We start from the raw sequence: 102,607 nt of genomic DNA, 5'->3' as shown, positions 1-102,607 counted from the left end.
CTGGAGAGAGTTTGGGCTGGAAAGGATGTGAAGTTGCTTGGAGGGGGTTGATGGATTGAACCTGGGGAGGGTTTCTTCTGGGCGGTTAGGAGAATGCAGTGGTTTCCCCCTCTTAAGCCTATCCCTTCTGTTTCTCCCAGTCATCCACTGCTGCCAGTTCTGCTCCCCACACTCTTACCTATGTCAGGTCTACACTTAAAACACTGCATTGGTGCCGCAGCAATACTTAAGTGAAGATGCTCTCCTGTCGGTGTAGTTAATCCAGCTCCATGAGATACAGTAGTTATGTCAACTGGAGAAGGTTTCCCCCCAACATAGCACTATCTATACAGGGGATTAGGCTACATCGTTCAGGGGTGTGGAGTTTTCGCACCCCCGAGCAGCATAGTTATATAGATTTAAGTTTGTAGTGTAGACCTGGCCCTACTCTTTATCCTCTATCCTCTGCCTCTACCTGCTTACCCCAGTCTCTCTCCCCTCCTTCTGGCCCTGGACCTTCTTCTCTCACTAAACTCCCTTGCTGGTGGGAGCTGCAGCAGATGGCTTCAGATGCCTCTGTTAGTAGCTGAATAAAGAGCTGCTACTGGATGCCATTTGCAGTGCGCAGTAAGTTTTATCAGTCCTACAACGCCCAAGAACTATTGTATGTATTCTTGAGCGCCATCCACTGGCACCTTAACTATTTACATATCTACAGATATTGAGCACTCCTGCATCAGCCTGTGACTCCTCTTTCCAACTGCTGCATGCATAGTTGCCAACTTTCATGCAGTAAATAAACACCCCGACTTTCACAATAAGCCAAAATTCAAATTAATCCCATTTCAAAACAAGGTCAAAACAAGCCAATTCTTAAGAACCCCAACATTCTATATGACTAGATCCCCCCGGCGTGCAGTCTGGGACTGTGGTGGGCACTGTGCACCCCTGACTCTCCCTCCCCCCCCAACTTGCCCCTGCTTGCCCCCCTTGCTGGGAGCCAATCAAAAAAAAAAAAGAAGAAGAAGAAGCTGCAAGCCAAACAAGCAATAAGACAAAAACCAGCCCAATTTCTGCATTTTTTTCGCGGGTTTGGTGTTTCTTGCAGCCTGGAGGGGGTTGCTGGTCAAGAGCAAGAGGTTTTGGGAGGCATCTGACCCAGAAGGTGTACAGGTTGGGTTGACAGGGTTTTGCATGAGTGGAGGGAATTGAAGTTGTAAGTGAATTAAGGTATGGCGAAGATAGAAAAGTGACTGAGACCGGGAAAGAACAATAAAGAAATCCTGGAAAGATATGTCCTGTTTTCTCCCAACCTGCCCTTTACAGTAAAGTGTCCTAATTTGTCCATTTTGAAAAGGACGAATGTAGTTGACCAGGAAGAGTGCTTTTCTTCCTCACCTTCATACCAACTTTTCTCTTCCCCCACCAAACCTTGTGGATACTGATAGTTGACAGCTTGGGTGCCACAGTGATGTCCTGTTTTTCAAACTTTGAAAATCTGAAAAACCTGTAGCAGGAAGGATATGGACAAATTTGAAGTTTCTACTGAAAAGACTACTGCAGGCTTAAAGCTGTTCAAAATAATTCATAATACAAAAGAGGCATCTGCATTATTATCTTTGTATACAAGCTGTTTAAGAACTTCCCTTCTAAAATAATTCACTCAGGCATAACGTAACTTGGCACTGAATAGATGAGGCAGGGACAAATAGAGCATTTTGAAATCCTCTTTTTGGATCAAAATATAGCCTTATTTCCCCCATTTATTTGAATTCAGTTTTAGGTTTCACATGGGTGAGGACACAATTCTAGATTGGCCTTTAAACTGGCTGATTATATAGGCCCTGTTCTACAAAGCATTTAAACATATGCCCAACTTTAAGCATGTGGGTAGTCAGATTACCCATGTAATTTAAGTGTTTTGCTGAAATGGGGCCATGCACTGAATTGTCCATGTTCAGTTTAGTTTGGGGCAAGGACCACAACACATTCTTTTATTTGTGGACAGTGCTCAAATAAAATAATTCATGTTCCAAGCTTTCTTCACATGTATATTAAATACATTTGTCTGGTTATATTTTGGTGTTTCATATTTCTATTCTCTGAAACAATATCATTGACTACACCCATATTTTTCTCTAAAAAGAAATTATAAATATTTTCCACATTAGGCCTTCTAAAACCATGTGTGTGTGATTTTTATTTTGGTTTGTTATTTTAATAACTGGTTTGGTAAAGTTGTTCTTCTGATCAGGATCAAATCACTAGCTTTCCCTTCCTCACTATATTGTGGTGGATATCAAATTTGATTTTCCAAAAGCAAGATTCAGTTAACTAAAGAAGAGCTGCTGAGTTTAACAATGTAACATTATTTTAACGTGTATTTTAGAAAACTACATATTAAAAGCATGATCATCAAGATACTAAAAATATACCTTTCTAATAATTTGTATTGTTCAACCCTGCAATACCGTACTGGGCTGCTGCTATTTGTCTTATTCTAAAATACTGTATAATTTATATTGTCAGAAGTTAGAATATACAGGCCCTTCCTTAAAATCTGACACAAAGTCATTCTAGAATTAGTAATGTGATCTATGTGGCAACTTTGTACCATTTGCTCTTGCGTACATTGTGCTACTATAAAATAACTCCTTCCTTCCAAGTCTGAGGATCTCAGTTATTTCTCTAGTAGTCCCAAATTGGTGAAAGGTGGTCCTCGCTTTGCTCTTGTACAACTAGATTATTCTCAGTCACCAACTTCAGCTGCAAACTTACTTCGCAGACTGAGTTTTGACAGGTTTGATCTCAGTCATTTTTAAGCTTTTTGTAATTCCGATAACTCAAAATAAAAATATTGGAGTTTCAGTTGATTTTCTTGCTATCAAAAAGGCATTTTTTTCAAGAGTGAAAATGCATGTGATTACTCAGACAAGACAGGAATGGGGAAAGGCCAGCCCGAGTGGAGACCTGGAGCTAATGGCCCCATTAGCTCCGTGGTTAATCCAGCCCAAGTAGCAGGTAGAAAGAGGAATTAGAAGCTGAACAAAAACACTACAAAGAACAGCCTTCAGTAGTAGGGACAGAGCCAACTACCTTGTCTACAAAAGAAAATTGTACTGATTTAACTAAATCTGTTTTGACAGTTAAAATTTAAAAAGTTAAAATAATTTAGAAACCATTTTAGTTGCAGTAAGTACAATTTCCTCCTGTAGACCAGGCCAAGTGAAGGAGAGGTAGAAAAGGAAATCATGTGAAAATGGATAGCCTGAGACATAAAAAGATATTTTCCAAGGGAGAATATGAGTGGGAAGAGACCACAACCTAAAGAACTAAAATTAAACAAAAAAACAAAAAACTCAAAGTCCTCCGGAAGCTGAATCTAGATCATTGGGTTGACATGGTTAAGGCACATCAGTTTCCATAGCCAGTGGCACACAAGGGAGTTCTATAGTTTGCACCACATCCAACTGCCTTTCACTGCCCTAACCCAATGGATCAGGTATCCACTTACAGCTGGGTGGACTGGAAGCAGCGTAATATCGAGCAAGACTCAAAACCATGACATCTGGGCTTATAGCCAAGCACCTGAACCACTCAACCACCATGCCTCACCAGAACTACAAAATTGTTTATTACAATATATCATGAACAAAACTCAAATTATAAACATGGGCATAAATCACATTTTACAAAAGACTCATTTCCACGTAACTCAAGAAAATAGCTATTTAGTCTTTCCTTCTTCCAGACTTAACAGTCCATCCTGTCTAGTCTATATCTGTCTTGTTTAGATTGTAAGCATTTTGGGACAGACTGACTGTATTTTGTGTCTTGTACAGCACCAAGTATAATATTGGATTTAATACGTACTTACTTATTTATACATTTTAATAATTAAAAAACTAATTAAAACTAGATCTTTCTTAATGTTTTGGTAACATAGGTTTGATTTTTTAAAATACTTTGATATTCTTGAGTCCACATGAGAATGAAGTATGTTTTTTATATTATATATGCCCATGCCCTGTTTATCCCTATCAAATCAGGAAAATGTGGGTGTGACGTTGCACCCCAGAATGCTTTATAGAAATATACTTATGAGTATAAATATGACATAATTGGAATATGTTTTATGCTAGATATGCTATGTAACATATCTTTGCAAACATTATGTTCTTCTGCATGTATTCATCCTATTTCAATGCATGTATCATTTTTATATCTGAAGTTATGAGTGTTGGCTCTATGCTTGTATTTAAAGTGTTTGCTGTAGAAAGCACCTAAGGCAGATTTGGTCAACATAGTGTGAAGGGGTTATTCAAGTAATTGGGAGTACTTGGCTAACAATGAACCTTGATAGATGCCAATTCACATCTGAGCTTTCCTGGGAATGTCCCTTAGAAAACTGAGTCATGCATGGACATGTGATTTGCCCATGTGACTCCAAAACTCCATTTTGGAGCTGGATTCTACATAGGGAGAGAGAGGGGTTTCCATCCACAAGAGAGAGACTATATTTGCTCCTGGAAAAGCCCCTCCATTTTGTCTTCAGCTGGCACAAAAGATAGCCTCTCCACCCAAAGGAAATGCCTGAAAGAAACTGGAACAAAGGACAGGGACTACAGGGGTGTGAGGGATTGCTGGACCCAGACTAGGAGGAAGTCTAGTCTGTAAAAGAGGTTTATTGGAACATCTCTGAAGGTGAGATTTACCTGCATTTAGTTTTTACTGTATTAGGCTTAGACTTGCATGTTTTGTTTTATTTTGTTTGGTAATTTACTTTGTTCTGTCTGTTATTACTTGGAACCACTTAAATCCTACTTTTTTATTTAATAAAATCACTTTTTACTTATTAATTACCCCAGAGTATGTATTAATACCTGGGGGGCAAACAGCTGTGCATCTCTCTCTATCAGTGTTATAGAGGGCCCACAATTTATGAGTTTACCCTGTATAAGCTTTATTTGGGGTTTGGACCCCATTGGGAGTTGGGTATCTGTGTGCTGGAGACAGGAGCACTTCTTAAGCTGTTTTCAGTTAAACCTGCAGCTTGTGGGGGATGTGGTTCAGACTTGGATCTGTGTTTGCATCAGGCAAACGTGTCTGGCTCAAACAAGGCAAGGTACTGGAGTCCCAAGCTGGCAGGGAAAACAGGCTCAGAGGTAGTCTAGGTACATCAGGTGGCAGTCCCAAAGGGGTTTCTGTGACCCAACCCATCACAGTGTGCTCTCTTTTTTTAAACAAGTATACAGTAATGAGGACACCAAAACTTTATCTTGTAAATGGCATTTCTCCAAACCCATCTGAAATTCCAGCCAAGCTGCTATTAATGTTCACTAATTTTCCCATTTGAAAATTTCCTATTTGAAAACAGATCTATAATCTCAGAGTTTTGACATGCAGAATCTCTTCCTGGTGTCAGAAAAGCTTCAGTGAACAGCTAATATACATTATTTAGTAAATATTTACTTATCAGTATAAGTATATATAGAAAATGATGTTTCAAAGCAGGTTTTAGACAAGTCATTTTATATAGAGAGTGTTGTAAGTATGCATGGCACTTTACAAATGTAAAAATGCAAGGTTCCTAACTCTGAAGAGTACACATTCTAAGGACGCAGTTCTACCTTCACATATACACAGAACTCAACTACAGGCAATGTACGGTATATGTATTATTGTTTCACTGAACCCAGAAAAATGTTAGGCTCTTTACAAAACACATAGAAGATTCAGTCTGTGCTACAAAGTTTACAATCTAAATTTGTATTGTACTTATTGAGAGCAATTTCTGACAAATAGACAAGAAAAAGCAAAGTAGGTGGAGGGGGTGAAAGGAGGACAAGGGGTTGCAAGAAAATTGTGTGGTTCCTTAGATACAGTTATGCATCCTCTTAATTAATTTTTAAATTAAGACTTTTTGTAGTTTGTTTTTAACTAATAATAATGAGCCTATTCAACAGCAAGATTTGGCCCAACTCAGGCCACGTCTACACTACCTGCCTGATCGGCAGGTAGTGATCGATTTATCGGGGATCGATTTATCGCATCTAGTGTAGATGCGATAAATTGATCCCCAATCGCTCTGCTGTTGACTCTGGAACTCCACCAGGGCGAGAGGCGGAAGTGGAGTCAACGGGGGAGCGGTGGCCATCGATCCCGCGCCGCGAAGATGCGAAGTAAGTGATTCTAAGTCGATCTAAGATACATCGACTTCATCTACACTATTCTCGTAGCTGAAGTTGCTTATCTTAGATCGATTCCCCCTGCCCCCCAGTGTAGATCAGGCCTCAGATAGCTAAGTTACACAGGATAACAGTTAAGGCACAAAAACATGTGGTATCACCAACTGTGTGGAGATCAACATTAGATAAAGCCTCATTCAGTGAATGGTGTTTATGTATCTCTCAGTGGGAGGGAACATGTCACTGATACTTCAGACTGAGCTCCTGCTGAGAAGTAGCTTGAGGCACAAGAACTGCATCAAACTATTGAAGTAAATAAGTCAGATTTTCAAAGTTGTAAGATAACATTTTTGCTTCCTTTTGGTGGTTGTTTGGGGTAGGTTTTGGGCCATGCATGTTTTATCTTAGACTCAGAGTTTGGAATCAACTCAAATAAGCTTCCTAAAGGGCAGCTACTTATCCAAACCTGTGGAGGCCTCCCACCTGACCCTGAATCCCTCTCACAAGCAAAAACCCACATTATTTTTCTTTTTGGAGAGGGAAGCCTGATGTCCTGCTAGCCCAACCAGTGAGTTTTGGGAGATAAGAATAATTCTTCCTCCTCCATTTTTATGGAGCATCTTTCTCTTCCCAATTCCATCCTGCTCTATAGGTTTTCCTTTTTTTAGGCCCATATATAACTACAGCAGCTTTATGATTAAGGTTCCAGTTATACTACTACAAAATGGAACTATGTTGTAACCAGGTTCCCCAACATTGTTGTAGCTTTAGTGTCGATGGGATCCAATGGGCTGTCTCTGAGAAATGGTTAACTGCCATTAAAAGCTAGACCTTCAGTGAAGGAAATAGTACTAACTGTAAAAGCACTCTTGACCCTACAAATATTTCATTATATAAGGCCACTTTTTTGGTTGCAGTCATTTAGAAATCAAGCTGAAGGAAATATTCAACTATTTTTGTTCAAGCCTCTGATAGTAGAAAGTCTTTGTTTTACCAGACTCCAAAAAGCGGAGATACATCAGTCAAGTGGACCTGTACACCCATGGGCAGACTTGAAAAAAAAAGTGGTTATTGTCTCCAAAGCTCTTCTCACTTGTGACATCAAAATGAGATGACCCTACTCTGAATATGTTGCACAGATTATCATAGCATGATAGCCCATCTCCTTTTCTCCACAGTGAAATAACTAATAATGTTGACAAATGTCAAAGTTAACATATCATTCAGATGAATGGAGGCTGTTCATGTCTCTCAGAGCTGTTGTTTCAGGGTGTCTGATTTGGTTAGATAGCACTGCATTGATTTACATAGATTTCACATTCTGAAGGTCATCTTTGCAACCATAAGAACAAAACAAAAAAACTTAATTTTGTTTTAAAGGAAAAGTGTAGAGACCAAGATGACAGTCACCGGAGAGGAGGACCAGCTTGTCAATTCAGTCCAGTGCAACCCTTGTTTAGGTCTGTGGATGTTGGTTTTTTGCCCAGCTGACCTTTCACACCTCAGGAAATCCAAACAGCACAGAGTTACTAGCACTATTGATACTACCTAAGTGACAAATCAATAATAATAGCCATAATCAGCAGTGTTTTTATTCCTTTGCTTATTGGTAATATCTAATTTCTCTTTAAAATTAAACTAAACTTTATTTTAATGGTGTATCCATCTCTTCTTTGTCACTTTGTCACTATTGCAAGTTGAAATCAAGGACTATGCAGATGTTAGTGGCCTCATTTCACTAGATAATTTCCAGCACCATCAGCACTTTTACTTAGTGGATGAACATGAGTGCATATCTAAATGAGGGAATACAAATATTAAAACTGTTACTCAAGTCTTTCATGTGGAAAATGTGCAAGGGTCTACAAACTAGATATTGGACAGATTTTGTATTTGTTAAAGAAACACTAAAGTTATTTTTGGAAAAAACACAAACAATTATTCAAAAAGTTAATGATATTAAATATATCAACCAACACTTCAAAGTTGTACATGAACATATAACAGTTATATATAATTTAAATATAAAGTATATGTATTATAAACTTGTGGTTGTAATATATAATCTTGGTGCTGGTATGAGTTTCATACCATTAATCTACTCTAAAAATATATGTATAAATATATAAAAGTGTGAAAAGGGTGGTCCTTCTCCATTAATTATAGTAAGTCTAGCTCTCAGCCTTTTTCTTGGCTGTAAGCCTGAAATATTGATTTAAAACGTGATATGACACCTCAGGAGAAAAATCAAGTGTATGCCAAGTCATTTTAAAAATGAATCTGAAAATGATGTGATCCAACTGAGTTTACCCTCAAATGTCACTATTTTTATTTAGTGGAAAGTCTGAACTCATCACAATTGGTAGATTATTTTACAACCACTCCATTCTACCTCAGCTATTTTGAAATAGTTTACATGTATTAGCAAAGAGCATGTGGAGATGCTTCATTCTGTTTGTAAATATTATACCATGGCTTGTGAGGTAGACAAAATGGAGGTTGGTACTTGTATGTCAAATGGCTCTTGATTTTTTCAGAAAAAGAACTCGACACAACAGGGAAAAAAATGTTTTGCTGCAAGTCACATACTAAGGCCCTGATTCCACAGATATTTATGTACTTGCTTAGCTTTAAGCACATGAGTAGTCCCATTTGCTTAAAAGTTAAGAATGTGCATAAGACTTATTCAGGTTGGGACCCAAATGTAAGTGTGTATCTTTCATAAAACTACAGGCAGTAGCCTGACAGAGAAACTCTTTCCCGAAGGTATTGAAATAAGATAAATTAGTAAAGAAACAGTGAAGTGTTAATCCAGTACATATTTACACTAGCCAACCTCCGAAAGGAATTGTAGCTTGAACTACATTATCTATTTTCCTGTCTAAGAAGCTTGAACTAGCAATTAGGAAAGATAATGTATTTTTCTTGTCAGAATTCTCACTAATAAGGGTTACCAGAGGACCAGATTAATAGACTGTCCCAACGTCATATCTAGTTGAAATTGGGATGTCATTCATTCAGATTCAACAGTTTATCAGTGGACAAAAAAAAACTATGCACACAAATATTGGATGTACACTAACTCAAGGAGCACCTAATTATAGTGGCAAATAATCTGGGATCATGCCCAGAAAACCACAGTCTTGCTTCATTATACTTACCCTCCTAGGAAATATAAATATGATTGGTGACTAATTTTATCCTTTAAAAAGAAATCTGCTTTATCATCATGGTGATCCTCCTGAGTTATTTATGACCTGCAAGACAGTAAAAAATTATGAGTTACAATAACGTAAGAGCCTGGTGGATGTGGCACAGGAAACATTGTATTCCATAGTTTTCAGCTGAATTATCAACTGATAAAATACTGTGGACCAGTTAGGTGGCTCTTCGTATTTTATAAAATATTAGAATCTAAGACAACATGAAACCAAGATGAATTCTCCTCTCCCTCCACCCCCAAATGTCAGGGTGGAATCAAAAATAATTTCAGAGAACCCATATAAATTCACCATGGTCTAGCAGGGTTTAAAAACATATCCATCTAAAGAGATTTTATTAGTTTTCAACCCTTTTCTAATCTCTCAATGTAGCATATTTAAAGTCTTAGTCATTCTTCTGGGTAATCCTCCACACAGAGTATCATCCTGCAAATGAAAGGCTATATGGTCAAGCTGTGACAAATGAAACAGCCAGATATTAAATCAAAGCCACCTAATCTGCATGAATGATCCTTAGAAGTGTACATCTGACATCCTGGATAAGCAAAGGATTCATAGGTTTTTTAAATATACTTTTCGAAACGTTAATATAGATCACTACTGTATGGCAAGGCCATTTACATTACTAGGAACTGTAAAGCCAACGGTTGAAGTCCAAAGGCTGTGTACAGAGAATAGCAGGTTGTTGTTCATTATCAGGCCATTTCTCACTCCTAGCTCAAAATCCAATTGCACCCACTATATTAATGATAATGTTAAGACAAATTCACCATTGCTGTAAGCAAACGAAACTACTAAAGTCAGTGGAGTCACACCTGCTATCACCAGTGGTGCATTTGACCCATTATGTATAATGGCAAGTCTGTATTGGGAGATAATGATTTTGCAGTAATATCTTTAATCTCAAAGCCCTTTATAAACTATACCTATGCTGCCACAATGAGATGCAGCCACCAGGAGGTGGAGGGTGGCTGCAAAATTGGTAACAGATTGAGGCAGTGGGAGAATACATTTTGGGCCAATACCCTAGGGCAAACCCCTACTCTTTAAAAAAATATATATATATATCCCATAGAAAGAGTCGACAGGATTTCACTTTACAAAATAAGTCCTACTTTGTAAAGTGACGTAGGGCTTCTCTACACATGGAGTTCCTCTGGACACACTGATCCCAGAATTAAAGTGCCTTTTTCCAAGTTAGTTTAATCCACTTTGGAAGTGGATTAAGCAAAATCAGACAACGGGACTCTTATTTTAAAATAAGAGTTTCTACACATAGTTATTCCAGAATAGCTATTCACAACCTACATTATTTTTGAATAACTTCAAATGTAGACAAGCCCTGAGGCCCGTTTACATTAGAGTAATTTGCACCAGTGTAACTAGATCCTTAATATAGAGTAAACCCTCAATATATAGAAGTACTATACTGCACCAGTGTAGAACAGGGTTTATCTTGGGGGCCGTTCATTGGATTAAGTTGAACCAGTGAAAACCCCTCTTTGCATCATATAGCCCATTTACATTCTGTTTTGTAGTAGTGTAGCTATATTGATATATTACATGTTGGTGCAAGTTTCTCAAATGTAGAAAGTACTTAAGTAAAAATGGTACCCTCTTAAGATATGTCTCCACTGCAACTGGGAGTGCACCTCCCACCCAGGCAGACAGACTCTCACTAGTTCTGCTGGAGCTAATGCTCTAAAAATAGCAGTGTGGACATTGTGGCACGGGCAGCTCAACTCTGGGTCTGACCTTGCCCTTGCTGCCGCCCATTCTGCAATGTCCACACTGCTATTTTTAGCATGCTAGCATGAGCACAGCTAGCATAAGTCTGTCTATCCGTGCTGGGAGGCATGCTATCTCTAGCTGCACTGTAGACTACCCTTACTCAACAGAGCTGCTCCCCTGCACATATTCAGTCTCCTATCTGTTTTATGGGATAAAATACATTTTAAAATCACTTTTGACTTATGTTAGCATTGCTGATTCATTCTGATTCATGTATCATTAACAGAACTGTTACCCATGTTCTGATTACAGAATCTTTATTGTTGGTGATATATGAGCCAAGAAGGCAGCCTGGCTTTCAATTTCCAGACTGAGATTTCAAGGCTGACAGTTAGAAAAACAACTTTTCCACTTGTGAAATGAGCATTTGATATGGAACCATTGAGATACAAATATGTAACTTCACAATGTAGCTTTCAGTCACTTTTCAGAGAAAAACTGATCCTTTGCAGGTTATCTCTGAAGTATTCTTTAAAATTTGAGTTTGTTCTTTTTTGTATGTATTATAAACACAAAGACAACCTGAAAGCGTTGATTTTTTTTTTTCATTTATAAAAAGCCATTATTTGCATAGCAATATCAGGAAATGTCAAACCTGGTTTTGTTGTGGGACCGCAAGGATATTTATTATGAGCTCCAACTGTTACAACTTGGCCCAGTTCTGCTCTCTGGTTAGACACCAGTCTGTTGTGACTGAATCCAACCACTGAATCCTACCTGATTTTAAGCCCCTTGGGCCTGGGTAGCAACTAATCACTATTCCTAGCCCCCCGTCTCTCAAAACCAGCCCACAGCCCGCTTGAGTCCTCAGTTGCTTAGACATGTCCCTCTTTTCTCCAGAGTCCACCTGGATGTAGGAGCGCTGGTTTCCTAGTTACATTCTCAGGGACAAAGTGTCAGTAAAGCAAGAGAATTTCTTATCCATAAACAACTAACTCAAAGTCCAAGAGTTACAGATCCGTGGAAAACAACCAACTCCTGAATACAATCGTATGATCAGATCTCACCAGCCCTGTGAGTTCTGGATTTGGTCTGAGTACTTAAACCAGGCAGCCCTTCCAGCCTTGTTGGCCTGGCTACCTTGCTTCTGGCAGTGGAATGGCATCCCTTGCTTAGAGAAGCACCCCTTTTAAAAACCAACTTTGTCATGTTTCCCCATGTGCTCCAAGATGTGGGGGGGATTCAGGCTCTCTGCACATAAGCTCCACCCTCCACTTCACTCCTATCAGCTTCAAAGTCAATGGTCCCACTGATAGAAAACCCATTGTTCCAGTAAGGAAGAGTCCTTCAATGTTGATGGCCCTTGATTAGTCAGAAAAAGCTTCTCAGATATAGCCTATCACTGGGGTATCAAGCCTCTGCTACAAAAAAAACCCTCTAATACTCAGTGAAGGTTACAATAATAAATGGCATTCACAAAACAAAATGGAATTCATAATTAGGATTCATGTTCTCAAGTCTGAAATTTTGTTCTAATGAGTTTGGTCATATTGATGTGACAGGAAGACAAAAAAACATATTTTAAGCAGTTTGGGAGATTCATTGCCTAACTACAAAACACTATCTTCTTGGAAGGACTCCACATTCCTATCCCTACCACTTTTCCTTCTTTACTCTCTCCACCCCTCAGTCTCATGCCAGGGCCAACTAAACTTCCAGCCAAGCAAAGCAAGCTTAAGCTTTTTTCCAATCCTATTCATGCCTCTCAAGTCAGAAGAGTTACCAGAGTGTGATGCAAGAAGCTTTTCACTCCTAATGTACACATCTGCTACTATACTTTCAGGCCCTGTCAATATGAGGGCTAAAGACTGAGTTGTAGTCCCAGATGTGTGGACTTCCCCTATACATAGGAGGAGGTATCACTAGACCATCAAGCAAGTATCGATTAAAAAATATAATTAAATTCTGGAGGTTGTTAGTCCATCATGCAGACAAGGCACCTTTTTATTCTATTTTAAAACATTTTAGTTGGAAACTTTAAAGTGGGTCCCTTGCATGCTTAATTTGTCATTCCTTATGATTTCTACATTATGGAGCCAGTACTGATTACAGAATCTTGTTGAATTAAATTATACACATTTTCACAACTACACAAATTATAATATGCATTCACAGCATTCTTCATATACATTCAAAGCATTCCTTTAACACCATCATTGCCATACACTCTAAATAGCAGCTCAAGTGCAAACAACAATTAAAAAATAGGCTGAAGAAAGAAGTCTCAGTATGCCACCCCTTTTATGGTTCACCTCATTCCCATATTACTGCTTTTTCACCATATCCTTGAATCATTCCCCTCATTCAACAACAAATCTAGCTCTCTCCGGGACATGCATTTTGGCAGTCTTCTCTGGCAATCCATTCCATATGTTTACTAGAAATTGTGTAATACTGCTTTGCTTGAGTGGTATGTTTATTTCTGGAGTTAAATTCTGCCCTCTAAGTCAGCGAAGTTAACGGGACACATTCACACACATCCAAGAGTTCAATATTTATCTTGATTTAAGGTGCTTTTGTTTAAGACTATACTGGGACCCTTCAAGGAAGCATTGGAGATGTATGTCGCCACTCAATACATTTTATAAACACTGTGGCATTGTGATGGGAGTGCGAGGAAGCAAAGCAGAAATGACAACATATTGCAAGAGGGCTCAAGATCATAGACAATGTGTACCACGCAGTACCACAGCATAGCAAGTTGTGTTAAAGACTGAATGAAAGTCTCAATCATGGCCTTTTAACCTTGTTATAAGTATTTTAACATTGTTTTCTTTAACAAATAGTGATATTTATTTCAAAGCCTCAGCTATTTGGGAATGATAGGGAAACTGAATTCAATTTTCAGAAGTGTCTTAACCTAAAAGAAACATAAATGATTCTGATCTACTCTACTTCTTTTTCCTAGGCTTAAAGCAGGGGTGGTCAAACTATGGCCCAGGGGCTGCATCCAGCCTGTCAGACATTTTAATCTGGCCCTTGAGCTCCCGCTGGGAAGCGGGGTCTGGGACTTGCCCCGCTCCGGTGCTCCAGCCGGGGAGCAGGGTCAGTGGCTTGCCCCACTCTGCGCAGCTCCCAGAAGCACCAGCATGTCCCCTGACCAGGTCCTACTTGTAGGGGCAGGCAGGGGGCTCCCCACGCTGCCCCTGCAGCTCCCAGGGGCAGTGCCTGCAGATGGGGCAGCGCGCAGAGACGCCTGGCTGAACCTCTGCATAGGAGCTGGAGGGGGGGTATGCCGCTGCTTCCAGGAGCTACTTGAGGTAAGCGCTGCCCAGAGCCTGCACCCCAACCTCTTGCTACAGCCCTGATTCCCCTCCTGCCCTTCAAACCCCTTGGTTCCAGCCCAGAGCCACCCTCCTGTACCCCCACCCCCTAATCCCCAGCCCCACCCCAGTGCCTGCACCCCCAGCTGGAGCTCTCACGCCCTCCTGCAACTCAACCCTCAATTTTGTGAGCATTCATGGCTCGCCATACAATTTCCATACCCAGATGTGGCCCTCGGGCCAAAGAGTTTGCACACGCCTGGCTTAAAGTCTGTCTACACAAATCTCTTTCCTTTTCATAAAATTAGATAAGAGCAATAACTGCCATCTGCTGGAGGATCTGGGAGTTGTTTCTGACTCAGATTGCTTTGGGTTTTTTTGTATCTAGTTGTACTGGTTAAGCTTAGATGACGACTTCAGCCCAGGGAATACGCAATTTATAAGAAACATTAAATTCTTCTCCACACCAGGTGCAACACGGAGGCAAGACAACGGGACTCGGAGCAACTGAACGATCAACACTGAAGGAGATAGAAATTGGTCAGTTCTGCTCTGGAAGTGGGTAAAATAAGTGGAAAGGAGGAAAATAATTTCTGGGATCTGTGACTTTGCCAAGGTTTTTTTGTTTTTTATTCATTTTTTGTTGACGCCGTAGGAAACTGATTGGGCTTTTCTCTTCTGGAAATTAACTTTAACTTTTGTACTTTTGAAATATACAACAGTAATACTGGTAGAAGCAAGAGTAAACTCTTTTCAACTGCAACCTAAATTATGTTTGAACCCAAGTTTCCAGGTGTGTAAGAGCTACCATATACACCCTTTGCCTCAGTTAGGACTTGTCTACATTAGAAAACATTATTGTGTTTATAGAACACAGATTAGCTGGCATGATGCTAAACACAGCTTGTTCTGATCTAAACTGACTGCAAAAGGTCATCATGTCAGTTAACTTGAGTGTTCTCAGTTCTGTTTAAACACAACAACATTTTCTAATGTAGACAAGTCCTTAGCTTCCAGTAACAGGGTTAACCAATAGGTAGCCTAAATATGTTGTCTAAGGATCAAAAAGTGACCTGAGCTTTCAGTTTCACAATTTAAGCTGCAGTTTATTGTTAACAATGTAATCTTCAGCCATGCAAAGTGGAAAGATTTAGAAAGGTTCTTTGAATTAAGACACGTAAGTGAATGTTTCTGTAGAAACAGTAAAAACACTGGCAACTATCAAATGTTGAAAAATGCTTTAACTTGGGTAGATAAAGAAATGTTACTAGATGGTACACAAGAAGGATTTGTCCAAGGCTACAGTACCAGCTTTTTTCCCCAAGGTAAAAGAATAAAAAAAAAATCTGGAACCATCAAGATGTCCACGTACCAAAGCGACCCTATAATTGTATTGTTTTAACTCTTGTTCTACTTTTGTCCACAGCTATCTGTTGCTACAACTCACATCCTGTTTCAATCAACATAGATCATAAACTTTTCAAAACAAAGCATGTATTGTACAGGCTTGTGAAGCATAATGTACATTTATGGGGATATAGAAATATCACCACAGATTGTTTCAGTGGAAAGAAGCATCCTTTTCATTTTGTTGTCATAGTCCAAAATCAGTATGATAGCACCACAGTTCTAGATTTTTCATTATCTCTATAGGAGAGGTGCTGTTGTGCACAGAATTCCGGAGAAATGTAAAATATTCTAATCCATATGTGCATGCATACATTAACACATGCATAAAATGTGAATTAATGTTGCCAGACTGCATAGCCCAACTACAGACACACCATGAAAGAGAAGGAAATTAGCAGTTTAATTATTCAATACTCCTACTACATCTGCACTTCAGCACCCATTTTCAACCTCAGCCATGTCCCCTCTACCACTCACAGTCCACACGTTTCCACTTTCAACCTGAACCACCAACAGGCATCATTGAACTCTGGCCTTTTTTACTGGCTATATACTTATATATGTTTTGATGGTTAATATAGGGTTGTTGTAACTCTCAGAAGTTACGCCATACATGGCCTAGATACATAACTTCATACCGATGAAAGTCAGATCATGGTGATCGGATTGCAAATGGTGGCCATGAAATATGTTTTTCTGTAACATTCAGGAAAACTTATGTGAAAGGATGATCTATAGATACAGCCCTTTGGCACACCAAGCAAGAACCATATCCCTTGCAGTTGCATTATTTTCAAACTGCAGTGTGTGATTCACAATTGGTCTGTAGAGCTGCTTCTGTCACAATGGTGACTCAGTCAGCCCTGAAACAGCTTTATCTAGAGCTGGTCAAAACTGCATTTTGAATAGAGAATTATTGGGAATTTTTAGCTTGCAGGAAAGTGTCAATATTGATGACATTTTCAATGGGAAAGAGTCCAAATGTTTAATTTCAACTTTATCATTTTCCTTCATTTTGTTTTGACTTATAGTAAAGTATTAAAATTAATATTTTATATATTTTGACATAAAAATGAAATATTTTGATGGTCCCAACATTTTTCAAAATTTGTATTGCATGGGAAATTTCAGCTTTTCAGTTCAATTCAGTGAAACAAACCTTCAAATGTTGGAATTTCCTGCAAAACAGAAATTGCATTTTCTGACCGGCTCCAGTTTCATTGTAAACCAGCTGCTAACTGTCTGGGGTTATGTCCTTAGAAAGAAGGTTTATATAATTTATGAATGATAATCCTACATAATGTAACTGCAGATATTCTTATTATGCATATAAATATCTAATCCTTTTTTGAATCCTACTAAGCCTCAATAGTAAGCCAATTGAGGCAGAGAGCTTAGATGGATTCTCTATATCTAGATTTCTTACACCTGACAAATGAACCATAACTCTAAACCAACAAGCCACTTTGTCACATGAGCACTTCACACTGGAGACTCAGACTATATTAAATAAACAGAAGCAACGATTCCACAAAGGAGCTAGAACATTTGCTTTCATTAAGAGCTTCACTGGGATTTGAATCTGCAGGAGAAAAAAAAAAACATTTTACTAAAACAAGCTGCATTCTAAAATTCTATGGAGACATTCTTCTATAATATACTATGGCAAGCAAACAGGAACACTCAAAAGTTAAAAGTGCAACAAAGCTTGCTGTGAAGCACCTCATCTGAGACATGAAATTTGTGGCAAATTCCTTATGTGGCAAATAAATAGGGGTAATTGTTTATAGACATTCAAAATCTCCTGGGGTCCCCAAGATCTTAGGGCTAACATGCCTTAAGACAGTGTTGCTACAACGTTTTTGTAGCGTGGACCACTTTAAGGTGAGCAGCAAACGGAGGACAGGGCAGCTGTGCCCTTCTTTTTATATTGCATATGATGTACAAAGAAGGCTTAAAAGGCCTATTCTCAGAGTCTGCTTGTTTGTTTGCTTGTTTGTTTTGTTTTTTGAAACTGTGCTCTATGCAGAACACTGATAATAACAGTGATACTTTTCATTTCTTGTACATAGCACCTTTTTAAGACCCCAAAGTGCTGTGCAGAGATAATCATCATCCACATTTTAAAGATGGAGAAAACATATCAGAAAAGTGAGGTGTCTTGTTCAAAGTCACACTAGCAAAGTCAGGAATGGAACTTAGACATCCTATATTACAGACCCTTGTTCTAACAACAACATTGCCCCCACCTTCCTCAAGTCACATATTCACAGTTTGTGTGTCCTTTCTTTGCTCTCAGATTTGCTTTCTTGATTGAATTAGACATATGGAAACTAGCTTTTCTACCCACCAGGTTGAAAAGTTTATCCTGTTCCACTTTTTCATAGAACAACAAAACTTTCAAGTTTAGCTCCTGGAATTCATTACAAGTCTGGTACAGCTGTCTCTGACCAAATTCTGGCATAATTGTACACGGTCCGAAGTTTGACAAAAAGCTTTTCTCCTTATATACCAACATTTAACATACCTTTTCCCCAAGACTTACTGTTTGCTAGTATAAACCCCCCCACACCAGTATGTATTCCTTTTACAGAGCTGTGTTTACCCTGTATAGAGAGTTTCATCTAATAAGGCCATCTTTAGGAACAAGATTCAGTATTTAAGATAGTTCTTTTATTCCTTTTGCAGCCCACGTGCTGACGGAGCATATCACTTTCACCCTTTCCTATCATTAAAAATATTTTTCTTTTAGCTGGTGTGGGTGTCTTTATTTGAAACTACTGCTCAATACTATTATCAATTAAGCTTTATAACAGCTTTTTTGTTCAGAAATGAAAAGCAACAAAATAATGAGAAACCAGAGCAACTATTCATGGTAAATAGGCCCAATGTCCTGTGATGGGATGTTAGATGGGGTGGGATCTAAGTTACTACAGAGAATTGTTTCCTGGGTATCTGGCTGGTGAATCTTGTCCACATGCTTAGGGTTCAGATGATCGCCATATTTGGGGTTGGGAAGGAATTTTCCTCCAGGGCAGATTAGAAGAGGCCCTGGGGGGTTTTCACCTTCCTCTGTAGCATGGGGCACGGGTCACTTGCTGGAGGATTCTCTGCACCTTGAAGTCTTTAAACCATGATTTGAGGACTTCAATAGCTCAGACATAGGTGAGAGGTTTATTGCAGGAGTGGGTGGGTGAGATTCTGTGGCCTGCATTGTGCAGGAGGTCATACTAGATGATCATAATATTCCCTTCTGACCTTAATATCTATGAGTCTATAACCATTATTCCATTAAAATAATACATTTCTATTAAATGAAAAAAATAATATTATTCATAACTGGAAAAAGCACAAATATTTCTTCAGAATAATTCTAAGCTATAATGTTAGCTTTCCAAACATAATATATCACACCCAGATTCTAAATGCAATTAGTACCATCTGATTATACTCAGTCTAAAGTAAATACAGCTTAATATTTTATTCAAGTTCATTAAACAAGAACGTTCAATTCAGCTTACAAAGCCTTATTCATAAGCTTTGTACATGTCCCTTTTGTAAACCTACAGCAGCAGAAAACACAGTCCATTAAAAAAGCTTAATAAGAGAAAAGATCATTTCAACTACAATACAAGCCACAAGAAGAGGATTATTCAAAAGAGGATTGCCAAATGGAAACTGGAATAATTTCAAAAGTTATACCCCTATACAGTAGACTGAGCTCTACTATGTCTAACATAAAATTCAAGGATTTATATCATGCCTATCCTGAATTAACACATTCCAAAGACAGAAATGTACAAATATTGCTAGAGTTCTCTAAGGAACTAATTTTTAAAACAGTAAGACATATGTAATAGATGGGTCTGTACTTCTTGAAGCCACATAATGGGCACAGGTGGGGAGAAAGGAAGCTTACCTTTGAGGTCTGTGAAGCCTCTGACAATGGGTTTCCATGTACTTCTACGTCCCAAACATTAAAAGTGATTCTCAGCTTTCATATTTGAGTTTCCAAGACTTTATTTTAAAAAATTTGCCTTGAAAATATAAATTGAGCACTTGGGTCTAAACATGAGTCTTCTTAAAGATCTCTTTAGTTAATTACTGTCTCCCTAATTGCCAATCAAGGCTGCATTTAGGGGTCTATGGAAATTATGTTCATAGGTCCTAAGATTTCTGGGAGGATTAAAGATCACAGAACTACAATAGACAGCTCTGCTGCTACAAACTGCTCCTAGCTAGGTTCTGGCAGTTTAGCCAGTTCCTCTGTTATGTAGCTAGTGTAGCTCAAGCTGCAAATAAATCAGCATAGTCTAGTGGACTAAGCACACATTTGAGGACATGCAGCTACTGCATTCTAGTTTTGACTCTGACATAAATTCCTTCTACGGCCTTGGTCAAATCACTTAACCTTTGCCTTCACTATCCCATCTGTGAAATGCGGATTATAATAATCTGCCTCACCAAAAATTGTGCTGATTAGCTCTTTGAGGTTAAGGGCCATATCTCACTAAATTTCACCAGAATGGATTTAAGAATTGATAGTAACCCCCAGACCCATATTCCACCCCACTCTTATGTAAAAATAAATATCTTCCCTGCAAAGGTTAGGGGGGAGTGTCCTTTTACTTTCCTCCTCAAGGACAGAGAAGGTTTGAAAGGTTTATTTAAAAAGGTCTTTATTCTGTGCTTACTTTTGCTGTAGAAATATGAAGAACATCACAGCTGGGACATTCACTGGTTTTGCAGAGCGCTCCTTGGAATCTCAGCTTGGAGATAGATTTTCAATGGCAGTTAGGCACCTCCCTGTCATGAACAGTCAAAGGTGCCTAATTGCCATGCGTGTTTTTGAAAATCTCCCCTATGAGTTTTCTCATCCTTAACTGGTTTCAGAGTAGCAGCTGTGTTAGTCTGTATTGGCAAAAAGAAAAGGAGTACTTGTGGCACCTTAGAGACTAACAAATTTATTTGAGCATAAGCTTTCGTGAGCTACAGCTCACTTCATTGGCTGCATGCAGTGGAAAATACAGTGGGGAGATTTATTTACACAGAGAACATGGAACAATGGGTGTTACCATACACACTGTAACGAGAGTAATCAGGTAAGGTGAGCGATTACCAGCAGAAGAGCGGGGAGTGGGGGAGCAGGGGGAATCTTTTGTAGTGATAATCAAGGTGGGCCATTTCCAGCAGTTGACAAGAACATCTGAGGAACAGTAGGGGGGAATAAACATGGGGAAATAGTTTACTTTGTGTAATGACCCATCCACTCCCAGCCTTTATTCAAGCCTAATTTAATGGTGTCCAGTTTGCAAATTAATTCCAATTCAGCAGTCTCTCCTTGGAGTTTGTTTTTGAAGTTTTTTTGTTGAAGAATTGCAACTTTTAGGTCAGTAATCAAGTGACCAGAGAGATTGAAGTGTTCTCTGACTGGTTTTTGAATGTTATAATTCTTGACATCTGATTTGTGTCCATTTATTCTTTTACATAGACACTGTCCAGTTTGACCAATGTACATGGCAGAGGGGCATTGCTGGCACATGATGGCATATATCACATTGGTAGATGTGCAGGTGAACAAGCCTCGGATAGTGTGACTGATGTGATTAGGCCCTGTGATGGTGTACCCTGAATAGATATGTGGACACAGTTGGCAACGGGCTTTGTTGCAAGGATAGGTTGCTGGGCTAGTGGTTCTGTTGTGTGGTGTAGTGGTACCTGCTTTGAATATTTAACAGAAACAGCCCCCCTCCCTCTCCACCTCCAACAGTTTATCCCCACTATAGAAGTGTCTCTCTCACACCTGGTGTTTCTCAGGCATTTGAATTAAGCAGATTTGATAAAACACACTCCCTGACCCCACCCCCAAAGAAAATGAAGTTTTAAATAGCATGAACAAAACTCATTCCCTTCTCACTTAATCAGGTTTATCTACTGTTCTATGTCTACTAGCTCTCCAGTTATCTGCTGTATTGTTAGGGAAAGCAAGATAGATGGAACCTGAATTTTCAATGTAAGAAACAAGTAGGAATAAACCTTGCAGGTCTTCTTTAAAACATAAAGAAACCAACCTCCCCAACTCACACACAACCCCATTTTGTCCTCCTCTGCCTGGCACCTTAAAGGGTTAAAAGCCCTCCTAGCATTTCACTCAAGTAGCCCTAATCACTGGAGAATTATTACTGTATGCAAAGTGAGCTAATAGGAGCTAAGCTCAAGCTGATAGGTATTAAAAACTCATTACTGTTTATTGGCATACTTATCAGAATGTATGTGCTTTTATCAGACTGTTTCAGGGGTTCTTTATATGAATCCAGTTTTTAAAAAAACTAATGTTGGGAAGACGGGCTGTGAGGGACACTGCATGGCAGAATAAGAGAGATTCTTACTATGCTGGTGTTCTTGTATAGGAAAATCGAGGAGCAGATCTACTGATATACTAGCATAACAGTTCCAGTCCATGCCCTACAAAGTACTGAGCGCTCTCAACTCCCCTAGACTCCCATGAGAATTGAAACTACTCAGCAGCATGTTGCAGGATCAAGCCTCAAGATGCTGGGGCTGTTTCCCTTATACCATCTTGTAATTCCTTGTTGCACTGGGAATTCTCTGTTGTGTCTGAGAACATGATATAGACAGCACAACATACTTAACTAGCCCTTATTTTCCTAACTCATTGTAGCATTCTCTTCCAGTTGTTCCCCAGAGAAGAAAGGGATTTATTCCCTTACTTAAGAAAGAAATTGACTAACATAGCTCATTTAAAACAGAAAGCCATACTCATTCCATCCCTTTTTCTCCTTATGAAAGCAGAAACTCTTGCCTGATGGGACAAAAATAGGAACAGTCCCTCCCACTTCAGTGTGAGCTAAAGGAAGAGAATAAAAATCTGTCATCAATTTCCTCCTGATAACTGCTGTCACTAGGCCTCAGCCTGCCCATCTGTGGCTAATATAAGGCATCACAAGTGCAGCAACAAAGCACAAGATGTTATTCTGCTGTAAAACAAACAAAATGGGCTGCAGTAGTAGGCAGTAGATTCAAGGAGATAGGATGGTTGAAATAACACCCTAGTAAAAAAGTACAGTACCTGAAGTAATGTTATAATTCAATGTTTAACCAGTCAGAATTATAGCCTCACTGTATTAAGTGCTGTGCATACGTAGAATTCATGGTTCCTGCCCCAAAGAGTTTATAATCTAAGTCATGGAGCATATGAAGGGTGAGGAGAGGGAGATAATACGTATGTGCACTTTGTATACACTATATAGACATTTAATATTGTTTGTTTTGTAATTACATAACTAAATACAGACTGTTCACCAGCCTAGCTGCTGCACACTCTCTGTTTCTTTGTAGGTATCATGGCAAAAATAGGAACTGAATAAAGATCTGAAAGGACAAGGTTGTAGTATTACCAATCCCTTGAAGGAAGGCATTCAGTAAACAAGGGAACATGTGAAAGAAAGCATAAAGACATTTGTGAAGAAGTACTCGATCCAGGCTGGCATCGTGGGCAAAGAGGAAGAGGGGGAGCCATGAAATAAGTAAGGTGGGGCAGAAATGTTAAGAGCATTGAAGGTCAGAGGTGATGTATTGAGAGTGGTAGGCTAAATGTGATATTTTGCAGCTGCATTTGGTAGAGATTGGAGATGGATGATGTGGAAGCTAGGGAAATCACAGAAGAAAAGATTGCAGTGATCAAGACAGGAGGTGGTGAGGATCTGTACCCAAATTTTAACATTACGGACCAAAAAAAAAAAAGGCTGTATCTTAGAAATGTTATGCAGGAAGAAGCAACAAGGTTTGGACATATCCTAGATGCGTGGTGTGACAGAGAGAGGGAGTCGTCAAATGCAACTCCCAAGTTATGGGACTGATTGATCAGGAGGATGGTGGTAGCATAAGTAGCGACAGAGAGTGTGGGGACTGGAGGATGTACTTTGAATTTTAGGGAAATTACAATCAACCATAATTTTTTTTGTTTTTTTGTTAAGTTCTGGTCAGGATTTTTACCTCCACTTTCTGAGCTGTTACTTTGCAAATCTATCTCTTGGCTGGTGGAAAAGTAATGAAATCAATGATCGAAGGCTGATAGAATATCACTGGAAGTTAAAGAAAACCGGAGTGAGCAAAGAATGGTTGATGTACTAATTTCTGAATGAGCCTGGACCTGTTCTACAATGCTCACTGCTTGCTCTAATTAGACAGTTCTCATTTATTAAGTCCATAGATTCCTTAATAATCTTCTCCAAAATATACACCCAAGTCAAAAAATTTCACCCCCCACCTTCAGTCTTGCTTAGGCTGTTGCAGGAGCACAGCTAAGCTATTTTCAGTGGTGGAGTAGCTGATGCCAGGACAAAGTATCTCTAGGGAAAGACCTGACTTTGATACAAACCCCTCCTCTTTAGAAATATCTTTGGGATACAGGGATAAATCAGCATTGGCTGAGATATTTAGCAGTATCTGAAGAAGGAGATCAGACTCATTGGACACAGGGAAATTGTCCACTCACGCATTATATATTATGCACAGGTATACAAGCACATACTAATACATATTTTGTACTATATATCTAATGCTTTCCATTAATCTCTATTTAATCATGTTTGAAATGCTAATTTATTAGAGCTTTTATTTGTTATACCAATAAAATAAAAACCAGCAGGATCTTATTAAAGGGGAAAAGGCAAAATACCACATTTATTGTGAATACAGAAAGAATCATAGTAAGCAGTTAGTTATAGCTATAACATTCCATTCAATCTCATATTTATTCACACATTCATTCATACAAACACACACACACAGGTTCTGCAAGGTTGTTATCATAGTTACCAGCCTTAGAGTTGCTCATGCCAAGGCACTGGCCAGGTCAGATGCTCATCTGATGCTCCTGGAAGTTGGTTTGCAGAATCAGACCCCAAAGTTCTCACTTTCTAGAGTCCATTTTTATAGGAATTTCTTCCTATGCCAGTCTATGGGAATTGCTTCATCATGCTGTTGCTGAATCAATCAGCGGATAGCACATTCCTGATGGCTCCGTGCTGCCAGATGTTATCTTGTTCTTTGGTTCTCCCATCCTTGAGGCCGTTGGGTGGATTCCAGTCTGCCCTCCAGGGGTCCTCTGGTTATTTCCACTTGACGCCTTCTTCAGCCGATGGACACTGGATTCTCCCTGATCATTAAGTTATTATCCACACCAAGCATCCATCCACACACATCCTCTATCTCTATTTTAATCACAATTGTTAACAAAGCAAGATGAATACAACAAAAGGGCGGGGAGTCTCTTTGGTGCTGTTTCTGTTGTTACAGAGTATTGTTTTGAGTCTCTCTCTGTGTGAGTAGTTGTTATTGCAAAGAATTGCTTTGAGAACAGACTCTGTCTTAGAATGTACTAACGCAATTAGCAGCTTGCAAGTTTAACACATAGAGGGAGAGAAACAGTACCAAAAACCAAGAGACCTCTTAATTAGTAATACCCTGGAATTTAAACTATGGGGAATCAAACTCATTTGTGATTTTAATACAGAACTTCTTTAATATGATCCAACATATTTACTTTTCCTACACTCTACTTTTTCCTTTCTGTTCTATAGATTGCAGCACTTGTAGTATTTGAATGAATGCACCAAGACCACATTGTCTTTAAAGCTATTTGATGCAGCCAAAGCCCTCACACAGAAGTGCCTGTCTCCCCTGGGGCTATCTACAGGCTACAGCCATCACTACACCCAAGGTGCTATTTGTCATCTAGTCCAGTACAACTCAAAGTGGTGGTCCGTGGACTGGTGCCCAGTGATGAGCTGGAGCCGGTTTGCACAAAGCGGTTGTTAAATTCTGAAGCAGTTTTAGAACCGGTTGTTAACCCGCTTCCCTGCAGGGGGTGCTGAGGCTTTGATGGGCTCCCGCCGGGAAGTGATGTAATTCCTCCTCCGGCCGCCGGGGGCGCTGTGCTGTGGGAGCCATGTGGGCTGCCGCCTGGCCCTGGGCATGAGCCCTGTTGCTGCTGCTGCTCCCCCGACCCCTGGTCCTGGGGCTCCCGATGCTGCCTGGTGGGTCCCCGGCTGCTCTGCTGGGCCTGGGCTGCGTCCTGCTGCTCTCCCTGTGAGTACCCACCACCCTGCCCGCAGCCAGCCCCTGCCTCCAGGCACCCCCACACTCCCTGCCCGCAGCCAGCCCCTGCCACACCCCCTGCCTGCCTGCAGCCAGCCCTGCACCCTCTGCCCGCAGCCAGCCCCTGCCGCACCCCCTGCCCTGCCTCCAGCCACCCCCGCACCCTCTGCCCGCAGCCAGCCCCTGCCACACCCCCTGCCCTGCCTGCAGCCAGCCCCACACCCCCTGCCCGCAGCCAGCCCCTGCCGCACCCCTGCCCTGCCTCCAGCCACCCCCGTCTCCAGCCAGACCTGTACCCCCCTGCCCTGCCTGCAGCCAGCCCCTACCACAGCCAGCCTCATACACCCCTTGCCTCCAGCCAACCCCGCACCCTCCTGTCTCCAGCCAGCTCCGCACCCCCGCCCTGCCCGCAGCCAGCCCTGCCACCCCTGCCTCCAGCTAGCCCTGCCCCATGCTCCTGTCTGCAACTGGCTCCACGTCCACTGGTGCTCTGCAGTTCCCAGGGCAGTAACCCTGCACACCTGCTTCAATGAGGGGGGCAGGAAGCAGCTGAGACCCACATATGTGCACACCCTAGGGTGACCAGACAGCAAGTGTGAAAAATCAGGACAGGGGGTGGGGGGTAATAGGAGCCTATATAAGAAAAAGACCCCAAAATCGGGACTGTCCCTATAAAATCGGGACATCTGGTCACCCTAGCACACCCCCAGGGAGTGGCGGGGACCCACACATGTGAAACGGAGCTCATTTCTAGTTCAGGCCCATCTTTTTAAAAAAGAACTTTAGGCAGGGTTAACATACATCCGTATTTCCCCGGACAGGTCAGGCTTTTTGGTTCTTAAGTCGCCCTCCGGGAGGAATTTAAAAATTTTTTAAAATATGGACGTATGGTAACCCTGTTGGTACAAAAAATACATACTGGGGCACATCCCTTAAATCAGAACTTTTTACAGGGAACCGGTTGTTAAGATTTTGGCAGCTCATCACTGCTGGTGCTGGTCTGCGCGCACAATGGGAAAAAAATTGCTGGTCCCCCACATCAGATAGCTTGAGCAGCACTGATAGTCAGTTTCTTTTCCCCCAAAATGCCTGCTCTTCTTTTCAGCAGCACTATCACCTCACTGGTTGTTCTTCATCTTCTTGTTGTACATTTGATTTTTTTTCCTTTTTAAATGAAGTACTTTGCACTTTTTAATTGAATTTTACCTTCTTGATTTCAGACCTATTCTCCAATTTATCAAGGTAATTTTGAATTCTAAACCTGTCCTCCAAAGTACTTGCAACCCCTCCTATCTTGGTGTTAGCTACAAATTTTGTAAGCATAATCTCCACCCCATTATCCAAGTCATTACTGAAAGTATTGAATAATACTGGACCCCAGGGAGGCCACTGAAGGAACCCCTTAAATATACTGTCCCAGTTAGACAGTGAACCACTGATAACTACTCTTTGAATTCTCTCTTTCAACCAGTTGTGCACCCACCTTGTTGTAATTTCATGTAGACCATATTTCCCTTAATTAATAAAGAATTATGGGAAGGTAATATAATTAATACCAATTGACTTGGCTTTATGGAAGATAGGTCTTATCAAACTCTTTTTCTGATGAGATTACAAGTTTGGTTGATAAAGGGAATAGTGTTGATGTTATAGACTTAGATTTCTATAAAGCAGGGGCCTGCAAACTTTTTAGCCTGAAGGCCACATCGGGTTTCCGAAATTGTATGGAGGGTTGGTTAGGGGGAGTCCCCGCGCCCTATCCGACCCCCTCTCCTTCTCGCCTCCTGATGGCCCCCCCGGGACTTCTGCCCCATCCAACCCCCCCGTTCCTTGTCCCCTGATGGCCCTCCTGGGACCCCTGCCCCATCCACCCTTCCCTGTCCCCTGACTGCCAGGGAGGAGGGGCCCGCGGGCTGTAGTTTGCCCACTTCTGCTATATAGCATTTGACATGGTACCACACATTATTATAATTAAGAACCTGAAATAGTACAAAAAAAAATCACCAGGGGACAAATTGTGTAGATTAAAAACTGGCTGACAGGTCCTCAGTGTAATTGTAAATGGGGAACCATCGTCAACTGGGTGTGCTTCTAGTGCAGGGGTCTCAAACTCAAATGACCACGAGGGCCACATGAGGACTAGTACATTGGCCCAAGGGCCACACCACTGACCCCCCCAGCTGCCCCAGCCCCGCCCCCACTCCACCCCTTCCATGAGGCCACCCCCCTGCACCACCTCTTCCCACCCCCCCATTCCAACCCCTTCCCTGAAATCCCCACCCCAACTCCACCCCTGCCCTGCCCCCAGGGGGTGCAGGAGGGGTGCAGGGTGCGGCAGGGGGCTCAGGGCAGGGGGTCAGGGTGCAGGAGGGGTGTGGGGTGCGGCAGGGGATTGGGGTGCAGGAGCGGTGCATCAGGGGGCTCAGGGCAGGGGGTCCGGAAGGGTGTGGGGTGCAGCAGGGGACTCAAGGCAGGGGGTTGGGGTTCAGGACAGGTGTTGGGTGTGGCAGGGTGTTTGGCTGCAGGAGGGGTTCAGGGGGTGGGCTCTGGCCCAGCGCGCACTGGGGGCAGGGCAGGCTCCCCGCCCGCCTGCCTGCCCTGCCCCCGCACCACTCCAGGAAGCAGCCGGAACCGGGGGAGGGGGGGTAAACGCTCTAGGTAAACGCTGGGGAGCCGCAGAGAGCTGGGAGCTGGCGGGCCACAGAAAATAATCCCGCAGGCCGCATGCAGCCTGTGGGCCGCGTGTTTGAGACCCCTGTTCTAGTAGGATCCTGCAGAGAATGGTTCTTGGCCCTATGCTATTTAACATTTTTATCAATAACCTGGAAGAAAACAAAATTACTGAAAGTTTGCAGATGACAAAGATTGCAGGATTGGTAAATAACGAAGAGGACACATCACTGATATAAAGCAATCTGGATCGTTTGGTAAGCCGGCTACAAGCAAACAATGTTTTAATAGGACCAAATATAAGTGGCTCTCAAACTTCTGTACTGGTGACCTCTTTCACATAGCAAGCCTCTGAGTGCGACACCCCTCCCTTATAAATTAAAAACACTTTTTAATATATTTAACACCATTATAAATGCTGGAGGCAAAGCAGGGTTTGGGGTGGAGGCTGACAGCTTGCAACCCCCTGTGTAATAACCTCACGACCCCCAGTTTGAGAACCTCTGTCCTACACTGAGGACAAAACGTAGTCCTACTTACAGGATAGGGGATTATTCTGGGAAACTATGACTGAAAAAGACTTGGGAGTTGTCACAGATTTGGAGGAGCTCTGCCTGTTTGTCATTCAGATTGCTGTGAGGGGATGTCAATAAGCTAATGTGCCAATATTTAAAAATGGGGAACAGGACAACCCAAGTAATTATAGGTCTGTCATAGACCGCAGGCAAAACAATGGGACAGCTAATGTGGGACTTAGACTCATAGAAATGTAGGACTGGAAGAGGCCTTGAAGTCATCTAGTCAATCCCCTCACACTCAGACAGAACGAAGGATACCTAGAACAGTGTTTGATTTTTGTTTGCTGGGGCTGGACAGTTCAGGCCTATATGCATGCACTTCGGATGCAGCTGATGCCTGTTTGTAGAGGGGTGCCCACCCCCAACTCCAATCAGCTAGGTCCTGAAACTACTGCTGTCTTCCCCTACAGCCTCCCCAGCATCCCACCAAAGGTGACAGCCTTTCCTCTTTAGAGGAATGTGGTAGTGAAAGCAAACAAAATTCTATGCCAAGTGGTCTAAGACAAGAGTTCTGAGCCTTTTTCTTTCTGAGGCCCCACCAACATGCTATAAAAATTCCATGGCTCAGTTGTGCCACAACTGTTTTTCTGCATATCCAGTAGATTAAAAGCCAGGGCTGGCATTAGGAGGTAGCAAGCAGGGCAATTGTCTGGGGACCCATGCCACAGGGGTCCCTGTGAAGCTAAGTTCCTTAGGGTTTGGCTTCAGCCCTGGGTGGTGAGGCATGGGCTTCAGCTTCAGCCCTGGGTGGCAGGTCTCAGACTTTGGCTTTCTGCCCTGGGCCCCAGTGAGTCTTAACTGAGGCCCTGCTCTCTGGTTTAGTTTGGCGGTTCCCCATGGGACCCTAGACCCCTGGTTGAGAACCACTGGTCCAAGTTGCAGTGGGGGAGGTTTAGATTGGATATTAGGAAAAACTTTTTCACTAAGAGGGTGGTGAAACACTGGAATGCGTTACCTAGGGAGGTGGTAGAATCTCCTTCCTTAGAGGTTTTTAAGGTCAGGCTTGACAAAGCCCTGGCTGGGATGATTTAACTGGGAATTGGTCCTGCTTCGAGCAGGGGGTTGGACTAGATGACCTTCTGGGGTCCCTTCCAACCCTGATATTCTATGATTCTATGATTCTAAGACACCATTACTCTTTGTCCAATAGCACAAGCAAGATCCTTTAGAAAACATTCATCTTGTACGCAATGCCCCTTACTAGCTCTACATTAGCTTAGAAGTCTATCTGCATTCAGGTAGGCAGGGCTCACCCCAGGTTCATCAGGCTCCTGCAGCTGCTCTCCCATCTTGAACTGGTGAAAATGGCCTAAGACCCTGATTAGGTCAGCTCCTGCCTTTTTATAACTTTCCTGTCCCTCTCTCCCTGATCAGTTTCCTCAGGTGGCCACAGACACTCCCCTCCAAGTGACTGCATTGTCAAGCAACCTTTTGTCCAACCAGTTCCCCTAGGTAGAAGTCAGCCTTTTGTCTCAAGATGTTTCTTTTTGAAGAGTTCCATCAAGATTTAATAACCCTCTGTAACTCTTAATAACCCTTCCACTGGGCCATCCCTTGGAACTTCAGTCCAACATGGAGGTAAAAGGCCCCAGAGAAGACAAAGGGCTGCACATTCAAAATTGAATGTGCAGCTTGATACAAACACAGAGATCATAATTTCACACTGAATTCATAAATTGTACAGATAGATCCCACAAATCATCCCAGGGGTCATGGTGGATAATCAACTGGAACACGAGCTGCCAGGGTGACATGGTGGCCAAAAGGCCTAATTCAATCCATAAAACAGGAATATTCAGTAGGAGTAGGAAGGTTATATTACCTGTCTATTTGGCACGGACTCATAGAATCATAGAATATCAGGGTTGGAAGGGACCCCTGAAGGTCATCTAGTCCAACCCCCTGCGCGAAGCAGGACCAATTCCCAGTTAAATCATCCCAGCCAGGGCTTTGTCAAGCCTGACCTTAAAAACCTCTAAGGAAGGAGATTCTACCACCTCCCTAGGTAACACATTCCAGTGTTTCACCACCTTCTTAGTGAAAAAGTTTTTCCTAATATCCAATCTAAACCTCCCCCACTGCAACTTGAGACCATTACTCCTCGTTCTGTCATCTGCTACCATTGAGAACAGTCTAGAGCCATCCTCTTTGGAACCCCCTTTCAGGTAGTTGAAAGCAGCTATCAAATCCCCCCTCATTCTTCTCTTCTGCAGGCTAAACAATCCCAGCTCCCTCAGCCTCTCCTCATAAGTCATGTGTTCTAGACCCCTAATCATTTTTGTTGCCCTTCGCTGGACTCTCTCCAATTTATCCACATCCTTCTTGTAGTGTGGGGCCCAAAACTGGACATAGTACTCCAGATGAGGCCTCACCAATGTCGAATAGAGGGGAATGATCACGTCCTTCGATCTGCTCGCTATGCCCCTACTTATACATCCCAAAATGCCATTGGCCTTCTTGGCAACAAGGGCACACTGCTGACTCATATCCAGCTTCTCGTCCACTGTCACCCCTAGGTCCTTTTCCGCAGAACTGCTGCCTAGCCATTCGGTCCCTAGTCTGTAGCGGTGCATTGGATTCTTCCATCCTAAGTGCAGGACCCTGCACTTATCCTTATTGAACCTCATCAGATTTCTTTTGGCCCAATCCTCCAATTTGTCTAGGTCCTTCTGTATCCTATCCCTACAATCCAGCGTATCTACCACTCCTCCCAGTTTAGTATCATCCGCAAATTTGCTGAGAGTGCAATCCACACCATCCTCCAGATCATTTATGAAGATATTGAACAAAACCGGCCCCAGGACCGACCCTTGGGGCACTCCACTTGATACTGGCTGCCAACTAGACATGGAGCCATTGATCACTACCCGTTGAGCCCGACAATCTAGCCAGCTTTCTACCCACCTTATAGTGCATTCATCCAGCCCATACTTCCTTAACTTGCTGACAAGAATACTGTGGGAGACCGTGTCAAAAGCTTTGCTAAAGTCAAGAAACAATACATCCACTGCTTTCCCTTCATCCACAGAACCAGTAATCTCATCATAAAAGGCGATTAGATTAGTCAGGCATGACCTTCCCTTGGTGAATCCATGCTGGCTGTTCCTGATCACTTTCCTCTCATGCAAGTGCATCAGGATTGATTCTTTGAGGACCAGCTCCATGATTTTTCCAGGGACTGAGGTGAGGCTGACTGGCCTGTAGTTCCCAGGATCCTCCTTCTTCCCTTTTTTAAAGATTGGCACTACATTAGCCTTTTTCCAGTCATCCGGGACTTCCCTGGTTCGCCACGAGTTTTCAAAGATAATGGCCAATGGCTCTGCAATCACAGCCGCCAATTCCTTCAGCACTCTCGGATGCAACTCGTCCGGCCCCATGGACTTGTGCATGTCCAGCTTTTCTAAATAGTCCCTAACCACCTCTATCTCCACAGAGGGCTGGCCATCTCTTCCCCATCTCTAATGCTACTGGAATATTGTGTCCAGTTCTGGTGTCCACAACTCAAAAAAAGATGTTAATAAATTGAATAAGGTTCAGAGAAGAGCCATGAGAATGATTAAAGAATTGGAAAACTTGCCCTATAGCAACAGATTCCAATAACTTGATTGGTTTAGCTTAGCCAAAAGGTTACGGAGTGATTTGATCAATCTTTAAATGCCTACATATGACAAACAAAACTTTGTGATAATGGGCTCTTCAATCCAGCGGACAAAGGTATGTATAGCAAAAGCCAAATGAATGGGACTAGAAGCTAGACAAAGTCAGGCTAGAAATAAGGTGTAATTTTTTAACCATGGGAATAATTATGAAGGGCATAGTGGGTTCTCCATCACTGGGAACTTCTAAATCAAGACAGAATATTCTTCTATAAATTGTTTTAGTTTAAATAGGAATTAATTCAGGGAAGTCCTATGGCCTGATATATAGTGAATCAGACTAGGTAATCACAGTGGTCCCTTCCAGCCTTATAATCTATGAATGGCTTTCTAAACAAAGAGATAAATTGGGAGGAGGAAAAAATAGCTAATTTACAGATTTCCTACATGTCCCAAAATGTAGTAAGACAAACCACTTCCAACAAAACAATGAAAAAAAACTTACTGTATTTTAATATCGTCTTCCCGTTTAGATCCCAAAGTCTTCCATCTCATTCAGTTCCGAATAGATTTCACTAGCATGACCCCTGTGCAAGACAACTTTTTAAACTTTGCTTTCTTAGGGTACATCTACAGTACAAAATTATATCTAATTTATAAAAGTCAATTTTTCGGAAGAGATTTTATACAGTCAATCGTGTGTGTCCCCACTAAGCGTGTGAAGTCAGTGGAGTGCATCCACAGTACCGAGGCTAGCATCGACTCTCGGAGCGGTGCACTGTGGGAAGCTATCCCACAGTTCCCGCAGTCTCTTGCTGCCCATTGGAATTCTGGGTTAAGCTCCCAATGGCTGATGGGGCAAAAACATTGTCACGGGTGGTTTTGGGTACGTGTCATCAGTCACCCCTCCCTCCGTGCAACCTACGGCAGACAATCGTTTCGGGCCTTTTTTCTGCCATCATCAACCATACACCACAACTTCCGCTGCCACTCGGCTTTCCTGCAGCAGATGGTGCAGTAGGTCTGCAAAACTCTGCTGTCCTGCAACTCGTGCAGTATGCCATCATAAACCGTACAACGCCGCTTCCGCTGCAACTCTGCTCTCCTTCATTTTGCACCTTTTTTCCTGGATTACCCGTGCAGGCGCCATAGCACAGAAAGCATGGAGCCTGTTCAGCTCACCACTGCAGTTGTGACCATTGTAAATACCTCACGCATTATCCAGCGGTATGTGCAGAACCTGCAAAACTGGGTGAGGAAGCAATGACAGCATTAAGATAGTGATGAGGACATGGACACAGACGTTCCTAGAAGCACGGCATGTGACAATTGGGACATCATGGTGGCATTGGGCCACGTTCATGCAGTGGAACGCCAATTCTGGGCCTGGGAAACAAGCAGATTGGTGTTGCAGGTATGGGATGATTCCCAGTGGCTGTGAAACTTTTGCATGTGTAAGGCCACTTTCATGGAACTTTGTGACTCGCTGTCCCCTGCCCTGAAGCGCAAAGATACCAAAACGAGAGCAGCCCTCACAGTTGAGGAGTGGCGATAGCCCTCTGGAAGCTTGCCATGCCCGACAGCTACCGGTCAGTTGTGAATCAATTTGGGGTGGACAAATCTACTGTGGGGGCTGCTGTGATCCAAGTAGCCAACGCAATCATTGACCAGCTGCTATCAAGGGTAGTGACTCTGGGAAATGTGCAGGCCATTGTGGATGGCTTTCCTGCGATGGGGTTCCCTAACTGTGGTGGGGTGATAGACGGAATGTATATCCCTATCTTGGCACCGGACCATAGGGCAGCCAGTACATAAACCGCAAGGGGTACTTCTCAATGGTGCTGCAAGCACTAGTGGATCACAAGGGACATTTCACCGACATCAACGTGGGATGGCCAGGAAAGGTACACGATGCTCGTGTCTTCAGGAACTCTGGTCTGTTTGAACAGCTGCAGCAAGGGACTTACTTCCCAGACCAGAAAATTACTGTTGGGGATGTTGAAATACCGATAGTTATCTGTGGGGACCCAGCCTACCCCTTAATGCCATGGCTCATGAAGCCATACACAGGCAGCCTGGACAGTAGTAAGGAGCAGTTCAACTATAGGCTGAGCAAGTGCAGAATGGTGGTAGTGTGCACATTTGCTGTTTAAAAGCACGCTGGCGCAGTTTACTGACTAGGTTAGATCTCAGCTAAACCAGCAATTGTAATTGCTGCTTGCTGTGTGCTCCATAATATCTGTGGAAGTAAGGCGGAGACATTTATGGTGCGGTGGGAGATTGAGGCAAATCGCCTGGTGGTCAATTTCACGCAGCCAGACACCAGTGCGATTAGAAGAGCACAGCAGGGCGTGCTGCGGATCAGAGCAGCTTTGAAAACCAGTTTAATGACTGGCCAGGCTACGGTGTGACAATTGTGTTTGTTTCTCCTTGATGTTACCCACCCCCTTTCTTGACTGTAATTGCCTGTAAGACAACCGCCCTCCCCCACTTCAATCACAGCTTGCAGAGGAAATAAAATCACTATTATTTCAAAACCATGCATGCTTTATTAGTTGATTAAAAACACAGGGAGATAAATCACAAGCTAGCCCGGGTGGGGTGGGGTAGGGTAAGCAGGGGGAGGGAGGAGGGAAGGACAAGGTCACACTGCAAATCAAAATTTAGGATATGCCAGCCTTCTGCTGCTTCGGCAATCCTCTGGGGTGGAATGAGTGGATCCCTGGAGCCTCTTCCCTCCCCGTGTTCTTGGGCATCTGGGTGAAGAGGCTATTGAACTTGGGGAAGAGGGAAGAGCGGTTATACAGGGGCTGGCTGTGCTCTTGCTGCTTTTCCCTCATAAGATCAACCAGACAGCGGAGCACGTCAGTTTGCTCTCCCATCAGCTTGAGCATGGCATCCTGCCTGCTCTCATCGCAGTCACTGAACTTGTTCCGGGACTCTGCCATTGTTTCCCTCCCCGCATTCAGCTGTGCCCTATCAGTGCGGGTGGACTGCATAAGCTCTGCAAACATGTCATCCCGAGTGTGTTTTTTCTGCCTTCTAATCTGGGCCAGCCTCTGGGATGGAGTTGATAGGGGGCAGGTTGAAACATTTGCACCTGCAGGAGGAGAAAAAGGGAGAGTAGAAGTTTAAAAGATACATTTTAGAGAACAAAAGGGAGCCTGTTTCTCAGTGAAACAAGCAATTCATAGTACCTAGCACATGTTATTTCTGTATAAGGTCAGATTTTGCCTTTTATACTGAATGCCTGCTAGTTTGGTGTGACTGCATCACACGCGACTGGGCAACAGCATTCAGCTTGCAGGCAGCCATGGTAAGCCCTAGGCGCACACAGGGTTCTGCTTCTTCCACGTTCATTACAATGCTTTCAAACTGCAGCACCCTCCTTTCCCATACCAAGCAATGCCTGGTGGGTTGGCCATTTAAAAGGAGGGCCTGTGGTCTCTCTGGGATGATCGCCACACTCACACGCACACACCACCCCGCGCCCTTCAGGCCAAATGCCAACAGGCCAGCATGGATGGGTTTCCCCCCATCCCCACTGCAGGGTTCTGACCCTTTAAGCCAAATGCGAACAGACTTTTCCTGTAGCTGTACTGGTCGCGAATGCATCCCAAGTCTTCAGGACAAATGAATCAGTAAACACACTTTCTTTTAAACCCTGTATCGTATTTACAAAGGTACACACACCAGAAGTGCCTTCTCCAGCGTCATGGTCCCCGAGCCCGCCTTGGGAGGGGGTAGAGGGTATTGGCTCCAGGGTGATGAACAGTTCCTGGCTGCTGGGGAGAACAGATTCACCGCTTGCTGCCTGTGCACTGTCCTCCTCTTCTTCCTCCTCCAAAAAATCATCATGCCCCAGGAGATTTTCACAAATGTTTGCGTTCCTTTGTGTTCCTTTTTTTTGGAACGGAGTTCTGCCTGAACAGATTCTTCTCCCCAAACAGCAATGAGATCCAGTACCTCCCACTCGGTCCATGCTAGAGCTCATTTGCGCATCTGGGACTGCATGGTCTCCAGCGCTGGTGGACTCTGCATGGTCACCTGCGCTAATCAGGTCACCATGCTGGCCAAACAGGAAATGAAATTCAAAAGTTCCCAGGGCTTTTCCTGACTACCTGGCTAGTGCATCTGAGTTGCAACTGTGAAGAGCGGTCACAATGCACCATTTTGGGATAGCTCCCAGAGGCCAATACTGTCGAATTGCATCCATAGTACCTAAAATCCCGAACAGCGATGTCGATTTTAGTGCTACTGCCCTTGCCGAGGTGAAGTACAGAAACCAGTTTTTAGAGACCTTAAAGTCAACAAAACCGGGTTGATTGTGTGGCCGGATTGTTTTAATTTGATAGAATGTGGCTAATTTCGATATAATCGCATACTGTAGACCAGGCCTTAGAGTATTAAAAGAAACTTGTCCAAATCAGGAAAGAAAAGACAAATCAAGGTTTTGCTTCTGTCATAAATATAAAGGGAAGGGTAAACACCTTTAAAATCTCTCCTGGCCAGAGGAAAAACCCTTTCACCTGTAAAGGGTTAAGAAGCTAGGATAACCTCGCTGACACCTGACCAAAATGACCAATGAGGTGACAAGATACTTTCAAAGCTGAAGGGGGTGAGAAACAAAGGCTCTCTCTCAGTCTGTGTGATGCTTTTGCCGGGAACAGAAAAGGAATGGCGTCTTAGAACTTAGTAAGTAATCTAGCTAGATATGTGTTAGATTCTGTTTTGTTTAAATGGCTGATAAAATAAGCTGTGCTGAATAGAATGTATATTCCTGTTTTTGTGTCTTTTTGTAACTTAAGGTTTTGCCTAGAGGGATTCTCTAGGCTTTGAATCTAATTACCCTGTAAGGTATTTACCATCCTGATTTTACAGAGGTGATTCTTTTTACTTTTTCTTCAATTAAAGTTCTTCTTTTAAGAACCCGATTGCTTTTTCATTGTTCTTAAGATCCAAGGGTTTGGGTCTGTGTTCACCTATGCAAATTGGTGAGGATTTTTATCAAGCCTTCCCCAGGAAAGGGGGTGTAGGGTTTGGGGAGGATTTTTGGGGGGAAAGATGTTTCCAAGCGGGCTCTTTCCTGGTTATATATCTGTTAGACGCTTGGTGGTGGCAGCAATAAAGTCCAAGTGCAAAAGGTAAAATAGTTTGTACCTTGGGGAAGTTTGAACCTAAGCTGGTAAAAATAAGCTTAGGGGGTCATGCAGGTCCCCACATCTGTACCCTAGAGTTCAGAGTGGGGAAGGAACCTTGACAGCTTCTTTAGCAGTCTCTCTACGGCACTCAAATATAGTGAAGAGCATGGTATAAATACCTAGATTAAAAAACACAGTAGACTGAATAAGTTAGTCTTGTCCCTTGCACTCCATATGGAAATCAAGCATAAGGTTCTGTGCTTAAGAGACTCAAAGGTCTCATATGTACCCATGGTGAGTATCAGGTGCTCAGATACCTTAGTGATGAATGTAGTATAAGCAGCTTGACAGATCATTCCTAATTCTAGGGAGTGTAAGTAATGCTCAGTTACAAAGAGGACGTAGTTCATTAGCACATACTAATATTGATATAGTTTCTCTTTTTTGAAATGCATAGTTAATAAAATAGTCCAAAGTTTATTAAGTTAGAGATGAGTAGTCAAAAAGTTATGTAAAACAGTCCAAATACCTTTAACATTAGCTGAAAACAAATCAAGGCCAACATTTACACATTAACAGCTCAGTTCCCAGAAAGGGTTTATATGACAAGACTAGTCTAACAAGAGTCCCCAGGATAAAAACCCTAGAAGGCCATTTAGTAAACTATTAGATAATTGGCTTTCTTCAATGATTTGTTCTACTGATTTCTCCAAATAAGCATATCGAGCTTTAGACACCTGAGGAAATAATGTCAGCGTACAGCTCAACACCACTGAAGTTTACTTTTGTAGGACTATACATTAAAAGTAATTACAGGACTACAGCATTTTAAAAAATGGCAGCTGACTGGTCCACATCTGCCACATTTATTTTGTGACAAATACAGCAAAAGCTGAAGTTATCAAAAGTCCAAAACTATTTTATCCTATCAGACTGATTTTGATTTCTTTGGACTAATCCCTTCCTCTTCTTCAGTCATCTTTGCTGCAGGTCTCTTCTTTAACCCTTTCATCTTCCTTGTCTGTAATTTACTGAGATCCTGTTTCTGCATGTGGATCCGACCATATGATGTACCAAAGACATCGTGAGAGATATTCTTCTTCTTTGGCTGCAAGGTAAGAACAATGTTAACATTTCTGGGCCCAGAATACAATTCAGTCACTGAAGGCAAGTGTATCTGCCATCACAAGTCACCATATTCACCAGTAATTAAACTTCCATTACAATTTAAGATAACTATACCTAAAAATGGTATTGTACAGATAAAATCCAGAGTATAAAGATTTATTTTCCTGTCTTTATATGCCACCAGATCAGTTCCTTATCCTGCCCTACCCGTGCGTCCCTCTATAGATCATGCAATGACATCAGTTAGCTTAGCAAAAAGACCTGAACATTGCAAAGATAGTGTGCAATAAGAGAAGGTTACTTATTGTCACGGGAGGTTCTTTGAGAGGTGTGGTTCCTATCTGGATTCCAAGCGTGGGGTGTGCATGCGTGCCATACGCTGGAGATGGAACTGTTGATAATAGTGTCCATTGACCTGCATGCGTCGACCATGTGGTGCATCCAAGGCTTTAAGAGGCTGCGTGGATTGTCGCCGCTCTAGTTCCTTCTCACCAGGGGGTAGGAGAGCCCGGAGCAGAGGGGATGGAGGGTGGGATTGGAATCCAGATAGGGACCACATATCTCTAAGAACCTCTAGTTACAGTAAATAACCTTCTTCTTCGAGTGCTGGCCCCTATGTGGATTCCAAAGTGGGAATACAGCGAGCACTACTCAAGAAGGAGGTGGGCGCAAGGGCTCTCGAGAGGACCAACTGTGTAGGACAGTGTGACCGATGGCAGCATCCATCGTGGTGGAGGGTCTGAGGCACCAGCTTCTGCACACAGAGAGGGGGACCATGCACTGCCTTGTTTATGTATATGACCACCATCCTGTTGTCCGAGAGTACTTGGATGTGGAGGGAGTCTAGGAACACTTGGCAGGCCAGACAGACTGCTTGGAGCTCAAGGATGGTGATGTGCATTCGTGCTTCTCATGTGGACCAGAGGCCCTGAACAGTGTGGGTGTCGAGGTGGGCATCCCAACCCGCTAAAGACATGTCTGTGGTGAGGGTGGCAGTTGTGTGGGGGGCATGAATGGTATGCCCACTAGGACTGTGGAAGGGTTGCACCACCATGAGAGGGAGGTCAAGACGCTGGAGAGGAGGACTAGTAGCTTGGTGAGAGAGTCTTCCTATGGATTGTAGACTGTGTGGAGCCAATGTTGGAGGCCGTGCATATGGAGACGGGCAAGTGGTGTAACAGCAGCACAAGCCGCCATGTGAACGAGAAGGGAAAAGCATTGGCAGGCATGTGTGGGTGGATGTCTCAGCATGGTAATGAGGGTAACAAGGGCAGTTAAGCAGTCCCTGGGAAGAAAAGCTCTGGCTGTTATGGAGTCCAAATGTCCTCCTATAAAGCTAAGTGGGAGGGTAGGGACGGATTCTTCTTCACTGATGCATACGCCTAGTCTCTGAAGGAGGGTGTGTAAGGTGCACATGGTGGGCAGGAGGCAGGAGCGAGAGGGTGCTACCAGAAGCCAGCTGTCTAGGTAAGGAAATAGGGTGTGCCCCAGTCGGTGCATATAGGCTGTGACAACCGCAAAGACCTTGGTAAATACGCGGGGGGCAGTGGAGATCCCAAAGGGGAGGAAATGGAACTGATCATGGGCATTGCCATAATAAAACAAAGGAATTTGTGATAAGCAGGGTGAATGTCTACATGAAAGTACGTGTCTTTCATATCGAGAGCAGCAAACTAGGCTCCATGTGGGAGGGAAGAGATAGTAAGGGGGAGGGTGACCATCCGGAAGTGAAAAATGCGGATTAATTTGTTTAAGGTGTGGAGGTCTAGAATGGGGCGCATACCTCCCCCCTTTTCAGAATAAGGAAATTGGGGGAGTAGAAGCCATGGTGGCAGTGTGGCACAGGTTCTATGGCACCCTTGTGGACAAGGACAGTGTTTTCGTTGTGAAGAAGATCGAGTTGGATAGGGTTCGGGAGGGAGGGGGGCAGCTCCCAGGTGTGTAGCATGGGGGGAAGGAAAGGAATTCGATTAGGTATCCTTGACAGATGACGTCTAGCACCCAGCAGTCAGAGTTGATGGAACTCGAAGTGCAGACAGAGTGCCAGACAACCCCTGGATATGATGGGAGGTGCATCCGGAAGGGTTATGGGAAGTTTTCAGGTCTTTATATGAGTCAAAACAATTGTTTGGGTCAATGAGAAATGGAAGCAGCAGAGGGAGAGTGCCAGGGCCATTGAGAGTGAAGTTGATGCTGAAGCAGTTCCAAGGGTCGCTGGGGGTACAGGTGATAAGTGATGCGAGGACGAGGATGGAAAGGTGGATGCTGTTGTCGGTGGGTGGGGGCTGGGGCATAGACGCCCAGGGAGGGAACGGTGGCCTGGGAGTCCTTAATGGAGTGAAGGGTCTCATCCGTCTTGTCACTAAACAGTTTGTGGTCAAAGTGGAGGTCTTCCACCGTCATCTGGACCTCCTTTGGAAGACTGTTGGACTATAGCCACGAGTCACGACAGAGAACGACTCTGGGGGTTAAGGAGTGAGAGAGAGCGCCTGCAGCATCTGCTGTGGCCACCAGCTTTCCCTCATCTACCATGCATTGGAAGTCCTGCTGTTGGTCAGGAAGAAGAGTCCCGGAAATCTGCCAGTTGGGAGTAGGACAGAAAATTGTATTTGGCCAGAACGGCCTGATAAATGGCAATACAGAATTGTAGCCCCGCTAATGAATAAACTTTTCTACTCAGCAAGTCTAATTTTTTGGCATTGCGATCTGGTGGTGTTGATTTAAAGTGCTGCTGACGGGCATGTGCGATGGCAGCATTGATCACCAGGGAATTTGGCAGTGGGTGGGTAAACAGGAAATCTGCGTCCTTAGAGGGGACAGAATAGCGGCATTCCACTCGCTTTAGTATGGGACACAAGAGGCTGACGTATGCCACACCATCTGGGCTGGTTGTAAGGTAGCCGAATGAATGGGTAAGGCTGTGCAGTAGAATCCTGGAGATTGAAGCATGTCCAGGAATTGGTCATAGGGGTCCTGAACATCCTCTAGTGGAAGGTTGAGGGCCGTGGCCATGTGACGGAGCAGGGACTGATATTGTGTGTGGTCATCTGGTGGGGAGAGGGAAGATTGGATCAGGGCATCGTCCAGAGATGATGAAACGCCTGTAAGAATAGGCAATTCTGGTGGTGTGATCGGGGCCGCCGATGGACCCAGAGGATCCAGGGGTTTCCCCTGAACAGTCACTGTATGCATGGGAAAGGTGCGGTGTAGGTGGTGTGCATTGCAATGATGGTAAGGGTCCCATGAGGCCCAAAATGGCCAAAGAGTTGCCATGCCTGGGCGGGGTCCACAGGTACCGGGAACTAAGGATCAGTGGTGTGACCGTAGTCTGGAGGATAGGCATGGTGCCAAGGATCTGGACTATAAGAGCAAGAAGGTGAGAGCTGTGTCCGGTTCTGAAGACCAGTCGGACTCTGACTGTTCTGGGAAAGGGGGAGTCGATGTTGCAGGTGGTACCGGCAGTAGCGGTGATGTCGGAGGATGGTCGACTGGGAGAAGGGACTCGGCCGTCGTCGTTGGAGCAGGACGGAGGACAAGAGGTTCACTGGCCAGAGTAGGGAACCTGGGACCTGATGGGGTTCCAAATTGTGGTGGGGTACCAGTGAAGGATAACACAAGCTCTGCCATTGGTGTAAGTGAAGATAAACCGCCTGAAGTGCGTGGGACTGGGAGTAATGAGCTTGACAGAACCAAGGGGGTCGATGGTGCTGGAAGTGACAGAGGGTCCTGGTGTTGGAATTGACAGTGTCGGTGGAGAGTGGTGGCATTTAGAACGATATTCTGTGTGCGCTTTCTTTGAAGGCGGTGTTGAAGTCGAAGTTGGACCTTCACCTGTTGCACGCAACTTCTCCCCCAACCGATCCCAGCTCGGAGAGGAAACCCTGCATTTTGAGATGGTCCCCACTGGGGAGCCACACTTGTGCCTGTACTTCTTGTGCATATGGTGAGGTTTTGTCGGTGTTGGCGGTGCTGTACGAAAGGGACCAGGCGAGGCGGTCACCGACCATGACTGGCATCGCTCCGGTGGTTCCGCTGGAGCCGGGTCTTACTGCACACATGAGTGCATGGCTTCCACCATTAGAAAATTTTGGAGCCAAAGCTCGCGTGCCACCCGGATCCACCACGGAGAGGCGCTCCAGACAGAGCAGCGAGAGACGACGTGGGCTTCGCCCAGACAGTACAGGCAGCGGGTGTGCTCATCACTCACCGAAAAGGAGGGAGAGCACTAGGCATAGTTTTTAATCCCGGCTTGACAGGGCATAATCCCTGGGCTAGGGAGAGACGCCCCCGAACGGGGAAGATCCAACAAGTAACCTAACTAGCTATGGACGAAAAATGGACAACTACCTAATTAAGTAAATAAAGAAACTCTATACAGTGAAAAAAAGGTTGAACGCAGTACTCTCAAGTGGCTAAGAGCATGGAGGGACTGGGTTCCAACTCTGGCCATGTGGCGGTATGAGGGAACTGGAGTGGTGTCAACCCATGCAGCCTCTTAAAGCCTCGGACACACCATGTGATCAATGCACGACATGAGCGGGTCAATGGACACTACTATCAACAGTTCCGGTGAAGGCACATGGCATGCATGTGCACCCCACGCTTGGAATCCACATAGGGACCAGCACTCAAAGAAGAACTAACACCTTCATCCCTTGGTCTTTTGCATGGTTTACTTTAAAACTGGTTCTGTATTAAAGACTATGTATGATGCAGAGCAAAGATTTTTGTATAAAATACAAGATTTATATACCTTGAGGGCTTTAGGTTGTTTAAGAGATAATTTATAGAGGTCTTCTGAAGCCAAATGTGTTCTCCTCATCACCAGATCTAATGAAGGTCCCATCTCTTCCAGTTCAATCCTAGGTATTTTACATCCCGACTTCTTCAACAACACTCTGCGGAAGAGACACACAGAACAAAAAATAAATAAATAAAAAAATCAACGTTGTCCACCTTTACTGCATTTCGTACTTATGTTTCTCATTATTTTCTGGACCCCAGACAGAACTTGGCCTTTAGAAAACGTGCAACTGTTGAATTTTTTTTTGGTTCAGAAAACTTATAACCACGGTACCAGTGTCTGATCTTGAATGCGTGTTCAACTCCCATTGATTTCAATACAGTTGTGTGTGTTTGTAACCCACACACCTCCTGAGTGTGGTGTTCTGTCTCCTCTAGTGGCACTGAGACCACTTAGAGATTAATGAGTCTGCTCAACAGCCGTAGGTCGGGGCCATGTGGCTTTTAGCTCATGCAGTAGAGGCTCATGCACTAAGCTTCAGATGTCCCACGTTCAATCCCACTTACTGACAACCAGGGTCTGTTAGTGTTACATGTACACAGAACCATGGGCTGAATCTGGCCCTGGAAAATGGCTACAGATAGAAATGAAATCTAACCTCCTGTTAGACGAGGGGCGGGCAAACTTTTTGGGTTTTGAAATTGTATGGAGGGCCGGTTAGGGGAGGCTGTTGCCCCCGCCCCCATCCAACCGCCCTGCTTCTCGCCCCCTGATGCCCCCACCCCGGGACTCCTGCTCCATCCAATCCCCCTGTTCCCTGACAGACCCCTGCCCCATCCACACCCTGCTCTCTGTCCCTTGACCACCCCCAGATCCCCCGCCCCTAACTGCCCCAACCAACTCCCCTCTCCTTCCTGACTACCCCCCCACCCAACCACCCCTTCTCCTTGACTGCCCCCGCCACCCCATCCAACCCCCTCTCTCCTTCCTTACTGCCCCCCCCCCAGGACACCTCCCCCCACTCAACCACCCGGTTCCCTGCCCTCTGACTTCCCCGACCCCTATCCACACCCCCCATCCCCTGACCACCACCACCAAACTCCCCTGCCCTCTATCCAACCCCCCTGCTCCGTGCCCCCTTAACACACTGCCTGGAGGGCCGGTGGCTGAAGGCACGGCTGCACTAGGACAGGCAGCCGCGCAGCACAGAGCACCGGGTCAGGCTGGGCTGTGCAGCTGCGCTGCCCCAGGAGCTCACTGCTCCTCTGCCCAGAGCATTGCGCCGGCGGAGCAGTGAGCTGAGGCTGCGGAGGAGGTGGGCCAGCGGGGGAGGGGCCGGGGGTTAACTTCCTGGGCCAGGAGCTCAGGGGCCAGGCAGGCCAGTCCCGCAGCCGTATGTGGCCCGCAGGCCGTAGTTTTCCTACCTCTGTGTTAGACAATGTAAACGGGGGGAATGACAACACTTACTTGTAGCTTCGCATATAAATTTTTCCATCCATAGCTGTGAAATGCAGAACATACTCTAACCCTGCTAGGCGAATAGTAGGCACAGTAGGACCTCGAAAGAAATCTGAAAGAATATTTCAAGAAACCTGGCACTTTTACTTTTTTAAAATAAAGAGGTTTTTCAAAAAGGAGGTTTAAGATAAGCAGGACTTTTGATTCTAGTTTATTTGATAATAAGTCTGTGTTATAAGGGATGAATCTCAGATTAACTAGAAACGGATTTGGCCTTTCTAGAGGCAACCCCAGTAATGCTAAACAGGGTCCTTTCTGACTCACATGCATGATTATTCACTACTTCAAGCCCCAATCCTGCCAAGACTGCACTTGCTTAATTTTGCACGTGAGTACGTTCAATGGAACTACACATGTATGTACACGCTTAACTTTACATACATGAGTAGTCCCGCTGAGCCTACTCACATGTGCAAATTTAAGCAAGTGCAGAAATCTTGGTAAGACAGCATAACAGACATCCACTTTCCAGAAATAATTTGGTAGCAATACAAGCTCCAGATCTTATTTTAAAACATCAACCCAACCCACCCCACCCCAAAAAAGACAGAAGAACAGACTTTATCATTGCTTCAATAGCAACAGTAACTTTAGTTTTGTGAAATACAAAAAGACATACTTATTTCAGTTTATCCATTCTTCTAAACTTTCAGCTATGAACTCAGAAAAACAAAATGCATCTCACATATGTTTCACTAAGTATACATAAGTACAGAAATAACATTTAGCTAAGTTATGATGTTGTTGGACAAAGTGATGGATTAAAAGTCTCTGGTACCAAAGCCAGCAGTCAGAGCAAGTATAAATAAGTGATCAAGATCAATACAAGATAAACATATACAAAGAAAGAAGGAGATAGTGTTTAGTGTTATCTTGATTGTTTTTACTCCCCATTGTTTATGATATCATCTTGGAAACCTGAGACCATCATTGCTTTAAAAAACAGTTTTGTCTCTGGTTAAACAGAGCACTTTTGCTCTTTTTTAAATGAGCTAATACTTGCTATTGCACTGCAATTAATATTTTTACTATTGTAGATATACACATTTAGCAGACAAACACTACATGGTCAGTTACAAATAGAAAGAAACTTACAGATTGTGTTTACAGTTTTACAGGGAGCAAATTCAGATACCAGTTAACTATCAGTTAGTTGTCTAACATAATTCTCATATCAGGGCCATTAAAATAGTGTATGAGCAAAGAGCACACAACCATGCAAACGTGTCAGCCCTTTGCAGAGGGTGGAGGAAGGATGTGACCTTAACAGAGTATGTTAATTAAAAAAAAAAAAAAAAAAAAAAGATTAATACCCAGAAGCAGAACGGCTGAATGGCTCACTTCCCTCTAAGTTTCATTTTCAGATTCTTCAGCCAGTGTTTTCCTCAGTGACCTTTTTCTGGGAGCATCAGTGATGAAGCTATGTTGAAAACAAAGTCTTACTGGTGGACACTACCTAAAGTTTAGCCAGAAAAATACTCTGGGTCACTTAATATTTTCTCCCTCCTCCTTTGTTGGGTTACTGGATTTGCATCTAGAGGAAAAGTCATCGGTAAAATATTTTCTTCTATTTTAGTGTCAGGCTGTAGCCAAGACGGTCTCTTCTGGCATGTGAAATTGTACCTACATTGCTTTTATTGGCAGATTATCCTTTAGTATGTTCTTGTGGTATAGCTTTCCACTCACAGGATGATCTTTATATCCAAATACAGGTGGTCTATGACATCCACCAGCTGTAGACAGTATTTCCTCCCTGGAACTTTAGGGATTTGAAAATTTTGGCTTATTCATAGTTTTTGAGACACTCCACTGTTGTTGGATTAGAGACCTTGTTTTCGTTATCTTTTTAATTCCTGCCACCAGTTTACCCCTTGTTTTTCTCTGAGCACTTAATGTGTTTCAAGGATGTCTGATTTAGTAACCACAGCAAAAGAGCTTTTGATAACTTCCATTTTGTCTTCAAGGACTTGAAATGTGTGTTTCAAAGTAATTTATAATTTGGCCACTTCCTAGGAAGAGGCAACAGTTCTTGTCTGAACAGCACAAATACTGCTGGACTTTGCAGCAGTATGATGGGCGGAGCAGGACATGAAACAGTTGTTTTATGCTCCTCTTTGTCTCCCTCATACCACCTCTACCCTCTCTTTTTCAAGAGAATCTAAATGACTCCTGCATATCTATGTACTGGACTCCAAATAATTTGTGCAAACATGGTGATAGGGATGAAGGAGAAACTTAAGTGCTATCTCAAAACAAACAGGTCTCCTCCCATTCAGTCCAAGCCTGCATTTTAAGAAGAGTGACCCAACATCTGCCAATTTTTAGAACACAAGTGGGTCCAATAAAGGAATGAGTGGTGAAGTGTTTCACAAATATGTGCACAGGAGGCTATTAGAACCAGGGGAGCAGCAACTACATCTCATAGGAACACAGAAGATCAACAGACTCCTAATACTGGCACCAAAAACCAATGGCAGTAAAACCACTACTACAATTTTAAGACAATGTTTGTATGGAAACGGGAGGGGGAAGAAAGTGACAAATCTTTGCCTGGTTCATCTATGTAGAGGGGTAAAGGGAAGCTGCTATTTACATATCCAAACCATTACGAGATGTCCTCAATTTTTTAAAAATGGATTTAAAAGTTTAGTTTAATTTGGTTATTATACAATATGCAACTTCATCCCCTACCCCCACTGATTTCTAGAACGTGGGATCGCTATCACATGACTTCCCAAAAACGTACAAAATGTCCTTATGGACCACGTGTCTATGAAAACCTGGTGGTTTAACACTAACAACAACGTCACATGGTCTAGTAACAAGTGGTCATTAGGTAACTGAGCCTCCGGGCTCTTGGCAGTAGCACTATAGTAACAAGCTCTTTTCAGCTGTGACAGTTTCCTACTTTTCTTGGCAACAAAATGGTGTATTAAATACATTACCTTTCTCAGGATCAGAAAGAGCTACTCCCTATCATATAACAGCAATTTCATAGGAGGTCAAATTGTAAGCCTAAACTATTTGATGGTATCAACATCTCACTAAATCCTTAATCTAAGAAACCCCCGTCTTCCACCTATTGTTTTGTCTTTAGACATTTCACTGAAGTCAACAAAACATCAAGACATTTGATGTGTACTTGGCATATGTTCTGCAGCAAAAAAATGGATGCGTATTTGACTGACGTATATTTGGGTGTAACCAAAAGCTTAAGGGCAAACAAATGGGAGAGGGATAGCTTACTCAGATGGGCAACAAAATAAATTCAAAGGGCTAGACTTTCAGTTCATCTAACAAATGTCAACGATTGGCAACACCATCCATTTCAGCTGTAAACCTGTATTTTGTATAAATCTCAATTGTGTGCGCGCATTTCAATCCATCGCCCCAACAATGTGAAAAGGGGATGCACATTAGAACAAGAATGTGTGGGGTTACTGGTGTGTAATGATTCTCTTCCAGAAATTTGGGCAAAGTGGCACAAACCTGGTCTTATATGGTTTGCATCCTATGTAATATGGACAGTGATGTAATCATTTAATCATTCACAGGCCCCCAGCTCCTAGAACTGAATGAAAAATAGCTTTGCCATAAAATTCGTCCTATTTGGTGCTATATCTCTGAAAAATACATAGATGAGCTCTTAAGAATAGCAGTAATTAATTTATTAATGCAGCAGTCACAGAAAGTCTTCTTTTTTAGCATCTCCAAAAGTAGTTTAGAAAGATTGTGCAGCTATGAAGCCAAAGGCAGTGGCAATTTTTAAACTAACATAGGCAAAAATGGATCTTTGGGATTTAACTATGAGTAAAGCTTAGAAGTTTGATTCTCATCTGAATCTCCATGCCTCCATCCATCTTTTCATTCCCTGCTCATACCCTACCAACATTCCCACACACACCACTTTATAGTCCACATTTTCCCCCCAAAATCCCATTCAGATTAAGCACCACCTCTTTCTTTGAATGAAATCTTGGTGCAGGAAAAGAAGTGCACGAGAAGGGGAACAGATCTCCAGTCATTCTACCTTCTAGTTTCACTCCTAAAGCTTACCTCCCAAGAGTACTCAGATTATGAATAATGCCACAATACCATCTTACTTTTAAGCTCCAAATAAAACAAGTTCAATTATTTTTGTCTAAAATAATTTATCTAGAAAGTACACCCATTTTTGTAGTTGCTCTAGCACTCCTAATTAAAATCCAAAACCTTATTTACCATCTGCATGTTCTCCGCCTATTCCAATGGCTCCCACCCTTGACGTGCAAACAAAAAAGTTTGTACATTTCTGTTTAATGGAAATCTGTGCCTAGCCTGAAGTTAACCAACACATTTAATTGTATGTTTCTGCCTTAACAACCACTTCTCATTTTCACTGCACACGTTGAACCCAAAATTCAGCCTAGTGAGGTCCTGATAATAACTGGTTGAAAGTTCTCTGATGGAATAGTTTACCATTAGAAAACACAGTATTTTGACAAGGTTGTTTCAATATTTCCAAAAAACGTTTTGAGAAGAATTTTCGTTTCACAGAAGATTGACTTTTTGTTCCGATTCAGGACGAAATTAACTTTTGAAATGTCAGTTTCCCCACTTCAACCACCTCTAGTCTTCATGGCTTTCCCAGGCTGATCTACTTTCTTCCATCCTTGGAAACAGATTTGATAATGACAGATTTAACTTCAGTTTTATGGTATGTTGTAAATCCTAATACTGCTTCCTTAATGTTATCTTGCATTCTTGAATATGGACAAACATTAACAGGCAAGCCAACATTTCTCAACATTTAGCATTGCCACAGATTTATGAAGTCCTACTGCTCATAAAGTCTTATTTCAAAATACTCACCAATGAGAAGACTTTTCAATCTTCTATGTTCTTCATTTAAATCAAATGCGTCACCAGCAAATATCAACATGGGCTTTGTTCCTTCCGGACACTTGCTGTTCTATTGGACAAATATCAAACTAAGTTATAAAGCATATTATTTATGCCAGTGACCATGCACATGCCATTCTGAGCTGTTCTGGTCTCTGATAAACACAAAAAGAAAGGCATTTTTAAAAAATAAATCCATACATGTTACTTGTACTTGGAAGAGTTTGCATTGAGTGTTTTTAAACAATAGTGAGTGTTATTCTCATTTAGGCTGAATAAGGAAAAGCTTCCTCATAGTAAAACGTGTTAGACTGTGGAAAAGACCATACAATGGAAGTTCATTTGTTTGGGACTGTTTAGAACTAGACTACTTGAAACACAAGCAAGCATGCTGTATTTCTTGCATTGGGAAGGAGATGGAAAAGACTTACTGGATCATTCAGTCCATTTCCAACTTCTGATTCTGATACACCCTTATATAGCCAATTGACCACAACTCCCTGCTGTGCAATACTTGTGAAAATCATCAAGCTTAAGGTGAGGGATCACTTTTCAGAGTTAAATTTCTTGCTACCTAAAAGATCTTTTTCATCTGTACTACTTGTTCTGAATCTGCAAACTAAGTAGTTGCTAATCTGTGTAGTTTCTTAATTAGAACAGTGTAAAAAGGCATATAAAATAGCTAACCTATTTTTTGGCAAAATCAAAACTTAATATGATCACACCAAGGTGGGTTTGCTGTTAGGTTTGGGGTTTTTTAAGTCTCTTGAAGTCAAAATGTTGGCCCTCAGACTGAGCCAGATACAGTTCCTGAAAACCAGGGTTTGTGTATAATTGATGGCCTGAGAAAGTCTCAGAAGTATCTCACACTGATAACAGAAATATCCTTAGCTACAGTGAGATGAATTCTGCCCTTGGAAACCCATACAGGGTTTCCCCCATAACTTCCTTCAATAACTTTGAAGGCCTCCTATGGGTAGAATCCAACCTAGTAGCTTTGTAAATTGAATTATTCCTGTTTGCAGCTAAAAAAATTGTAGACCTGGTTTGCTCCCAACAAAAACTTTGCAAAGGAATCCACTAGAAAACATATAGTTAATTTTAGCAACATTTTTACAAAGCACAAAAATAAGATTCTGATGTGAATGCATATGTTAATCCTGGAAGTCTAAAAGAGGCAATAGTGAAATGGTTTTGTTTTCTTTACTGAAAGTACACCAGATTCACTACAAGTGCTCACCAACAGATGTCACTAGAGCTCCTGCATTGTTTAAGAGTATCTTACCTTAATATCTTTTAGCGACACAAATTTCTCAACGCCTAGCTCAATCATATCCAGGACATGATAATCAAACATACGACCTATGAAAGAAAAAAACAAAAAATGTTGGTTTAGACATTTATTCTCAAGAGCCATTTCTTCGACCCATTTTTTTAAGAAAACATTTTACCTATTATGAGATTGTTAGGCCTCTTCTTATTATGTGAACCAAACAGAAACAAAGAACAATCCGACTTCTTCGAAAAAAACTCCTATAAGATTAAAAAAGACCACAAACTTCAGTTTGCAAACATGTTAAAGATTTGGTGACAGCTAATGTCACAGTTACATCAGCTGAACAGCTACAAATTTCAAGTTGTAACCCATTCCCCCTTGGGAGGTTCATCCATTGTTTTATACACATGCCAGATAGATCTTTCCTGGCATTTGACCTAAACTCGTGATACTGACCTCAGTGGTTCAGGAGCCAAATTAACAATCAACATTACCCAAAAGAGCCACAGAAGTGTGAATTCATGGTTTCATTTACTACAGCACTATTCATCTTTAAACAGTATGATGGGAAATATTTCTTGTATATTATTCTCACAGCAAATAAATTAATAACTTAAAGCAAGCTGATAACTTAATTGGTTAACAACATAATAAAAGCATCCTGACTGGTTAATAATTAAATCACAGTGTTTTAATATCATGTGCTGCAAAGAGCCGCAGGAGACACATTAAAGAGCCACTTGTGGCTTGCAAGCTACAGTCTGAGTATCACTGAGCTAAAAATTCCACTTCCTAATTTTGTCCCATTACTCCTTGTTCTTTACATTTTTTTCACTGGTCGCCCTAAACTCCTCTTCTGCCCTCTTTGATGCAACATCCTGTTAAATACTTGTAAACAGTTATATTTCCTCATTTAGGATATGTCTACACTGAAATCCAAAGTGTGACTGCAGCATAGACATACCTGCACACCCATGGCTAAAAATAGCAGTGTAGACAGGCTAGCAATGGAAGTGCATACCAAGGATCCTTGGCATGCTTGTGTAGTCCATGATGCTGCATTTACCCTGCTATTTTTAGCCATACTAGTGTGGGTATATATATTTTAAATTCCATCATTTTTGGAGCCTAGATCATAATTTATGAATGCTTTGGGAAGCAGAGGTAGCAATACTGCAATTTTTAGTTTAAATGTTCCCAACAGCACTGTTGGAAAATGCTGTGCACATTTCACAGGATAAGGGACGTTTGTCTGCAAGGAAATTTCAAGAGCATGGAACACAGGACAGGGGCTAACCCCCTGCTCCCATTTAACTGACTGTACCATCCTGCAGTTCACTGACACTCATCTTCCTCTGGATTCCCACTACTAATTCCCAAAAAGGAAAATAATGTAGTGTTGCAATTAACTCAAATGTTGGATGTTCATCAAAATACTCTGCCTTACTTAAAACCAAGAAGAGATGGAGGAAAATCCGTGAACTAGAAATTTTGAGACCAAAGAGAAATCCTGTAAAGCAGAGGTTCTCAAACTTTTCTTATTGCATAATCCCTTCCAGATCTACCAGCTGCCTGCATACCACTACTCTTCTTGTCACTGATACTTTGTGTGTTCTTCTTAACATTACCTGTCTTTAGCCATCTGTCCATATTTCACGGCTATGTACAGATATAGTTTTAGTGCGACATATCTGTGTTCTCATTAATACATCTTGAAGTAAATTAACTACCATATTTTAAAAACAAATTCCCACAGAGGTTGAAAGCTTTGTATAAGTAGCCTATTACGAAAATGCAATAAATAATAAAATCCACCATTATGCAATTTATCTGTGTACCCCCAGTGTACACATATCACAGTTTGGGAACCCCTGCTCTAAAGGACACATACCAAAGGAAGCTTGGTTGACTTGCTAGCAATTTGGCAGAGGAAAAGATACATGGCCTGGCATGCTGTCCTAATTATATGCACATATTGAGTCCCCGCCAAGAGAACATACTCATTTGCTATCATATGGATGAACTGAACCTTTCACTTTGAGGTGGACATTAAGAAAGGTCCTCCAGAGTTAGTACATATGGATGCACAACTCTCCATTAAAATAAAACAATGGCAAAAACAAAGAACAAAACAGATAAGTCTTAGTGAGGATGCCACAAAACACCACTTTATAGTTATATGGGTCTTTTAATGTTCAAAACACTTTATATACATTACATGAAGCCTACGATTTGTCAATCTATCCCCTGTCGCCTTGTACCATAATATTTAAACGTCAGCATATTTTTTCCCCACAGGAACTGAGCCTGTTTGTTGTGGTTAACTCTTCCTATTAGTAATACTAACAAATGACATAAATGACAAAATGGTTATAACATTACCCCATGTAAATGGAACAGTAAAGATGCAATTTGTTATTGTAATGGGGTCTACAGGCCCCACACTGAACCAGGGCAAGGAATAGTGCAATACTGGGATATGGTGGCTCCGCCCCTCAACAGATGCAAGGCATGTTCCCAGTGAAGGATCAATTAAGGAGACTGGTAACCAAGGAGGAGGAGAGAAGTGAGCTGTATGTGGCGCCAGGAAGCAAGGCTGACACTGAGAGCCGGGCCACGAATGGCAACAGCTTTGTGAAGGCTGCTCTAGCAACAGGGACTTGGATTTTTTCCCTCATTACACTGTGGGCATTTCTAGGAACTCATAACTGATAATTTTCTCACAGTTACCACAGTAATCTGTTTTATTGGACAACTGGCAGTGTAATACAAATGCAAAGAGGACTAGCAGTAAAGTAAATGAATTGTTTATCCAAAAGTTTATACTGTCTTAGAATGTAGTCAATGAAAAATATGAAGAAATAAAAAGTATTTGGAGAATTTAGAACATGTTAAAAAAATATATATATATCTATATCAAAGGCGGCCCTAATTTGATTTGTACCTGAAAGAGCAAAGGTGTGATTAAATCCGAGTCAATATCTAGAAGAATCCAATGAGGTCTGTTTTGAAACCATTGTATATTATCACTTCTCATCTCTTATGGGCAACCAACCATCTGTGACCAGCAGTCTTTGCTCTAAACAAGTATGTTGTTCCATGACTCTCTAAAACAGACAAGCCCCAGGATTTAAGACAATGCTTTGATATTTTTGTCTTCCTGTTCAGAAACCAACTTGACCTTAAAGCACTGAACTGAGACCAAATTTAGTCAGAAGTATATAACAGCCATCACACCCCGAAAAAGTTTGTTTTAATTTTAATTTTTTATTTTAATTTTTTAAATGGAAACTTCTTGTCCATGAACTCTGGAATAAAACTTGTGATTCATGATCTTTGATTTGCACTGCTGAAGTCAGGCAGAACACCTCAGCTTAATACGTGCTTCTCTTCCTCTACTCAAATGTAATTAAGAAAAGCAATTTTTACAGGACACCCTAAATTTTCCTTTTAGTCTTTTCCCCCTATGGATTTTTTATTTGTGAAGAAACTAAGATGAATATTCACATAAACAATACATACTTTAATGACCATGAGGCTGATGTGAATTTATAAGAGAGCTGTTTAAAAATATTATCCTTCCCTTCAAAACAAGCTCCTTTACTTATAACAATGTTCTATAATCCTAAATCTGTTGTGTCATAATTTCACAGTAACATGCATGCACTTTCAAGAGCACCCCAAAATTTTTATTTCCACAATAATAGCATGAGGGTTCTGCCTTCAGACAAATGAGTGTTACCAGAAAATAACCTGGCAACATAAAACCAACAGCAGTATCTCTCACGATCTAGTATTACACAGATATTCAATTTACTCCAAATTGCACAATAATTCCCTATAATTTAGCTTCTGGGGTATAACTCCAGTGAACCTTGGAGAACTACTTTCCATGGCAGCCCTGCATGACTGACAGTATCCTGTACGTAGTCTCTCTTGTTCCATAGCAAGCTAAATAAAATGTGGTTTATACTTACCAGTGATGTCTGATCCTCAAAAGGTCTGGTAATATTTTTTCTGAAGGGGGAAAAAAAAAGAAAAAAGATAAAGATTTGGATTTTTTTGTTTCAGAGTAGCAGCCGTGTTAGTCTGTATCCGCAAAAGGAAAGGGAGGACTTGTGGCACCTTAAAGAATAACAAATTTATTTGAGTATAAGCTTTCGTGAGCTACAGCTCACTTCATCGGATGCATGCAGTGGAAAATACAGGGGGGAGATTTATATACACAGAGAACAGAAAACAATGGGTGTTAACATACACACTGTAATAAGAAAAGGAGTACTTGTGGCACCTTAGAGACTAACCAATTTATTTGAGCATGAGCTTTCGTGAGCTACAGCTCACTTCATCATGCTCAAATAAATTGGTTAGTCTCTAAGGTGCCACAAGTACTCCTTTTCTTTTTGCGAATACAGACTAACACGGCTGTTCCTCTGAAACCACACACTGTAATGAGAGTGATCACTTAAGGTGAGCTATTACCAGCAGGAGAGCGGGGGGGGGGGGACGGGGGGGGGACGGGAACCTTTTGTAGTGATAATCAAGGTGGGCCATTTCCAGCAGTTGACAAAAACGTGTGAGGAACGGCGGGGGGTGTGTGTGTGTGTGGGGGGGGGGAGAATAAGCATGGGGAATAGTTTTACTTTGTGTAATGACCCATCCACTCCCAGTCTTTATTCAAACCTAATTTAATGGTGTCCAGTTTGCAAATTAATTCCAATTCAGCAGTCTCTCGTTGGAGTCTGTTTTTGAAGTTTTTTTGTTGAAGAATTGCGACTTTTAGGTCTGTAATCAAGTGACCAGAGAGACTGAAGTGTTCTCCAACTGGTTTTTGAATGTTATAGTTCTTGACGTCTGATTTGTGACCATTTATTCTTCTATGTAGAGACTGTCCAATTTGGCCAATGTACATGGTAGAGGGGCATTGATGGCACACGATGGCATATATCACATTGGTAGATGTGCAGGTGAACCTCTGATAGCGTGGCTGATGTGATTAGGTCCTATGATGGTGTACGCTGAATAGATAATGTGGACACAGTTGGCAACGGGCTCTGTTGCAAGGATAGGTTCGTGTTTTTGTTGTGTGGTGTGTGGTTGCTGGTGAGTACTTGCTTCAGGTTAGGGGGCTGTCTGTAAGCAAGGACTGGCCTGTCTCCCAAGATCAGTGAGAGTGATGGGTCGTCCTTCAGAATAGGTTGTAGATCCTTGATGATGCGCTGGAGAGGTTTTAGTTGGGGGCTGAAGGTGATGGCTAGTGGTGTTCTGTTATTTTCTTTGCTGGGCCTGTCCTGTAGCAGGTAACTTCTGGGTACTCTTCTGGCTCTGTCAATCTGTTTTTTGTATGACTTCACACTAGGTGCCATGGTGGCACTTGGGTTATTGTGCTCTTCTGAGAAGATTACTTCAGCTTTAGAAACTGAGTTCCGTCTCGGATCCAAAGCAATATTAATTGATTTTTCCTCCCTTGGTATCCTACTGTTAATTGAATTGTCTCGTTAGACTGACCTCCCACTTGGTAAGGCAACTCCCATCTTTTCATGTGCTGTGTATTTATACCTGGTACTGTATTTTCCACTCCATGCATCTGATGAAGTGGGTTCTAGCCCATGAAAGCTTATGCCCAAATAAATTTGTTAGTCTCTAAGGTGCCACAAGGACTCCTTGTTGCTTTTGCTGATACAGACTAACACGGCTACCATTCTGAAATATTAATTCTGTTAGTCTTTCCTTAGTGTTCCCTATGTCAAAGTCCTTCTGTCATTAGATGCACTCTTCTCCACATTTCCTCGCTCTTATGATGCATGAATTGCAAACAACCATAGAGACAGTACTCCAGAAGTGCAATAAGCTGCCCTCCACAAAATGAAGGTTTGCCTTTCAGGTATCACATGATATAGCTTACAGTTGTCTTTGCCTTTTCATCCATATCATGTTTAATATTCCTAGATTTTCATGAGGTAGTACATCCAAGCACCTGAATTACAACTTTCTGCCTAATGGCTCCCTATTTTATATAAATATATTCGATTATAAACTGTATTTCCTATTGAGACTACTTGCAACTTTACCTTTTATAGATTTAATGTTACTCTTTCAATTTATCTGTGCCAAGCTGAACTGCTACCATATCTCATTAACTATTCACGCAGATTTGGATCATCTGTGAAGTTGATCAGTAACTTGTCCCTTTTGCGAAGTTTTTACTTCATATATTTTGATAAATGGGACTGGACTCAGACATTTAAACACCTATGGGCTTTTTTCCAGGTTGTTGTTGTCGTCATTTAGAATCACCCTCAGTGTATTATGTAGCCAGATTTTTTCTTTAAATCCACTGTATTGGCCTGCATGGCACCTTTCTAGAGTGAAAATATTAAGCCCAACTTTATCAAACAATTTTAAAATTGCAAAATGTAACTTACTTTTTGTACAGGACAGCAAAGGGCTTTTTCAGAGCATACTGTAAAACAAAGAATTTTAAGTTAAGGAGAAAGTTCTTTTAACACACTGAAATACTAAGCACTGTTCTTTCTAAAATTCCACATGAAAACGGCATCAAAAGGATAAATGAATTACTTGAGAATTAAACAGAGTGGCCATCAGGTGCAGTCTATCCCAGAAAGAAATCAACTCTATAGACATGCTCACAAAAGGGACAAGAAAGTATAGATCTAAGACTGGATTACTAATTTTAAAGCGGAGAGGTTTAAAAAAAACACACTTGAGACCAAAAAACACATTTGAAACACCAGAACAGAGCAGAACACCTTCACCTCCCACTCAAAATAATCTCAACGTTTGTACGAGAGATATTAAATTTCAAAGTAAACTACACTATTTTTATTTTATTAAAATAAATAAAATTTGAGGGAAATGAGGGAAAATTGAGGGAAATGTTGCCTTGCAGTTAGAGCACTGGAAGAGGAGTTCCAGGTTATATTCCTAATTATGGCCGACACACCAACTGAACAGTGCCTAGCACATGGGGACCTGGTCCATGACTGGGGTACATCAACACTGCAGTGTAAGCCCAGGGTTTGAACTCAGGCACAAACCTAACCCCCTTTCCATCTTCACACAAATCACTCTGACCCAGGACCAGGACCCATGGGGGTGGAGGGTCCAAGATTGGGTCATGCCAGGATCCAGGGTTCAAGCCCTATTGCTTTGCAGTACAGACACAGCCCCACTGCACTAGTGCTCTGCCAAAGATATTCCACAATACCACAGACTGACTTCCTGTGTCCTCTTGCTCCAATTATTAATATGGGAAATCACAAATCACCAGACACCAATTTAACCATAAATTGCTTTATTAAATCCAAAGTGTCTTTATGCAGTTGCTCTAAACTAAAAATAAGCCGTCACTACATCCAATACAGTAACAAAGTACTCATAAGCATTTGATCAAGACACTTACAACCAATGGTGCTTAGACCCATACTGGTTGGCTCCAACATGGTCAGGCAGCTATTAGCAATGAACCCTTTAAGAGTTTACTTTTTATACTTTTAATGAACAAGTGATGTCATTGCAAATTACTGACTTCAGCTAAAAACCAATTGGAGACAGTTCACTCTTATTTCCAGTCTTAATCCAGATAAGATTTACAATCACCTTTCTTTGCAAGGCCTTCCCTCCCCTTCTTCTTACTGTCCAACAGTTTTCCCATTGCATCTGGGTTCACATAGGCTTTAACATTGGCGTGTGGGATGGGGAAGGGCCGTGTTGGCTCATTTTAAGACAGAGTCTCTTTGTTTTATTTAAAACCACCTGCAGTCATCCCTGTAAGTCAGAGGACTTCTTTTGAGAAACTTCCTCTTATCTCATTATTCTTTGAGCCAGACATCCTCCCTACTTTACTCCTTCTGGCCTTATCACTTATTTTTGAGGCCTTCCTTCTACTTGCTAGTCAGGGCCTTTCCTTACAATACATGTATATTTCCTTAACCAAATTTAAGATAACTTTATTTCTTTAATTTTATACTTATCCTACACTTCTGAACTGTCAAGTTTTCCCACACCGCACCACGAAAAAAGGGGTAGAGCAGTCACATTTTGGGAGGGCATTACTAAGTCTGGGATATTGGTGGTTATACTTGAGCATACATAATGCACTGTAGATATTAGAGCCCCAGGCTCGGAGCAAGGGTTCAACAATTCCTAACCTGGGGTTACAAATGAGTATGGATGCTTAAACATACTCAGGAATTGCTAATGCAAATTCTGCTAACACTGCGCTCACATTGCAGTGTAGATATAGGGATTCCTAGGTGTTACAACAACACAAATTATACCTATGCAACATTGGGCAAAGCATATCACCTCTCCATACATCAGTTTTCCATCTGTTAAATGGGGATTAAACCTAAGCTTAACACCTCCAAGTGAAAATAATAGTTTCTTTAAACAGCTTTGAGATCTTAAAATGAAAAGCATTACAGAAAGGCAGAGCACTACTAAACTCCCATATTAATAATACACATTAGGTAAAGTTAAATACACATAAAATATTTTAAACACAATTAGTCCTAAAGTCAAAGTTTAGCACCTCCCTACAACAGCAGAGGGCAAACACATTCCTATCACAGCATTATTATTTTTTGGCGCTATTTTAGGTGTCAGATGGTGTTAACTGTTGCAGGTAAAATAGCTGAACATCAAGTCAGGTTTTGGTAAAATTCAATTTATTTTAAAAGATTTATTTTGAAGTGTATTTGACCTTTGTTAATTATTTAGGACCTTTTACAGACATTTCTAATAAGTTTTTTTTGTTAGCTCTTGAAGCCTGGACCTAAAGACAGTCAGATTATTAGTGAATGCTGGGATGCATAAACAAAGGACTCTTGAAGAGCAGAGAGGTTATTTTACATCTATATTTGGGACTCGTGCAACTGCTGCTTGAATACTGTGTCCAGTTCTGGTGCCCACAATTCAAGAAGGGGGTCAGAGAAGAGCCATGAGAATGACGACAGGATTAGAAAACATGCCTTAAAGTGACTGAGCTCCTTGAGTCTATTTAGTTTCACAAAGAGAAGAATAAGGAATGACTTGATTACAGTCTAAAAGCATTAACATGGGGAACAAATATTTAATAATGGGCTTTTCAATCTAGTAGAGAGATATAACATGATCCAATGGCTGGAAGTTGAAACTAGACAAATTAAGAAAAGAAATAAGAAATTTTTGACAGTAACGATAATTAACCATTGGAATAATTTACCAGGGATCATGTGAATTCTCCATCACTGACAATTTTTAAATCAAGATTGGATAATTTTCTAAAAGATCTGCTCTAGGAATTGTTTAGGGGAAGTTCTATGGCCTGTGCTATGCAGACGATCACAATGCTTCCTTTTGGCCTTGGAATCTATAAATCTATGATTTAGTCCTTGGGATTTATCGCTAACATGAAAGATGCCAAATCATATTTCCCCTCAGATACTGCAGTTCTGGTCCAACATACAATAGGCTACGTCTACGAGACAAACCACTGATGGCAGTGTGTAGGATATGTTCAGTGAAATACAGGCTGCATCCACACTCCAGTACATAGCTACACCTGTAAGTGAAAGGCTCCGGCAGAGAGTAAGCAGCAAGGAAAAACTCCCCACTGTAGGAGTCTCTCTCTGTGGCTAGGCATGACACACACCCCCTGCCCCCCAGCAACAGGAAGGCAGCAGGACACTACAATGAGCACTCCAGTGAGTAGGGTGCATACCTGGGTACACCCACAGGGTTTAAGGCAGCCAATCAGGAGGAGAACTCTGCCTGCCAACCTCCAACCCCTCAGGAGCTGAGAGGAGTTTCTGGATACGGGGAGACGGAACAGCTCTCACAGGAGGGGAGGAGGAAATAGGAAGAGCCTAGCAGCTCAGGGAAGCTGTGCTCCCTCTTCCCTTTCCACTCCTGAGAAAAGTGGGTTGCCTCCTCCTCATCTCTGCAACACAAGCTTGGGAAGGGGGAAGAAGGTAAATAACCCTTGGAGAGGGGAGTACACAGAAGGTGCATAATTAACAGGCTGTGGGACAGACTTCATTAGAATTCTGAGGTTTGGGGAGAAGCTGAAAGCTCTGTACTATCAGGGAGCATTTTAAACATAAGTCTTTGTAATTTCATCTTAGTCCTCTGGCAGTGGGCAGTCACTTTACTCTCTAAATCTGGTAGAGTTGGCAACACCGACTGTCACATACACTGGTTGGGGGCAGGAGGAATACAAAACCAAGACTGGAAATATCGGATTTTGAGTAGATAACATGTGAAACAATGTATTTTAAAAATGTGTGAAATTACTCCTGATACACAGCCTATGTTAAAAACTTATTTCAGTACACATATTTCCAACAATATACTTACAATATCTTTAAGTGTTTCAGTCACTGTTAAGTTTGCATTTCCACCTTTTATGAGGATGGCATTTTTTGTATTTTCAGTGAGTTTGGGTTCTCTCTTCTCAAGAAACCTTTTGGCCCTCTTAGTTTTAGGCTTTCTGCAATGATATATTAATTACAAAATTAACTTGCACAAAACATATTAGACTATGCTTGAAACAATCACTGCTGGTTGATGTTCTGTCAATAAAACAAAAATATGAATAAGTACTATACAAAATAACCTCAAAGGAGTTAATGAAAATACTTTACTTGTAAACAACCCCCCCCCCCCCCAAAAAAAAAACCCTACTGAAATTGAAGGTAAAGTCTTGGCCTTAAGTTTTAATTTCCTGAGTTCTGTTGACTTGAAATTTAAGGTGTGGTAATATTTCCACATCCTTGCTGAAGTCCTGATGGTTTCCCTTCATACCAAAACCCTGCATCACGGCCCCACACACTATGGCTCATGAGGACTAGAGGAGATCCTCTTAAGAGCCCATCAGTGGCAGCCTAAAGGCGAATTAAAAAGCCCAAGTTATGCTTGGCACTTCTCTGCTACTTCATGATGTATCCTCATGTACAAATACAGAGTTAGAAGAAAGACTGCTAATGAACAATTGCTACCGTGACTAACCTGAATTCGGGTCCTAAGAATACAGTTAACCAGGGGTGGGCAAACTTTTTGGCCTGAGGGCCACATCTGAGTGGAGAAACTGTATGCAGGGCCATGAATATAGGGCTGGTGCAGGGGATTGGGGTGCGGACGGAGCGTGGTGTGCAGGATGGGGCTCAGGGCAAGGGGTTGGGGTGCAGGAGGGATGTGGGGTTTAGGAGGGGGCTCAGGGCAGGGGGTTGGGGTGCAGGAGGGGGTGCAGAGGGCTCAAAGCAGGGGGTTAGGGTGCAGGCTCCAGCCTGGCGCTGCTTACCTCGAGTGGCTCTGGGGTGGCAGCAGCACGCAGCGGGGCTAAGGCATGCTCCCTGCTTACCTTGGCCCTGCACCATTCCCCTGTTCCCGGCCAATGGGAGCTGCGAGGGGCGATGCCTACAGATGAGGGCAGCTCATGGAGCCCTCTGAGCCCCCCTGGGGGCTGCAGGGACATGGTGCTGGCCACTTCCAGGAACAGCGCAGGGCTGGGAAGGCAGTAGCCCACCTTAGCCCCATGACGCCACAGGGCTGGCGAGCCGGACTGAAAGTCGTGACTCACCAGATCTGGCCCGCGGGCCGTAGTTTGCCCTCTCCTGCAAGTAACCATACTGTCCTCTATTAAGATAGATGTTCCATTTCAGTTTCACCAGTGATCACTGCACCACCTTTATGGATTATCTGTGAACTTTTGCCTGCATCTAGACAAGATCGATCTACTAAACGGAGGAGTTTGTTCCTGAAATGCTAAACAGGACCAGAAATGAGTGCCTTACCTCTAGATCAGTGATACTCAGATCTCTGGTTCAGGAGCCAAATTAGGGCCCAACGTTACCCAAAAGAGCCACAGTAGTGTGTATTCACTATTTCATTTACTATTTTTATATTATATATATTATTTTCACAGCAAAATGACTGACCAAGTATTCTAAAATTGGTTAATGACATAGTAAAAGCATCCTGATTTGTTAATAACTTCGATTGCTTAATAATTAAATCACGAAGTGTTTCAATGTCATGCGGTGTGGGCTGTAGCGGAATGGGTTAGGGAGGTTATTTTGGAGGACGAAGTGAGGCAAGGGACTCCCCCTACAGCAAATCCCACAACCACAGGGCTCTGCCCTAATACAGCACCCAGCATCCTCCCTCCTTCGTGTTTACACCTCTGGAGGCCCCGCGAAGGATCCTCTCGTCCCCTCGCGGGCGGCTGGCCGCGGGGATACGTGTTAATACCCCGTGACGGAGCAGAGTCGGTGCCTCCTCTGGGGCAACCGGGCCGATGGGGGGGGGGTGACGCTGTTCTTCTCCCCCCGCACTGGCCTGGGAGCCCAGCTCCTGGGCAGGGGCCCGCCTGGGGGCACAGCGCCCCCCCGCACTGAGCTGGCCGGGCTCCCGCCGGAGCCTCCACCTGGAGCCGAAGGCGGCGGGCGTGGAAGCAGCCGGCGCTATCGGGCCCTCCAAGCCCCTGCGCCGCCCCGGAGCCGCCACTTACACCACCCGGTCCAGCGCCTCCATCTCGCCGGCAAGAAAGAGCCTGACGCACCTCCCCCCCCCACGTGCGTCCGAGCGTGCGTGCGGGACCCAAAACGGACCAGTCCGGCACGTCCCTTCACTGCGTCATGACATCACATCCGCCGTCAGAAATCCAATCCTCAACGCAGAGTCGGGAGCTGCAGAGTGCGTGCGCCTTTTCTGTTACTGAGCATGCGCAGTAGAAATTGCGGCGGTCGCCGCCCTCAGATCGAAACAGGGGTAAAAGAACTACGGTGGGGAAATGGGTACGGAGAGGCAGTAGGGGCAAAATTCTCAAAAATGAGAGGGCGGGGGGGAAGGGTTGCGTTCCTGGCTGGCTGTCGCCTTTCCCCTGCGCCCCCTAGCCAGGGCAGTGGCGCTGCAGGCCAAGGTGGGGGAGGGAATATATTTTATTAGACCAGCTTCTGGGGGTGAAAGAAACAAGTTTCTGAGCTACCCGGAGCTCTTCTTCAGGTCGGTATAGCTCGGACGCGTGTCTCTCTCACCCACAGCCCTTGGTCCAGGAAAAGCTATTGCCCCCCCCCCACTTCTCTCTCCAGTACCCTGGGACTGACAGGGCTACACCAACGCTGCAGAGACGCAGACCTTAACATTTCTGACCTATAGCCAGTAGCTGTTATCAACACAGAAGCATAACTCAGAAAAGCAAGGAATGATTCTTCCTGCTGTAGGATTGTCTTGGCTGTCTGTACAGCTCTCTCAGCCGCTCCATTCACTTGTGGGGACTGTAGGCTGCTAGTAATACGACCAAACTCATAATTTGTTCAGCATGACTTAAATTCTGCAGCTGTGAGTTGTGATCCATTGTCCATCACTAGTTGTTCTGGAATACCAAGAGTGAGCAAAAGTGCACTGCAGTTTTTCACTAACAGTGGGGCATTATGTCTTTAAAGTACATTATTTCTATATACTTGGAAAAATAGTCCATGACGGCCAGATAATGGTGTCCTCTGAATTCACGTAAACCTGTAGTTAGTCTCTTCCAAGGTCTGCCTGGTAGAGATGTTGTTATAAAAGGTTCTTTGCATTGTGTTGGTCTGTTAATTCTACAGTGTTCACATGCAGATACTTTATTCTTTATGCCTTTGCTGATTCCTAGCCCCCACACTGACTGGTTGGCTCATTCACACCAGTTAGTCCTTGATGTCCTTCGTGGATGAGGTTTGGATTTCTCCCCTCATTTAGTTTAGAATTACGATGCAATCTCCTTTAATCATTCATCCATTTGACTTGCTTAATTGTCCATGACTCACAAAATAATCTCTTGTCACTTCCTTAGTGTCCTTTAGATACTTGGGCCAGCCAGCCCTAATATAACTTAGACATTCTTGAAGTTGTCTGTCAAGTTCGTTTATTGTAGCTGGTGTAGTCTCTTTTCTGACAGGTTTCAGAGTAGCAGCTGTGTTAGTCTGTATTCGCAAAAAGAAGAGGAGTACTTACAGCACCTGAGACTAACCAATTTATTTGAGCATAAGCTTTCGTGAGCTACAGCTCGCTTCATTGGATGCAAGCTTTCGTGAGCTACAGCTCACTTCATCAGATGCATTATGCATCCGATGAAGTGAGCTGTAGCTCACGAAAGCTTATGCTCAAATAAATTGGTTAGTCTCTAAGGTGCCACAAGTACTCCTTTTCTTTTCTGACAGTGATCTGTATGTGTCCACAGCATCCACATATGCCTTTATATCATCTTTGAGCTCATGGGTAGTTGAATGTGATGTTGGGCAGTGTATCTGCTACCACCAGATTTTTTCTAGGAACATATTCTACAATTGGGTTAAATCGCATCTTAGCAGTGCTTGATCAAGTTCTTTTTGGCTGATGAGGATTGCAAGCAGTTTATGGTCTGTTATTAGTATAAATGAATCCAGTCCACACAGTTCTATGTAAAAGTTCTCACATGACCATACACTTGCCAAGCTCCCCTTTTCAATAAGTGAATATGTTTTTTCTCCTGTGAGTGAAAGAAAACAAAATGCAACTGGCTTCCACTCAGATCCCTGTTGTTGCAACAATACACCACATAGCTGCTTGCATCCACCATTGTGAGTTTGTTCAAATCATAATTCTTGAGAACAGGAGCTACTGAAATGATTTCTTTTACCTTTCTGAAGGCGATGTCTTGATTTGGTCCTCACAACCAAGAGGTGTTGGACTTGAATAGTTCATTTAGTGGTTTCGGCACGGTAGAAAGGTCTTGTAGCTGTCAATGGAAGTAATTTACCATCCCCAGTCTGCATCTCAATTCTTGTACATTTGTTGGTGGATTCAATTCTGAAATTGCTTTTACTTTCTCAAGGCTAGGACTTATTCCATCCTTGTTTATTGTGTCCCAAAAACTTGATTTGGGATAGGCAGAAAAAGCACTTGTCCTTGTTTAGCTTCAGTCCAAACTGACTTCTTAGGCTTAGACCTTCATTGAGGGTTGTGTTGTGTTCTTCCATCAAAGACCTATATATCACACTATCCTCTATGAAAACCTCAGATTCATTACTGTTCATTAACAGTTCTGTCATCTTTCTTTGGAAAAATTCAGGTGCACTAGTAATCCCAAAAGGTAATCTAAGAAAGCAAAATCTGCCAAAAGGTGTGATAAATATAGTCAGTTTAGAACTCTTTTTGGCTAAAGGGGTTATCCAGAATCCACTCTAGACATCCAGCTTGGTGAATACTGTAGCTCTTTTCACTTCGCTTTCGGGAGGAAGTCATCCAGTTTAGGTAAATATATAGTTTTTCCTCACAACTGCTTCATTAAGTCTTTTAAGATCCACACAGATTTGTATTTTTCCACTTTTCTCTACAACCGGTACCGTTGGCCTGTTGGCAATATTGAGAAAATCTCTGAGCCAATCTGTTCCATTCTCTTAAATTCAGTTTCGACTTTATGAAGCAACAGGATAGGAATCCTGCAATGTGTAGGTACACTGCATGGTTCAGCATTGTCTCCAAAGGTTATTTGTACTGGATCTCAATTGAGTTCTTCCACTTTTCTTACTTTGCCCCTCATGGCTGCCACGCTGCAGCTGAGAAGTTGTTGGTCTTTGATCAAATGCATTCTGAATGTGAAGCTTGTGTCTTTGTAAATTGTTTCTGTGGTGAACTGGCCCATTCAATTCAGAACATCTCCAGGGCTAGTCAGAGCTGTGAGTTATTTCAGCTCTGGGAGGGGCTGAAGGTGATTGTAAGTCACTTCTGAGACAATACTCCCCTCTGCTCCAGAGTCAATTTTAAAGTCAGTAGTCTTCCAATGACTATTCAGTTTCACTCTCAAGGCAGTATCATCACACATGACAGATCCCAGAAACAATGCTCTTGACTATAATTGTAGTCAGCTCCATGACTGCCTTAGTATTTTGTGCATTTATTACATATTTCACCACACATGAGCTATGGAATTTTCCACATCTTGTGCATTTAGTCTAAAATGTTTTGTATTTAGCTTGGGACTCCCTCAGAGCTCAGGTGTTTTATGACAATGATTTTTAGCACTCTTGCAGTGTCTGTTTACAGCGTGTAAAGCTAGTTTCAAGTTTTTCAAGTTGCTCTGCCTTTTGTTCTTCTGTTTGACCAGTTCAGACTGTCACACTGTCTGGAGTGGCTCACAACTGTGAATGCCTCCCTCAGGGCAGTCAAAAGCAGGGCAGACACCCCAAACGTTGGTGTATTCCATAATTAGATTTCACCAAGCCAGTAACAAATATGAACTCCTGCATCACTATAACCGTCTTACCATGGAGTCACAGATAGTCCCCTTATACCAGTTGTGGGCAATCTGCTGGCAGGCCGCAAGACAGTTTGTTTACATTGACCGTCTGCCGATACGGCCGCCCACAGCTCCCAGTGGCCGCAGTTTGCCGTTCCTGACCAATGGGAGCTGTACGAAGTGGTGACCAGCATGTCCCTGCTGCCCGTGCCGCTTCCTGCAGCTCCCATTGGCTGGGAATGGCAAACCGTGGCCAGTGGGAGCTGCAGATGGCCATGCCTACGGACGGTCAATGTAAACAAACTGTCTCGCAGCCCGCCAGCGGATTACCCTGATGGGCTGCATGCGGCCCGCAGGTTCCCACCACTGCATTAGACTCTCCAGTCTATCTTGCCACCCAAACTGGACTTATAAAGTGATAAATGCTCACACAAAAATCACAACATATTCAGGTTGCTTCCAGTCCCACAAGACCAGTAACTTACCCTAGATCAATTGGTACTCTAGGTCTTACACCAAAGAGACTGCTGTAGCCATCCTGTAATAAACTAAGGATTTATTAACAAGGAAAAAGATATAAAAGGAGTTATTTAAAGGCTAAAGCAAGCAAACATATACACAGAGTTATCTAAATCCTAAGAGTGACAGAGTTGTACTGATCTGTCAATTCAAAGTATCTTTCTGGGTAGATCCAGGAGGCTCTATGGCTTCTGTTTAGACTCTCTGGCCCTTCAGAGTTCAAACAGTCAAAAAGATGGAAAATTTTCCTGTGGCTTTGTTCTATTTTCTTCATTCAGTTTCCAAGCCCACAGGCCGAGCTTCCTTGCACGTAACATTTTCCAGGTGCATTAGGGCCATTAATGAATCTTTAGTATTGTGATGTTCCTTAATGGCCCACCTGATTTTGATAGTCCTTCTGGATGGTGCAGGGGGTTGTGGCAGTTCTTGTGCCTGAGTTCACAAGGTCAGAGCAAAAATTTTCAAAGTTATAAATTAACATATTGTCTTACAGCATGGAATTCTGGCATTACAAGTGAGATTAATGCATGCAGCACGTACAAGTATTTCATAGAGTCTAAACACTAACTATATTCTTGTAGGTTTCAGAGGAACAGCCGTGTTAGTCTGTATTCGCAAAAAGAAAAGGAGGACTTGTGGCACCTTAGAGACTAACCAATTTATTTGAGCATGAGCTTTCGTGAGCTACAGCTCACTTCATCAGATGTATCTCACGAAAGTGAGATGTATCTCACGAAAGCTCATGCTCAAATAAATTGGTTAGTCTCTAAGGTGCCACAAGTACTCCTTTTCTTATATTCTTATAGGACTAATACCTATTTTGAGCAAAACTAACATACAGATGGAACTGGTCTGGTCTCCAGCTATAAGTTTGTCAGTTCTTAACTAATGCTTGCAGCATGGGCAAGAGCTGGCATCCTGCCTGCCAGCATCACACAGAGAACTTTGCTATCTGGATAGCTGTGAATAGATTTAAGTCTGTCTTTAACTGTAGTTGCTGTGAGAGGCTTTTGTCTGTTACCCAATAACAATCCTGCATCTGATATTTTCATGTTTTGCAGTCCCAAAATCACAGTTTTAGCCAAAGGATGCAAAACTCTTATAAAAGAGCTCTTATTTTCTCCTCGTTCTTGAATTCACTGGTAAAAACATGATCTTTCATAAATCACATTTCTTGAGGTATAAAGTGTGCATCAAATAGTCAGAACCATTTCATAGTCCTCTCTGTGACTGTCTTCAGTAAAGGCAAAAGATTTAACAATATGTGTTGCCTGCTTCCCCACAGCATAAAATAAAGAAGATACATAAATATCTCCAGTTTCCTAGTGCAGTTTTGTAGCAATGCAAAATTTTGTAAAATACTGCTTCCAGGCTGAAGTTGTATCAAAGTTGAAGTTCCCTGGAGCACCGAAGGGCATGTTTTAAAAGTTGCAACTTTTGTAACGTTGTTCCTTCTCTTTCTACTCTTCTCTGGCATCAGTTAGGCTACCTTGACTTCTGACACCATATAATGTACTCTTTGTACATGTAGATTGCAGGTCTGTACCAAATATGGACTGGCTAGAGCTTCCTTCCCAGGCATACACCAGATGTGTTCACTGTACAATCCTTTAATGTGCAGCCACTGCTGAGAGGTATAGCTATTGTATGCTCAGGTATGGTATGATACACATCACCACCTAGTGGCTGAACTGTATGATACAGTTTAACATTCTGTTACATTTGCTTACATGGTTTGGGGGTTTTAAAGAATCCCCCGGCAATTTAGAGGAAACAAAAAACCAAAATCCTAAATCAATAGCCTGTCAACAGCTGAGGGGAGGATGCTGGTGGGTGCCGCATAGAGCACAGAAAAGTTCTCTTAACAACATCGTGTGTGTGTGTGTGCGTGCGAGCACAAATGCCCTCCCCTTATAGAGCCCTCAAAAGGATTAGTCAATTTGCCAAGATTAACAAAAACATTTAGAACCCAATCCTTCAAGACAAGGAAGGTGGACCTCTTAGGCTAGATTAGACCCTAAATGTTTTGGCCATCTAACCTGACTATTCATTTGTGATTGTTCTCACCCTATGTAGATGAGTGATCCATAAAGTTCAGATGTTTATTTAATTGGTTTTTCCTCAAGAAAACCTTTATTATTTAAAAATAATATATTTTTTAACAATTATATAACTTCTTAATAGCTTTCAAGGTATGTCAAATGTCACCCAAAAATAATAGATTTAATAACTCAATATTTGTGTAGACAAGCCTTAGACATTAAGGAGAGAGTACTGCTGCAATAGTGTATTTAATAATTTAAATGAACATTTAAATTATATGTAAATAAAGTACCCAGTCTTGAAGTTTAATAATTATGATAAGGTTAGTATTTTTAAATGTAGAAAAATAAAAATGTTTATGGTAATAAGATATTTTAACAAATTAATTCAAATGTATCACATTTGCCAAATTATTTCCATGTTTTAAACTGTTTGTACCCTTCTGAAGTAAAGGAAGGATGAGGAAAGGTGAAAGGAAGCCAATTCTGATAGGGTCAATATTCGTCATGAAAAGAAAAGAAAGCATCTTTTGATGAGGAACCAATACATGAATGCATCCGATGAAGTGAACTGTAGCTCATGAAAGCTTATGCTCAAATAAATTTGTTAGTCTCTAAAGTGCCACAAGGACTCCTTTTCTTTTTGCCAATACATGATACATACTCAGTGTCAGATTTTGCTGCCAGTAACAAAATCTGACGAGGCATTTTCTGATGCCACATAAAGCACATCAACTAGGTCTCCATGGTAGGAGGTGCAGCTGTCATTTTGAATCAAGGCCCAAACCTGCTAGCTGCCCCAGTGCAAGGCAGATGCTCCCAGCCATTGCAACAGTTACAGCAGAGTTACCCCTGAGAACAAGTAACAATTCGGACAGAAGTTAGGCTGACATAATGCTTTGCAGATAAATTTATACATTTTTGGGTCTGCATCCAGAGATAGCCCAGAGCAGAAGAGTAACAGCTTCCCCCAAAAGCCCTGCGTGCTAGCATGTCAATAGGAGATCTACGTCCATAAAGTGGAAGGAATTCAGAAAGAGAAATAAAAACTACTGAGATCTAATTGTTACTCCCCCATTAAAGAACAGACAGTGGGGTTGGGGAATAAGGAAATAAGGTCCCATTTGACTGGCTATCCCAGCCTCTGGACTGTACTCAGAAAGTTGGGGATGAATTACTCAATCTACATTTCATAATGACTAGATTATTACATAGTTGTGCTGGTGTTCAGAATAAATACCTATTTTATTGGTAAACCTAATGTACTCTGACATACATCTTTGTCCACATACAATAGGAACAGTAGTATAACATAATCCTATTAAGAAAGTGATTAGAGAATACTATGAGGGAAGATCAGAGCCTGAAAATATTTGAAAACCTTGTCTCGTCTTTCTGCATCACAAACACATTTATACATAATCAAAAGCATTTGCTAGCAGAACATAAAAATGTGTTTATACCAAAGCTGAGAACAAAAGAAAGTGGAGGATGCTATGCTAGGAGGCTACCATTGAAACAGTTTATCTTAAATGTAAGCAAAAAGTTATGATATTTCTCCCATGAACCATGTTACTCAGGAACAAGATGAACTGGGTTTTTTTTCCTTTTAGGTTTTCCCTTGTAGCCAAAACTTCATTGCTAACTCTGATTTATATCTGAATTTGTCCTTGAGTACTTCACATGTAGTGATCACTAGTCCAAATGATGTTTAAAAAACTACTAATCTATGCTTTCTGGTTCTCACACCAGAAGGACAATATCATAAAGCTTGCCTAACGCTAGGAAATATTGGACTCAATTTTCCACCAGTGGTTGCTACAGTGGAAGCAGTAGTGTAGAAAGGGCAAAAGTTCTCTTCCTATCACTGGTAGAGCTGCATTTTCGTGCTGTCACCAGTGTAGATTTAGACCTGGTCTACATACAGAGGTTAACTAAAGATGTGATTTTATACTCAGTTAAACCAGTACTATTGTGTGTTTGGATATTCATCACCATTTAAACCTGGGTTGTATCATTTACCTTGTGTTGGTAAGCGTACTGAGGTGCAAGCCAAACCAATAACTTGTTTTAAACCTTATATAAAAGAGTCTCCACATACAAAAGTTGCATTAGTTTAACCAACACAATGTAATTTAAACTAAGGCAATGTGTGTGTTTAGACAGTTTCTTAGAGGGCCAAATTTTCCCAGTGGAAATGCTCTGGGAAGAAATACCAAGTATGTCTTGATTAGAGTTGTGATCCTGTTGTAACTTCAGCTAGTTGGCAATAGATTAACACGTTTCTAAATGCTAATTTAGAAACTCCACAATAAATTTATTCCAGGACACGTACATTTTTGTTAGCTACTCTAGGAAGAAGTCAATGGTGCTATTCCAATTACACCAGATGAAGATCTGGCCCTCTATCTCTAATTCTGGGCCACCTAGCCTTACTCACTTCTCCGTCTGCCAATTTTTCCACTGTGCAGCAGCCAAAATGACCAATGTCATAGCTACATAACATTTAGAAATGTAAAAATCTGTCTTGTGCTGTTACTCTAAACACTGAAAACGATAGAAAGATAAGTACAATGGGCTAGTGGAGAACACAGGACACCACAAATGCCACATTGCTTCACTCTATTCCACAACAGTTTTCCATAGAGAACACACACTAATTTAGAGAAAGAAACACTATCAATGTGACAATCACATTTTTGTTTGAAAATGTTGTACTTATAGTTAAAAACATCTAAGATTTCTATGATAGGTTTCAGAGTAGCAATCGTGTTAGTCTGTATCTGCAAAAAGAAAAGGAGTATTTGTGGCACCACTGTTCCTCAGACGTTCTTGTCAACTGCTGGAAATGGCCCACCTTGATTATCACTACAAAAGGTCCCATGTCCGCCCCCCCCTCCGCCCCCCCCCCCGCTGGTAATAGCTCACCTTAAGTGATCACTCTGGTTAGTGTGTATGGTAAGACCCATTGTTTCATGTTCTCTATGTATATAAATCTCCCCCCTGTATTTTCCACTGAATGCATCCGATGAAGTGAGCTGTAGCTCATGAAATCTTATGCTCAAATAAATGTGTGTCTCTAAGGTGCCACAAGTACTCCTTTTCTTTTTAAGATTTCTATGACTGTCTAAAACAAGTTGGCAAAACAATGGACCGGACCATTTACTTTGTACATCACATGCTATGAAATGTCAGTTTCATTATTTCCCCCAAACAAACAGTATGCAAGGGAGAAACTCATTATAACGGTTAGTCAAATAGGGGAGCAAACAAATCAATCAATCAATCCTGAAAGTGTTTTTAAAGGAATTATTTCAAAAATATTCAGAACATGGTTTAAAGTTGTTTTTTTTTAATTTTCAACTTGGAAGTTTTGAAACTGACTAGTGTCCCTGTGACATTATTGACATAAACTATGACCATATAGATCATTGTTGCAACAACTGTTATATATTTGCAGCAAATATTGTACAAAGGTTGTCATGTGAGGTATCTATAAAAAGGTTATGCTTTGCTGGTTATGATTATGCTCTCTGTAGGTGTGTATCATTTTGTAGCTGAAGTTATGAATATTGGCTACGTACTGGTATCTCAATGTGTTTTGATTCTAAGTAGTCTCAGTGAAGCATTTGGTCAGCTTCTTGAGAAAGGACTATTCTCAGTAAGTGCCCAATCAAGGAACGCTTAACTGACAATGAACTTTGGGAGACGACAATCCACATCCGATGAAGTGAGCTGTAGCTCACAAAAGCTTATGCTCAAATAAATTGGTTAGTCTCTAAGGTGCCACAAGTCCTCCTTTTCTTCATGTAAACAATGGCATCGGCCTGCAAACTGAGTCATGAATGGACATGTGACTTGCCCATGTGACTCCAAGCACCATCTTGCTGCTGTGATTTTCCACAGTAAGAACAAAGAGGGATCCTTCCGGGCAGAGAATATAAAAGGCCCTCCATCTTGTCTTCAATGGACATCTTGTCTTCAATCCTGCCTCTGACCTCTGGAGGAACCTTGCTACAAACTGAAGCTCTGAACAAAGGGTTGAAAGACCCATCCCAGCTGTGGATGTACTCCAGAGACTTGATTTGAACCTGAAGTTTATTCCATCACTGCTACAAGCCTGAACCAAGAACTTTGTCATTACTGTATGTAATTGATTCCATTTAACCAATTTTAGCTCTCTTCTATATTTCTTTCCTTTTATGAATAAACCTTTATATTTTAGATTCTAAAGAATTAGCAATAGCGTGATTTGTGGGTAAGATCTGATGGGTATATTGATCTGGCTCTGGAGCTTGGTCCTTTGGGATTGGGAGAACCTTTTTTTACTGGGGTATTGGTTTTCATAACCATTCGTCCCCATAACGAGTGGCACTGGTGGTGATACCGGGAAACTGGAGTGTCTAAGGGAATTGCTTGTGTGACTTGTGGTTAGCCAGTGGGGGGAGACTGAAGTCCTCTCTGTTTGGCTGGTTTACCGTGCCTTAGAGGTGGAGAACCACCAGCCTGGGGCTGTGACTGCCCTGCTCTAAGCAATTTGTCCTGAATTGATACTCTTAGAAGTGTCCCACCAAAGGCAGCTTCGTTGCAGTCCCTTTAGTAATACTATATATAAAGTCAAGTGTATATCAATGAATGACAGGTGCAAGCTGGACAAAACAGGGTTAAGTGAGGTTCTAGTAAGCTCAGTGAGATGTTACAATAAAATTAAGTGAAGAATACATTTTGCCTTTTGTTGACAGAACAAGATTAAACCCCTAGATCACTTGCAGACTTCAACTGCTGATTGAAACGTTTTGACCAGAAGTGGTCTCCTATTGGGGACCATATGCAGTGGAGGGAGGAAAGAAATAGGCTACCAAAAACAACTCAGATGTGTTTTGTATGGTGCCCACCAATCTTAGCAAATAGGTCACTTGTATAGCATTTCCTGGGAGGAGCATCCACATGGGTAAGGACATGAAACCCCAAGCTGAAATAATAACTGAAAATGTCAAGGCTTTATTTTGCAACAGATATCTTACAAAGAGAAGATTTACTTTTATTGATATTCATGGCTGTGCAGTGCATCAGAGTTTTTCTATGGTGTCTCCTTCTCATTTAGTCATTTGTTCCTGTTCTTCAACTCAGAGGTAAAGATGCTAGCTGGAAATGCATGTATATTTAACACAGAGACAGATACTAAATCATCACATTCAAGACCCAAAAATGGCTTCCAAATTTGTGGGTGCAGTTTTGCACTCACTATTAATTACTCCCATAAAGTGGAGGTCAGGTTGAAGTGACTTTAAAAGTTTGGTTCATAATATTAACTAACTCCATTCATCCTCACTTCTAGACGCTGCAGATTTGACATCATCACCTAGGAGCATCATCTAAGGTATTGTCTTGAGCACTTCCTGAAGGAGAGTTTTCTGCTTCAGAGGCAGGGCTATCAAGGAGAGGGATAGAGTCATCCATTTCCATGCTATGCTGCTTCTCCAGTTCGTAAGTTAGGCCAGAGTTCCCTTTGTCACTGACCTCTCCCTCCAACTTGTCTGCCAGTTTGTCCTGGGCCTGAGCTGCCTCCTCAGAATCTTCCTTTTGGTGCAGAAAACTACAAATCATATTAGGTCTGCTGTATGAGAAATCTTTGTCTTTAATCTGTAACCACTCCACACCACCTGGTCAGAAAAAAGATAAACTAGTGAAACGGGGAGGAGAGATTTTAACAGCAAGATGACATTTTCTTAGTTTCACGAGTTCATTGTTTTAGCCTTAAACAATAACTAGAAATATGCAATAATGTTATGTTTGAGAAAAAACAACATTATATATGAGGTGGTGTGTGCCATAAGCTTCTGCTACAAAGAGACTTGAGGGAAAGAAAGGAAACTGCCTGTGACCCATTTTCCAAACCGGAAACAGTAAAATCCCTCCCAAATGTCCTTACTTCCTTCTGCTGCATAAGACGGACCTATTTTCACTATGATCCTCACATGCTGAAGTGAGGAGAAAAATTCTTAGTTAAGACAAATAGCAGCTTAAGTTTCACTGTCTTGAAGCAATACAGCATAAAACTCTGAGGGGTAGAAGGTTTGTTTGCTTGCTTATACTGGTTTATGTCTCCAATATAACATTTTTTGTCTAAGAACTGAGGGAGGGTCTTCAGAATCCCCATCATATAGATGATTTCTAATCAGCCATTTTCATTTGCTTTGCACTTGAGAGCTAATTATCAGAACTATTGTTCTTCTAGCTGAGCAGTGCCCCCAACAAGCTCTTAGCTCTACTGCTTCTTCAAATCAGCCAGTGTTTCCTATTAGGAGACTCAACACCTGTCCACCTCCAACACACAAGCTACTGCTGCTGACTCCTGAGTATTTTCAACCTAGGAAGGTACCAAGAATCGAGATATGGTCTCCCATGTGCTGTGTAAAACATAGAATCATAGAATATCAGGGTTGGAAGGGACCTCAGGAGGTCATCTAGTCCAACTCAAAGCAGGACCGATCCCCAATTAAATCATCCCAGCCAGGGCTTTGTCAAGCCTGACCTTAAAAACTTCTAAGGAAGGAGATTCTACCACCTCCCTAGGTAACGCATTCCAGTGTTTCACCACCCTCCTAGTGAAAAAGTTTTTCCTAATATCCAACCTAAACCTCCCCCACTGCAACTTGAGACCATTACTCCTTGTCCTGTCCTCTTCTACATAACTATTACACCACCAGCTAAACCTATTACATTTCTAAAATTTGGCAATATATGAATTTTTATGGTACTTATTGCTGTCACAAACGGGGTCACTCAATTACAGTACACTCCAAGAGATTAAAACCAAAAATACATCAAAACAAAGAGGGCTGCTTAATGGGTATGCCTTCTGTTGATTTACTGGCATTTGAGTTTTGTGTGCGTGTCTCATGCTGGTTCTGTTTGTTCACCTAATAGCTTTTCATTCTTCCACAGCAGTGATACATAAAAATAAATGGTACAAAGTTGTAAAGGTCAACATTTCCTTGCCTAATCCAAAAGAATGACTGGGATGGGAATGACATCTTTCAAGAATGTAGATCTTTATCTTTGGGCTGAGTCCCACCATACATTCAGGAGTTGAGGCCACTAGTTTTTGTGGTTGTTGAGGTTTCCCTGAAAGCTAGGGCTGTGTCTTGGTTAACTAAGTCTAAGTGTGTCTGAGATAACTAAAAACTATTATTTAACAAGATAATCCTTTTCCAATTCCTATTTATCTTAGAATCAGTACATTTATATGCTGACAGAAAATTCCACTTGCATTATAAATACTGGGAGGGGGAAATCCTTTTCATTCAAAGGTTGGTTTCCCAATTATTTATAATACCAGTGAAATAGTGGATCACACAGACATTAGTTTACTATTCTTCAGTATTTATTTTGTACTGTGCCAACACTGTTGTATCTAGGTGCCACACAGCACCTATGCAAGTTCCAAAACAGTTTCCATACGACTCAAGATGCTAAGAATATATTTTACTGATGCAGAATGGAGACTATCATGTTAATTTAAGTTTAGACTATCAAATAACTTGATGGAACATGGCACCTGAAAACATCTAAGAATGACTATGAATGAAAAGTGGTACCGCAGGTCTGTAGACCAGTTTATTAAAAACAAATACAGATTACTAATGGAACTGGTATTTCTTCCCTCATGTAAGTATGCTCTTTAGAAGTCACACATGCTCAATATACAGTAATCAAAATGTGTCAAGTGCTGAATGTATGAGCATTGAGTGTTTGTCATGTGCAAGCATTGAATTGCTTGTGAGGAAGCTTGAGAGTTCAATTAGAACATTTCCTACAGTGGCATTGTTTTAATTAAGCAACCCACCTGCCACTAACTTTTAAAATGAATGATTTCTTAATAAATCAATAGGTAGTATTAGGTGGGGAAAGGAAATGTTACATCTTATGGGTAAAAGTCATCCCATCTGTGATCAGATCTTCACATCTAGATCGCTCACAAGATGACTTTTTAATACCATAAAATGTAATCTTCCAGCAGAATATGTATAAATTTAGCATAAAATGGCTCTTTATTCCTAACCCTGTGTATGAGCAAAATAGCAGGAACAATTGGGAATAAGACATTGCTAGGAGCAGTATTACTGTAAATATCTAAATACAGAAACAGCATTGACTTCCGGCCTAGAGATGAAAGGCAAAATTTAACCCTGGTGTGAAATGGTACAACGACATTGAAGCAAGTGCACCAGAACTTAATTTGCCTACAGAAATGCATATAAAAATGGAAAGTAGTTTGGCCAAAATCACAAGAAACTTTACAAATAGCTATCATTTTTTAGTTCAGTTAATTTGTTTATATACGATGTTGTTGTTTAAGAACGGAAAGCTTGTATCCTTTAATTCCCTGGATACTTATTGGCACTAAATGGTCAAACTAATTTTTGTCTCCAGCCTGGTATCAAAGATAAGGTTTAGTCCTAGGACGACCTCACATGTTCCCACATACAAGACCAGGTGCACTAACCTACGCTCTCTTCTCCTTCCTTCTTTTCAGTCAGAAGCGTCCGTGTCATGTTCAGCTTCTTCATTGTGTGGCACTTGTATTTCAGCTGTAGCTTTTGGTTTCCTTCTGCGTCCACTATAAATAAAAATTAATTGATTCATTTTAGTGAACATCCACATCATCTGAAACATGAAAATTATCTGAACCTTACAGCGTCAGCTCAGATACAAGCCAGAACATAAAAGATGTATCACTTACCTTGTTCTGCATTTTCTTCAAACACTACACAGGTTCCAAGGGTATCTATGGAGAACAAAGGACAGTTAGCTGAGAAATAACAGAGGTTATTTGCCAAAGGCCCAGTACTTCAAAAACCTGAGTGCTCTCCACCTCCACTGAAGTCAATGGAAATTGAGGATGATCAGTATCTCTCATGATTGGGCCCTGTATGTCACACTGAAAATGAGCAGTTTCATCCATATAATCTTTTCCTACCTTCATACTCCCCAGCAAAGACATATCTGTCCACTTGCAAAATGGGCCTCTCTGTGTCTATTCCCTAAAAACAAGGATAGACAGAAATTACATGGAAGTCATGCTTCAGCTAGTCAAGGCAAGGCACCAAGACTAGAGAAAACAACTGGTAAACTGGTATGCCAAGTACAGTAAAACCAGCATTATATACAGATTCCCTGACATGGTATATGCAGTACAAGACAAAAAAGCAATATGGAATGCAAGCTAGCGATAGTAAATCAAGTCTATTCTATCACACTGAGATTAATATGGGGAGAAAAACGAACATACACAAACAAAGGAAACTTTCTTTTCAGTGTATAGATTCAAAAGCTTCCTAAACTGTGAGATTTAGATGAAACAGATATACAGTATATCTCGGAAAATTAGGTAAGCAAATGAGAAAGGTGTGCAGGAGACAAAAAGGTTGCATGAGTACACAAACACCTAAACAACACGCAGGCACATCAGCAGTCCAATGGCAGCGGTAGGAAGCTATTATTTATATTATTTAACAAGCAGCTCTCTGAAAATAAAGGGACACCGTCAATTTAACATCAAGCAAATTTCTAAAAGTGAGTTAAAAATGGTTTCCAGGACTAGCCCTGCTTCTGTTTCCTTCTACAGGTTTCTGTGGTTTTACAATCACTTTCCCCTATTTTTAAAGTGTTTTTTTTCTCCCATTTCTGTGAGCGTGTCTCACAATCAACAAGGAAGTGACTATACAAAAGAAATAGTGAACCTGACTACACACAAAATGCTGTGAAACAAAGTAAACAAACAGAAATATTTTGGGGGTGATAACTTCTTTCAATCAGAGTAACTTTAGATGTTATATTAATTATACTTGGTACATGATTTTAAGACAAACACTATTTTCCAGTTGATGATGTCCCACTGAGTTGACTGAATCCTTTTAAAAAGTCTTTGACCTGGAAAAGGCTACAGCATGTTGAGGGAAGAGGCAGTTGCAAGAAGTCCAAAGGAGCATAAACTAACCTGTATCCAATCTCCTATTTATTAATAGCTTTTCAAAAGCACTTTATGTAATTGCCTCAGGGAAAACAGTATTTTAACTCAGAGTTTTATATTACTAAATTTACTTGCATGGAAAATAAATGATTCCCTAAGGGACAAAACCTTTTCAGGGCTGCATACTGGGGGATTTCTGTGTGGACAAGAGGGTGGAAGAAATCCTTACTCTGACTGCAGTTCAGTACAAAATCTATTTCATTGCCATTAATGCAACTTCAGGTTTACAATAGCTTCTGTGGCTCCTGTACATTCATTTTGGGAGTGTATTTTTTGGGTTGGGGAGGCATGGTTTGGAGGGGGGGTGGGCAGAGACGGCCAGAGGATTTACTGAGTATACGCCTTCCTAAAGCCCAGTTGCATGCAGGGATGCTGGAAGTCCCTTCTGAACATAGCCTTGCAGCATAGAGGTTGGAACCCTTGCATGAGGTTCCAAAATCCTGCTCTCCCTTTTGCAACAGAACCTTATAAGTTGTGCTGGCTCTGAGCCCTTCCAACTACACAGGGCATAGGGACAAGATTTATAATCTAACAGGTTATTGGTTCTTCCTGCTTATTCTTCATACAGAATCACAATCCTCAGTTTGTAATATCAGTCCTCTCCACACAACCCAATTATGATGTCACAAATTAAGGAAGACATCAGAGGGAGAATCAGTTCCAAGATCAGAAGAACTCTTAATGGTGAATCGAAATACTTTAAGTACACATAAAAATTAATTTTCTGAATCACTATCAGAACACAAGCAACCTTAAAACTGAAAAAACAACAGAAGCTCACGTATTCTCACTTCATAAGCCTGAAATGTTCTCAGAAAAAACACTACTCCATGTGACGCTGTATGGAATATGGGAGACACTTTATGATATTGTTCATACCAATATTGTAAAATTCTAAGGAATCTTAATATCTTACCAGATATGCCATGTGAAAATGTTATGCTTTGCCAAGTATGATAATCTCATTTATATGTTTGATTCACCTTTTATTGTGAGTTATACGATATGTATGGTATATCTGTGTATTTCTAGGTGACACTCCCAGACATCAGCATTGCTCACCTGTTCGATGGCCCATCAGGATCATCAGCTATACAAAGAACCCACTGAAAGGAGCCAGGGGCTACACCTTCTGAGTCAGCAGGACGAGTAGGGGCATGCCTATAGATAGAGAACTTTAAGGCTTTTCCATGCCTTGTGCTGTGAAGCTTGAGTTTGGGACACAGGAAGTACAAGCCAGATGGCAAAAGGAATATAAAGGGCAGCTGCATCATCTCCATGTTGTATTAATTTCTGCTTCTTACTTCTGGAGTAACTTTTCTACAAACGAAGTTCTGAACAAAGGACTGAATGACCCATCCTGGAATACTGAGCCTGATACTAAGAACCTGATATATGGACTTTGAAGTCTCTGTATTTATCTGATTGCTTTACCATTTAACAAATCTCTTCTTGTTCTTTCTTTTTTCCTTATAATAAACCTTTAGTTTTAGACACTAAAGGATAGACTAGCAGCATGGTATTTTAGGTAAGATCCAAAATAACATTAACCTGGTGATGTGGCTGACCCTTTGGGGTCAGAAGAACATTTTGTATAGTGAGCAGAGTTTTTAAATAACTTCTCACTGTACTGGATCTAGGAGCTGATTGGGAATCAGAGAACTGGAATGCAATAAAGGGAGCTGTGTGACTTCTTTTTTTTTAGCTTCTCAATAACCAGCGTTGGGGATCAGAAGTTTTGTGACTGGTTGGTGAGTTTAACTTCAGTGTTAACCACCAGTTTGGGAGTGTCTGCTCTCCCTTACGCAGCCTCCTCTGACCTTGACATTTTCAGTAAGGGCTGCCCCAGGCACACCGAGTCACACTCCATTTCTTAGCAAAGATTCAAAACTGGGTGTCTCATTAGTAACTACAGCGGACCCCTGCTATAGCACGCATCACTATAGCGCGGATTCGCATATAGCGCTGTCGCAGTGATTTAAATTGGGATCCATGGTAACGCGGCCCCCACTATAACGCGGTACCGCGCATGGATCCCGAACCCTGCGTTCTAGCGAGGATCCAGTGTAGTACTATAGTGATGCCTCATTACTGATATTTCATTATTTTTCCTAGTATACTGTGAAGTATAATTAAAATTAAACTATGCTTAAAATAAATACTTGAACAAAGCATATTTGTTGTAATGTACTGACCTTGATAGATACAATTATATTTGTTTGGCCTCATCAGTGAGACTATTCAGGTGTGTAAAGTTAAGTTACTTGTTTGTGAGATGAGGGCCTTTCATGTTAATTTTGTAAAATCCACAGTGGGTAGCACAGTTGTTAATACAAATTAATGAGATTCTCTCACAAATATTTCCAAAAAGTAACTTTTAAAAAAAAGTCTTCTGAGGCTAAGCTTGGGGTTTTGTTTTTCCTGCTAAAACTGATAACATCAAAGTAGGATACAAAATGTAGATCCCTGTACTACTGTATAAGATACAAAAACTGGAAAAGTTTAGTAGTGTCAGGCAGTAGGCTCTGGCGGCTGTGATTGCAGAGCCATTGGCCATTATCTTTGAAAACTCGTGGCGAACCGGGGAAGTCCCGGATGACTGGAAAAAGGCTAATGTAGTGCCAATCTTTAAAAAAGGGAAGAAGGAGGATCCTGGGAACTACAGGCCAGTCAGCCTCACCTCAGTCCCTGGAAAAATCATGGAGCAGGTCCTCAAAGAATCAATCCTGAAGCACTTGCATGAGAGGAAGGTGATCAGGAACAGCCAGCATGGATTCACCAAGGGAAGGTCATGCCTGACTAATCTAATCGCCTTCTATGATGAGATTACTGGTTCTGTGGATGAAGGGAAAGCAGTGGATGTATTGTTTCTTGACTTTAGCAAAGCTTTTGACACGGTCTCCCACAGTATTCTTGTCAGCAAGTTAAGGAAGTATGGGCTGGATGAATGCACTACAAGGTGGGTAGAAAGCTGGCTAGATTGTCGGGCTCAACGGGTAGTTATCAATGGCTCCATGTCTAGTTGGCAGCTGGTATCAAGTGGAGTGCCCCAAGGGTCGGTCCTGGGGCCGGTTTTGTTCAATATCTTCATAAACGATCTGGAGGATGGTGTGGATTGCACTCTCAGCAAATTTGCGGATGATACTAAACTGGGAGGAGTGGTAGATACGCTGGAGGGGAGGGATAGGATACAGAAGGACCTAGACAAATTGGAGGATTGGGCCAAAAGAAATCTGATGAGGTTCAATAAGGATAAGTGCAGGGTCCTGCACTTAGGACGGAAGAACCCAATGCACAGCTACAGACTAGGGACCGAATGGCTAGGCAGCAGTTCTGCGGAAAAGGACCTAGGGGTGACAGTGGACGAGAAGCTGGATATGAGTCAGCAGTGTGCCCTTGTTGCCAAGAAGGCCGATGGCATTTTGGGATGTATAAGTAGGGGCATAGCGAGCAGATCGAGGGACGTGATCGTTCCCCTCTATTTGACATTGGTGAGGCCTCATCTGGAGTACTGTGTCCAGTTTTGGGCCCCACACTTCAAGAAGGATGTGGATAAATTGGAGAGAGTCCAGCGAAGGGCAACAAAAATGATTAGGGGTCTGGAACACATGAGTTATGAGGAGAGGCTGAGGGAGCTGGGATTGTTTAGCCTGCAGAAGAGAAGAATGAGGGGGGATTTGATAGCTGCTTTCAACTACCTGAAAGGGGGTTCCAAAGAGGATGGCTCTAGACTGTTCTCAATGGTAGCAGATGACAGAACGAGGAGTAATGGTCTCAAGCTGCAGTGGGGGAGGTTTAGATTGGATATTAGGAAAAACTTTTTCACTAAGAGGGTGGTGAAACACTGGAATGCGTTACCTAGGGAGGTGGTGGAATCTCCTTCCTTAGAGGTTTTTAAGGTCAGGCTTGACAAAGCCCTGGCTGGGATGATTTAACTGGGAATTGGTCCTGCTTCGAGCAGGGGGTTGGACTGGATGACCTTCTGGGGTCCCTTCCAACCCTTATATTCTATGATTCTATGACAAGAGTAAATGGTTTTCACTATTTAAAAATACTGTGTTTGTTTGTGTGGTTTAAGTCACTTGGGTGTTTTTGAAAGTTATACCCTAAGTTTTGCATAACAGTATATTCACAGGCCAAAGGGAACTTTTGATATGCATTCACATTGCCCACTGATGCTAATTGCTCTGTGCACAGACCATGGGCAGTTTATCGCTCATATAATCTGCATATTTCTACACTAAAAGTTTGATCCAAAGCCCACTGAGTTCAATGAGGCTCTAAAATTTCTCCTTGTTCACGAAAATAAAAACTTGCCTCTTTACTAATATGTTGTAGTCAAACTCACCAAAATCTTGCATTTGTTTTCACATTTTTCTAGGAAGTCTGAATCAATAATTCCTGATAATTCTACCACGACCAGCTGTTCCTGCAACATAAACGTATAAAGCTCATTCATCATATATTTAGAACACTAAATAAATGAACAACTTTAACATGAACACAGATACGTCTATTACTTTGCTATTAAAACAGACCTCCCTCAAAACTGTAGAACCAAAATTTGACCTATATTGTTTGTTTGCAAAACAACACAAAGATATTGCTATACCAGAGCAAAGTAATATCCAACTAGTACACAGTTCTGTCCATGTCACCAAAACCACAACTGAATTTGAAGGCTGTTTGTATTCGACCTCAGATAATGTTCAGTTTATACCTGGAAGAATAAGGACCGACAGCTCTTATAATTTTATGCTAGCTAGCGTAACAGCACATATTATACTTATTCATATTTTTAATTAAATCTTACAATGCTTCAACATTTACCAATTATAGACTGTAGCGTGAATTCTATAGGTTAATTATAAAGTTTAATTTTTTCTCCTATCTATTTACAATGTGTTTCCATTTAATTTGTTCTTGTAATTCCTTAATTTGAGGGGATGGGGAGTATAGGAGGAGAAAATGGTGTTGACAGATCTTTGCCAGTCTTTTTCTGAAGATAAGAGATAGATGCCCATTTTCCATGACCAATCTTATAATAATCATCAGTGAACACACAATTTAATTTTAAAAGTGTGGCAAAGGAAATATTGCAAGTTTGATTTTACAGCTTACGAGTAGCTATTACTCTTTTTTTTAAGGTTATGGTAAAATAATGTGACAGTATCAGTATTATTTTCAAAGTTCTTCCTCCTATATAATACAGTAAAGTCTCTTTTCTAGTTTCAGTTGTCTACATGTAACTATCTGACTTTGCCATCACAGTCCTCTGCTATCACAAAAATAAACATCTCAAATAAAAACCAGCTTTGTTATAATTGGAAGATTTTTAAAACATGACTCCATTGGAGAGGCAATGCAGTGCAATGGATAAAAGTTCCAAATGGACTTGGGAGACTTGAGTTCTACTTCGCTTTCCACCACTAACTTTCTGTGACCTTGGGCAGTCATTTCACCTCACTGTACCTCAGTTTCCCCTTCCACCCTTGGAGTATCTTGTCTATTTAGAATGTAACCTTTTTGGGAGAGGGACCATCTTGTATGTTTGTATAGTGCCTATCACAACTGGGACCTGATATCAGTTGTGCACTGTAGGTATTACCCTAATACAAACAACACCAGTTCCAGTATCCTGTGTGAAATGAACTGGTGTCAGTCCACTTCCTAGCTGATTGGTGTCCACATTATGAAAGCCACTATCATAACCTGCATTCTTCTGGAGCGTCAAAGGCCTGCTGCTCTACATGTTACCATCTGTAAACAATCATAAGTATGCTCATAAAACTTGCAGATGATACCGAGCTAGGAGGGCTTGCAATCACTTTGGAGAATAGGCTAGGCTACGCTAAGAATTCAAAATTACCTTGACAAATTGCAGAATTAATCTGAAATTAGTAAAATGAAATTAAATAAAGACAAATGAAAAGTATTGCACTTAAGAAGAAAAAATCAAATGCACAACTACAAAATGGGAAATAACTGGGTAGGCAGTAGTACTGCTGAAAACGGTTTGGGGATTACAATGGATCACAAACTGAATGAGAGCCAACTATGTGTTGCAGTTGCAAAAAAGGCTAATGTTCTGAGGTGTATTAACAGGAGTTTCACACGTAGGATACAGGAGGTATCTGTCCCTCTCTACTTGGCAAGAGTGACCTGGCCTCAGCTGGAATATTTGTATCCAGTTCTGAGCACCACACTTCAAGAAAGATAGGGATAAATTGGAGAGAGTCAAGGTGAAAGCAACAACAATGTAAAAGGTTTAGAAAACTTGACCTATGAGGAAAGGTTAAGAAAACTGTACATGTTTACTCTAGGGGGAAAAAAAAGGGGGGGGGGGAGATCCTGATAAGTCTTCTGCTGTATCTCACAAAAGCTTATGGTCTAATAAATTTGTTAGTCTCTAAAGTGCCACAAGTCCTCCTTTTCTTTTTACGGATACAGACTAGCAGGGCTGCTACTCTGAAACCTACAAGGGGACAGTGATCGATTGTTCTCCATGTCCACTTAAGGTAAGGTGAGAAATAATGGGCTTAATCAGCAGCAAATGAAATGTAGGTTAGCTAGTAGGAAAAATTTTCGAATGACAAGACTAGTTAATTTCTAGAATAGGCTTCCAAAGGAATATGTGAAATCTCCATCAGCAGAGGCTTTTAAGAACAGATTGGACACACATCTGTGAGGGAAGGTCTAGGTTTACTTGGTGTTATCTCAGCACATGGGGCTGGACTAGATCAGGGTTCTCAACCTTTTTCTCTCTGAGGCCTCCCTCGACATGCTATAAAAACTCTAGGGCCCAGCGGTGGCGGGGGCTGGAGGGGAGGGGTCTCGGGGCAGGGGCCTTGGGCATAGGCATAGTTTGACTTCTATTTTGGGGAGTGGGCAGGGGCCAGCGGGGCTCAAGCCACCTCCACATGGTGGGGTACAGGGATGGAGTGCAACCTCCATCCCCTGACTCATCTCAGCAGGCCACACAGCCTGTCTGGGTTGAGAGGGGGCGGGGAAGCAACCAAAAATTATAACTCAAAGGTGGAGGGCTTAGCTCAAAAAGTTTGAAAACAGCTTAGGGTGCAGGAAGGGGGTAGCTGGGGCTGTGTGCCCACAGGGGGTGGCTGTGTGGGTGCATGGAGGGGGTGGCTAGGGGCTGGGTGCAGGAAGGGGATAGCTCAGGGTGCAGAGAGACGGGTACTAGGGACTGTATGCAGGCAAGGCGATAGCTCAGTGCAGAGAGAGGAGTGTTAGGGGCTGTGTGCAGGCAGGGGATAGCTCAGGGTCAGGGAGGGCGTAGATCAGGGTGTAGGGAGAGGGGTATTAGGGGCTGTGTGCTGTGAGGACTCCCCTATGATCCCTGTTCCCAGAGGGGTCTGCCAGCCATGGAGCAGGGTCTCCCCATCTGGGTGGGCTCTTACCGGCTGCTTCTTTGGGAGCAAACAGGGCTGGGAGCTGAGAAGCAGCTTCAACCTGGGGCACCAGCAGGAGAGGAGGGAACGCTGCCGCTGCCTGCTCCATGGCACCAGCGAGGGCTCCAGCTTCCTGCCTCCGACCTGGCCAGGGAGAAGAGATGTGGGGGAGGAGGGGAGCTGCCCCCAGGGCTGCCATGCTCTTGTGCTACAGTTTATTATTTTTTTGGGAAGGGGAGCAATGCCCTCCATGTCTCCAACTCTGCCCATGGGCTCAGGGCTTCTGCCGCACAGGGAGTACCAGGGCTCGGGGCTCCAGGATTCAGCCCCACACCTCCCAGGTTCAGTCCCGTGGGGGAAATGGGGGGCACGGGGCACCAGGGATTGGGGCTTCAGCTGCAGGGCTCCACAGCCTCCTTGAAAGAGCTTGCAGGCTCCCAGGGGCTGTGGACCCCTGGTTGAGAACCGCTGGACTCGCTGACCCCTCAGGGTCTCTTCCAGCCGTACAATTCTATGAGTCTGTGCTAACTGCTACAGTAGCAGATACATAGGATATTCCTGAGGGCATTCTGTGCCAAAAAAATTAAAAATTATGTGCATAATATTTTAAAATTCTGCAAGTTTTATTTGTCAATAAATAAATGCAGAGGCTCCAGCATGGCAGTGGGGATCACAGGCCACTGGCTACACAAAGGTGGGAGATCACCTGCAGCCTCCCCATGCCCAGGACACGGACTCAGCGGTGAGGCTACACCCGACCCTGCCACACCATAAGGCCCAGGTCTGCCCCAGAAACTCCCTAGAACCCTGCTCTTCTGCACCAGCTGTGGGGCAGGCAGGATCCAAGTGTGGAGGGACTCAGTGTGAGGGGATTCAGGTGTGGGGGAGAGGGTGGTGTGTGGGACAATCTGGGTGTAGGCAGCTCAGTGGGGAGGATGTGGATGCAGAGGTTCGTGGCGGGGGCGGGGTCCTAGGTGTAGAGGCAATAGCAGTGATGAGCTGGAGCCGGTTCGCACGAACCGGTTGTTAAATTCTGAAGCAGTTTTAGAACCGGTTGTTAACCCGCTTCTCTGCAGGGGGTGCTGAGGCTTTGATGGGCTCCGGCCCGGAAGTGATGTAATTCCTCCTCCGGCCGCCGGGGGCGCTGCGCTGCGGGAGCCATGTGGGCTGCCGCCTGGCCCTGGGCATGAGCCCTGTTGCTGCTGCTGCTCCCCCGACCCCTGGCCCTGGGGCTCCCGATGCTGCCTGGTGGGTCCCCGGCTGCTCTGCTGGGCCTGGGCTGCGTCCTGCTGCTCGGGCTTCTCCAAGCCACTCTCCCCGTGAGTACCCACCACCCTGCCTGCAGCCAGCCCTTGTCTCCAGCTACCCCCGCACCCCCTGCCCTGCCCGCAGCCAGCCTGTCTCCAAGCACCCCCGCACCCCCAGTCTGCAGCCAGCCCCTGCCGCACCCCCTACCCTGCCCGCAGCCAGCCCATCTCCAGCCACCCCTGCACCCCCACCCGCAGCCAGCCCCTGCCGCACCCCCTGCCCTGCCCGCAGCCAGCCCCTGCCGCACCCCCCCAACCCGAAGCTAGCCAGCCCCACACCCCCTGTCTCCAGCCAACCCCTGCCACATCCCCCTGCAGCCCTGCCCGAAGCCAGCCAGCCCCACACCCCGTCTCCAGCCAGCCCTGCACCACCCTGCCCTGCCTCCAGCCAGCCCCACACCCCTTGCCTGCATCCAGCCCCGCATTCCCCTCCCCTGCCTGCAGCCAGCCCCGCATCCCGTCTCCAGCTAGCCCAGTCCCACGCTGCTGTCTGCAGCTGGCCCCACGCCCACTGGTGCCCTGCAGTTCCCAGGGCAGTAACCATGCACACCTGCTTCAATGAGGGGGGCAGGGAGCAGCTGGGACCCACACATGTGCACACCCTCGGGTGACCAGACAGCAAGTGTGAAAAATCAGGACAGGGGGTGGGGGGTAATAGGAGCCTATATAAGAAAAAGACCCCAAAATCGGGACATCTGGTCACCCTAGCACACCCCCAGGGAGTGGCAGGGACCCACACATATGAAACAGAGCTCATTTCTAGTTCAGGCCCATCTTTTTAAAAAAGAACTTTAGGTAGGATTAACATACATCTGTATTTTCCCAGACATGTCAGGCTTTTTGGTTCTTAAATTGCTGTCTGGGAGGAATTTTTAATATTTTCCTGGGAAAATATGGATGTATGGTAACCTTATTGGTACAAAAAATACATACAAATCAGAACTTTTTATAGGGAACTGGTTGTTAAGATTTTGGCAGCTCATCACTGGGCAATAGGACTCTGCAGGGGCTTCGAGCTGAAGGCGGCTGGGGCTCAGAGGAGGGGTCTGGGTGTGGGGGTCTCAGCGGTGTGGGCGTCTGGATGCTGGGGGAGTGGGACTTGGTCGGGTGGTATTCAGTCTCAGTTCCAACACATTGCAGGCCATGCCAGTGAGAGCCAGGATTGAAGGACAGGGAGCATGACTGCCCCCTTGCCCTGGGGTGGGGGCACAGCCACAGCCTGCCCAATTTGGTGCAAATATTGCGGGAAAATAGGAATGAGGGCTCTCCTCCCCCCCACCCTCTGTCACTGACTCCTCTCTCTCCCGTCGTGTCCAGCCCCGCTTCCAGCCTAGTCAGACACCCACCCTGCCACACCCTCCAGGGGCCAGCCCCGCCCGGGAGCTCCGCTGCCATACAGCAGGCGTGCAACAATGGGAGGGAGCGCCGGGGACCGTAGCCTCGGGCTGTCCTACGCGAGCCCCCAGGGGCAGCCAAACACCGCCCCCCACCACCACTAATCAGGCCGGGCAGCAGCAAGGAGCCTGAGCACAGACGCAGACACCTGATACCTGCGCCGCTGCTAGGGACTCCTACCCACCTGCTCCTCCTCTTCCTCCTCAGCTCCCACCGCCGCCGCCATGTCCCGGATCCCGCTGCGAGCCAGCGCCTCAGCGCCCACTACGTGACCCTGCCGCCGCCATCTTAGATTCGGAAAGGCCCCACCCCCGACGGCTCAGATCGGGGCGGGGGGCCCGGAGCGGCGAAGTCCTGCTCCAGCCGCTTGCTAGGGCGGGGAACGGGCTGCAGGGCGCGCGGAGGGAGGGAGGCAGGCGGTTTGCTGGGGGGTTTCCTCCGGCCCCAGGGTCATAGGGCCGCCCGCGGGGAGATTCCAAACGCCCCCTAGCTCCCGCCACAGGGCTCGGGCCCCGGGGCGGGGCCGGGGTAGCGCTTGGCAAACGGTAACGGGCGCCGCGCAGCCCCGGGCCCGAGAGGCCCAGTGGGCGCAGGGGGCTGGCGGGGCAGTGAGAGGGCTGGGCCAGGCCGGCGGGAGCGGTGAGTTCTTGGCCCGCGGAGGGGAAGCGGCTGCCCGGCGAGCGTGGCTTGGAGGGAGGGGGGATCGCGGACTGTGGTGGGGGAGGGGGTGAGAGGGCGGGGGCGTCAGCACGACACCAGGGCGACGTGGTCCTTGGGCTCTCTCCGCAGTCAGGGGTCAGCCGGCCTGAGCCGGAGACAGAAACTAATTGGGCTGGGGCCTGACTGAGCTGCCTCCACATGGCGCCGGGGGCACCCCAGACCTCCGCTCAGCTAGTGCCCGGTGATCTTAAGTGATCTGCTTGCAGGCCCACCGCTGCCCAGCTTTGTGTCCCTTGCCAGGCAGCCCGTGTCTCTTGAGAACTTCCCGTCGCCTCCTCCCGCTTCTGCCCCTGGCCAGGGGCCAGGCGAGCTGGGTTCGTATGGAAGCTGCTATGGGAACCGAGCTCGCCTGGGGTTTACAGCCAGAATGCTTCATTTTCATAGGCTGAACTGAACATGTAGCTGATGGCTGCCAGAGGCAGGAGATTTACCAGCCCTGGCCTGTAATCAGTCAATCCGTTCATGGAGCAGTTACCCAGAGCTACTAGTGAATGAGCAGGTAGACTCATGGAGAGGAGCAGCCCCCAAATGCAGAAAGGATTCTGAAGCACTTTTGCCGTTAGTCCAGGAATACAGGGCAGATTACAAACCACATGAATTCTAACTCTGTGGGTGATAGGTGGGGAGCAGAGTGCATGGGCCTTTTCCATTCCAAGTGTTGCTTGTCTTTTTAATGGGAATCAATAATTTGATGTAATAGCATGTCACCCCCTCAGCACTGGTGACAATAGACCTGCAGTATTCCACAAGGCTTTAAGAAATAACACAAGAGCATTCGAGTGCCTTATTTCATATTCTGCCACTAGACGGAGACACATGAACAAAATATTGTTTGATTTAGAGATCTTGATCAAATCATTTGAGGCAGGTTTTCAATTAGCTTTTAGTTGTAAAGGCAGTATGTAAACAGGCTACTTTATTTCAGTGATCTTCTCATGACTCATTCAGAGGTGATAAAACTAGCCTTTTAATTATCCTTAACTACTGGTATTGTGATTATTAAATAATTATACTTAATTATAATGTGTTGGGGCCAAATCTTGAAGTGTTTAGGCAGAACCTATAGTGACTTCAAGTGAAGTTCTGCCCGAGTAAGGACTGCTGGATAAAGCCTTTAATTTTCAAAGTGCTTTACAAACATTATTTAATATTCACAAACTACAGCACTCCTATGACACAGGGTTAGTACTATTATCCTCTTTTATGGATGGGGAAACTGAGGAAGAGAAGTGACATACCCTAGAGAGCCCTCCTGAGAGCAGAGACTAGATCTCTGGAGCTCCTGTTTGTTAGTCCTCAAACCCCATCTCTTGCTTTAGACCCCAATCCTGCACAGATTTATTTGCATGCTTAATTTTATGCACTGTGAGTAATTTTGTTGAGTTACTGACACTATGTAAAGGTAAGCATGGATTTAAGTCTTTGCAGAATTGGGCCCTATAGATTGGAGCTTTTGGATGCATCAGGAAGTTTGGGAATGTTTACATATGATCATAGGTTAAGGACTTGGACTAATGATCTTAATTGAGATCTAACAATCTCTATAATGTTTCTTCTTTAAGGGTTGTTCCCCTTCACCAATATTACAAGAAACAGGTAGGGACTCACTGAAATTAACCAGAAGCAAATTTATTGGATCCCACTTTACTTTTCACTTTGTCTCATTCTTTATCTCTCATTTTCATGTGTTCTTTGATGCAATATCCATGCTTGTAACTCCTTCCCAATCCCCCTGCACAAGGCAACTGTTCTCTCTGCCACTCTGTATTGACTTCTGTGAGATTCACAACATCGATCCATTTCAGTTAAAGGCTCTTTTTATTTTAGTAATGCTTAATAAGATGGAGCCTTTGTCTGGGTCTCTGTTTTGTCTGTCTATTTAGACTGTAAGAACATAAGAATGGCCATCATAGGTCAGACCAATGGTCCATCTAGTCCAGTATCCTGTCTTCAGCCAGTACAGTGGTCAATGTCAGATGCTTCACAGGGAGCGAATAGAACAGGGTAATTTTGAGTGACCTAACTTCAGTGAAAACTGAGACTGCTCAACAGCATTGATGATCAGAGCCTGTTTGATCTCAGTTTGATTCGTCTATAGTTACTTGTTTAAAAGAAACTGATGCAAAAGAACTCAGTGCTTTTAATAAAAAGAAAAGGAGTACTTGTGGCACCTTAGAGACTAACCAATTTATTTGAGCATAAACTGTAGCTCACGAAAGCTTATGCTCAAATAAATTGGTTAGTCTCTAAGGTGCCACAAGTACTCCTTTTCTTTTTGCGAATACAGACTAACACGGCTGCTACTCTGAAACCAGTGCTTTTAATGATGATCCTAAGAAATTTTATTTAATGCATATAGAAACAAAAGCTCATGCAAATGTCTTTTATAATCATTTACTTACTTTGATTTAAAGTATGTTCCAGGGGACTTTAAAGTGAAATCTGTTTCCTTGTTGAATTTTGTTTTGTTTTCATTGTGTATGAACACTGCTTTGCTTCTTAATGCAGTGTTGACAAAAGCATACAGTTGGACTGCCAAACTATTTCACCATGAAGAAAGGTAAAAATACTTACAGTAGCCAATCTGCATAATAGAACATCTGTTTGCTTTAGCTCAGTGAGCTTTTGAGGCCGAACTTGGCAGAATTTTGAAATTCCTGATAGTTTAATGTGTTAGTGTTCTTGCTGACTTAGGAAAAGCAATTCTTACCTAGTGAAAATACAAAGGATCCTATTACGTAACTTTGGAGACAAAAGCTATATAAATGGATTGTCCTTCTTAATACAAGTGCTAAACTTGTGTCTTTTTTTTAAGTCACTGAAAAATGGTTTGGGATGAAGCAAAATGTAGACCTTTGTCACCAATCGCTTTTAACTATTTTGCTGATACGTTATCTATTGCTGTTGCTTTCCCAGGTTTCATTTACATAATAGCATACACCACTTGCTCTCACAGGATTGATGGGTCAGACTCCATACCGAGCTATAATACAGGATGACAGAAAGAAGAGTAACGGGTGCTTGGAGGGCCAGGTGGGCTAGTAATTGGTGCATCTGCCTGCTGGCCCTTTGCTTTCCTGGTCAAGGTGCCTCAGTCTTTCAGGCAGTGGGAGTAGGGGGAACCTAAGCACTACCACTGCACTGGGTCCCAGCCCAGGGTCCTCTGAGTTGATCCTGAACGGGGGGAACACCAAGTAGGGAGTCTGAATCCACTGCCCTGGAGTTCCTTCAGTTTGGGATGTAGTCCCTATGGTCCAATTTGCTGGCGTGGCTTGCTTCCTGTGGTGCCCTCTCGTGGATTTTGGATAGTGTCCTGCTGCAGTCCCAGGGTCCTCCCGGCAGAGAAACAATGAGTTTGCTGAAGCCAAACCCCACAACCTCTCTGGTCTGCAGTCACCCCCTCAGTTGCTGGAGGCTCAGAGGTCTCCTCCACAGTCTCCCTGGGCTGGGAGACAGAATATGCTCCTTGGTGGCTGTCTTGGCTGCCAGGCTAGTAATCCTTCCTTTCAGGTAGGGTGGTAGCTAGCTCCTGCCTCTTCACCATTCAGCCTGAACTGGCCCCTGTTCTCACCTTTCCTCCCCCCACCCTCCAGGCCTGGGATTGGCTGCACCTATAATGAGACAAGGCTAGCTGGGCCTAAAGCTCTCCTTCACATCTGCTGTGCTGGCAGGCAGTTTCTTCACTACATCACAAGGTGGTTCTGATAAGGCCTACAGATTGACACACTCTGTCCACTGGCATTTTATATCACTTCGGGTAAGGACACTGCCATTATGGTTTTTATTATGTTTGATCACAGGTGTAATGGGTCACTCACCTCTTGTGTGCCTCCTAGCAGCTAGGTGCAGTACTGCAATCCTTTTCTTGTCCCTGGTGCCCCCTACAGACTGCCAGTCAACTTTGGTGGGTCTTCCATAGCTTGGCCCTCTAGCCAAGACACAAGTCCAAATGAACGCCTTCTGGGGGTAGCGAAGAGTTAAATAAATTAACAATCCTGTCATCCTTGCTAGGTTCTTCAGGGTTGTCCCCTTGTTGGGATTTATGCCACTGTGGCTTGCAGGGGAATCTAGGCCTGCCCACTACTACGTGTTCTAACTCAGGGACCCTATAAACAGCAGGTATGCCAGTACGTTGCTGCTTCTTCCCTTTGCCTTTTTCTACTTGACCCATTTTAGGTTCACCCTTACCTTAGGATTAAGGTTTGTAGGTCATCTTTTTCTCTGCAAACCCAGCTTAAACAAATACTGCCAGAACCAAACTCTGGTTATCCTTCAAGATCCTTTGGCCAGAGAGACATATCCTTCTTTCCTTTCCCCTCTGGTCCTAGATGGGAACTGAGCTGCTAAGATCCTGCAGCTTCTTTTAGCTGAGCCTGGTGAGCTCTCTTTGGCTGCTTCTGTGGGGCCTCTCTAGGTATGCCTGGAGAATCCACCTTCACTGCTCCTGGGGCAGGGTGTAGTGGGACCCCACAAGGCCTTCCATAGGGAACTACAAAGCCCAGGTACACCCCATCACAACAGGGAAAACATTTTTTGTAAGAAGTCTGACCACTGTGAAGTTAACTTTTGTATTATTACTGTCTTTGTAATTCTCAAGTTCCATGCATTTTGCCCTTGTATATTAAGTCTTGTCTCTTCTAGTCTGCCTTTGGATCTGTCTTCTCAGTTTCTTGTACTCCCTCCCATGTTCTTCAGCTGCCAAACCATTGTCTTTCTCTTTGTGTTTTTTTGCGAGCTCCAACACTTCACAGTTTAATTGTGATGTCCAATTGCATTTTATGGTCAGGTTGTAAAGGCAGTAGATTAATTCAGTTATCTGGGATCATATATATCCAACCAAAGAAGCTGTTCCAAAGAAACCAGAAGAAGACTAGGAATGGATTGGTCCGCCATGACATCCCTTATGAATGTTTGGAAAAGCCATGGCATCTTGAAATGTACGAAGGTTCAATTGGTGAAAAGCCTAATTTTTTCCATAGTGACTTATGGATGTGAATCATTGGAAATTAATGCTACTTTGACAGGAAGGAAATTGAAGCCTTTGAGATGTGGGCTGGCAAAGATTCTTGTGTATGTTCTGGATGGAAAAGACGACAAATGCTTATGATAGAAATATGATTGCAGAGAAGCAGACCCTGCTTTCAGAAACCAACAGATGTAAACGTATGTATTTTAGTCACATCAAGGATGGAGATGAAAATAACATTGAGAAAGTTATCATGGAAGGAATGGTGGAAGGTCTTCGTAATGGGGTTGACCAGTGAGGAGATGGTTAAATGGAATGCTGCATATCACTGGGAGATCAGCTGCTGAATGCTTGGAGTTAGTGATGAATTTAGAAGGCTTTTGAAAATTCTGTTATGGTGTCACTAGTATTCAGACATAAATAAATGGATTTTACTTGTTTAAAAGGTAGTCCAAAATATGATCGATCAACCTTTAGAGAGGGCTCGACTTTTTTCTGCTGTTTTATTCCCATATCTTACTTTTAAAATTGTTCTATTTATTAATTTTAAAAAGCCTTACACTATCAGACCTGCTTACCCCTCAGGCACTGCGTAAGTCTCTCTTTTAAAAATGTCTTGTTCAGTGTCTTGTTTGCTGTTCTCTAGTGTCTACTCTTTTGACAATAATATAAGAATGAAATTAAAACATTTTAAATCATATTTTTTCTTTCAACATTTAAAATAAACTACACTTCTTCCTTTGCAGAAGCAGAGGAGCATAATAGATTCAATGTAATCAGAGTAGGTTACGATATGAGACTTGTAATACCCTGCAGAGACTCCATGCCACTTATCACACCGATGATACTTGGCAGGCCTGAACTTAATTGCATTTTACCCATTAATGCCTCCATACACTATTCCTTATGTAGGAAAGGCTCCTAATTCAATTCTTTGGAAGTTTTGCCTATGAGGGGGCTGCAGGAGGATCGCTAAGCCTTTAAGGATACTGGGGAAACAGTTTTGAGAATCTTTTGCACTTGACTGCTACTAATCAGCTCACAGGATTATTAACAAAACATCTTGCTTCTGTTTCTAAGGACTGAAAACTTGTTCTTTAGTAGTGTTAACCAAAAAAGATGCTGAGGCAGGTTCATTCTCATGGTTAATCAAGTACTTTCAGGAGTTCCTGCTTCCCTGATCCATGTCAAAATAGGTGGAATCTGTACCTGTGAAGTAATTGAACCTTTGAGACTCATTTATGCACAGACATCTTACTCATGATAACTCTGGAGGTCTTTTTAAAATTAATTTACCTATATAGCCCATTAAGGAGATGAATGATAACTTCAATATAAGAATAGTTCTGTAGGAAATCACCCTGTCAGATTAAGGAGAGATGGTAGTGTAGAAATCACATGTAACTACAGGGCAGGTTCCTGCCAGAGGAAAAGCTGTGAATTTTTTTTATTTATTTTATTTATTCTATTTATTTTTATTCACATTAATGAAAAAAACAAAACATGTTTTATTCATCTATTCAGTTTTTACCATTGAGTCACTTGATGCTCTGCTAGCACTGTCCTGGTATGTTGACATTAAAAAAAGTGTTGCAATTTGCTACAAGTTCTTTGTTTCACTTATTAATACAGCTTTTATTTTGTACTTAAAGTGCAATTATTTTGAGGACCACTTTTTCAAATTGTTTTTGTTACAGTGTGCAATGCCTGGTCTCAGTTAAGTCAGTCAGAGACACCAATCAGGAGATGAATTTTTGAGAAAGAAACTCTCTGAAAGTTTGTTTCACTGATAGCCTGTCCATTCTGCATTTCCCTTCCTCTAATTAATAATTAAGCACCAAATCCAATACACCCACAGTAATTCTTATCTTTCCAAGTTTACTTCTCTGATTTCTAGTCTACACCAAAAGAGTTTCTTGAAATAAATCCTTATGAGAGAGGAATTTTTTTGTCTGTTCTTATAAATGCAAATAAATATTCCTTTAAAGAGCTAAGGCTAAATTGTAGACACTGACCTTCCTTGACTGTCTGCCTTAGCACGGAGACAGCTGCTTTCCCTCAGCCAACCAATTGAGGATGGAAGGAACAATCATTGATCTACCCTTCAGGAGCTCAACTTCCAAATTCAATTTAAAGTGACTTCTGAAGCAATCACTAGTGGCCTGGAGTATCTCAGCACTATGTTTACTATCATTTGGGTTTTGCACTGGTGTAGAATTCAGAAGGGTCTGATTCTGGACTCATGGGGTTTCCCCTTTGAACACTGAAAGATTTGTGTAATATATTAGATGGATTTTTAGGTAGTGCACTGATCTGGTATATTCAGAATAGCAAAACTTAGCAGCTCAGCCTCTTCTGAACTTCATTATTTGCCTTCTCAGGGATCCTTCAGGCATACTGTTTAATATTAGAATAATCTTTCACATTCAGCTGTGAGACCGATGACATTGTGCCTTCCAGGAAAGTAATTAATTGAAGAGTTTCTTTATCTGCTGTAGTCCTCAGAACCTGAATTTCTCTCTAGATTACCTGATTTCCAAAGCAGCGATCTTGCATCGCTGTTCTTTAAATAATCTCCAGTATAACGTGATCAGGGTATTACTAATTAAGAGGTCTCTTGGTTTTTGGTACTGTTTCTCTCCCTCTATGTGTGAAAGTTGAAGCTGCTAATTGTGTTAGTACATTCTAAGACAGAGTCTGTTCTCAAAGCAATTCTTTGTAACAACAACTACTCACACAGAGAAAGACTCAAAGCAATACTCTAACAACCGAAACAGCGCCCAGAGACTCCCCACCCTTTCGTTGTATTCATCTCACTTTGTTAACAATTGTGATTAAAATAGAGATAGAGGATGTATGTGGATGGATGCTTGGTGTGGATAATAACTGAATGATCAGGGAGGTGCCAGCCTAAGAATTCAGTGTCCATCGGCTGAAGAAGGCGTCAAGTGGAAATAACCAGAGGACCCCTGGAGGGCAGACTGGAATCCAGCCAACAGCCTCAAGAATGGGAGAGCCAAAGAACAAGATAACATCTGGCAGCACGGAGCCGTCAGGAATGTGCCACCTACTGATTGATTCAGCAACAGCATGATGAAGCAATTCCCATAGACTGGCATAGGAAGAAATTCCTATAAAAATGGACTCTAGAAAGTGAGAACTTTGGGGTCTGATTCTGCAAACCAACTTCCAGGAGCATCAGATGAGCATCTGACAAGGCCCTGCTCCCTCCTCATGTCCAGGCCATCTGGCCAGTGGTTTGGCATGAGCAACTCTAAGGCTGGTAACTATGATAACAACCTTGCGGTACCTGTGTGTGTATGAATGAATGTGTGAATAAATATGAAATTGAATGGAATGTTATAGCTATAACTAACTGCTTACTATGATTCTTTCTGTATTCACAATAAATGTGGTATTTTGCCTTTTCCCCTTTAATAAGATCCTGCTGGTTTTTATTTTATTCGTGTAACACTGTGACTGTCTTTTTTGTTTTTCCATCAAAGTGAGAATTCTTTTGATGGACATCTGACTTAGAAATAATTAACACCAGTCTGGTATGAATCAAACTTACATCAGAATCAGAAGTGGAGGAAAATTACATACGGTGCATATTAAAATGGTGTAGCCTCTGTGTGATGTTTTTGAAGCACACTGTTGGAAAAAGTATAACTGAACTTTGTTCTCGCCTTTTGGCATCTTGTCCCTGCATGAAGATTAAAAAATCAACCACCCTTTTCTTGGCCAATGTTTTTTTCAGTTGTAGAAACATCATCAGCTCTTTAAAATAAGGTATAAAAAGGATTAACTGTTTAAGTATGTAGGAATTGTGTTAAATGTTCTCAGGTTGTGGTGAGACTCCCCTTTTGTACATTCTTCTGTAACTAATTTTAACTCTGCACATTGCAGTCTTTGCTGTCTGAGCAGGTCACTTGTTGTAAATCATGCTGAATAAAGTATGGGGCATTTAGTGGTATAAGTTACTGTTCATTGAATGATGTGGCAGTCAAAAGCCACAGGACTCAGCTGGAAATGCTTTGAGGAGGATATTAAAAATGCAATCGTGAACTATTTGATTAATCTGGGTTTTTGCACTCTATTGAATGCTGCAAAATTGTAATGCAAACTAGTAACTTCTACGTTTGAAGGGGAAAAGATATTAGAGGAGATGACTCCCAAGCTTAAACCACCAAATTTGTGTTTGGTTCTGATTTTGCTCTTTGAACCTCCCTGATGGGATGCATCTGATGCTTCAAATTTTGGGCTTGCAAGCCTTTAGTTAAGTTGAATGAAAACTTCAATATAAGAATAGTTTACTTTTAGAATAATTTTTCACATTCAGCTGCAAAACTGATGACATTGTGCCTCTCAGGAAAGTAATTAATTCAGGAGTTTCTTTATCTGCTGTAGTCCTCAGAACCTGAATTTCTCTCTAGATTACCTGATTTCCAAAGCAGCAATCTTGCATTGCTGTTCTTTAAATAATCTCCAGTATAATGTGACCAGCTTTGCAACGTGCTGTTCCACTGACTTCATTCATTAATCATGCGCTAATCTAGATCAGGGATACTCATACTGTAGCTCTCGGGCCGCAAGTGGCTCTTTAATATGTCTTCTGCAGTTCATTGCAGCATATTCATTAAATCACACAGTATTTTAATATCACAACAAATCAAGATGCTTTTACTATGTTATTAACCAATTATAGTTGATAAAATAATACTTGGTCAGTCATTTTGCTGTGAGATTAAAATGTGTAATGCCAATTTTGCCACAGTATTTTTATATATTTCCCCTGTCATACGGTTTAAAAAGGAATATAGTACTGTAATAAATGAAACAATGAATTCACACTACAGTGGCTCTTTTGGTTAATGTTTATTGCTAATTTGGCTCCTGAACCACTGAGGTCTGAGTATCATCGTTGTAGTCTGTCTAAAAGAAATTAGAATGTGTACCTACAAAATTTAAAGTATGATCTCAGATTTCCTCTTTAGATTAAAGCTGTTGACTTGCATTAGCTCAGATGTTTGTAATAGTTAGGAGCTCAACTGTGAAAAGTGAGTGAAAGTTCATGAAATGTTACAATAACCCATAACAACAAATGTTGATTGGGAAATGGTGCAGAAGGCAAACAGAGTGAACTAGTCCAAATAAAAAAACCTACTGCTATAATTGAAGGACTGTGTTAAGATCATGCCTGCTAAACAAGAACAGTGTGACACTGAAAAAAATCAAACAAGGCTGGGACAGGATGGGTACAAGGCTGGCTGGAGGGCAGAATCTGGACTGGAGCAGCGGAGCCTGAGAAGAGTGCAGACAGTCCATCGGCTTGTGTGTTGAGCAGCCATCAAGCTGCTTCTCATCTTAAGAACGGGCCTGCTAGCTTCCTCAGCCAATCTGACAGGCAGCCTAGCTGGCTCATACTGAACATGTGCAGCTGCAGGGTCTTACTCCTGGCATAGTCCAAAGGGGGGGCACAAGACACATTTCCCCTATGTTATTAAATTCAAATCAACTTGAAATAAAGTCTTGCCCCTTAGCTCAGAGGTTGGACAGCCCTCCTTAGGACTTGTGATCTGCTGGGAACTCTTCTCCCTTAGTTGAGCTTCTCTTTCTGTAAGCACCTCCCTGGAACTGAAACCTGAAGGCCTTTTATCAGGCCCAAGTGCTTGTTATTTAATTAACTTCCTGGATAGGCTCCCTCCCCTTAAATTAGCTTGTTGTTGCTAGTAGCCAGTAATCCAATGACACAAGTATCAGGAGACTGGGAGGTTAGGAGAGTAGAACTTTCTCTTGTGTAATGGCCCATAGAATGAAAGAGTTTGAGATACAGATACGGATTGTTTGGCATCTCTGTTCAGGGAATGTAATACAGAACAGCTGCAAATACAATTTTCCAAATCTTAATGATATAAAAAGTGTACAGTTAGTGTGCCCTCCCAACGTATGTTGAAGAAATTAAACACAAACACTTAAATAGCAGACGTGTACTGTATGTTTTGGTGTTTGGCTATTCACTTATTAATTTTCTACTACTTCTGCTTGCTTTAATTAGTACTACCAACATCCCACTCAGTCTCTTCATCAATTTCTAAATACTGTTGCTTCAGCTATTACAAAGCAATTACAGCCACTCTGCATGTGGTCTTGCTCTTTACCTGTACCAGATTTTGATTCAGGTGTCTACTATGTGAAACAGCATTAGTTCCAGACAGTTGGGCAGGAGGAGTAATTTTAAAAAAATTATTTCATTATAGTTTTTCTTTTAAAATGTTCAAATAGAATCTGAAATATGGGAATAAAATGAGACAAATTATGTATTTAAATCAGCAGCCCTTTTAAAGTCCCTTTATATCTCAAAGTTCACTGAACTTTAGGCAAAAAATTAAAACTGAAGATTAGTAACTACAGTTTGTTAGACCTTCAAATGAAAAGAAGCACAATTTGTACAA

The 102,607-nt window shown here is 42.6% G+C and overlaps 2 protein-coding genes and 1 long non-coding RNA gene across 4 annotated transcripts; 1 reads left to right on the top strand and 2 right to left on the bottom strand.

Annotated features, from left to right (window-relative positions):
• Window positions 1-38,416: 38,416 nt before the first annotated feature.
• RPF2 (ribosome production factor 2 homolog) lies at window positions 38,417-64,146 on the bottom strand. 2 transcript variants are annotated; one of them, XM_048844783.2, is made up of 10 exons: window positions 64,018-64,146; window positions 61,866-61,998; window positions 57,932-57,969; window positions 55,484-55,523; window positions 51,682-51,763; window positions 51,516-51,592; window positions 50,201-50,300; window positions 45,299-45,401; window positions 43,841-43,985; window positions 38,417-39,067 (listed from the first exon to the last, which is right to left on the bottom strand). In XM_048844783.2, the coding sequence occupies exons 1-10, from the start codon at window positions 64,038-64,040 to the stop codon at window positions 38,888-38,890; spliced, it is 921 nt and encodes a 306-aa protein (XP_048700740.1). In that variant the 5' UTR covers window positions 64,041-64,146; the 3' UTR covers window positions 38,417-38,887. The 2 variants fall into 2 exon arrangements, with proteins under 2 accessions (XP_048700740.1, XP_048700741.1); XM_048844784.2 differs by lacking the exons at window positions 55,484-55,523; window positions 57,932-57,969; window positions 61,866-61,998; window positions 64,018-64,146 and adding an exon at window positions 54,451-54,578.
• Window positions 64,147-75,300: 11,154 nt separating this feature from the next.
• GTF3C6 (general transcription factor IIIC subunit 6) lies at window positions 75,301-90,813 on the bottom strand. The gene is made up of 6 exons (XM_048844786.2): window positions 90,651-90,813; window positions 84,707-84,787; window positions 79,306-79,369; window positions 79,069-79,113; window positions 78,832-78,945; window positions 75,301-75,985 (listed from the first exon to the last, which is right to left on the bottom strand). The coding sequence occupies exons 1-6, from the start codon at window positions 90,690-90,692 to the stop codon at window positions 75,681-75,683; spliced, it is 651 nt and encodes a 216-aa protein (XP_048700743.1). The 5' UTR covers window positions 90,693-90,813; the 3' UTR covers window positions 75,301-75,680.
• A 2,582-nt stretch (window positions 90,814-93,395) lies between these two features.
• LOC142071543 (uncharacterized) lies at window positions 93,396-99,886 on the top strand. The gene is made up of 2 exons (XR_012667639.1): window positions 93,396-95,562; window positions 95,746-99,886. It is a non-coding gene; the product is annotated as an uncharacterized LOC142071543 (long non-coding RNA).
• The last annotated feature ends 2,721 nt before the right edge of the window (window positions 99,887-102,607 follow it).

The sequence above is a fragment of the Caretta caretta genome, chromosome 3 (assembly GCF_965140235.1).
Source record: "Caretta caretta isolate rCarCar2 chromosome 3, rCarCar1.hap1, whole genome shotgun sequence".
Classification (NCBI taxonomy): domain Eukaryota; kingdom Metazoa; phylum Chordata; order Testudines; family Cheloniidae; genus Caretta; species Caretta caretta.
Note: the sequence above shows the minus strand (reverse complement) of the source record. Positions and strands in the feature narration are given on the sequence as shown.

Excerpts from the sequence above, each read along its gene's own strand:
- GTF3C6 (XM_048844786.2), bottom strand. The coding sequence starts at position 90,692 with ATGGCGGCGGCGGTGGGAGCTGAGGAGGAAGAGGAGGAGCAG. Across the intron at positions 79,370-84,706 it reads AAAACAAATGCAAGATTTTG|GGAATAGACACAGAGAGGCC; the intron begins GTGAGTTTGACT and ends CCTTGTTTTTAG. Across the intron at positions 78,946-79,068 it reads TGAAGAAAATGCAGAACAAG|TGGACGCAGAAGGAAACCAA; the intron begins GTAAGTGATACA and ends TTTTATTTATAG.
- RPF2 (XM_048844783.2), bottom strand. The coding sequence starts at position 64,040 with ATGGAGGCGCTGGACCGGGTGGT. Across the intron at positions 55,524-57,931 it reads TTTGCTGTCCTGTACAAAAA|AAAAAATATTACCAGACCTT; the intron begins GTAAGTTACATT and ends TTCCCCCTTCAG. Across the intron at positions 50,301-51,515 it reads TGTCGCTAAAAGATATTAAG|AACAGCAAGTGTCCGGAAGG; the intron begins GTAAGATACTCT and ends TTTGTCCAATAG.